We start from the raw sequence: 144,179 nt of genomic DNA on the forward strand, positions 1-144,179 counted from the left end.
TTCGTCCTTGTTTTGGCTTACCAAATGCTCCAATTCGATTTAAATTATTTCACATTATGCCTTTGTGCATTTGAATTAACCAAACTTGGAAGTTTGTACGAAACACTATAGGCGGCAGAACAGATTACTTGCCACTACACAAGGGTTTTTTTCCAATAAAAGATTATTTAAATGTAATAAATATTTTTCACGAAAGAATATGTGATACATTGAAAATTAGTCTTATTTTTATTAAATTCCCAAACAAAAGATGTCTATAACATGCTGTGTTCGAAATGCTGCTGTAGGGTATAGAAAGTTACCAATTTAACTCATGCCAACAAAACCAAATTTGTTTGTGCCAATATCAAGAAAAATGTTCTTTTGTTTTTTAAAGTTTTTTCTTCGTGTGTAACTACGCGTAGAAATTACGGGCATTATAATTTTGACAAAGATACACTGCCGCTCACTTGAACAGAACCTCCCTGCAAAATTGTTTTCAACCTCTATTTTTTCCTAATTATTCAAGATATGAAGTTTTTAAGTTTTATTATATATTACTTCATGTGTTTGCAGTAAACTTAGTCATTCTTTTGCATACAAATGCAATTTGTATAAGAATTATACAAGGAAAACAAAATGAAGTAAAAAATTTAAGTAAACAATTTGGCTCATTTGAATAAAACCCCCTTTAAAACTTGGAAATACAGAAAGATTGTATTGGAATATCGATGCATATACGCCTATATTGAAAGCGAAGTACTTTCAGTAATATTCAGTAAAAGTATATCCCTCCTGCTTTGATAATGATTCTTTAAATAATCAGTTGTAATGCCTAACAAAGCTTACTTTTTTATTTGAACAAGTTTATTTTTGGAAGCGTACTGTCTCCTTTAGAGAATATTTACCACTGTAGAATATGACGGCCTCCTCAAGGATATCCGCATTTCTTTTCAAAAATTTAAGTTTTGATGACTCGAAGTTTACAAAAGTTTGTAAAATCGAGATGAAATTGCCATATCCGAAATGCTACTCACTACTTCTCACTCACTAAATGCCTGTATTAGAACTCCTTTGTAAATTGTGGTGCGCAATTAGGGTGAAAGAAATTGACGCTCAAGTCCTTCATAATTAATAATGCGTTCCAGCACCATAAAAACACATACATTGCTGCAGAAACAATTTAGAAGATGGTCTTCCATTCAATATACGCGAAAACAATAGTTATATATATGCAATTGTTTACTTAATGAGAAGAGTCCTTAATAATTATGTTGGACTTGGGCGTCAATTTCTTTCCTATAGAGTATATATATATTCTTGATCGAGTCGATCTATGCATGTCCGTCCGCCCGTCTGTGGTAATTACTCTAGCGTCCACAAACATTGAGATAGGACGCAGAAATTTAGGAAAAAATCTTTTTTTGTTTGAAGGCACGTGTAGTTAGATGATGGGTTATATTGGTCCACGTTTTGCTATAGACCCCATATAAATCTCCCGATTTAAGGTATTTTCAGGGTTTTAGCTGAGCGGATTAGCCAAAATTATGTTAAGTTAGGTTAGTGGTCAAGGAACTTTTCCTCCTAAAAGTGTGGAAATTGGTATCTTCAGAAAGAAAACGAACTATTCAGAAGATGCCATGGTGGAAGGTATAAAAATAAATAAATTAAAAATTGTTGAACATGTGTAGTTTAAGTACATTTCGCTAATTGTTCTGATTTTTTTGCAGCAGGTTGGCGTCTCTTATACAATTTTTCTCGGGGCAACCTCATACTTCCTGAGATAATGGACTAAAAGCTCTAAGATAAGTGCGGATAAATCCCTATACGAGGATTGTTTTGAAATTTTCGTCGAAGGTAGTCCATGTGATTCTGATTACAACGATACATGCCTACGAACACAATGCAAGCCCATTCTTCGAGACATAATGACCCAAAAGCTAAAAAATTCTTCGGCGATGAACAAAATCCATTTCCAACATAGACTATGCCGTATACTCATTCTAATATCGTGTAGTCATTGTAATCATGACTAAAACATAATATTTATTATCTGTTCAAATACAATACTTCCTGAGTTATGGGCCCCGAAATGACACTATATTTTGGGCCACTCCTTCATACATCTCTTGAACTAAAGTCTTTAGTATTCTTTGCTATAATACTATAATTTTGTTCTGTGTATAGTATCAGTGGAGAACACCTACCTTTATAACACCTACCCCACAAACATCAACAAATTTACGAGGAAATCTTCCAAAACTGTTTTTGTTGCGTACGAATATTCCATTTATTTTTAAAATTAGGGATCCTTTTTTAGCTCATTTTGGATTCGCCTTTCTTGTTATTATTTTTTGCATAATCATACGCTAAAGGTATCGGGTATGTTCTGAGACACACTTCACCTCTCACTTCACGTCTCAAGCATTTTGTTCACCCCATGTACACATATTTTTTTTGCGAATTTCTTAGGGCTAAGATTCATTAGGGTATTTAAAAAGAAGAGTTATTTCTAGTCCGTCCAAAAAGTACTCGAACAAGTAAAAAAGTATCAGTCGGCTTTGCCGACAGAGATATACCCTCAGCCTGTGTATATTGAAACAATTTTTCCCAAAAACGCATGTATTTAGGTGGTTTTAAAAATTTTGGGCGTTTGGGATTAAAGATCAAAAGTTTTGCGTCGGACATACTAAAAATAATGGATCTACAGCTACTACATATGGTACAATAGGGGGTTTTTACACCCTTCGGGCTGTTTGCACAAGAAGTATGGACTTGCCCCTGAAAAACTTTTACCATCGCAATTGCGGCTGCGAATGCAAGTTGCTTCAATTCGAACTTTAAGTGAACTTATCCGAAATGTTGTGTGGGAGGTACTCGAAGGCGTGGACCGATTGAGTCCATATTGGAAACTCATATAAGTTTGGTAGAAATTTCACGATGTGTTAAGATGGACCACATCGGTCACTCCCGTCAAGAGTTATCGTGTGCACAATTTTTTCGAACATTTTTGAACTTTTGTGGGGGATGTACCTGAAGGATAGGACCGATATGACTTATCTTCGAACTTAAACTAAGTTTGCACAAAATTTTAACCGAATCGTTTCATCCGTTCGAGAGTTATCGCCCCAGCCAGCCAGACAGACGGACGGATATTGCTCAATCGACTCTAAATTGTCTAAAACATATTTCGTACAAACATACTTGGGGTATAAAACCATTATTTCGATGAAGCACATTTTGCCCTTATGAAAGTGTATATATACCCTCGTTAGCATAAATGCTGAGGGTATAAAAATAAGCGTAAACTCACTCACTTCACATGAGGGGTGAAGTGTGTCTCAGGACATACCCATATACATATCTCTGACGGCAAACCTGACTGATACGCTTTTACTTGTTATACTCTCAACCGAGCTTTACACATATTTATCTCCCGTTTTTACAACCTTGTATCCCTGTATGATATTTTGATGAGTTTTTACATTAGATTGCATAAAATCTTAATTATAAAGTGATACGATAAAAAAGTTTTCTCACAAAAACTTTTAAAGTTTTTATTTTTCATAACTTTTGATTTTTTGAAGTCACTGTAAGAAATATTTAACCAAAATTAAGATATAGGGGCACACGACATAACCAAAATGACATAACCGTTTTTTCAATAATTTTATCATCGTATTATAACATATATATCATTTTATATTATAAATAACTTTATTTCATATATCATAAAAAATAAAAGTGATTTGTGAAGGACCTTTTTTAAAGTTTAAATGGAATAAAAGTTATTTTAGTTATTAATAGGCAAAAGGTCATTCATTCGTGCAACTGGAAATAATTTTTTGAGCATTTTTTTTTCATTTTATAGAATTGTTTAAAACAAATATGTTTCAAAGTGGTTTGTGCGGAACCTTTTTTTATAATAAAATCGAATGTATGTTATTTTAGGCATTAATAGGCAAAAGTTCATTCATTCTCACTACAGGAAATCATTTTTGAGAAAAAAATTTCAAGAAGTCATAACCATTATCCCCACTGGACACATTTTGAAACTTTGGGAAAATTAAGAAAGAGTCGGTCAAAGTCGGTCTATTCCCAGGATATTCTGTAGAATCGTAAAAAATATCAATGACTTCGGAACTAGGGTGTCCCCATAAACAAAATCACCCTCTGAACGGAAAGAATATTATTGACTGGAAGCCCAGACTAAACAGCAGTTGTTTATTTATAAATCCTCTATCGCTTGTCAAAATGTAAGAAATGTTCGACAGACTATCGAACGCTTACAAATCTTCGTTCGGCTACTGTAACAAATGGCCTGCCATATCCACCTTGTGACAAAATTAAAAAAAAAAATACAATATTTTTTTGTAATCTAAAAAACTAAAGTGAAAACATACAACAACTTACCCAAAAAATGCCGGTGTTGCACCCAGTGACATTCGCTACGATCAGTGAAAACAGGAAATACTTGGTAACATTCTGTAAACGACACCAAAATATTACCCAAACCTCCGGCAAATGTAAAAAAGAGGACAAAAAGATTTTCAATCGAAACCTTTTATCGGTGGTGTTGTTCTTATGAGATCACCATGCCAATCTGAATAATTGGTGGCATCAGGATGTGTATTCAGCATCGAATTTTCAGCAATTGTTGAACTATGTAATGGCAAACTCCATGGCCATAAATCATCATTCCACGGTGAGATGTTTGTCGTTCCTTGGATCCAAGAAGTGGTGTTGTGTGTGCTTGGGAGGAACTTTCGCACCAGGCTGATACGCTGCCATTTACATTGACACTATTGCTTAGCGTTGTGGCAGCAGAAGGGTGATATGATATTGAAAATACGGGGAATTGTCACAGAACATTGTAAGCTGTTGGCAAGGGCGGGAGGAATCGCTGAGCATCACAGAGTCACTGTAGCTTTGATTAACACTTGCTGGTGTTGTTGTAATACTTGTTGTTATAGTTTCATTCAAGTCCATTAGATGAAGAAGATGATGTCCCTGTGGTTGTGGATACTTAAGGACATTTGGAATTCCTGAAGTGGTTGTTGCAAATCGTCGATGTGCTCTGAAGGCGATGATGATGACGGCGATGTTGCTGACTTGGGGCCGTGTCTGAGAAGAAGGGGGGCAACTTTTTTGATTCCAGTGGCATTTCAGTTTGGGGATCTGTTGATTTTTGATGCTCGGTGGATGACACCGGTCGCGTATTGTAATGAGTTGTTGGTGTAGTTGACGATGTAGTTGATGATATGTCGAGTATACAACGGAATGTGTGAAACAGTTTGGATGTTGACCCTATATCCTCCAACATTGTATTATCCCATAGGGTAATGTTTGATTTTGAGTTTCGTCACACCAAATATGGGGCAGGATTTTTTCATTGGTATTTTTCTCTTTGTTACCTGGGCTAAACCACGCCAACAAAAGGAATCGTACATTCTACCAATACCCTCGGTGTTGACACTGTGTTCGTTTTGTGATGTTGTTGGCATTGTTGTTGTTTTTTTCTGATGCCGTCGTGGTAGTAGCCCCTATGACACTGTGACTGACATTTGTTGAGGTTGGTCGTAGACCAAGTCTTTGTTGCAAATCCATTTCATTCTAATGCTGTTTGTCAATTTCTGAATTAGACTTTTGTTGTCCAGAGAATGGTGCCCTCCTTGCTCCAACTTTCACGGGTTTCGTGATTTTCTGTAATGGAAAAATAAAAGAAACAAAGCAGCAAATTTAGAAATGCTCTTGAAAGCACAATTAAATTATTGAAAAGATTTATTGTTTTTCGATGACATACAAGCAAGGAGCACCAGCGACCATAACATAATTAATTTGTGGTCATAAATCAGTCGAAAGTTGTGGTCGGTCGTCCGTCCATTCGTTAGTGATATAATGTTTGTGATTTATGTTAATTTGTTATGAATGCCGGTTTTCTACTTTTCTCATTCCATTTTCCAATTAATGGAGAATGGTAACCAAATCTTATTGAGTTTAAATTAATTGCTGCCCACATATAAACTGAGGAGTGTGTGCGTGTCATAAGTGGAGGATGGTTTGAATAATTCTTGTTTTTCACATTCATTTGGAATTCCAAAAATCATATTTTACTTTATCGCATTTGATAAAAAATCATAGATTTTCTTTTGAAAACTTTTAGTAATTGTTGTGGAGTTTTTCGGAATTACGATTGGCAGGTGTAATATTTGTAGGGGAGATATAAGGACATTTCTCGCGTCCCTATCTAAGAATATGTTCACCATTACTATTTATATATTTATCTATTAACAGTACCTCAAAGTTGCTTTAAAATTAGTACCCATTTTCAAAATATTGTTAATTAATAATTAATTTTTTATGCGACTTAAAAAATTTCAATGATTTATTTTTATTTCCTGTTTATGAAAACAACAGTTAATTAATACATTTTTGCAACTCTTTTTTTCAGATTTTATGGCCACACGAACTATGACTCATTATAAAGTTGATGCTACCCGATAGTGATGTCAAAAATTATGTTGATGTTGATGGGGACAGACACATCCACAAATTGACAACATTGCCGAAAATGCAAATTTTCACCACCTGTAGAGGCGACCACTGAATAAGTGTCGGCGTTGTTTACTGATCTAATGCCATTAATAGAGCTACTAATTGTCCACACCAACAATAACACAAATTTTACTTGGCCATCTCATGAAAAAAATGGGACATGAGTCTATGTAAATTATTTTCATTTGGAAATAATTTTCGATATTTATAGTGCATATTGAAGAAAGGAAGGCTGACTGGATGGTCGACTGACTACTTGGAAGCATGTTTGTCTAATTAATATGTAGTTTGTACAGTATTTGAAAATCAAAGAAGCTGAGATAGGACTAGGCAAATTTTAAAATATTCAGAATGTTTAATGATAGCCGATATATTTTCAGAAGAAAGTAGAAATAGCCCGTACATTTTATCGAAGGGCACTTTCTCCTGCTAAGGTGATGAAGGGAGCCTGGTAAGTAATACAGATAGCGTACTGGGGATCTGGAATTAAATTTGTTCAAGCTTTTGCTAACGAATATGGGCTGCGATAAAGAGAACCCAAAATCAATCCTAAAACAACGACATTTACCTCCTTGCCAAAGTGTCGCAATTAATCGGCTGAAGAGCGATAAGGCAGCAGGGGCTGATGGTCGGCCTGCCGAACTGTTGAACTCCGTTGGCGACATACTGACTTCATCAGTTGATTTGGTCAATTCTTCTGGAGAAGTACATACCAAAGCGATTGAAACCTATACCATGTGCTGTCAAGCGTGTTGTGTTATCAGCTAAAACCTATGGTTAATGGAATAATCAGATCATACCAATGCGGAATTAGACCTGGGATTTTTACAGCTTTTGTGTCATTTTCTCAGGAAGCATAGTTGTGTCCCTGGAAAATATTAGAACCTGATCTATCATATTCGAACAAAATGGGTTGATCCGTTCGAGAGTTATCGTTCGATTCGGAAAGCCAAATTGTCTGACACAGATTTCGTCCAAATATACTTGGGGTCTGAATCACACTTTCATCATATATAAATGTAAATATATACATTAGGCGACAAAAAAAATTGGAACTCCTATGAAATTGGAATATATAAAATTTCATGGTGATGGATTGACGTTGTCTCGTGCCAATCGAGCGATCTTTGCTTCCGTTGTATGGGGAGATTTCGATGAGGCACAGTTTCGTTGTAAACAATTGTAAATATATACATTAGGGCGACCAAACAATTTTGCGAAAGTAGTTGATGCAGAACATGGGGTGTTTGAAAGAAAAATTCTTCGAAGGATTTATGGCCAAAATGCGTTGACGGTAAATGTCGGCGTCGTATGGACAACGAGTTGTACCAGCCGATCGGCATCGATATAGTAAAACGTATTGAGTCATGTCATGTATTGGGTGATGTCAACAGGACGGTTAATGATGCCCCGACAGAAATACAAAAGAGCGAGAGCCACACGACGGTATACGTCCCACGGGAAGGCCAAAACTCCTATGGAAAACAAAGATAAAGATGGCATCCAAAGTTGGAGAAGTAAGGTAAAAGATCTTTGCCTTTAGAAATCTATTCTTAGTTTGGCTTATGGAACAAAACGCTCTGTTTAGAATAAAAATAATTTAAGTAAGTACGTAAGTGTACATACTGCCACTCCATTAAGGATCTCTGTACTTAATTACCTCGTTATCTCATTTAAAGACATACATACATATGTATTTAACCCACATTTGCTTCATTCTATTTACATTTGTAGCGCAAGATTACCTCGCAAGTATAACTATTCGAATTTCCCTGATGTAACATTCATAAATATAAGACTAAATGTATGTGCATTAGGGCTATAACCATAAAAATACCAGTGCCATGTGCGGAGTATTGTCCTGATAACGGAAACGCGTGTTCTAGTTCGATTCGGTGAAAAAAGTTTCCGCACCGACTAAAATTTCTAAAAGCCTTTTGAATATTTTCATAAAGAACAAGTGAGCAAAGGCTATAGTCGGGGCGGGGCCGACTATGTGATACCCTACGCCACTACCCCTGCGCATTAGATTTTAACTGGTAACCATTTCTTTTAGTGAATATTATCTGACTGCCACCAAACTCATTTCTTTCTCTGGGTCCCCATTAGCCAACAAAATTTCCTGACGATCCGATCAAAATTGCGACCTGCAGCCTGATTAAAAAATGGAAAATGTGGGTGCATTACAGAGTTTTGTGATATCTTCCTTGTTTGACAACCTTCACCTACTTATTTTTCATTAATGTAAAGGTGATATTTTCTTCTTCCCTTGACAGTGTTTGCAGTTGAAATACTCCTACTAGATGCTGATATATTCGCATGAGAATAAAACGTAAAAATTGCGACCTGTACTACTACTTTCATAGCCAGGCTTTGCGTTTAGAAGGTCCCCAACCACAGATGAGATATTCGTCATTACAATTAAAATCGCAATAATGAAAACTTGTGTTGGATTAGCGACTTTTGTAATATCTTCGTTGTTTGACCTTCTACGGAAATTTACTTTACATCGTTGTAAAGTAGATATTTCTTCTTTCGTCTCCAGGTCTTTGGTATACCCCTAGTAGAAGCGGAAATATTCGTTGAATGTTTCTTAAAATAAGTTTTTTGTCCATTCCGACTCCTAGAACTCCTAAACTCCTAAAAATTTGTGACGATCCGATCAAAATTGCGACATGTATCGTGATTTCAAAAAAAAAAAAAAAAAAAAACAAAAAAAAAAAAAATAAAATAAAATGGAAAAATGGGATGTATTACCGACTATTGCGATATCTCCATTATTTGGCCACCTACATACTTTGCATCATTATAAAGGCAGGATTTTCTACTTTCATAGCCAGGCTTTGATTTTGGAAAGTCTTAAACCAAAGCTGTGATTAAAATCGAAAAATGAAAAGTTGGGTTTTATTAGCGACTATTGTGATATCTTCGTTGTTTGACTACCTACGACAACCTACGTTACATCGTTCGAAAGGTGCTATTTTCTGCTTTCATTTGCTTCTCGTATACCCCTTATACAAGCTGAGATATTCGCTTTGGAAAAAACGTTGACTTTTTCTCCAAATAAGTTTTTTGCCCTATTTCCCCTCCGGAACACCCACCATCACCCACGCCAGTTTTATTTTGTCCGATGGCGAAATCGAACACTACACACCATTAATCGGACCATAATTGTTCCAAATTGCTGATGTGGCTTTTAGTTTCGGATACGAAACCGTTAAAAACTTTTACAAAATTATTTTTAAAACAACATTTTTTAATTATCTCGGTTTTACCACTCAGTCTTCTACTATTGAATAGGAAAAGCTCTATCATTATAAGGATAACCTTTGGTCAACGTTGTATGTCCGTTTCATTTGTATACTTCCTCAGTCGTTTAATATTTTAAAGCTTAATTGAAAACTATAAATATTATCAACAAGGTATGTAGTGGCGGCACCCATTCTTTTCTGGCACCTCAACGTAGGAAAAGCAGATGTATTTGAAATTCAATACGCGCGAATATTCAACACTGAACGTTTTTACACACTTCTGACGCTTTGATGACGTTCTTAACATGTAGTGGAAACGTAAACAAAATAATTCGCCTCTATTGAAATTGATTGGAGAGATTGTAGAGGTTGGGTGTGTGGTCCTAGTGTTAAAACTGTCGTTGTCATTGTTCACATCATGCCGAGTGGAAAATTAAATAGAGCATCTGGACAAAATACACTGAAACAAAGAATGTTTATGAAACGTACCTACAGAGCATAAAAGTGGATGTGAGTGTAAGTGTGTGGAACAACAACAGTCTTTTGGGCTCAAGAAGTTCATGACGATTTTATAAGACACTTTTGTTACAATCGATTTGAGATTGACAATAAATTTATTTAGATTTTTTTCGTAGTTTTTTTTATAAATTGTTTATTTATTAGTTTCGCTTACTTGACGATGAAAACTAAATACCAGACATGGGAAACAAGTCGCTGAAGGTATCCAATTACAATTTGCCATTTGAGACAATTTATTAATGAAATCTTGACGATTAAAGAAATCTTTAAATAGGTGGAGCTTTGGGAGACATATCTAATGTGGGTACATTAAGGGTTGGGTACATTGTTGAAGGCAACGTCAAGTATTCTGCGAAAAAAAATAAAAAATATGTGTTCAAAAAATCGTACTGTGATAAAAATTAAAATATAACCGATAATGTTGTTATATTCAATTCCTACCTGACATCCAATGGACATAAGGCTTAAGATGATTCTTGAGTGTTTTGACCGTCCTGATCGCGGTCATATTGTCAAAATTTAGTTTTGGGGTTAAGATTGACACAAGAAAGCGGTGAAACCATTTTTAGTAAAAACCGTTCTAAGGTTGGGAGAATTTTGCACGCGTAGACAGTTTTAAGTCTGCGCAAGGATGAAAGTCTTAAATCGCTGCCGAAAACCTGCAACTTACACAAATTTTTAATTTAAAGTCGATTAAATGGGCAAGGAGCTTCAATACGCGTAGCTAATTTTGCATCTGTCCAAAGGACTTCCTTTTTTCTTTCTGTAACCACCAAAGTGTGTTGTTTCGCATGTAATTTGGTCATTGTGTACATCGATGGGGGATCATAACGCCCAAAATAAAACTTATCTTCATGCGAATGACTGGTAATCTTCTCCTATTTTCTACTAGACACATTTGGGTGAGTAGAAACCAGAAGCAGTTTCCCGACATCTAATTGGCTGATATGTGGATTTAGGCATTTATACTTGAGTCTTTGCGGTTTTTGCCGTTTGTGTACTTTTTGAATAAATTTTGTTGTTTCAGGTTCTGTGCAGAAAAAAATTCTTTATCACATATATCCTCGTTTTCATTCATCCCACTCTATATAAATACTAAACTGATTTCCGACACAGTCTAACTAAGATTAATTCATTTTCAATATCACTGCATTCATAATTGTTATAATTTCTGCCTTTAGAATAACGAGAATATTTATATTTTGATACAACCAACCAGTAAGTTAAAGATCAAAGTAGTTCGGATTGAATAATTACACAGTTTCTCTTCAGTAATAAAGATACTTAGCTCCACCTTCACGTCGTGGCTTATTACTCGAAAACAAGTAAAAAAGTATCAGTCAGCGTTGCCGACAGAGATATACCCTCAGCCTGTGTATATTGAAACAATTTTTTTTTCCAAAATGTATGTATTTAAGGGGTTTTAAAAATTTTGGGCGTATGAACCGACAAAAATGTTGATTAGGATTAAAGATCAAAAGTTTTGCGGAGGAGATACTTAAAGGAATGGATCGACATTGGCCATTATGGAAGTGGATCTCCAGCCACTACATATGTTGCCATAGGGGGTTTTTACAACTTTCGAGCTGTTTGCTCAAGAAGTATGGACTTGCCCTTGAAAAAATTTCACCATCGTAATTGAGAGAGCAAATGCAAGTTGCTTCAACAAAAATCAAAGTGATTCGATTGCAGGTCTTAAAGTGAACTTATCCGAAATTTTGTGTGGGAGGTACCGGATGGAGTGGACAAATATAGTCCATAGTTGAGCCTGATCTATATCTGGTAGATATATTAGGATGTGTATAGTATCGACCAATTCGGCCACTCCCTTCAAGAGTTACTGTACGAACAATTTTTCCGAAAATTTTTGAACTTTTGTGGGGAGGTACCTGGAGGAGTGGACCGATATGGTTTATCTTCGAACTTAAACTATGTTTGGACAAAATATTACGAAGGTCAAATTTTGGACCGAATCGGCAGATCCGTTCGAGAGTTATCTTGCGCTCCATCCACTACACACGGTGTCATAGGGGCTTTTTGCACCTTTCCGGCCATTTTCTCAGGAAGTATGGACTTGCCCCTGATGATGCTTGTACCATCGTATTGGTGGCAATGAATACAAGTTGTTGCAACAAAAATCAAAGCGATTAGACAGCGGGCCCTAATCTGAACTTATCCGAAATTTTGTGTGGGATGTACCCGAAGGAGTGGACCGGTTGTGTCTATATTGGAACCTCATCTAAGTCTGGTAGAAATTTCACGATGTGCAAAGTATGGACCAAATCGGATACTTCCTTTAAAAGTTATCGTGTGGACAAATTTTCCGAACATGTTCGAAGTTTTGTGGGGGAGGTACCGGAAGCAGTGGACCGATATAACCTATCTTCGAACTTAAACTAAGTTTGGACAAAATATTTAGAAAGCCAAATTTTGGACCACTGTTGATGTAAATATTCCCTGATTCGTTGTTGATGCATAAAAGAATTAGAAACATGTAAATATGTAAACGAAATCAACAACAACAATAATGGTCAACGCAACAGAGGTAAGAATTGCCCCGCACTGTATACTCGTATTTTGAATTTAGATCACCATCTACGATTATGTCATTGTAATTTTGTCGAAAGTTTCTGATAATTGATTGATTACCGTAACCACAAGATATCTCTTTGTTATTGTAAATTTAAATTGAATCAGAAAATCATCAATTGTCCATTCATTGACATATTAACTAAGATAAATACGTGTGGGAATTGAAGACCGATTTTTATTTGAATCTGACAACAAATGAGACCTTACTTTGATTACGAAAATACATGGACAGACGGACGGAGTTGTTTAAATCGATTCAGAAACTGATTCTATGCATACAACTAAAATTAACTAAGTGTCTATCTTCCTTTCTCCTGTATGTTGCTTACAAATGCATAACGACATAATACCCCTTACCACAGTCTGGTGTAGGGTATGAAAATGTGCCTCACCGAAATAATGGTTGCGGGCCCTAAGTATATTTGAACAAATTCCGTTTCTGACAACTTGAAGTCAATTTAGCGCTGTCCGTCCGTCTGTCTTGTTGGCTAAGCGTAGGATAACTTTTCGAGGGATCTACTGATTTGGTCCAACATCTGATTCTCGTAATATTTTGTCCATCTATTTTGAAATACTGTTCCAAAAGATAAAAAACGCCTGCCGACATTAAGCACGATTACTTAAAGATTGTGTATCCTATTTGGCGAAACTTTAAACTTTCTTCCAAACGTATATGAAGTTCCCTTCCCCTGAGTCCCTACGAGCTTTTTGAATTTTAACCGAAGGTACTCCTTGTGGTCCTATTTACAGCGACAGAATGTGTTCCTTGAGCAAGTTCATGCTTCCAGACATAATGGTCCAAAAGCCCTAAAAATGCTGGCTGTGGTCAGAAAAGTTAAAAATTTTCGGTTAAGTGCAGTTTAAAAGTGTTCGAAGATTGTTTTGAAATGTAAATCCAAGTTGGTTATCATGTTACCATGCTTGCAAAATCTACACTTTTCAAATTACTGTGCTTGAATTATCTTCAACTGACCACCAAGAAGCCTGTTAAGTAAAACCTCAACAAATGTCAGGTGAAATTAGATCAGAAATGTCGTAATAATAAAATCATTTCAATAAATGTTGTTTTTGTGGTTTTCCAGTGTTGTTATTTTTCTTTATTGGCATGACTGCTGTTGCTGACGATGATTTTGTTGGCGTAGTTGTTGTGGTCGTCAACGTTTGTTCTCTTATTTTTGGTGTTAAATTTTGTTTCGGTTCTTTAGTGGCACGGGTCTAAGAATTTCACAGGCAATTTATCTTCGAATATTTACCCAAGTCACAGCGCAAACGAAAGCTAATTGTGCCTTATTTGGGTGCAAGAGTATGCGGCGAATGCTCATAACCCTATGAATGAAAATTGTCTTTGTCTTTATTCTTGGAAATCATAGTCATTCGGAATATCAGGAGAACAGAAAGTCAACAATCGTTTTATCAGTACTTTTCCAATGGTTTGTGTTCATCCGGGTCGTTGTTCGACTACTTAAACTGATGATGCTAATGTTTATGGGCTAAGCAATTGAAATTGTTTTCCTATTGTATTTTTTTCTGTATTGGAATTCTATTACCCCACAAATCGGCATTGACATACTAAAACCAACAACATTGGTCCTTGGGAGATATACATCATTGATATCAATGTATGTATGTATTTTTTTGCTGGAAAAATGAAACCATAAGTCAAACCAAAACCAGCATCGCTTTCACTCACTTTCGTCATCATCTAGCCGATGATTCTGTGTTCGAGTATAGCCTACGATGTAGGCGGACTTCCATTGACATCGTTTGTCTTTGGTTTTATATACAAAAGAAAAAAAAAAACATATTCTACACCTTCATTTGATCCACACTGCAAATGGCAGGCTTTTGGATATTAACAAGTCATTTGAACATGAAGTATGGACGACGGCGTCCTTTTCATTGAGTTAAAAATGAGTGGCCAAACATTTTTTTTATTCATGGCCACAGAAGCGGAACAGATAAAAGAAAATGGAGAAATTGTTTCATGTTTGACAAATGCTACTTTTTATGTCTTTCATTGATTGAGAAGGACAAGAATTTGTGCTGAAAAAGGAAATAATTCGGCATGATCTAAGATGAGCTAAACTTGAGTCATAAAATTAAAACCTTGCAAAATGGAACATAAGGTTTCGGAGATTACTCTCATCGAGTTTTCAGATGAGCTAGATCAACCCTTCGATTTTGAGTTCCGTATGCCGAAAATATCGGCTGCACTGAAGCTGTTTTAACAATGTGTGGTTTGTTTCTGCGGTTTCTGTCTAACGTCAGTTGCACAGGTCATTGTACGTATATATTTTTTTTCTGCGCGGTATATTAAGGGACAATGACCCGTTATGCAAGATAGTTATTGACCGTTTTATTGATAAGTGCTTGTGACAACAAACAATTAGTAGCTGGAAACGGAATTGCAGTCCCATGTGACTTTTGATGTTGCTTTTAATCTGCTGATTATGACGCAGGTCTGCAGGTCTCTAGAAAAGGCCTTCATTGGCTTTTTGTTGTCATTATTGTGATGTTCTACAATAATACCTTTATGAATTAGAGGCTATATTAAGATGTAATCTTAATAGAGCGTCTCATTATAATATCAGTCTTTAAAAACATTTTAGACATTTTAAATATTTTAGACATTTCAATGTATGTTTGGAGGTAGTCAGTTTTAGAGGATTTGGTAATGATTAACCTGTGGGCGCCCGTCTCTTGGATTTTACTCACTTATTTATTTATATGACTTTTTATTTTAAAAAGATCGTTTGGCTCCACAAGCCGAACTAAGAATAGATTTCCAAACGCGTTAGGGGTGGAAAATACTAAGTAACGGTTTACCGTGACAATGTTCAGGGCTTAACTTGGTTCCTCCTCCATCTCAAGTGGACACTGAGATAAAAAGAGTGATAAAAACTCGAGGTTGGACTTTAAGTCAGCAACCCACCCCTATAAAAGAGGTTCCGGTTTGGGATTTGGCCATAGCATATGTAAGTACACTCCTTCTAAAACCTTCGCTTTAGGCTTAATTTAAGATGAACCATATCTGTCAACATCCCCACAAAAGTTCAAAATTTGTTGTTGGTGTGCACGATAACTCGAACGGATGAATGATTCCAGATTAGATCATTTTCCAATATGGACTATATCTGGTACCTTATACAATAAATTTAAAAATGTTCTTACAAGTGCACTTTAAGGATAGTTTTGAATTTTTTTGCAGGCCCCTATTATAACTTGTGATAATGGTCTGACTGGCGAACATTATTACCTACGAATGGAGTATCCGATTTGAACGAAACTTTCCACATCGTATAATTTCTTCCAAACGTAAATAAAGTTCCACGAAGGCCTATCAAAGGTCGGACAACACCTTCGTGTATCATTTTCACAAAAATTTTAGCTTAAGTACAGTTTAAAATCTGTTTGGAGATCGATTTAAATTTTTTACCGAATTTGTTTACGGCGATATAATGTCTTTCATGCCATGACGAGTCCATGCTGCCAAGCCATAATAAATATGAAGTCTCCCTTGTCCCATCTGGGATGTTTGTGGAACAATTATATTATTATAATTGCTGATGGTCACGATAATTGAAAGAATTGACCCAAATTGGTCAGAGCTTTGCCCATCGTAATATACAGCAGCAAACAGAGAGGATTGGAGATTTTTTCTTAGTTCGGCTTATGGAACAAATGTTCTGTAAAAGGCCAGCTAAGTAAGTAAGCTAAGTAATATTTCTTCATGTCTCAAGGAGGTTTATGTTGGATAACACCTTCGGGAACTTCTCTCACAAAACTTCAGAACTTTGCTTAAATGCAGTTTAAGGGCTATTCTAGGATTATATATAACGTTTTTGGTAGCCAAGTTCATGTTTTCTGCCATAATGACCCAAAAGTCCAAAAAGCTCGAACTAAAATGGCGGTTTGGAACAATAGATATCAAAAAGAATGACTCCCAAAATTAGATTGATTTCCAAGATGGACTTCAACATCGCACATCGCTTAAATCTTATAATTTTATTCTGTGTTGATTGGGTCTACCTATGAAAAATTATTGTTTTATTATTATTGTTTTTTTAAAAGACACAGACTAAGGGTATACCTGGTATAGTTGATTATTATTTGTTTAATTGTTAGAGTAAAATTTTTGAAAATAGAGATTACGCGTGGAATTTATTGAACCTATCATCGATAACACTGTGCAACAAGGTTTCTGTGCGGTGGAAAATTCCTTTTGGAGATGAAAGCCCTTAGTGAGTATATTAAGAACCCAAAAGGAAATTTTCCCCATAGGTCAAGTTTCTGAGATATCGGGCGATGAATTTTTTGAATTTTCGCCTATGATGCTTGAGAAAATAGCTTTATATCTCTGTTTGCCGTTATTGTAGCTTCGTTTTGAGATTACATGTCTTCAGTCAAATCGAATGGCGAATCTTTTTGTAGAACATTTCGTTCTTCTAACTCAATGCCTTTCATGTCCTTTTCGTCCTTTCTTTCTTGAACCGTAGTAAAAGTACCACAAGATGAGATTTTATAGCATCCAAATATTCCACAAAAATGTTGCTCAGAGAATTTTAGGTACGGTTCTCATTGACAACTAATCGATATTGTCACGTTTTCATTGTCTTTTTTGACATTTACCCGGTTTTTGTTCAGAAAAAACCTATGTTTTGTTTTTCTGTATATTCGTTATTTGTTATGTATTGGTAGGTAGACATACACATTGGTTATCGCTTATATTGACATCTGGGATGTATCTGAAATATTTACCATATATAACTCCTGATATGCTGAACACGTTAAAGACAAATTTTCTTGGAAAATAGATCCGGTTATCTAATATTTTGAACCGGATATAGCGATATAAAACCCGGATTTTGTAACGATTTTAAGTAACCGATTAAGCTTATATGTATACCATTAGAAAGCTAATAAAATTGCCAACCAGGGAAAATAAATTTTTTGACAACATCTTACCTGAGTTCGGTGCTAAAACAAAAAACCCGTATTCTTGAACCGTTTTTAAGGAAAAATATCACTGCGCGTAAATATGAAGATAAAAGCTTGGTGGGTGAAATATTCTTTTTGCCGATGAAAGTCGATGAAGTTAATATTATGAACCCGGAAGGACAGTTATGCCATAGGTCAAACTTCTGATAAGCGATAACCAATGTGTATATCTACCTACCAATACATAACAAATAACGAATATACAGAAAAACAAAACATAGGTTTTTTCTGAACAAAAACCGGGTAAATGTCAAAAAAGACAATGAAAACGTGACAATATCGATTAGTTGTCAATGAGAACCGTACCTAAAATTCTCTGAGCAACATTTTTGTGGAATATTTGGATGCTGTAAAATCTCATCTTGTGGTACTTTTACTACGGTTCAAGAAAGAAAGGACGAAAAGGACATGAAAGGCATTGAGTTAGAAGAACGAAATGTTCTACAAAAAGATTCGCCATTCGATTTGACTGAAGACATGTAATCTCAAAACGAAGCTACAATAACGGCAAACAGAGATATAAAGCTATTTTCTCAAGCATCATAGGCGAAAATTCAAAAAATTCATCGCGCGATATCTCAGGAACTTGACCTATGGGGAAAATTTCCTTTTGGGTTCTTAATATACTCACTAAGGGCTTTCATCTCCAAAAGGATTTTTCCACCGCACAGACCCTGAGTTCCATTATAGATTCTGTGTTCGGTATAGCCGTGATAAAATGACTCCAAGTGCTTCGGAATAACCATATGGCATAACAATGATCACTTTATATTGCTTTACATTACGTTGTTATACCCTACACCACAATGTGGAAAGGGAAATATTCGTCGGAGACCCCCAATATGGTATACCAATCTTCATATCTCGACGAGATAAAGCGATTTTGAGATGTGTGTCCGTCCGTCGGTCTGTCAATTATAAATTGTAAACACGCTCCAGGCCGCAATTATGGACCGATCGTCACGAAATTTTGTATGGAAGTCGGGTTCAGGCCAGAATAGCTGATATACATAATTGTTCCACAAACATCGTCTGTTCGATTCCTCGGCGAGGTAACATCAAACTTTCAACGCACAGTGGTCGAAATCACTGATCTAGCGGCGCGAAATTAATAACATGGAAACGAATGGAGATATCTTTATGAAATTTTGCACAAACTCAGTCTCTGTCTGTGGGTAATAATGGACTAAATATGAACAACATCGGCTAATATTTTGGTATAGCCCCCATGTAACGGTACCTCCTGATATTCGGTATTTTGAGGAGTTAAGCCACCCTTTCCTTCCAAATTAGTTGTTATTTGGTACTTAGGGTTTCTAGTGATCACTAAAACTTTCCACCAAAAATTGTGGGCATAGGTCCACGTTTGGGTATAGGCCCCTTTTAAGGTACCTCCCGATTTTCAGTATTTTGGGGGTTTAAAGCTACATTTTCCAGCCAAATTAGGTGTAATTTTGTATTTGGGGTTCCCAGTGGACACAAACATTCTCCACCAAAAATTGTGGATATAGGTCTACGTTTTGATAATGTCCCCATATAACGGTACCTCCCAATATTCGGTATTGTTGGGATTTTGTCTACATTTTCAGACCAAATAAGCAGCATTTTGGCATAGTAGGTTCTCGTTGGTTACATCTTCTCCACCAAAAATTGTGAACATAGGTCTACATTTTGATATAGCTCCCATATAACTGTACCGACAGATTTTGGGTATTTTGAGGATTTAAGCTATTTTTCAAGGCCATTAATCAGCAAGATTTGATTTCTTACAATAAGCTTATTTGTTCCATAAAGGAATTTTGATTTGCTGAAACCTAATTCCCAGGGACAGTGGTGTAGGGTATCACATGGTCGGCCCCGTCCGACTATAACCTTTGTTTACTTGTTTTTAATAAATTTGTTTCGGAGTTGAAGAATGAATGTTTATGAGTCTGCAAATAAAGACAAGGCATAGAATTGAACAGTTTAACATGTTGTATCGATGATAACCATGTACCTTCCATGTGCCTCAGGTCACAGTTTCTTTTTCCTACTGACATTGTGTCACAAATTTGTATACCCTACATCACACTGTGGTAAGGGTATTATGTCTTTGTGCATTTGTACGTAACATACAAAAGAAAGCGAGATAGACACATAGTTTATTTTAGGCATATACATAGCATCACTTTCTGAGTCGATACATGTCCGTCCGTCTGTCGGATTTATTGTTCGATTCAAATTAAAATTGGGGAAGTTTATTTTGGAAAAAAATAGGTTCAGATTTGGATACAGCTCCCATATATTTTTTCGCCCGATTGTTTGTATTGTGTGCACCAAACTCGCAATTTCTGCCCGACTTTGATGAGATTTGAAACGGGTGACGGAATTTTGTCTTGAAATAAGTTTGTTCAATTATATTGAAATCGGGTCTGATTTGGATATAGCTTCCATATATTTTCGACCGATTTAATATATTCCCAGCAAAAATCCTCATTACAAACATCCTTTCCCACCCATTATTTTAACAAGGGCATGTCGCGCGAAATGTCAGGTTATTTTGTAACCACTGAAATAAGTAGTCAGAATCTACTAAGTATCTACTTATTTCAGTGGTTACCATCTACCTATTTCAGTGGTTACAAAATAACCAGATATTTCGCGCGATATGCCCTTGTTAAAATAATGGGTGGGAAAGGAGGTTTGTAATGAGGATTTTTGCTGGGTTTGATGCACCGATCACTCTATGTAGGTATCTCCAATTTTGGTTATAATTGGAATATGTGATGGAATTGGGACTAAAGATAAGGTAACAAAATGTATCTTAAATTGGTTCGGATTTAAATATAACTCCCATATACATATATATTTCGTCCGATTTAATGTTTCTGATGCGCCAAACACGCTATGTATGTAAATTTTTATTATTATTTTTTATTATTTTTATTATTATTTTTATTAAAATTAGTAGTAGTTTTAGCAGTAGCTCATAAGCCGTTGTATGTACCGGAAACATGAAACGCGTCCAAAACTATGTAAGGCGTCCATGTTGTGTACATATTCACTGTGGTGTAGGATATCATATAGCCGGCTCCACCCGACTTTGATCTTTTCCTTACTGGTTCATATTAATTTTGTTCATATTCTTGTCACATTTACACAGGGTTATATGTATCTGAAGTATTATGTTCTGCTTGTTTTTGTTAAAGTCTGTGCTCGTACATTATATAGAGATGTTCTCACACTCGCACTCCTTTACACTCACATAGACAATATGGCGGGATACATTATTGACAAAAACTGATGACGCATAAGCAGAGCTCATAACAAATGCAGTCGCATGAAGGGTAAACTTTGACATGTTTATATTTAAAACGGTTCGTCTTGTTGAGGGTAGAAGACCCATTCAAATAGAGTGCTCGGTTTTTGGTGATTGTCAACCAAAATGCAGAAATGGCGATGTTGTGACAGAGTCAACGCTTGCACGTACCAAACAGTGTGTTACAATTAATAGCGTATTTTGGCAGTATCCCTCGGGCAGTACTACTGACACTGGGAATAATAAAAAATAGTATTTTTTTAAAGAGTTGTCTACTGATTATACACACTGGGGTTGCACTCAAAAAACAAGTACATTAGTACATTGTAGCCTTGTAAATCCTTCACAATGGGTGTCAATTTTAAATGAAATACATGACCAAACATTAAAATATTTTTTCTCTGTTTAAAGAAGTTACAAAGAAATAAATAAAATAAAAAATTATTATGTGAATTGATTGATATGAATATTTTCGAGAAATATTTGAAGTATTTAAAGTGAATTCGTTGATTTTTTACCATCATGTTAATATTTAATGACCTCCACAACACAAAATTTCCAAATGCTGCGCAAAAGAGCGGTTACCCTATAAAGTCATAACAGATTCCTTTGTTCCACTGAAATCAATTTTGTTCCAATTGTAATTTCCCAAAAACATTAAAACATTTTTGAAATGAAAAAGTAGTTCACCAAAAATTCTTATTTTCATTTTGGTTCGGTTAAGGGGTAATTGAATGTGGACGTACGTTCATACATTTTTTGGACATGAGAAAAACAAATACTTTGAAACACCTTCCTCGAACACAAGTGCCATCCACCTGAATAGTCAATAGAGTGAGATGCTCCGCACCCTCATCATCCGTGTTGCTACAAAGAGGTGAGTGAATTCGTTGAAATGACAAAAGGGCATAGAATAAACATAAAGACATAGATGGCACATACAATAGAACGTCCTCTTTCTCTCTCTTTTTAAGTTTTTTTTTCTAGTCAACTTCTTCATTGTGTTAACAACATAATTAACATTTTGACTAACCTGATGTGGGGCATAAAGTTAATGGTTTCGTGGCTCATATAGCTGAGTGTTTGTGAGAATGAAGAGGTGTGGAGAAGTATTTAATATAGAAAATTGCACCCACCATATGTCAAGGTGGTCGTTTTTTCGCCATTTGGACTGGCTGGACCCTTTGCTTTATGAATAACAAAAATTAATCATACGCTCGAATTCACCGGGAAGTTGTTAATTATTCGGTTATTAATCATACGCCATTGTGGTCAGTGAATTAATTGCGAGTATTATTGAAAGGGGAAAGAGTAAGTATTTGATATGTATAATATTGTTACTTGAGATAAAAATGGCTGTCTTTAAATGTGCCTCTTTACACCAGAAGATAAAAAGTTAAAACCAACACTTAAAATATTTAAACCAATCTCTCTTGAGGGATCTTTTAAGAGCTCAAAAAATAACTTTATACAGCATATGAACTCAGTAGAAACGGTTCTTTAGGTCAACATAGCAAATAACTTTAGACAAATGGTTCTGGTCCATAGATACCAAACCGTTCAGAATTCAATAAACAAAAACAATAAACTACAAAAATGTAACTAATATCTCAGCAAACAACTTTCTAGAACATCTTTATTTTATTTGTTTAGCGAAATATCTGTGAAAAATCATTACCATTTAAACCAAATTCTCAAACAAAAATCATTTTGTGTTAAATTTTCACTTTTTGTGACTTTTTTTGTTGGCAGACAAACTGAAACAATTATTAATTTAGATAATTTTTCTATGTCCTCCACTAATGGAAAATACACCCCCTGATTATTGGCTGTTGGAATGTCCGTTTGCCATCAAGACCACCACAAAAGACAGCAACGCAAATTTCACTAAGCCTTATCTTATTTACGAGAGGAACTAGAAAAGTTTCTGGCCTAACAATGAAAACGCGAATATTTACCATCAAAAACAGTTTTATTGTGTTTTAGGTAGTCTCCAGGTTGATTTATTAACTTTTTCATGCGCTCAAACCAATTTTTGAAGCACTTTTCCACTCCGTTTGAGACACCTCTAAAACATGGTTTTTGAATGCTTTTACAGCATCTTCTGGCGATTGTTGCTAGTTTTCGGGCTCATACGTATAGTTCCATTATTCGTATTTTTTTTGCACCGATCAACATGGGATCCAACGAGAAAAAGCCCTTTCTTTGAATCAAAGTGTTCATGTAATATCAACTGTTAGTTGGTGGAATAAATGTACATGGATCACTCTATCTTACGGTATATAACATGGCGATTTTGTATTATCCGTTCATGCACGGCTTAATTTTTTCTGGCACAACGGCTCTTTTTAGACCACCCTTCGTTTTTTTGCGAGTGTTGGCCACTATTGAATTCAGTAAGCTGGTTTTTCGTAGTGCTATAGAATTGCCGTTTATCGACATACAAAGATTTATATTGATTGATGCACTATTGCCGTGATTATCCACGTCGAAAGTTGTGAAAGTGATTTTTTTTGCAAAGAGTTTTTTTTCAAGTCACTCTAAACAACACATGATAGTATGTCAAAGTGTCCCGAGCACGCTTAGGCTAAAAACTGTCAAACTTTCCATAAAAGTCAAATGGGGTCTAGGCCAAAAACTTGTCTAGTTCCCCTCATATTCAAATTATGAAAAGTATTTGGCAAATGCAATTTGTAAATATAACTATTGGCTTTTTAACTCTGTGTCAGGGACTTAAATTAAAACCTAATTATGAAGTTCACTTAACTTTTTCAGTTTGAAGGGAAATGTGGAGTTTTCAAGAGCAATTCTGTTATTCCATGTTTCTTTTTTCCAGTTCTTCTGTTGCCTCTTATCTTTTGTTGCAATTATAGAAATTACTTCTTTGTGCCACCAACCATTGTATATTTTGCTGCGAACGATCTGTATCAGTCTGTTTTCATTTGCCTCTCAATTGTATTCGATTCAGTTTGTTTGCATTAGTAATGATGATGTTTAATGAATTTTAATTACAAGTATCGATATAAGCAGCAGCAAAAGCATTCAATTGGAAATCCGTTTGATAATTCTAACTCAATTAGGCCAATAGGGTTGAAATATGCATCATTGGTGGGTTAGCTACAAACATATTTTTTAGAGATTATAAAAGAGGAGAAGTGAGATATGTCCCAATTGCATATCGTCACCTGAAATGGCCAAAGACGTAACCCTTAAAGGGTTACGTTGAGGGTTACGTCTTTGGGCATTTCAGGTGACGATATAATATGACGCTTCGACTATTTTTGAAACGCAGTTATTGTTTTTCTGTTGGTGGTCTTTTCGGTGAACATAAATGTGCCAACAAATAAAAGAGTATAAGTCGGTTTGGCCGACAGAAATACACATTCAGCCTGTATGAATTGAAAATCTTTTTCCCCTGCAAAATTAACTTGCCGACTGAGCTCAAACTTTGGCAATCTTAAAATCTAACAAAACTAAACATTATAGGGGTGTGCCGCCTTTAAAAAACAGGCAACGATTGTTCCCTTTGAGTGAAAACCAGTCTAATGCATACCTCCATAAAAAGCATAATAGTCCGAAATATTTTGTTCTTAAAAAAAACATTTCAACTGAAATCCCTACAAAATAATTATTGTCTCAACGTTGTAATAACTAAATTAATGCAGTGCCATGTTAAACGCTTAATGAGATTATAATTAAATTGCGGCAGTAATGGATGGATGTTTGAATCCAAAAGTGGTATTTCCAACCAATCAACCAAAAATCCAGTCACAGCAAACGCCACCACTTCAATCAGTGTATGCACTCACATACATATATACATGTATTCGTTTGTGCGTATGTATGTATGGGCACATATGAAGCGTAATGAATCCTATAAACCATGGCAGCAACCACCACTTGCCATGATGTGGCGGCCATGGACTGTTTGACATTTTATTATTGTCGCTGCTAGATGGGCAACATTCCCCGGCAACATGCAGGTCATGTTGATTGGCGATGGTATAATTTTGGATCAATTATTTTTGGTTGCTATGGAACAGAAATTTGCAATAAATGAAGTAGTAATAACCACAATAATCAATAAAGTTTAGTTGCCAATATATATGTATACGTACAAATGTATTAGGGATATATGTACATATCAGGAGAATGCTATCCTGACAGTAAAAATATTAAAGTTTTTTGTATATTATTAAAAACTGCAACTTTTTCGAAGCGGCAACATTTTCAACATATTACTTTAATTCTCATACGGTCATATGGCGATATTATTGATAATCGCAAAAACTCAAAAGTTATACACCTAATGTACACGTAATGCCTTTCATTTGTGGTTACCACATTCGTTGTCAATTCAAATCAAATCAAATGGACATCAACAGCAACAAACATGTTTTTTGAGTTATGTTTTTTTGGCGACATCGTCCATGTGGTCTTTGGCACAGCAACCATAGCATCGAAACACCAACCAGTTCGGACCCGTCCATTCCATTCGAAATAATTATTACGTTTTGTTAAATTTTCTATTTGATTTGCATGACGCTCTCATAGCCATCGGTCATAATTACAACAACTTTTATACCATTTAAATCTGCTAACAAGTTCATATGTTCATAGATGATGGAGTATTCATGTGTGTCATATGTATAAATGTATGTATGATACATGTAAATGCTGTGATCATATAGAAAATTATTGGTTTGTTGCCACGAATGTGTGCAAAATAACAATTTACAATTTGTTTGAGATAATAAATTGCATTTTGATATTAAATCGCGATTAGTTTAATTTGATGTGATCTGCAAAATGGTAAATAAAAATTATGTGGCGGATCCGTTACGGGAAAATGTTATTGGAACGGATTCCATAAACCTGGTATGATTATTTGACTATTTTTTAGCGTTTTCAAAGATAACTTTATCTCTCTTTTCCATTACAATATGACGAATGTATATTTTACAAAGGTGGAATATAATTTCAGATTTTTGCAGCACTCTTCAATTTACTCATAGACGTTGTTTCTCTAAAATAGCTCAAGAAAACCTTGATTTCCATAAACCGTTTAAGAATGCAATAAAAATATTTCAATAACCCGTTTAAGAATGTAATATCGCTTCTTACAACTAAAAAAAATGAAGTGTTATTTTTATTATTGGGTCACTTGGAGAACATTGACATTTAAAAGTTAAGTATCGTTAAATATTTAAATCACTTGTCAATTGTTAAAACAATGCCAATTTCATTTACCAAAAGAGTGTACATATTAAATATGTTGGTTTACGTTATGTGAGTGGAACAGGATGCATTAGAAAATATGGGTATCAAATATATTATCTAATGCATCATATTTGAAATTGAGACATCTTGATTTTGCTGCTGTTCAAGTTTGTTTTGCCCTTTTGTATGTTTGTGTGTGTTTTTTTATTGTAATTTAAAAAATCGATTGAATGTCAGTTCAATGCGTTCGGTTAGCGTATTGATAAGCGATATTATCTGGGTACATTGTAAATAATATTAAACATGCCCAAGCAGCAATAATTTGTAAATATTTATGTGCCCAGCGTCTAGTCAAGTGTAGGACATTCCAATATATAGAAGCACACACACCAGCATGCATGAAATACTGTGGATATTAATGTTGGTATTGGAAAACGTTTTATTACAACAAATTTTCGTCGCGGCAGCTATTACGAGGTACAGTGTTGTTCACGGACAGGTCCATACTCTCTGAGAAAATGGCCCGAAAGCTGTAAAAATTCCTACGGCCACCATGTGGCCGGTGCGCACCTCAACTTTGGAACCGGGCACTACATTGGCCCAAGCATTGCATACCGTAATATCTCTACAAATCATAGATATAGTTCGAAGATGGACATAGGTCCACTCCTTTGGATACCGCTCCCTCCAAAGTTCAAGCTATTTCTGCCACTTACAAATTATACAAAATTGAAAAATATTTGTTTGGCTCTTTTTTAGGTATAGGTAGAATAGAATATGCTGCAAAAGCCGATCGGACGAAAATTGGTATGATATGAGCGGAAGAATGGATAAAAATCATTGTAATATCTAAGTTTTAAATACGGTTTCCTCGAAATGAAATTTTTGAAAGCGGTGCCACGAAAACGGATGATCCATTCTTCATATGTTTCTGTTAATGTTTTTATTTTTCGAAAAAAATAAAACAAAAGTAGCCCGGTCATACATACATAAGTTGATATACATGTAACATAAAAGATATATAGAACATACATACATGTATAGGCCGTCATAACTGGAAACGTTAGGTATTATTTTCCGTATTTTATAATGAACAATCGGGGCTTTTTCGCCACATATTGTTAAAACAAGTTAGAAAGTATCAGTCAACTGTGCCGACGAAGATATACCCTCAGCCCCGTACACAAAGAAAATAAGTAAACTCAATACTTATAACGTCTCTATCTCTTTTTTTTAAATTTGGGCCAATTTCCCAAGAAGAATGGTCTTTGACCCCAAAAAAAAAAATTGTACCGTCGCACTATAGGTAATTTGCCCAGTTTTTGAGGCAAAAAGTCGATTTGCAACTTCTACTAATAATAATTTAGTTGGCATTGAAAAAAGATTTATTAATATGAAGGATATTTTTCAAACTAGCGCCATTATCGCGGTTTAAATTACCATCAATGTGAGAATTTCGAAGAAAAATTAAAAAAATATATTGTAAGGCATATCTCAATGTATCTAAAGCTGCGGAAAAATAAACCAAATATAAATATATGTAAAATGGAATAGATTGGCAATTGCGAGAAGAATTTATTTAATATATAATATAGCTTAAAAATTTTGGGTAGCAACCAAAACACATAAAGTCATAAATAAATAGTTTATTTCTCTTAAACTCACTTCATATAGACTTATTCTAAATTGGCCGTGTTTGGCCGTGATTTTGTCACCTAGAACACATTACTGAAAGTCTTCTGCATTGGTATTTCTAGGTTTCAAAACCAGATTTTGCCCGTTTTTCGATATTTATCAGATTTTTTAAGGTTACTTCTCAATAAAAAGTCTTAAAATTGTGGAAATTTGGTTTGAGGAAATAAATATATATAATTGTTCCACAAACATCCCATAAGGGACAAGGGAGACTTCTCTCATATCAAAGAGTGCACCCCGATTCATATTAGCTCAATGATATGGGACCTACAGTTTATCGCCGAGTCCGAACGGCGTGTCTCAGACACCACTTTTGTAGAGAAGTTTTACATAGCTGAAATACTCAGGAAATGTCGCTAACATTACTGAGGGGTATTTTGCCACCGTTGAAAACTGTTTTGATGTTGCATGGCCGGGGAATCGAACCCACGACCTTACGCGTGCAAGGCGGGTGTGCATACCATTGCACCACGGTGGCACCCAAAGAGGAAATAAATAATGAATGTAAAAATATTGTTGTTTACAATTTCATTGCATTTAGGAGGGTTGGCGTTTTTTATTTGGGATGACGACTTCTATTTTGTTTTACAAAATAGTCAGGCTTAATCCCATAGTAGTTGTTTTAATATTTTATTAAAACAACATTAATTTATTAGTGGGAAAAAATTGGCGGTGTTTACCAAGGGGTAAGGCAGGGAAGACTATAGTTTCAGATCACCAACCAAACCAGAGGCAACTTTTGCCTTTATATTAAAGAAATTAAAAAATTGTAGATGCGCCAATATCATTGCTTTTTCGACACCAAACGGATTGTAGGGCTTTGTTGTGGTTTGTTGATACAGTGTCAATGTGATTGTGAGACTATGAAACCTCTCAAAAGGAAAAGAGGACAAAGTTGAGCGCATTTATCAAACAAGAGAGGAAATATGAGAGAAAATAATGGGAATGAAGGGAAAAATAGGAAAGTTATTTTGCGTCTAATGAAAATCTTACATATTTTTGAAAAAAATTTGGCTTTCGGCTGGATATAAGAAACTGCACATGTATCTTATGTGAGGTACCTGTACAGTATGACAAAACTATATCATGAACAGAAATATGTAAAAATTCATTAAATATTTGTTTCTGTGTACAATAATTACTTTTCCACACTATGCTGTCTCAAAAATGCTTTAAAATTTGTATAGAGTCAAGATAATCTTTAAATCTGTTTGTTATATAAAACTAACCCCTTTTTATTGTAATTTTTATATTTAAATATTGTTATTTTCCTTAACTCTATATTTAGTAAATTATTAACAATTGTATTTGACAATTCTGCACTAAAATTTATAAAACATTTGTCTTGTTGTGCAAGAATAAATATTGTAATAAATAAATAAACAACGCAATGTTCATTATGTAGTCTTTAATTCTTTTCTATTTTAATCAACTACACATCCTAATAAACACCAAAGTACAAATAAATATTTTGTTATATTTTGCTTTGGAAACATAAAGTTGTCAGACATATTTATTTGATTGTTTTGTTGTATTTCTTTGCTACTTGACTTGTTTACCGTGTGTTACCCACTGGATATGGGAAAATGAACACAAAAACATATGTATGTCTGCCAATTTATATTCTCTTCATGGCGATGCTTATTTTTTATTTGGGAAAATTATTGAATTCTCTCGTAGGCAAAAACATACAACATTGGGACCGGATAATCGAAGTGAAGACATTGAATGCTACACAAAATCGATGAATATATGACGGATGAATGAAATATTCAAAAGTCATTGGTTTCAATTTGAATACAATTCCACAGAATATTAAACTGTTGATCCAAATGTCAGTTGTTTTGTTTGGGAAAATTTTACTTCAATTTTGTTTCAATAAAAAGAATACTTTGATTTGAAAGGATTGATGTTTTCGATTTCGCCTGATCAATTAAACCGACATGTTTAATAGCCCATGAATGGTCTGGCCTCCGATGTTTATGAAGTGAATTTAAACAGTTTTACCTGTAGATAATTATTTATTTAAATAAATGAATTTTCAAATGAAAGAAGCGGCAATAATGGCTAGGTTTCAGATGCCGTTGGTGTTTGTTTGTAATTAATAGAAAAACGAAAATAAACACACTTTGTATGGCTTCAGACAATTGCATAGAGATATGCTAAATGGTAAAAAAGAGGATTGGCTTTTTATCCCATACCGTGAAGATCGGCAGAGTAACATTGTTGAAAGAAAGCAATTAGGAACACCGACTGACTTTATAAGGCAATATTAGTGGCAGTTAATTACAACAGAAAAATCATAAATATTCAGTTTCCCATTTTTGATGTACATATTTAACAAAGGTCAGAAAAAACGGACTATTTGTATAATGACAATCGTCATAAGTGACCAAGAGACATACTTTTGACTTTTCGCCACTTATGTATATATGGACATTACGGCTATAACCAAAAAAAAAAAAAAATACTACGCCAGTACCATGTGTGGAATATTGTCCCGACAATGAAAACGCGTGTTTTAGTTCGATTTGGTGAAAAAAGGATCCGCACCGACTAAGACTTCTAAATACCTTTTGAAAAATTTTATAAAGAAAAATTTTGATTTTAGTTTTTTTGAACAAAAATTTATTTGTATGCATATGATTTATTCATGGTAACATAAACGCGTAAAATTTCGCGATTTGACGAAATTTATGTATAGGAAATATGAAGAATTTTCCGATATTGAAGACTATGTTCAATTTCAATAATAAATAGCTTATGCAGAAAAGTTTTAACCCTAATGGACATATATATTTGTGTGTCTCCACTTGGACGACACAATTATGAAAGCGAATGGCAATAGCCAATTTTAATAAAAACAAGTAAAAAAGCATCAGTCGGCTTTGCCGACAGAGATATACCCTCAGCCCGTGTATATTGAAACAAATTTTTCCCAAAATACGTATGTATTTAGGGGGGTTTTCAAAATTTTGGGCGTTTGAACAGACAAAAATGTTGATTAGGATTAAAGATCAAAAGTTTTGCGGAGGAGATACTAAAAGGAATGGATCGACATTGACCGTCATGGAAGTGGATCTCCAGCCGCAACAAATGATGCCATAGGGGGTTTTTACACTCTTCGGTCTCAAGAATTATGGACTTGCCCCTCGTAAATGAGGCAGCGAATGCAAGTTGCTTTAACAAAAATCAAAGTGATTCGAGAGCAGGTCTTACAGTGAACTTATCCGAAATTTTGTGTGGGAGGTAACGGATGGAGTGGACAAATATAATCCATATTTGAATCTGATTTATATCTGGTAGATATATTAGGATGTGTAAAGTATAGACCAATTCGGCCACTCCCTTCAATAGTTACCGTACGAACAATTTTTCCGAACATTTTTGAACTTTTGTGGGGGAGGTACCTTAAGGAGTGGACCGATATGGCTTATCTTCAAACTTAAACAATGTTTGGACAAAATATTACTAAGACCATATTTTGGACCGAATCAGCAGATCCGTTCGAGAGTTATCTTGCGCTCCAACCACCTTACACGGTGTCATTGGGGTTTTTTGCAACTTTGATGCTATTTCCTCAGGAAGTATGGACTTGCCCCTGATGAAACTTGTACCGTCGTATGGAGGGCAGTGAATACAAGTTGCTAAAACAAAAATCAAAGTGATTCGAGAGATGGCCCTAAACTGAATTTTTCCGAAATTTTGTGTGGGATGTACCCTATTGAGACCATATTGGAACCTCATATTACTCTGGTAGAAAGTTTACACTGTGCCAAGTATGGGCCAAATCGGTCACTCCCTTCAAGAGTTATCGTGCGCACAAACTTTCCGAACATTTTCGAACTTTTGTGGGGGAGGTACCGGAAGGAGTGGACCGATGTAGCTCATCTTCGAACTTAAGAGAATTTTCACTGCTATAACATTTGCTCTAATCCCATTTCTATAGGTCTTGCGGTTTCCGAGCAAAATTGTGAAAACATAATAAAGACCTAAAAAAATTAACTTAGGTCCCGATTTTGTTGAAAATCCCTCCGGCGATTCTTTAGTTTTTTTGATTTTTCTCATCTATGAACATTGTTGTTTCAGAATTCGCAAAAACTTCCCAGCTTCCATTTTAAGTTATTTAAGGCGCATCGCGTATGCCAACATTTTCATGTCGAAAATCCCAAATTTTTAAAAGTCACATAAAATGATTAGTGAATTTTTTTTTATTGCAAACAACTTAAGCGAATGAGTGCTAAATTTTCAATGGCATATTTATGGAAACGAAATTGCCTGCTTTTCTAAGACGATTCGAATTTATTGTACAAAAGTTTTTTTATTGAAAACTAAAATCCATAAATTATTTTTCAACGAACAGAAGTTAGTAGTAGTTAGAACTAATTTGAATTCGAATCGGGCCATTAAAGTATGAACATAACATACTTTTTTATTGTTTATTTTTAATTATGAGCCGATGAATTAAGCGCACACATTTTTTTCTTTCAAAGATATTGTAACAGTAAAAGAAGAATGCAAGGAAATTGCAATGTAATGGTATAATTTCTCAACCATTGTCATAATTATCCAAATGCCAAAGAGAAAACCATAACAGACAGAAAGTTGAGCCTGTTCATTTATTACGAGAAAATAATCCTAGAAAAATACTTTTCTTAGCAATTCCCTTTAATAGATTCGCTTGCACTGGAATGTTGCAGCGGGGAGGTGAATGGTTTAAAACAGCATCGCCCAAGATATTTCCATCAATGTTTTAGTATGTTTGTATGTATGGGTGAAGAAAACAACAACCACATGATATTTATCGTTTGTTTTTTATTAACGTACATTGTAAGTAAGAGAGAGAAAAGCAATTGCAAAAACAACTCAGTGGGCGCCCTCACTAACTGTCTTTGCAAAGAAGCCCTGGTTTAAAATCAAAGCAACAATTGCGCGTTAAAAACTACCGCCAGTAGGAAAAAAACAAACGCTAAGCAGAAAAAAACTAAAAGATGAAAGCAAGCAAAAGCTTAAATTACACCCTTGAAGCCACTAGTGTTGTTGTTATTGTCGTTGTTTTTTATACATTTTTAGCGGCTGTTGTTATTGCAATTCTGGTTGGTAGTGCATGGCAAAAACTTATTGTTGGGACAGCAAGTTGTCCTGGTGCCATCATTATTACAGCCGTGCGATAGTTAAGAGGAGCAATGGGGGTGTTGTTAAGAAATATGAATGAACATGCTTTATGCATGCAAGGCAAGTGGCAAAATTTGTGGAATGTTTCTTTTTTTCTGCAAAGAAATAGGACATAAGGTCCCATGGCAATTCACCAGATGGCTTCTTCAACCTTCACAGAGAGATGCTGGAAAATTTAATTTTTGTTAAAGCATTTTTGGGATTTTCTTTAAGGTATTTGCAATTTGGGGGGCCACCGTGGTGCAATGGTTAGCACGTCCGCCTTGCACTCAGAAGGTCTACGGTTCGAATCCCAGGCCAAGCAACATCAAATTTTCAACGATGGCAAAATTCCCCCTCAGTAATGCCGGCGACATTTCCTGAGTATTTATGTATGTATGTATATATGTATGTATTTGCAAATAAACTTCAGGGGTTGTAAATGCTATTTATTAGTTTTTCCACTACTACTGTAATGAACAAAAAGCAAAGATGTGCTTAGACCACTTGCACATAGTCCAGTCAAAATAGACATTGAAATACCTTTGACCGCGATTGTTTTCAATATTTCTTCTTAGATTTTTCTGTTGTTTTTTTTTTATTTGATCAATATTAATTTAAAAAGCATCCCGGCGATTTTTTGTTTTTATTTTTTATTTTGGTTCTGAAGTTTTGATTAGAAGTAATACCTCGAAATATTGATCTTTTTCATTGATCGAATCGGATAAGGGCACCAAAAGCTATTTCTTAAAACGTTTGGTATTTTTTCTTTCTTAATACATGTGTACCCAAAATGGTCCATCTGTCCATTACGAAATAATGAAAATAATATAACGTGTTGCAATCATACATGCATACATATGAGGCGCTCAGCGCCAAAATGGCCTAACCCACATGCCCAAAAATATTAAACAGGCTATAAAGATCTAACCAGAACTTTTTGAAATAACTACTAAAAAAACGATACTGCATTGAATAACACATTCTAAAATAACGCAATATGGAATTTTTTGGAATTTATTTCAAAAGGTTTCAATTAAATCTTTATGGTCAGTTTAATTTTTTTGGGCATGTGGGTTAGGCTGTTTTGGCGCTGAGCGCCTCATATATTCCCACAAAATCCCCGAAGGAACTAGGTAAACTTTGCAATCATATAAATGAATTCTGCGGAAAACTAGTGCCCAGGGGAAATGGTTTAGGTGTTAGGCTCGTCCGACTATATCCCTCTTTCTCTTGTTGTTTGTTTATGTTTATTTATGATGCGATTAATTATTAGTAAACCTGATTTGCTTTCAAACACATTGCAACAGTAAAAGTAGAATGTAAGAAAATTTCAATGTAATGGTATAATTTCTCAACCATTGTAATAATTATCCAACCGCCAAAGAGAAAAATATAACAGACAGAAAGTTGATCCTGATCATTTGTAATGTGAACATAGTCCAAGAAAGAAATAATTTTCTTAGCAATTCCCTTTAATAGATTCTCTTCCAATGCGGTGTGGTAATAGGGAGGTGAATGTAGGTTTAAAATGAAATCTGCAATTGCGCCTTAAAAACTACCGCCATTAGGAGGAAAAAAACAAACTTTATGCTGAAAAAACACTTAAAGATGGAAGCAAGCTTCCAAAAGCTTCAATTACACCCTTGAAGCCATCAAGCGTTTTTGTTATTGTCGCTATTTTTCTTTTTTATAAATTTTTAGCGGCTGTTGTTATTGCAATTCTGGCTGTAGTGAGTGCATTGCAGAAAATTGTTGACACAACTTGTAGTCGTGGTACCATCATTTGTTGTTATTCGAACAAAAAAGGCAAAACTATGCATTACCTTCTTGTGTGTTTAGTTCAATAATTATTGTTCTTTTTATTGTCCTTCTTTCTTAACCTCACTTATCAATCTATCACTCCGTAGTGCTACTTTCTGCCAATTTTGTTGAAAATGTCAAGCCATCTTGTTATATTGATAATGAGACTGAATCCATTATAGAGTTAAGAACCTTATCCCAATAGTATCATTTGCCATGTCACAATTGAGATTACCTCTCCCAAGTGTCTATCGTAAGCTTCGAAGTCATCCGTTATTCAAAAAGCCATGTTCATGGCACATTTTATATTGCATGGGGTTTTTTTACTGCGAATAAAACACAAGTGTTTTTGTTGTTGTTATTCGCACAGGATTCAATATTTGGTCCTTGTGCACGTAGCTTGGATTTATGACGCGACAACAAAAGAAGTTGAAGAAGGAAAAAAACAACAACTCAGCCATATCGTCATGCATCATCTTTGTGTAAACATAATCATTTTTGCTAATAATCGAAGAAAACTGTACAGCAACAATAATAACATTGGTAATGTCATAATAAAGCAATGAATGTATAATAACAAAGACAATATTTTTATTGGGATGGCGATGCGAAATAACAAGTTTTTTACATGAGCTTATTTTTGGAAGGCGTAAGAAGCTCCTAATTCAGTTATGTGGGTTGAATTGGAAGCAAATCGAGTGTATTACTTGCCATCGCATATATCAACAAGGCAAGATACATAGAATTGACTAAAACTCAGAAATGCGGAATAAGTCCTGTCTTTTACACCATGAAATACTTATTTCTGATATGTCAAATATGAAACATCATTGACATATGTATAATGCAAAGACCAATTTCCACCTACATACACCAAGTCCTTTGAACTGGGGCCTCGTATCATCAACACAGCTAGTTGTTAACACACCTACATGTATGCGCTTAGGATTTTAATAAACTTTGCTTACGGCTGATAACTATGGAAATAACGTCAATGGTGATGCCAGTGAGCCAGCCAACTTTAGGTGTTGCTGTTGCTTGGAGAAATGCTAACAAATGTTTACTTTAGCCACACTGTCATTATTTACAGGTTTAGGGACTGCATAAACGTAGCCTAAAGTTATCAAGGATTATGCCACGAGTACATCATGGACTTTTCATTGAGAAAACAACACGATGCAGGAGGTGACTATAAGAAACCGGCGGGCTGCCTTTATTAAGTCAACACAGATACAGCTACTGACGTCATCGTCAGTCTTAGAGCATTTAAAGATGTTCAAAGAAAAACTTTTGCAAGACTTTCTCCAATATTCTAGTTTTGAATAAAACTTTTGAATTATTTTAATGCTGTTTCAAAATCATGACCATTCGAGCATTGATTTTCTTTCTTTCATGTGTATAAAAAACCAATTCCATTTAGATTGTAAAACTTTGGCCGGGTAGTAATGTTCCGAATGTTAGAGGACACGTACAACTCTCACGTTTTGTTGGCATTTTTGAAAATAAAGATGGAAAAAATTTCAAAATAATTTATAGCATTGGGTAATTGAAGTTATGGACCATGAAAATGAAAATAAATGACAACAGCGTATGTGAAATTTTAGAATTTGAGATGTGTGTGGATTTTTCCATGTGAACTTTTTAATGGGAAAATGAGGAAGTGTTGCCCATAGATAGAAGTATGTTCTGGCGGCATAAAAAAGTGTTTGTGGTGGAGGGGCACATAATATACCTAATTGGCAATGGGGTGATCAAATATACTGATATAAACATATAGTAGAAAGGTACGAGAAGAAAATAAAAAGAGGAAAGTATGGCAATCGAAAATATGAGGGTTATAGAAGGAAAGAGCGAAATATGTATCAAACACACTTCCTAGTTTATTAGCGAGCAAGGAAGGATGGGAATATTTTCAGTGTTCCGATGAGAGAGGATGTTGGGAGGTGAAGGGTTCCCACATACTTCACTTCATTGCCCTTTTATTTCCGGTAAGAAATGTTTTTGACTTTGGAATTAGAAAAGCTCAATTGTTCAAGGTGTGCTGGGCCAAAATTATTGGGGTTATACTACAGAAAATGCTTTGTTAGGATATTTGCTATCATCTGGCAAAAATAGTAGTAACTTGTGTCTAAAAATTATACATTAAATCGAAGGAAGTCGTTATATGGGGACTATTCCTTAATATTGACCTGTACCAACCTTTTGCATTAGGAAAAGTTCTGCCGACTTAAAATACAGTTTTACTTTTCTGAATCTATGTAGAATGGCTTCCAAAGACGAACATTTTATGGAAGTTGGCGTAAAATTGCATGCTGATAAAGAATATATAATTGGTGGGGTCAACGTGATTACTTTGAGGATGTACCAAGGGAATAGCAAGCTCAATGTATCCCTCACTATATGGTGAAGAATATAATAATGAGCCGATGGATGGAATCAATTGTATGCATTTGGTAATTAACTTAATGTGGAAGGAGGAACGCATACCCGACGATTGAAATCTATCGGTTACCGTTTAGATAAGACAGTATATTCCACTTAGAAGGAAATAAGTGTATTTATTATTCCAAACTAAGTAGTATGGTGAATAATCAGACCAAGATCAGTGCTATTATTAGATCCTGAGGTTTTATGAAAATTCACCATAGACCGGTTCTCAGCTAAAGTAAATATTTTAATGATTTACGTCTCAGGCACAGGCTATCAATCCGGAGAAGACGGAACTCGTACAATGCACCAGAAAACGCAAACTTCCCGATTTCCGCGGACGTAGTTGCATTATAACTTTCTTCGGAAGCTAATTAATTTAGTACAATATTGGACCATCGCTTGACATGGAAAAGGGATATTGAGGAGCGGATCAAGAACTCCGTTGGGAAAAATGGAGACTGAGACCCAAAGTCATACACCGCAATTCTGTCCATCTTAACCTATGATGGACTTGTCTTGCAGCATGCACTTGAGAATAAGTGTGCAAAGGCCTGCCACAATTCTGATCACCGCAGCAATCGAAGACACTCTGATTTGAATAGGGCTGCGGAGTCGAGCCATTTTTCCTTCGACTCCGACTCCAGGCCAGTTTTTTTCACGGCTTTAAACTGGATCCAATCCAAATGTCTGTAGTACTTAACATAAACCCACAGTTTTTGAAAATTTGTGATATGAAAAATTGTATCAAAATATTCCAGATTTATAGTGAATCATGCGAACCACGTAGTAAATGAGCTGTAGCTAGTTGAGTTTTAGAGATATCAGCATGAAAACAGAAATTGCTAGCTCAGAAAATGCGTTTTTTGAGTTATGCCACTCTTTGAGTAAATGAGCGATGTGATATCCTACATCACTACTCCTGGATACTGACTTTCCGCGAAATGTTTTGAACTTAAATTATTTTAAAAAGTATATTTTAAATGTTGTATACTTCTAAGTTAGATCTGAAAGGACAACTCTTTGATTCCAAAATATTGTTCACATAAATAACAAGTAAAAAAGTGTCAGCTTTGCCGACAAATATATACCCTCAGCCAATGTGAAGTGAAACTTTCACCTACGGACAGATCAAATGTTTTTAAGGTCTCTTCAGAATTTTGTGGCCCTTTTTGGACATTTGAACTTGCCGACAAAAATGTGGATTAGGAATTAACTGCACTAAGACATAAATGTTGAAATTTTAGAAGTTAAACTAAATTTTGACAAAATATTAGGAGATCCAAAGTTTGGACCAAATTGGTTGCCCCATTCAAGTGATTCGTCCTAGCATATTAGTGACATTTTTTTAATATTGGGGAGAAGTACCGTAAGTTGTGGACCGGTATTGCCGCATGAAACTAAGTTCGGATATAATATGACGAAGACCAAATGTTGGACCAAATCTGTTGAACAGTTCGAGAGCTATCGTGCTCTCCGACCGCCACATATGGTGACATAGGGGGGTTTTTACAACTTTCGGGCTGTTTTCCCAAGAAATATGGACTTGCCCTGAAAAAACTTTTACCGTCGTAATGGAGGTAGCGAATGCAAATCGCTTCAACAAAAATCAAGTGAATAGGGAGCAGGTCTTAAAGTGAACTTATCTGAAATTTTGTGTGACAGGTACCAAAATGAGTGGACAAATATTCCCCATATTCGAACCTGACCTATATCTGGTAGATATATTACGATGCGCAAAGTATGGATTTCATCGGTAACTACCTTCAAGCGTTATCGTGAGCACAATCTTTCCGAACATTTTTGAACTTTTGTGTGGGAGGTACCTGAAGGAGTGGACCGATATGGCTTATCTTCGATCTTAAACTATGTTTGGACAAAATATTATGAAGGCCAAATTTTAGACCGAATTGGCAGATCCGTTCGAGAGTTAATTTGCGCTCCAACCACTACATACGGTGTCATAGGGGCTTTTTGCATCTTTCAGCCTATATTCTCAGGAAGTATGAACTTGACCCTGTTGAAATTTGTACCGTCGTGTGGGTGGCAGTGAATACAAGTTGCTACAACAAAAATCAAAGCGATTCGAGAGAAGGTCCTAATCTGAACTGAAATTTTGTGTGGGAGGTACCCGAAGGAGTGCACCAATTGAATCCATATTGGGGCCTCGTCTAAGTCTGGTAGAAATTTCACGATGTGCAAAGTATGGATCAAATCGGTTACTTCCTGCATGAGTTATCGTGCGACCAAATTTTCCGAACATTTTCGAACTTTTGTGGGGGAGGTACCGGAAGGAGTAAACCGATATAACCCATCTTCGAACTTAAACCAAGTCTGGGCAAAATATTACGAAAGCCAAACTTTGGACCGAATCGGTTGATCCATTCGAGAGTTATCGTGCGCTCCAGCCGGACAGACAGACGGACGGACATTGCTAAATTAACTCCAAATTGTCTGAAACGGATTTCGTCCAAACATACTTGGGGTCTAAAACCATTATTAATAATTTTTGTAAGAGAAAATATTTTTCAAATTTTTTTGTGAGTTAGTTGAAGAAAATGTAAGAAAATTAGGTCGGAGTTATTCTTCTATTTCAGTTAAATTTCACGCAAAAAATCACGTTTTTTATTCTATTCCAATCACTTCTCGAGTACACGCTAACATCTAGCGGAAGATATGGGTAACGTTCAAATAAATGTTGGGTTCCTTTGAATCTTCAAATAAAACTCTATCATTTGAAATGCGTGTAAATCGCGAAATCTTCAAAATCGCTTGATGCGCATGCGGTTTATCAATACGGCGAATTTTTCTCTTTTAATTTGTACACATTTGCCAGGATTTACTTTGGCGGCTAAGATGTAGCGTCGTCTGCAGTTTGGTGTGCAGCAATCTGAATAACGTTTATAATTTGCACAAAGTGCATAAACTTTTTATGCGCATCCGATTTCACTAACAACCGTGGAAAAATACATCGATCTAATCCTATTTCGATCAAATCCATCAAAAACCGTGGATGTAGCATCACACACTATTTTTGGGATAAATCGGATACAGCCATGCCACTAAATTTTTTTAAACCGCTGTTTTCGCAAAACCGCGAGTGATGTGTCAGTTTTTTCATAGACAAGAAAACGATCCACAGAAAATGCGACTAAATCCGCGATATTTTCAAAAACATTTTTCGCACATTTTTCGGTTTTTGCAGTTGCAGTTTTCGCCGTTCTAGGGGATAGATTTTCACGATCTATGATTTATATGATCCAGACCGCCGAAAAACTAAAATATCGCGGGGTACCAGCACACTCAAAAGGATATTGTAAATACTGTAACCAAAAAATATGTTTTTTAGAAAAAATATCGCACTAAATTTTGGCCTTTGGCAGTAGATTACTCTGCTGCTGTGTGAGCTACATACCCAATATACATACCAAATTATGCGTAATTGCAAATACTTTAATCCTATTGTTTGTTTTTTAAAATACTCGGATGCGCGTTCCAGTTAAATTAAAAATACGAAAAACACCTAAAATCCGGCTTCAAAATGTCAGCATCCATAAAAGGTGGAGGCAGTGGAAAATTCGAAAAGTGACACATTAGAAGTGTAATCTTCATTTTGTATTCTTCTACTTTTACTTTGGACATAGGTCCGTCATTTGAACGGTTTAATCAGTAATCAAAAAGTAACGTAAAAAACCTCGTTAGCGTCAACGTTTTTTTCCTATTTTTATTCATTTACGCGGTCATAACTTCCACGCAAATTAAATTATTTTGCCAAATTTTTGAGCTTTGTTTACACTTGAATTGATCTAGCCATGGTCATAGTTACTGATAAAATTGCAATAGTTCGCGTATTATAATAATGCAAACCTTGGCTTCATGGAAACTAATTTTTTTTTGATATTCAATCATATACCCTCATTAGCATTAATGCTGAGGGTATAAAAAATGCATATATTGCAGTTTTTCGCGTGGAAAACCATACGTACATACATGTTTATCATTAAAAATATGCATACATACAACGAGTGCAAGAAATAAAATGCTTACTAAATATAAGACATAACATGGAAAAAAATTTATTAACACGTGTGTTACGTTACTATATAAGGTTTGCCATAAATGTGGTGGTATGTTAAAAAATCGACTCAGCTTGAATACCTACGCAAAAGGTGGAATTATAATTATATTTTCATGGAACTTAACATCAATTTGATCAATTGGACCAACAAATAATTATAATAAAGCCTTTGCTTACGCGTTTTCTCATAGTTTTATTATAAAATTAATAAACGATTCCCAAAATTTATTAATGTTCATCTGTGTACCATATAAAAATAAAATAAAAATTCTTTTGATTAATTTAGAAAAAAAAAGACTTTTGCCCGGAGTCGGAGTTGAGCTTTTTTTCATGACTCCGACTACAGCAAAATTTGCTAGACTCCGACTCCAGACTCCTACTCCGCAACCCTGGATTTTAGCATTATATTATATCTCCAACGTCTGGCTATCTTCGTTAAGTTAAGGGTGCGATTACGTATCTTAGGTTCAGCGGGTCAGAATCGCGGACATGCGAAAATCTTAAGCTTAATTGATTTCACCCTCAGTAATTATAGTGAGCAGGGAAATTTGTGCTGAAAGTAACTCCCCTCTGGATGGTCTGCCAAAATACATAAATGGATCCACAATGGAGGAAGGCACTGGCGGCGGCGCACAGTGTTGCCGCTTCCATACAAAAGTGGACACAAATAGAAGGAGTTGACCTAGGCGGATGAATTTTTGCACAAGTACTTATAAGGGCATAGGAATGAAAAATTTCAACTTTTGCCCATATCGGTTCGGATTTGGGTATAGCCCCCATATATATCTTTCTCCGATTTTGCTATAACTCGGTCAATTTTGATCGAATAGCCTTCAAATTTAATATGTAATATTTTCTTAGGCCCCTGAGTAGCTCTACCGATTTTCACAAAAATCGGTTCAGATTTTGATATAGCCCCCGTATATATCTTTCCCCGATTTTGCTATAACTCGGTCAATTTTGATCGAATAGCCTTCAAATTTAATATGTAATATTTTCTTAGGCCCCTGAGTAGGTCTACCGATTTTCACAAAAATCGGTTCAGATGTGGATATAGCCCCCGTATATATCTTTCCCCGATTTTGCTATAACTCGGTAAATTTTGATCGAATAGCCAAATCTGAACCGATTTTTACGAAAATCGGTGAACCTATTCAGGGACCTAAGAAAATATCACATATCAAATTTGAAGGCTATTCGATTAAAATTGACGGAGTTATAGCAAAATCGGGGAAAGATATATATGGGGGCTATATCCAAATCTGAACCGATTTTTGTGAAAATCGGTAAAGCTACTCAGGGGCTTAAGAAAATCTTACATTTTAAATTTGAAGGCTATTCGATCAAAAATTGAGCGAATTATAGCAAAATTGGGATATCTTTGGGGGCTTTATAAAATCTGAACCGATATATCTCAGAAGGTTGCACGAATGGGCAGAATTTTTTACACATTTTGATTTGGAAGATATGTCCAATTAACGGAAAACAGGAGCCAAGGTGGCAATAGGTGGCAATCAAAAGATCTGCTCTACTAAATATTAAGAATTTTGAATTTTTTTATCAAATTTAAATTTTGATTTCTTGATAACTTTTTGTACTAAAACGTTATATTTATAGCCCACGCATTAAATCCCCATCCAAAACTTTTAGTATTATCAACAAATTTTTCAGAAAATGTTATTTTAAATGTCGCCTTATTTTCATATGATTATCGCCTTAGATTACCTGGGAAATATTTTTCATATTTAAAGAGCTATAACTTCATTATGGATGCACATATCGACAAAATTCTTTCAGATACCTTGTATGGGATGTGTTTACTGTAAGAAAAAACAAAAACATATGTAAAAGTTAACATCACATTTTTTGATTTTTGTCCACGCGGCAACACTGTGCGGCGTCTTCTCCGAAAGTCCACCAATGAAACACTCATGCAGGGATTCTAGCTTTGAGGAAAGCAGCAGAATTGATTAAAAGACTTGCTCCGTGATTATATGTCAACGTAGAACGACTTCCCTCTTCTCACTCGATAAGTCGGATTTATTACGGTGGCGTCTACTACTGTAGATCAGTATAGGGCAAGTAAAGAGTTATCATTGTGCTTGTATTGTGTTCAACAACAACAACAACAAATTTCTCAACATGACGAACGATGTGGCTACATCATGGCCAGATGTGTACGTGTTCTACTGTTCGTCTTCTCTAACGCAGCAACCTCCCAAAAACGTCTTTATAGTTAACCTCAAATCGACAAGCAATTGAATATTTTATCACCATATTCAAATCTATCCACGATATTGTGTTCATCCAAAGGTCTCTAGTGAAGCTGACCTAAGTTTATGTTTCAGTTTGATCATTTTAATATTCTGGCGGAGAAAGCTACGAGGTTTTAAAGTGGATTAAAATGACAAACTATGCACAAAATATAACAAGTTGCTCGTGGCCATAATACCATTAGTCAAACTTTAATTGGTATAACAGACAGTTTTGAAAAAGCCAAAATTTGAAAGTGACAACTTTGATGTCGTGAATGGGGTTTTCTACATTAGAATCGGCGTCGATTAAAACTAAAAAAAACATCATTAGTTTTGATATACAATAGAGAATACGTCTTTTGACTAAGTATGGTGTTCGGAAGCAAAATAACCACCATCTCAATGTTATTTGGTCTAATACAGAAATATTTGCCCCAAAAAATAAGTTATTAATATTTCACTTTGTCTATAAAATGTTGAATACTATGCTTCATCATTCTGATCCTTCATAAATCTCATGTTTATTTACCTCCAGTTGCTATTCATTGTTGTTCATTATGTATTCATGGTAATAGCTGTACATCGTTCTTTTTTGTCGATATCGTTGCATTTCTGATCAGGTATCAACCCCCTTCTGATTGCAACAATCTTTCGATGCCGGAGGCAGCGGTTGTGACATAAAAAATAATGTTTTGTACTTGGGAAAGTATTTGTTAAAGAGGTATTTTTGTATTCAATTTCTCCGACAGTGTTTCGTTCAAGTATTCTGTTATGTGTGGAATATTAAAAAAGCTTCAAACTAACTCTACCTGAAACATATTATTTTCTTCTTTGGGGTATTTTCAGCATGTAGCAACGCAATATTCGAACGAATTTTCTTATAGCTTTCTTATTAACTTAACTTCATATACATATGTATATGACATATGTTTGTGTATTTGTTGGCATCGTTCGGTTGGCTTAACTGGCATAACATTGTTTATTATCTAAATTAAACTAGGAACACTAATTTATTTGCTTGAAAACTTTGAGCTACAAGAACGTTGGTATAAGGAAACAGAGATAACAACAGAATATAGTCTATAACAGAAACTTTTTACCCAATTTGCCTCGAACGACATTTACATAACGGTAACATACATACATATGGCTTTAATGGAAAAACTTTGTTCCCACAGACAAAGCGTTTTGTGTGTTAAGACAATTAAACTTCCATTCCAGAGTGGAAAGATATTTAAATATGACCCTGCTTAAAAAGAGATTTGTTAACACGACAGCTATTAAATTTGCTACACACACACTCCGACACCTCCAAGATAAACAGCAATACTGTAGCAGTTGTGTTAGATGTTCAAGTGCCGACAAGTTGACAACGGAAACGGCAATGCTTTTAAATCTGTCCTCTGCTGTAAGCCAACATTGGAATAGAACAGAGAAAATTCTGCAAATAACAAACACGTCCTGGCTGCAGGACATGGATTTCATATATAATCACATTTAGAAAAGTTAAGGGTTTCCGGATTTTGTACTTAAATTAAATCAACAATCTGTGATGTTGTGTTTTGTGACAATTTCCCATATTTAATCTATGTAATAATGAAAATGACAATGATGATGAGTATATTTTGCCTAAGGGTATTATGGTATTTGTTTTAGTAAATCCTGTATTATCATAAGGACAATGTCGTGTTGTGACTTAGACCAAAATGTGTGTGTCAACGGAATATATCTATGTTTATTTTGCCATCAAAACAAAGATTTGATTTGCAGTTAAGTAACGACTCATAAACCATCATCAATATTGGACAGATGACTGGAGTACCAATCAAAACAAAACAAATCAAATAAAATTCTATTGTCTTTATGTCATCATCACCGCCAACCAATGGGCGAAGAAGAGAAGAAATGTTTGCACTATGCAACCAATGTTGAAAGTATTTTCAATTCGCAAATCATTTAAAATATGTAATTTTTCATTAAAAATGTCTGAATGCTATCAGACAGTAGAAAAATTTCAGCACTATTGGTGGTAATTGTTTTTTAATTGTTTTGATACCAAAATAAATAAGGACGTTAATATTATTGAGTCATCTGTTCTCAGTTAAATATGTTTCATGAAGTAACCAAGGAATACTTTATGTTAACTAGGGTTTGCCCTGCCCGATAAAATCATATATGTATGAATAGTCGTCGTAAATATCAAATCAAATGGAAACTATTACTCATATTAAGAATTTCAAAAAATTTAAGATATGAATTTGAATTCATATAAATAATCTGAACAATTTAAGTGAAAACGATAACCAATTCATTGTTGCTTTTATTATTATGCTAATGCAATTGAAACAGACAATTATATGTAATAGTTGTTATTTTTAGTAAAATTGAAATATGAGAATGTTTTAATTATAGTTAATGTACGAAGGGATACACACACAACCAAATTAGAGGGGAAACGCACACAACTAAATAAGTTTTGTACTATGTGGCAGGTAAATGCCTCAAGTATATACAAGTCAATAAAATGTTTCCTTTGTATATCAGTGTGAAATATTTGCTTTTTACCAAAAAAATAAAAAAATAGCTTATTGTCTGGCTGGTACAATAATTGCTAATCCATTTTCAAACTCGAAAAAAAACAGTTTTTAAGATGTTTAGGATAAAATAAAACAACAAAACAAATGGTAATAAACTTCATTTTTTATTTTTATTACAGTGTTTTATTTAACTTGCTTTGGTATCCGTTTAGTTCAAATCTGGTAACTCATTTTTAACACAGTTGCAGTTGACCAATCGAACTGAAACTTTACACACTTTTCAGATTTAGATGACAATATATGAATATAAAATTAAAACAAAGATTGGTCCATGTTACAGTGTTTAACGGTGTTTTATTTAAATTGCATTTCAAATCTGGTAACTCAATATTGACACCGTTAAGGTTGACCAATCGGACTAAAATTTTGCACACTTTTCAGATTTGGATGACAATACATGAATATGGGCCCAATTTTTCCAACATCCCATTTTACAGTGTTTTATTCAAATTGCATTTCAAATCTGGTAACTCAATTTTGACACAGTTACAGTTGACCAATCAGACTAAAACTTTGCACATTTGTCAGATTTGGATGACAATACATGAATATGGGCCCAATTTTTCCTACATCCCTCATATAGCGGTACCACCCGATTTCAAGTATTTTAAAGATTTTATCTTCATTTTTGCCCGAATTAGCTGTCATTTGGCATTTCCAATAATACAGACATTTCCCCACCAAATATTGTGAACATAGGACCAGGTTTTGGTATAGCCCCCTTATAGCGGTACCACCCGATTTCAAGTGCTTTAAGGATTTTATCTTCATTTTTAGGCCGAATTGGCTGCAACTTGGCATTTGGAGTCCCTAATGGTACATAAACTTCCCCACCAAAAAGTATGGACATAAGTCCAGGTTTTGGTATAACCTTTATATAACGGTACTACATGATTTCAGGCATTTTAAAGTTTTTATCTAAATTTTCGGCCTAAATTGACTATAATTTTGTTCTCAGCGGTCAAAAAAATGTATTTGCTAAAATGTTACAAAATAAAATATAATTTAAAAAATTAAGTTTCAATGTTTTATTTAGAAATGCTCTTAAAACTAGGAAATAATTTGTCGCTTAGCTTCAATAAATATATTCTTTCTAATCATGGAATCGTCAGTATAGAACCAATTTTTTGTAAAATTTGCACTATTTCGAACATTCTTCAAAAATTTGGAGTGTGGCGAAGGATGGCGGAGTTAGTAAAACTCAACTTCAATTTTTTGGACTTAGAAAAAATCTACAAAACAGTATTATAAAAAATTTAATTTACAGCACATTTTATGCGAATAATGTGTACAAATTTTTATGTAAAAGTAATTAGAAAATCTTATTCTAAAATTTCCATTTCGAAAAACTAATTTTATCTAAAACTAATTATTTATGTATGTCGCAGGTTGGGACCAGTGTGCAGTGGGTTGTATACATGCTAATAACGTTCATACGACATATTGGTATTATGAAAGAAACTTGAAGAACGTATTTCTTACAGAAACACCTAAAAGTGTTCCTGGAAAAGTATCTGAAAAGTGAAAAATATGTACATAATACACAAATAATAATATTGATGATTTACAGAAAATGATATAGTCATTATGTTTATTTAAGAAAGTGGTAAAAAGAGATATCTATATAAATAAAAATCAAATGTCGTTCCTTTATAATGTCATCAGTTGAGAACGGCTGGACCGATTTCGATAATTTTTTCTGTGCGACATAACCCGACTTGGGTTTCTATGTAAGGAAATTTTGACCACACCCACTTTTACGCCCACCTTTTTAAATTTTTGGCATTTCTACAAAAATTACTGTACCGATTTTCCTGAAATTGCCAGGGAATGCACAGGAATGGCCCCCGGTTAAAATAGGCAACAAATTTTGTTGAATTTCAGAAGGGGCGGGGTACTTCCCCTATCCCTATTTCTTTAAAAACGCTATATCTATATAAATGAAAATCAAATGTTGTTCGTTGGTAATGGCATCAGTTGAGAACGGCTGGACCAATTTCGATAATTCTTTCTGTAAAATGTGCGCCATAACCCGACTTGGGTTTTTATGCAAAGAAATTTTAACCACACCCACTTTTACGCCCACTTTTTTCAATTTTTTTTTGTCATTTCTACAAAAACTACTGAACCTATTTTTCTGAAATTGCCAGGGAATGTACAGGGATGGTCCCCGGTTGAAATAGGCTACAAATTTTGTTGAATTTCGGAAGGGGCGGCGTACTTCCCCTATACCATATTTCTTTAAAAATGCTATATCTATGGTGAAAATATGCTATATATTTTTTTTTAATTTCGGAGAAGGCGGGGTACCTCCTCCATGCCCTATTTTTATAAAAATCGTATTTTATCACGCCCACATTTTAAATACGTTACATACCCAAAACTACTGAACCGATTTTACTTTCAGAGAATGTACAGGGAAGACCCGTGGTTGAGTTGAATTTCGGAAGGGTTTGTTACCTCCACTATGTCTGATTTAATAAAACCGCTATTTTAGCAAAAATGAAACGAGTGATTGAATTAATACTTCCGAACAACCACCCTCTGAACCACCCCGTCCCGAACCACCCCGCTCCGAACTTCCACCTTCCGATCCACCCTGCTTCGACCTTCCAGCCTGCTGCGGATTTCCACCCTAGGAACCAACCCGCATTGAACTTTCACCCTCCGATCCACCCCGATTGGAATTTCCATCCTCCGAACCACACCCTCCCATCCACCCCGCTCCGAACTACTACATATCGAACTCTGCAACGAACCACCCTGCTTCGAACATCCACCCTTCGATTCTCCGACCCTAGGTACTCATTTTGGGAACTTAAGACCCGATCACGCCCGAGGGACTTATTTGTGGCTATAAGACCCGGCCACGCCCACTTTTTTAAGTCTGTTATATCTTCAAAACTTCTAAACCGATTTCCATGTAATTTTCAGATGATGTACAGGGATGGTCCTTGGTGGAAAAATTCTATAAATTTTGTTAAATTTCGGAGGTGCTGGTTATACCCTGCGTCCTATTTTTTAAATCCGCTATATATGTAAAATGTACAAACCATAAGACCCGACCACTCCTACTTTCTTAAATATGTTACAAATCAATGGAAATACAGATGTTATGCATAGCGAAGGTTTGGCCTTATTGGAAAGCAAGTATTTCAATTAGAAGGCAACATATCGATAGCTATAGCTTCATCAGGTATATAAAATGTACATTATAAGAAGGTGGAAGGACGACACAGTTGGCCCTTAAGCCACTGAACATTCATGTGAATGAAGGGCACATATGCAATATTAAATATAAGTTATCACCTGGAACGAATTTACAATGGCATATAATAACACTGTGCAGCAGCATTTTTGGGGGGTGGAAAATTTCTTTTGAATGTGAAAGCCCTTGATGAGTATACTAAGAACCCAAAAGGAAATTTTCGCCATAGGTCAAGTTTCTGAGATATCGCGCGATGAAGTTTTTGATTTTTTCCCTATAATACTTGGGAAAAGAGCTCCATATCTCTGTTTGACGTTGTTGTAGCTTCATTTTGAGGTGACATGTCTTCAGCCAAATCGATTGGCGAATCTTTTTGTAGAACATTTCATTCTTCTAACTCAATTCCTTTCATGTCCTTTTCGTCCTTTATTTCTTGAACCGTAGTGAAAGTACCACAAGATGAGATTTTTCAGCATCCAAATATTCTACGAAAATGTTGCACAGATGATTTTAGGTACGGTTCTCTTTGACAACTAATCGATTTTGTCCCGTTTTCATTGTCCTTTTTGACATTTAATCGGTTTTGGTTCAGAAATAAACTGTGTTTTGTTTTTCTGTATATTCGTCATTGGTTATTTATTGGTATGTAGACATAACCATTGGTTATTGCTTATGTAGACATCTGGGGTGCTTCTGAAATATTTACCACAAATAGCTATTGTAATGGTGAACACGTTAATAACAATTTTTCTTGGAGGATAGATCCGGTTATCTCAATTTTGGAACCGGATATTCCGACATTAAAACTGATTTTTGAACCGGTTTTAAGTAACCGATTAAACTTATATGTATACCGTTCAAAAGATTATAGAGTTGTCAATCAAAATTAAATTAATTCACTTCTGAAAACTTTGTTAGTTGCAGTTCTAGAACAAAAAACCGTTTTCTTAAACCGTTTTTAAGGAAAAATATCAGTACGCGCAAATATGGAGATCAAAGGCTGGGGGGCGAACAATTTTTTCTGGCGATGAAAGTCTATGAAGGTAATATTACGAACCCGGAAGGACAATTATGCCGTAGGTCAAACTTCTGAGTTATGGCGTTAGGTTTTTTGTCACGTTGGTATGTATAGTTTGTCAAGAAAGAATTAATTTCGCTATAACTCAGAAGTTTGACCTACGGCATAACTGTCCTTCCGGGTTCGTAATATTAACTTCATCGACTTTCATCGCCAAAAAAAATTGTTCGCCCCCCAGCCTTTGATCTCCATATTTGCGCGTACTGATATTTTTCCTTAAAACCGGTTTAAGAAAACGGTTTTTTGTTCTAGAACTGCAACTAACAAAGTTTTCAGAAGTGAATTAATTTAATTTTGATTGACAACTCTATAAGCTTTTGAACGGTATACATATAAGTTTAATCGGTTACTTAAAACCGGTTCAAAAATCAGTTTTAATGTCGGAATATCCGGTTCCAAAATTGAGATAACCGGATCTATCCTCCAAGAAAAATTGTTATTAACGTGTTCACCATTACAATAGCTATTTGTGGTAAATATTTCAGAAGCACCCCAGATGTCTACATAAGCAATAACCAATGGTTATGTCTACATACCAATAAATAACCTATGACGAATATACAGAAAAACAAAACACAGTTTATTTCTCAACCAAAACCGATTAAATGTCAAAAAGGACAATGAAAACGGGACAAAATCGATTAGTTGTCAAAGAGAACCGTACCTAAAATCATCTGAGCAACATTTTCGTAGAATATTTGGATGCTGAAAAATCTCATCTTGTGGTACTTTCACTACGGTTCAAGAAATAAAGGACGTAAAGGACATGAAAGGAATTGAGTTAGAAGAATGAAATGTTCTACAAAAAGATTCGCCAATCGATTTGTCTGCAGACATGTCACCTCAAAATGAAGCTACAACAACGCCAAACAGAGATATGGAGCTCTTTTCCCAAGTATTATGGGGAAAAAATCAAAAACTTCATCGCGCGATATCTCAGAAACTTGACCTATGGCCAAAATTTCCTTTTGGGTTCTTAGTATACTCATCAAGGGCTTTCACATTCAAAAGAAATTTTCCACCCCCCAGACTTTGAGTTCCATTTTGTGTCACAGTGTAATTTAAGAAGCAATTCACCTTTAAATTTCAGACAAACACTTCCAGTTACACTATACCAGCAGATGAAATAAATGCATGCCTTAAGTCATCAGCTTTTTGGCGTTATGTTAAAATGTTGTTGTTATTTATTGTTGACCTGATGTAATTCTCTTTATTAGTGGTTTTGTTTGCCTATATATATATATATTTCCAATATTTCGATTGTCATCGACAATCATCTTCATGGATATTTTCTTGGAGATTACCTGTGCTGGTTCAATGTCACCATCAAAAAATTACATATCGACACAAACAATTCTGAAGATTTTTTATTTACGTATAATCACTTGCAGATCTCGACTAATTAGCGATGCAATAAAAATACAATCGCTGACTTAAGGTAAAATAAAATTGCTTCAAGGACCAGGAACGCGGATCGGTTCGGCTAGTATTAATATAAAAGTATGTACTAACTATTTTTAATATGAGAAAGTTTTAATTCAAATAACGAATAAATATATTATAACATTTAAATGAGGGTGAAAAAAATTCTTGAGGATCTTTTAAAAGCACTATCAATTTTTTAAAAAAAAATATTTGTATGCTTTATTTATGTTAAAATAAACGCTTAAAATATCGCGACTTGACGAAATTTTTAATTGGACATATGTAGAAATTTCCGATATTGTAGATTATATTAAATTTCAATAACAGATAGCTGATTTCATGCCGATATGCTATTATATATGAAAACATATAAGAAAAAATGCAAATGGTAGAGGAAAAGTGATAATGCATTTCTTAATACTTTTCCATGCTCTATAAGGTTATGGTGGTATTTTTGATATTTGTAAAAAATTCAGAAAAGTTATAACCCTCATGCACATTGTGCAATAATGTACATATGTTTATGAACTATTTTTAAAATAGAAAAAAGAAAACATTTCGCATTCATTTTTAAAATGTACAAAAATAAACATTAGTACGCAAATAACAATTTTAGCTTTACGAAGAATTGTCTATACTGACAATGTGCGTGTGAGTAAATCTTAAAATATTCACACTTGCATTCTTGTCAAATATTCTAAACAAGATGTTTAACATACTGTTATGCTTGGATGCACATTTTCACAGAAAATTCACATTTTCACGGATTTCATTATTTATAATATTAACACACACATTGATGTCACCATCAGTGGAATGTTTCAAGCACATATTGCTAATTTACTCAAAAAGTGACATAATTCAAAAAATGCGTTTTCTGAGTCAGCAACTTGGTCTGAGCTAGGAAAACGCCTGTTGAAATGCAGAAAAAGTTACCTCCGCTCAGCACCTTGTTAGAGGTTAGGTAACAACCGAGCTAACAAACCACTGCGAGTAAGATATAATCAAAAATTACTTCCTTAGATTCACTTTGGCAGTTTTGTTGTGATGTGTGTTTTGAATATGCGGCTACGAGAGTTTTTGAATGTTTCTGTTGAATTCGCATTTAAACGAATTCGTCGGCCACATTTATTCTTGAGCTCGAGTCGTCATAAAATTTGGGAAGAGTTCTTTGCTGCAATGCAAAGAACTAAGAGAACTGATGAGTCCAAGTGGCGTTGGACGAAACTAGTATTCTCTGCCCTTCCCTAAAGTAAATCAATTTAAAATACCCCACTCTAAAAAACTTGTTGTTTTTAAAATTTGAAAACAACAAATCTGTGATTAAGTTGGGTCTTACTTTAAAAATAAAAAAATACTTCCTACAAACATTCCTTAAAGGACATGAATTTTTCGCATATCGATCATTTTTAGATAACTCAATGATATTGGAACGCCGAGTCCGAAAGTTGTGTCTAACAACACTACTTGTAATTTTACTCACGAAATGTAAGGTTGGAACCCAAAGTTCTCGGCCTCGAATATCTCAGAAACTTCACAGCATTTGAAATAGCTTCGAAATTATCATCGTCAGTATAGTCATATACATGTAAATTTATAGTCTCAGAAGACAAAATACCGTACTGTTAGAACCTTTTTTGTATATTTGTCTCAATGATAATAAAAAACTGGTAGGAATTCCAATCACTGTCTTCGCCCAGAGCCGGACTTTGGATTCACACCATGTTTTTCCTCCATGCGGAAAAAATTAATATTGTAATATTGTCAAATAAAATAAATAATTTCAAAGTAACCGAAAATTTTTTTGAAAGTACACTGAGGCCGATCAAATAGGGGACAATCCCGATGTACGAAATACTTTTGTACATACTTTTTGTGTCGATGCGCTGGAAATTCTGATAATAAAGAATAAACTTTCCACTCGAGTTTCCAGCAGCCTAAATCAATAAATATTTTGTTACCATTATGAGTTCTTATCATAAGTGGTAAATTATGATTCCATATTTCCACATCAAATAGAAGATAACGTTTAAGATCCCAGATGCTATCGCTGTTGTTGTGTGTGCATTACAAGCGGTCGCACTTAGGTTTTATGACTCTTTTTATGACACACACGATATTGGAAAATTCTTCATTAATCAACGGGTTGTTCGGTTTGTCAATGAGGAGTTTAGAGAAAAGAATTAGTGGTAGTCTAGGTTAAGAAATAGTTTGTAGATTAGCTGCTGAGTGAAAATATTGAAAATAAAAACTAGTGCCTCACCAACACTCAAACTGTAAAGACGCCTGAGTCTTTCATTAATTCATACAGAGTGCCTTACAAACACTCACCTAAAGCAGACCGACTGTTTCATCTTATTAATTCATATACAGACTAGCTGCGGCAGTCTGTTGGATGCACCGAACACCTTTGTGGGCTAGCATATGCGAATTGTCTTAATCTAATTAATGGGTTAGGATGTCATAGGCGATCAATATATTTGAGCCCTACAAATCTTCTGCTGATTTTTCAAAATTCACTGTTTGTATCTTGAAGGAGTTTCTAATTGTTTCGAATGCCGGTAAACCGATTCAGTGTTGTCCCAAAGACTATGACTCAGTCGTAATTCCTTTCTTTTGAAGCTCATAAAACGATGGTAAATGTTCTTATCCTATCAATGCCTATCCTATCCCGTACAGCATATCAGTAATTTTTTTTGGGGTTGGTCAATCGTTCTTGTGATTGCCACCATAGTTAATTTTTTCAATTTGTTTTTTTCCAATATCCTCCAAAATCATTAAAATTGACATTTTCGCAATGGCAAGATTTAATCAATAAGCAAAGCAATGAAATTTCAATGGTTTCAACGCTGGTAATTGATAATGACTGACTGATCTGTGTAATCAACAGTAAAATTCCCCAATGCTGCTACCAGGTAGTCAAGGCAGTTGCGGGCACAAGGTAGAGAAGAGGAAGAAACTATTCTGTTTTTGTTAGCGAATGTCGTTTACTCAGTGAGTAAACACTTGCGTTAACATTTATTTTAGTATTTCATTTTAATGATGCTGCTTCTTCTTCTTTTGCATTGTAATTGTTGGTGGTGGTTACGTTTTTCCTTGTCACTGACTGAATGTGTTTTTCTTTGATTGTTTGAAATACGGTTGGAGGTAGGTTACACTAGGTATCAATGCCATATGACACGAAATAAAGAACATTCCATATCTACCGACACAGGCAATGTGTAAACGGCGTTAGGAAATCCCCAATATTGCACACATTAGCGACTGTATAACGATGGAAAATTTAAGCACATATGACATTGATAGATAGTGTAAACTACCCCTTAGATATCCGCATAGCAAAAAAAAAAAAACGGGCGTGGGAATAGTGGATGAGCTCTGAGACGATAGCTTTGTTCCAGAACTAAAAAGTTTTTACAATTTTTACGACTTTTACACATTTTACCCGAAACCCCGTTCCCGTACACAAATAAGTTGTAAAATGTTCACTATTCTTTAAACAAAAATGGCTGAATGACGCTCTCTTTAAAAACTTTTTACTCGACAAATTTGAGCGTGTAAAAAATAGTAACATGGATGCCGGCGTCCGCTTGGCTGGTACGCCGACTTTGACATTTGTTCCAGCTTTTTTGGAGTTTTTTCCATTTTTGCGTTCCCGAACTTTTTGAAAAAACTTTTGAAAAAGAACTAAAGTAAGGTAGGGCTAGCAAACGTTCGATAGTCCGTCCGACTATCGTTTTGATTGCTGTCGTAAAACAAAGGTTACGGCGGCCGCTAAAACAAGTTATTTTGCTTATCTATCGCGAATTATTTAAAACATAGTTGCATCCGAGTCCGTTATAAACAAAGCTTTACGGCAGTGATCAAAACGATAGTCCGTCTATCGATAGTTTGTCAGCTTTAAAGTAAGGGAGCGTATAAAAGCATACCCTTTCCCCCTCCCAAAAAAAACATCTAAGTTTTCTTCAGTTTGAACAAGAATATCGAAAAATGGGTTCTAAATATATGGTATACACTGCCGAAATACTCGGAACATGTTCAATACATGGGGTTTACACAGCACGGTGAATATAATGCTCGTAATTCGAGGAATTTATTCTTATCTTTTCAGTCTTTAAGCTATTTCTCAAAAGCTATTACCAAGAACCTCCCACATGTCTTCACAAACTATCAAATAAACTGACTGAAACATCCCTTCCACATTACACGACAGCTGAGAGTATAAACAAGAAAATACATGACAACATTATTTACAGCAATGTTTTTTCTACAATCTCCACTCTCTCTACTTTTTTATAACATTTGCAGTTTTCCTTTCTGTGCCAGCCTTTGTCATGGCGGCTGTACCTTTAAGTTGTTAAAACAAATGCGGTGTATCATAGTCAGTGTGGTGTTGCGCCCTTAACGAAACTGTTGTCGTTTTGTGGAGAAAATGTGAGACTTTTTATTTAGCTTGAAAATAGTTTTTATTGAAAGTGCACCCACAACATACTGACGTGGACACTCACACATACATATATGCATTTATTTCGGAATGTAAGCAATAAAATAGATATGGCTTTGTTTCTACTTTCGAAAAAGTAGTTATGCTGCAAGGGGGCCACATCTATTCAAATGTTTAATTGCAATGAAGCTTGCGACGAAATAGATGTGAATTGCACAACCATACACATGGTTTGGTGGTTTTGGTTCGAAAGACGTGTGGCCGAATGCATCGCTAGTTGGACATGCTCACAGATTTATGAATGTAGCTATTCATCTGGTTTGCTTGTCGTTAAGAAGCGTTTATCTAAACGTAATTTATATACGCTTCCTCAACCGCAAAACAGAAAAAAAAACATTTCGTAGATTTCAAGTTGAAAAGTTGAAAATTAATCCTCTTATTTTTCCTTTTTACTATGTTTAATGTGGACCGTTGAAATTCTGAAATATTTAATAAAAAATATGATCACTAGTGCGATAAGTGGAAATTTTCACTAAGTTATTAACTTTTATTATTTACGAATATTTTCTTTAAATTTTCTCTTAGGATTGAAATGTGGTCATTAGAGTGATTGGGCACGGGTTAACCTTAACCAATCACCATAATATTTCATATATGTATAAGGTTTTTGGACCAAATGGGAAACATTTGTTTTTTGGGTCATTCTAATGGTCATATTAGACTTGATTTCAAATGATCGACGTTTAATTCTAAATTTATTTTTTCTTAGGCCAAAGCCTAAACATTGCGTGTTGCGTGTGCGTTAAAAAAAAAAAAAACAAAAACAAATTACGTGTATTTCAATTTGAATAGGTTATGGCCTTAAATGTAAAAAAAATTATGTAAAATATTTTTATTGTTTATTTATTTGATTTTCAATATACATAAGATGATACCGCTTAGTTGATGATCAGTTTGTTTGTTTGTTTGTGTGAATTTTATAAATAAAATGTCGAATCGATATCGTTAAATACAATATTATTGTTTAGTTATTACATTTCGAATTCTGTTGCTGTGCGATGGTTGTTGTTGTTATTTGTGCAGCTGCCTGCTGTTGTTGTTGTCTGTAATGATGGGGTGTCATGATTTTGTTTGATTTATTTTTCCACTTTTTGTTGCGTCGTTCTGTTTACACTGTTTTGTGGCGATAGCCGCCGTGTGGTTTTTGCTGGTGCTGTTGTTGTAATTCTATTCAATCGAATTTATTTATTTAAGGATTTTTTCACTTTCTATGATGATTTATTTACTGTATTTGTTGCTAATATGTATTTACAAAAAATTTTATATGTGTGTATTTAATTGATATGTATTTTGATTAGAAGTGAAAATTGATTTTCTTTACGAATGGAATTTGTTCTTAGCTTATTTTGTATAAGAGCGTATTTTTTATTTTCTATGATATTGAACTTTTTTATGTGTTTGATTTTCTTGTTTCCAATTTGATTTTATTTAGTTTTATAATTAATTTTACTTGTTTGTTTAAATTTCTTTTTTAGCTTCTGGATTGTGTTTATTACACTTTCCTGTTTTGTTATACCCTATACCACAATGTGGAAAAGGGTATTATAAGTTTGTTTTGGTAAAAATTCATGTAACACCGCGAAATATTCGTCGGAGACCCCCAATGTGGTATACCAATCTTCATATCTCGAGGAGATAAAGCGATTTTGAGATGTGTGTCTGTCCGTCCGTCTGTCTGTCCATTATAAATTGTAAACACGCTCCAGGCCGCAATTATGGACCGATCGTCACGAAATTTTGTATGGAGGTCGGGTTCAGATCAGAATAGATCCATATTCTTATTGGTGATGATCGTGAAATATTTAGCGGTTGAAATTGACCAAAAACATAATATTTATCCAATTTTCTCTGTAGGTCTCAATAATAGCCCGATCAACGCGTAATTTTCAATAAGGTAAGAGTATATCACAAAGGAGAAGCTTGCAATTTGAGATGGCGATCGGATAATATTTAGAGGGTTAAATGGACCAAAACTTTTGTGTGAAAATTGTGAAAATTTTTAATATACAGCTTATATCTTAATTCCTGGAATTGACATTCCGGACAAGTGAGATATACTTGAAAGTGGACCTTTCAATTGATGCCCATTATGTTGGTGTGCATGATCAGATAACAGAGTTACAGCCTAATATATTCCGTTATTTGTTTGTAGTGTAATAATAAACTCGCTAGAAGTCGCAACTATACATTAATAGTCACGAAATTTTGCACCGGATAAGAGTATAGGTCGAAAAAGATGCCTACAATTTTGAATGATGATCTGATATTCTTTAGCGGGTGAAATGGACCATTACTTTTGTATGAAAAATATAAAAATTTTATGTTTGGTCGATATTTTAATTCCTTGAGGACATATATATTTCGCAAAGTAGCCAACATATGGAAAAAAACTACTGACCTTTCCTCTGATGTAAATTGCAATACAGTGTTTGCCAGATAACGGGCCTACTGCCTAATATATAATGGGTTCTGTGTAGAGAACCACATTTTTATCCCATGCTACATATTGTCTCTCCAAATGTTTATGTAACACCACGAAATATTCGTCCTAGACCCCTTATTTGGTATGCAAAAATTCATATCTCGACGAGATAAAGCGATTTAGCGATGTGTGTCCGTCCATTAAAAATTGTAAACAAGCTTAAGGTCGCAATTATGGACCGATTGTAATGAATTTTTTAAGGAGGTTAGGTTCGGGCCAGAATAGAAATGATTAGTTTTTGGGGATGATCGTGAAATGTTCAGGGGATGAAATGGACCAAAAACAAAATTTTAACCAATTTTGTAGCGGCTCTGTAGATCAAAATATTAACCCGCAAAATTTTTAACAAAGTTTGAGTTTATGAAGAAGAAGAAGCGTACAAACCAACGTGAATATCAGGTAATACTTAGCGGGTTAAATGTATTGAAACTTTTGTGTGAAATTGGTAAAAGTTTTAAGAACGCAGCGGTTAAACAACGGAAGTAGTAGTACTACATAAGTGGGTTTCATTACATTTTAGTTTTTGTCTTTCTAAATTTGCCTTTCCTGCTACAAAAATGTCTTTGTCATAACTAACTAGATAACTAGATAACTTTTTGGGTTTGGTCATAAGTATTATACATTATATCTCTGATATTTGATAATTAAATTTTCACAATCATTGAAAAGAAGTTCCGTGGAGAGCGATTGTCCAGGGATAGTGGTATAGGGTATCCCATGGTCGGCTCTGTCCGACTATAGACTTTTCTTACTTGTTTATTTCTATCTTTTTTCTTACACAAAGGGCATTTTTTCAATATGTTTCTAGCAGTAACCCACTTGGGCTGGATTATGGATTTTTTTAAGTTTTAACCGTAAATTAGCTTTTTACAAAAATGATTAGCCCTCACAGAAATTTGTCAGTATTTTGGTAAAGCGCCCGTATTTAGCCATTATGTATACTTGATAATTTCATATTTCAGTCTTTGTTTTTGTGAAGTGAATTGGTTTTTCTTTGCCACATTATTGGTTTTTGACTGCTCTATTCATCTGTTTTATCAGAAAACATATTACATGACATTCACCCGTTTATTCATTAGATGAGCTTGTCTACAATGACAATTACCGGATAATCGGATGTCAATTAGACCAGACTCTCACACAAAAGTATGACAATGTTTTGTAAAGCTCGTAATATATTTAAACACAACACAGGCACAGCTAATGATGGCAGACGTTGCTTGACATTATTTCTCCTTCTAAGAAATAAAATCATTACGCTTTTTTCAAATGAAGGACAATTGTCATTGCAAGAAAATTGTTCAATTAGCCATCTTAATTGCTCTGTTTTTTTAAAGACTTTTATTTCGTATTTCGAATTTTTGCATTGCAATTTAAAATATTTAATAATGTCTTTCTTTCGTTTGTCTTTGCAGGCTATTGGCCATTGGGCTTTACGTGGTGCAATATTTACGTTACCTGCGATGTAATGGCCTGTTCGTCCAGCATCTTGCACATGTGTTTCATTTCGCTGGGCCGCTATTTGGGTATACGAAATCCATTGGGCTCACGACATCGGTCAACCAAACGTTTGGCCGGCATGAAAATTGCCATAGTTTGGCTAATGGCCATGCTTGTCTCCAGTTCTATAACTGTATTGTGTAAGTTTAATGATAATGGAATGGGTGTATTAAGGTGGAAAGAAAATTTAGCAAATGAAAATGAACATTTTTGCAAAATAAATTAAAGAGTTATCAATTCATGGTAACGCAAGTTCAAAAGTAAATGCTTAACACCCTAATATTGAAAGAAATATATCTCAATTGTGTTGAATTTAATGCAATGCCACACAAAAACCACAACAATAAAACCAAGTTTTTTTTATTGTGTCTTCAAGGATGCAACTGCAACAATGAATGTTGATAACTTTTCCTTGCCGTAACGAAATATTGCCTCCTATTATTTACATTGACGTTTTTTTTTGCCATAAGTTTGACATTGCAATATTCTCTTCTCTTTCTTCCCTACTTCTTTTTCCGTTTTAATAGGTCTAGTCAACGAAAAGAATATCATGCCACAGCCGAATATTTGCGTTATAAACAATCGAGCGTGTTTCGTATTCGGCTCCCTGGTGGCATTCTACATACCCATGGTGATGATGGTAATCACGTACGCTCTGACCATTCCATTGTTACGAAAGAAGGCTCGATTTGCTGCCGAACATCCGGAAAGCGAATTATTTCGTCGGTAAGTTTGTTGTACACTCTCTTTTTGTAAATGTATTGCAGTTGTAAATGTCATTGTGGTAACTTTGTCAGTGTTAAGGTGAACGTTTCGAAATGTGCCCGGAGTGGTTTTTATTACCAACATTACAGAGGAAAAATATATAAAATGTGGAAATAGTTGCATTTTGTGGACATTAATTTTTCGGTTTTTGCTATAAAACTCAGCATTCATATTAAATTATTAATTTAGATTTTATTATTGCCCCTCAAGCGTATGAATGTTGATGTTACTTATACGTCATACGGTACGCTTTTACAGAATGTATTCTTTTTCAGGGCCACGGTATTCATGCTACATATACTAGAGAATTGACTTTGTCTTTTTTGTTATTTAATTTTTAAGAAATGTTAAGTAAAATAAAAATGCTGTTACCTCCCTTAAGCCTTAAATGTAATTCAATAGAAGCTTTTATAATAAACTATGGGACCCGGCGAACTTCGTCTCGCTGTTTGTTAGGTACAGAACTTGAAGGCTTTGCTTCAAACCTATAATACTATTACACTGGTCAACACGACTTTTGTTTCAACCGAAGTTGTTGTTGTTTCTAAATGAAATCGGCGAGCTATTTTCAAATCTGGTCACGGTTTTTCTCTATCAGCTCTTGTTCTTGAGATATAGCTCAAAATCGGTTTTTACGAGTTTTACCCAGAATTTCGTTATTTTCGGATACAAACAAATATTTTTTGCGGGTTTTTTGACACTAATATATTAAGAAGATGTTGTATGCTTGATACAAAACGTTTTTTGAAATAATTATGGCGAATATTTATCAAAAAATATAGAAAACATACGATGAATCTTATAAAAATTGCATATTTTGAGAACTTTAAGCTGCAATTACGTCATCGGGGGAAGTCATAGAAGCTTCATATGGCATTCCGGATATGCTCAGGGTGTCTGCTATATAGTCCTGTATTCAAATATTTATTATAAAGTTCATAGCGCCCACGATGCGCCCATAACATAAAAATCGTCATGAAGACTGCTAAAGGGAAATCATTTACCTGTGATATCAGTACCAAATATGCCATTTACTTTATTTTACGTTATTTGTTTGAAGTGTAATAATAAAGTCGCAATTATACATCAATAGTCACGAAATTTTGCACCGGATAAGAGTATAGGTCGAAAAAGATGCCTACAATTTTGAATGATGATCTGATATTCTTTAGCGGGTGAAATGGACCATTACTTTTGTATGAAAAATATAAAAATTTTATTTTTGGTTGATATTTTAATTCCTTGAGGACATAGATATTTCGCAAAGTAGCCTACATATGGAAAAAAACTACTGACCTTTCCTCTGATGTAAATTGCAATAAAGTGTTTGCTAGATAACGGGCCTACTGCCTAATATATAATGGGTTCTGTGTAGAGAACCACATTTTATCCCATGCTACATATTGTCTCTCCAAAAGTTTATGTAACACCACGAAATATTCGTCCTAGACCCCTTATTTGGTATTCATTCATTAAAAATTGTAAACAAGCTTAAGGCCGCAATTATGGATCGATTGTAACGAATTTTTTAAGGAGGTTGGGTTCGGGCCAGTATAGAAATGATCAGTTTTTGCTGATGATCGTGAAATGTCCAGGGAATGAAATGGACCAAAAACAAAATTTTAACCAATTTTGTAGCGGCTCTGTAGGTCAAAATAATAACCCGCAAAATTTTAAACAAAGTTTGAGTTTATGATGAAGAAGAAGCGTACAAACCAACGTGAAGATCAGATAATACTTAGTGGGTTAAATGGACTGAAACTTTTGTGTGAAATTGGTAAAAATTTTAATAACGTAGCGGTTAAACAACGGAAGTAGTAGTACTTTCCTGCTACAAAAATGTCTTTGTCATGCTAGATAACTTTTTGGTTTTGGTCATAAGTATATCGGTTATAAGTATCTCTGATATTTGATAATTAAATTTTCACAATCATTAAAAATAAGTTCCGTGGAGAGCGATTGTCCAGGGATAGTGGTATAGGGTATCCCATGGTCGGCTCCGTCCGACTATAGACTATTCTTACTTGTTTTTTTATTTATATTCTATTTGTGAGATCATGATTTCTTAAGTTATATTTGCAGATATGACTAACCACAAACCAATCTACTAACCCTTTATTTAAAAAAAGCCATCTTGAATGAGAAAAAAAAACATATATTTATTCTGTTTTTAGATAAGTTGAGGTGAATTTATTTTTAATTTTCAGCACGCCACATTATTATTTTGTCCGTTGGCGGACTCCAGCATGCTATATTCCAATTCGTGTGTATCAAGAATACTATGGATTATTTAAACGCTTACATCTGCATCGACTTCACATGAACAACTCATCGTATTTTTTGCCGTCGCTAAGTCTCGAATTCTCAACTCCCTCTTTTATATTCGGCCACGCACACTCTGTACCGCCACTACTCATTACTTTGTAATGAGTAAAACACTTTCACATAAAATAGCTATTTGACAATAGTTTGAGAACATTCGTCTCATGTGACTTAAAATTTTCTTGTTAAATGTTGTTTGTTGTGTGGTTCTGAAACGTGGGTACTTGCAAAGGCAGACTAGGCACTTCTTGGAGTGTTTGCGAGAAAAGGACCAAAGGTTACGCTTACTAGGTCTTTGAGATACCAAAGCCGACTTTTTTATTTTATTCAGCATTCTGTTTCGAAAAGACTAAAAATCTAAGTCAAATATTGGCAAAATTAAAAAGTAGATTTTCCATATTTCTATCAAAGATTTGTTATTTGATACATTGAAAAGTCAAAATAAAAAAGTCACATATAAACGTTACGGTATTAGTTCCGTTATGAAATCTTCTTCTTCTTTCTTCTTTATTTACTCATCCGTTATTCGGATATTGGTGATCGTACAATAATATTTCAATGCTACATATATGCATAATATTAGATACATATTTATAATTATTTGTTGTTACACAATGATGTTCAGCTCCCTGTTCTTAGCGGCATGTAAAAGTGTGTATTCATCATTATAGCCAGTCCATGTCAGGATATTTTTGAGCCACGTTGTTTCTCTCCTACCTCTTCCACGTTTTCCTTCAATTTTTGCCTTAAGTATTGTTTGTAGTGTTTTGTATTTGTTATTCCGTAATATGTGTCCAAGGTAAGATATTTTGCGCTTTTTAATTGTTGAGATTAGTTGTCGGTTCACATGCATCCTTCTAAGTACTTCGTCATTTGTTATTTTTGATGTCCAGGGTATTTTCAGTACTCGGCGGAATGTCCACATTTCAAAAGCTGCCAATTTCCTTTCATCGGAATTTTTAAGTGTCCAGACTTCGGCAGCATATAAGAGGACTGACCAAACATAGCACTTGATAAACCTTATTTTTGTTGTTACATTTATTTCGTGGCTTGCTAATACTTTTTTGTATTTGAAAAACGCATCTCTCGCTATTTCTATTCGGCTGGTAATTTCTTTGGAGTAGTCCCACCGGTCATTTATTAGAACTCCCAGATATTTAAATGTGTGTACCCTCTCGATCTCGGTATTCTGTATAGTAAGCTTCGCATTTCGATGTTCGTTCTTTCTGCTTACGATCATATATTTAGTTTTTTTCATATTAATTTTTAACCCAAACTTTTCACTTATGAATGCCAGCTTTTCTACAAGTTTCTGTAGACCTGATATGCTCCCAGATAGTAATGTGGTGTCGTCCGCATATCTTATATTATTCACATATTGTCCATTAATTTTTATTCCAATGTTTTCTCCACCTAACGCTTCTTGAAATATTTTTTCTGAGTACACGTTGAATAGTAATGGGGAAAGTATGCACCCCTGCCTAACTCCTTTTGAAATAACAATTTCTTCAGTCTGTTCACCACTGACGTCGATTCGTGCTTTTTGATTCCAATACAAATTTTTGATGCAGCGTAATTCTTTTCCTTGTACTCCAATTGATGCCAAAATATCCATTAATTTATCGTGTTTAACCGTATCGAATGCTTTCTCGTAATCAATGAAACAGATGAAAACATCTTTTTGGGCTTCTCGGCAGTTCTGAATTAAAATCTGCAAACAGAATAGAGCTTCTCGGGTACCCATCCCTTCCTTAAACCCAAACTGTGTTTTCCCCATAGCATTTTCGCATTTGCTATATATGCGTTGATGAATAATTTTTAGAAATATTTTCAGTACGTGACTCATTAGACTTATTAATCTGAATTCACAACAACGTTTGGCACAGTTTTTCTTGGGTATGGCGATGAAAGTAGATTTGAGCCAATCTGCTGGGTATTGACCAGTGTCGTATACATGGTTGAAAAGAGTGATGAGGAGTTCGATATTGCTGGTATCTATTAGTTTTAAAACTTCAGATGGTATTTCATCTGGACCTGTAGCCTTTTTATCTTTTAGGGTTTGTATGGCACGTTCTAATTCTAATCGTGTTATTGGTGATCCTGTTAAAGAATTGTTTATATTATTCTCAATAGGTGCTCGTTGGTCATCCGTGAAAAGTTTTTCTATGTAATCTTTCCATATGGTCTTTCTACCCTCTATATCAAATACTGCTTCGTTTTTATCATTAAATATGACAGCGTTAGACTTTCTTCCATACGTCCCAACAGATTCCTTTAACTTTTTGTGTAGGTTAAAGTCGTCATGTATGGATTGCAGATATTCGATTTCTTGACATTTTCTATTTAGTTGGTCATTTTTTGCTGCGCGGATTGCCGATCTTATTTCCTTGTTTATTTCCCAGTATTTTTCATAATTTTTATTTTTATGCTTACTTCTTTCTTCCCAAAGTTCTCGAATTTCGACTGTTATCCAGTCTTCAGTTCTTGCCATTGATCGGTTTCCTAGTGTGCTCTTAGTAACTGTATTTATAATAGTTTTTAGGTTGTTCCACAATAAATCCAAATTGTCTTCATTGATATTTCCTAGTTCTGTGTTTATTTGATGTTGCAGTTCATCCCTTATGATAGGATCGGTAAGTTTTCCGATATCGATTCTCGGCTGGGATTTCTTTTTCCGTGTTAGGGACAGTTTGAGGCGCAATTTTGAGACCAGTAGATTGTGGTCTGATGGAATATCAGCACCTGGATAAGTTGTACACATCGTAACACAGGAATTGTATCTTTTGTTTATTAGCACATAGTCTATTTGGTTTCTTACAATATTTCCATGGTTATCTTGCGGTGATTTCCATGTGTATAATCTCCTGTGGTGTAGACGATAAAATGTGTTCATAATCTTCATATTATTTTCTTGGCAGAATTGTATAAGTCGGTCTCCTCTTTCGTTTCGGTTTCCAAGACCGTATTTTCCAGTGATGTCTTTGACTTCATCCTTACCAACCTTCGCATTAAAGTCACCTAGTATAATATTAATTTCATGATTTTTTGTCATTCTTAATAGTTGCTCAATGTTGTTATAAAATTCCTCGATGTCATTGGCATTTGCATCGCATGTGGGAGCATAAATTTGTATTATGTTGATGTTTATTGGTTTTGCCATTATTTTAAGTAGAATGGCTCTATCTGACAGTGGAACATATCCAGTTATGCATGAGGCTATGTGGTTTTTTACAATGATACATACTCCATTTCTATGAATGCCGTGCTGATTTCCTGAGTGGTAAACAGCCACATTTTCCGTTCTAAAGTCACAGCTGTCCTTCCACCATGTTTCGCTAACACCTAATATATCTATTTTAAGACGATTCATTTCACTGATGGTGTTTTTAAGTTTTCCAGTTTCATAGAGACTTCGGACATTCCATGTCCCAATTGTTAATTTTTGTTTGGTTTTACCTCCGGGGATTCTTAGCACCCTCTCTTGGCCGGAGACTGAGGGCCGTGTATTTTGCGTTGTATTGTTCATGTTGTACGATTTTCAAGGGATGTTACTTCAGTGGTTTCCCGTTGCCTTCTGAAGGGTTTATAGTTTTCCGTCTATATATTCAGCCGCTCCAATGGAGTACAGACGCTGTTTGCTGCCGCCGAATCTCGATCAGACGCTGCCTTTTTCCTTTTATTTTTTGGTTCGCCCCACATATTTTATTTTTGCGGTACCCGTCATATCTGATGAGCTTTCCCCTATCCACCACCTGGGGAGGCGTCCGATGGGAGAAAAAAAGAAAAAAAAAACTCCACACGGAGTTATGAAATCTGCAGAATTTAAAAAAGTCTCATACACTTTGACTTCTAAACATTTCGATGTGAATTGAATTACAAAAATTCAGGCGTATTTTATATCCAATGTAAATACATGCATATGTATTGAATGTTAAGGGATTATGACATACATATGTACATATGTATCTACGCATTTAATTTGTTTTTGAACAAGCACACTTGACAAAGGACAAGGACAAAGTTATCAGACTATGAAATCACTTACAGATTACTGGATTGTTGCAATTATTTTTTTGTAATTCAATTTTTATTCTTTGTTTACGTTAAAAAAAAACACCCATTTAAAATTGACTTTTTTCGCATTTATTAAATATTCAGCATTAAATGTTATTTATCGTTTTGTTAGCACATTTGTTTTTATAAAGGACATTAAATGTTTTGATGTTGTTTTTGCACACACACGACTAAAGTAATTTATTTAAAGTGCTAAAAACGCATCAGTTGAGAGGGAATGTTGAACAAAACGATATTATATTTATTAATTATGCAAATTCATTAAAATTACTGTGAAATGTTTGTGTTATTTAACTATAATCCATGCACATTATAAAAATTAATTCAAATAATAATTTTATTTTTTATATAAATTTTTATTTTTTATTATAAAATTTATTTATGTTACAATGTATTTTCTTTATTTTCTATTATATATTTTTTCTCGTTATGGCTTCATTATTTCTTTTCTTTTTCCGTCCGTTAAGAATAAATATTTTTTCCTTGTGCACTCTCAATTTTTGTTTTCAGAGCGCGTACAGTGAGCTCCATGTTTTATCTGAATGTTAGAAGCGCGCCAAGTTATCGCAACAAACTGAATTTGTGAATTTTCCCACATTGCATTCCTACCAACGATGTCTTTGGCGGAGACGCATTACAGTTAGCCTACAATAGCAGCAGTAACAACATTAGCCAAACCATCATCATGGCCAATGTTAGTTAGTAACACATATAACTATGCCACTGTTCGCTCCCTCTCTCGCGACAATGTTAATAACATTATGTGAGAATGGTCATATGAAAAAAATAGGGGAACACTGTGGAGCAGAAAGGCATTTGTTTTGGGATATTTTTTGCTGTATAACATACGCAGATGATGACATAGTCAGATGTTATTTTATAGTGGGGAAGATATTTATGAAAATGTGTGTTTCTTAGGTATATGAGAAATAAATAAAACCGCATTCTTAATAAAAATGCAATAAAATGTTTGAGGATTACAATTTTGTTTATATTTGGAATAAATATTTATATTCGGAATATTTGTATAATGTTTTTATATGAATTGTTGTTTCTACACAAGATCGTCTTTTAGAGACATAAAAACTATGTTTTTTCAGAAACCGCTTTAATCAAACATACAACAATGAAAGTCAAATCTGTGGATATCTTTTCGGATAGAAGTCATAAAAACATTTATTATAGGAAAACATAATTTTCTTGGAAATGTAAAATTGTGAAATTATCGACGAAAATTTAGAATTGTATATCTAAAGTCTTGTGCAGAGGAACTGATGCTGGAAGTTAAAAGGTTGGTTGGAGAGCACAAGCGGAACAAGTTGATAGATCATCTGAAGATGTGCATCATTGGAGCCGGAATAAGTGAATTGCGGTCAACCATTAAATTACACGGTGTTCTTGAATCAAATTTAAATGGAAGGTGCTTATACCTGGGAAGTTCTTGCGGATTCTGAAACTACAATGTTCATAGATGAGAAAAATCAAAAAATCAAGTTGACATTTTTAAGGGTTTTTTAGGTATTCACGATTTTGCTTGGAAACCGCTAGTCCTTACGAAATGGGACTAAAGAAAATGTTGTAGCTATGAAAATTCTCTGCAAGATTGATTTTTATGAAATCTTCGTAGTTGTTACCTTTATTGAGATATAGAAGTTCAAATTAGGACAATGGATTGACTGTATCGCTTCCTTATAAAACAATGTCAATACTGCAATTTCCCAACTTAAACTTATATATCTCAAAAACGCTACAACCTAGGAAAAAATTACGAAAGCCAATCTTGTAGAGAATTTTTACAGCAAATACATATTCTTTGGTCCCACGGTGGGGGGCCACCGTGGTGCAATGGTTAGCACGTCCGCCTTGCACTCAGAAGGTCTGCGGTTCGAATCACAGGCCAAGCAACATGAAATTTACAACGGTGGCAAAATTCCCCCTCAGTAATGCTGGCGACATTTCCTGAGTATTTCAGCCATGAAAAACTTTTCCACAAGTGGAGTCTTAGGACACGCCGTTCGTACTCGGCAATAAACAGTAGGTCCCTTATAATTGAGCTAATATGAATAGGGGTACATTCATTCATACGAGAGAAGTCTCCCTTGTCCCGTATGGGATGTTTGTGGAACAATTATTATATATAGATTGGTTAGTATTTAGTCATACCTGCCAAAAATATTATATATGTACACCCATTATTTGTTAATGGGCACCTCTAGTATCAATGCTTTTTATATAGTGACTTTGGCCTGTAAATAGGTTTTTATTTATTTTTAAAACACTTGCTCAATTCAGCATCTACTGACTACAATTATAATTTTCTTTTTTAACAAAACATAAATTTTTTTTAATTAATTCTCTTTCGAGTTGAGCTGTTAGACCTTAGATATACATTGAAACGTAGCGTAATGGTTGGATACGTGTGACTTCGGTAGACTCCTAATTTTTCAATGTATTTTTTTTTCAGTATATATCTAAGGTCTAACAGCTCAACTCGAAAGAGAATTAATTAAATATCACTATAAATGACCTTCGCCATAATAAGGCAAAAATAAAAAAAAAATTTCAGCATGAGCCATGCTGGGATTCGAACCTGGGTCTCCGACAACTGAGTGTCATGGTTGCCGGCGTCTTAGCGTTCTGAGCCACCATCAACTTGTCAAAACTTTAGTAGACAATAATAGATGGTCAAAAACAAATCTTCTGATATAGAGGAGCAATTACTAATGACGTAGGAATAAAACTTACCATAGTATCTGTGAACATTGAAAAATGGGATTCCCAAGCAGGACAATAGGAAAAGTTTGGAGTTTCAATTAACTGACATAATTTCGCATATGCATTTATTTAATGAAGTGCGATATATATACTAGTTACCAAGCTTTACCTTCGTCTGCCACAAAAACATCCTAATACGCCTGAAGATCGGCTTAACCACCCGTGAAACGTAGCGTAATGGTTGGATGCGTGGGACTTCGGTAGACTCCTAATTTTTCAATCTATATCTAAGGTCTAACAGTTCAACTCGAAAGAGAATTAATTAAATATCACTATAAATGACCTTCGCCTTAATAAGGCAAAAATAAAAAAAAAATTGTTTGTTTTGTTTTCAAAATAGTCAGGCTTAATCCCATAATCGTTCTTTAAATATTTAATTAAAACAACTTTAATTTATTAATGGGAAAAATTGGCGATGTTTACCAAGGGGTAAGGAAGGAAAGCCTATAGTTTCAGATCTCGCCATAGATCCTCATCAGTTCCCTTGTTTCTTGTTTTTCAACAAGAAACTTTTTATATCCAAGAGTCAATTGCGCGCTCAAATAGATACGTGCCTTACCCCTTGGTAACATCTCCAATTTTTCCCACTAATAAATTAAAACAACGATTATGGGATTAAGCCTGACTATTTTGAAAAACAAAATAGAAGTCGTCATCCTAATTAAAAAACGCCAACCCTCTTATGTAGTTGTTTGTTTTGTTTATGGTGGTTCGAAAGTAAATCAAGTCGTCGCTACAACAAAACAAGAAACAAAAGGTTCAATTGCTTTACAATTAATATTGACTTTACAATTAAATTTTTTTAATTTATGTAATTATTTTCAAACTGATATAATTTTTGTAATTACAATTTGTTACAATCCATACGAGATACTGTGTCAAACAATATTATTATTAAAATTGTACATAATTATAATTTAAGAAATAATGATTCCAAAATTGGAATATAAATAAGAAAAAAAAACAAGTGAGACATGGCTACAATCGGGTCGGGGCCGACTATGTGATACCCTACACCACTACACTGTGTATAAGTTTTTGACTGGTAAAATTCAAAATATTAAAATTGGGATAGCTTAGCGCCTTTGCTCTGAATGTCTTCATTAATACAGGCCAATTTTGTTGAAACGCATTTAAGTGCATCGTCAGTACAACTCAAATAAAACAAGTAAGAACTTGTTATACACTCCACCACGATTTGTATTGAAGTAAAATGGAACAATTTCCCTTCGTATATGAAGAAGACAAAATTCCAAATTTCAGCAATTTCGGTAAAAAATGTGGCTAATTTTTACAAATACCAAATTCGGGAGGTACCGCTCTATAGAGGTTATATTAAGACATGGACCTGTACGACAAATTTCTGGGGGAAAGTTTTATCGAAGACTAAGTACCAAATTTCAGCCATTTCGGTGGATTATTGTGGCCACAAACTTTAAAATACCGAAAATTGGGAGGTACCGTTCTATGGGGGCTATATGAAGGCGTGGACCTATACCAAAAAATTTCAGGTGGAAAGTTTTATACACCCAACAATGACTAAATACCAAATTTCAGCCATTTTGGTGGGATAATGAAGCTAAAACCTCAAAAATACCGAAAATCGGGAGGTACCGTTCTATGGGGGCTATATGAAGGCGTGGACCTTAACCGACAAATTTCCAACAATGACTAAATACCAAATTTCAGCCATTTTGGTGGGATAATGAAGCAAAAACCTCAAAAATACCGAAAATCGGGTGGTACCGTTCTATGGGGGCTATATCAAAACGTGGACCGATAAAGCCCATTTTCAATACCAACCATCCTACAAGTAATAAAAACTTCTGTACCAAATATTGACTCTCAATCTTTAAAATTGCGAGCTGTATCTTGATTTGAACAGACAGACAGACAGACAGACGGACGGACGGACGGACATGGTTAAATCGGCATAGAATTTTATGCTGATCAATAATATATATACTTTATAGGGTCTCCGACGAATATTTCGATGTGTTACAAACGGAATGACAAATTTAATTATACCCTCTATATGGTGGAGGGTATAAAAATACACTCACATACAAAATAAACTAAAGCAAATTCCATCCTTAAAGAAAATCAATTTTTCACTTCTAATCAAAATATCTATTAAATACACACATTTTGTAAATACATATTCGCACCAAATAAAATAAACAACAATGACAACAATAATAAAAACAACAACCACGGTTATAAATGTTTAGAATAATGCTAAAATTGAAACAATAATAAATCGTCATCGAAAGTGCAAAAAATACTTAAGTAAATAAATTAGATTGAATGGAATTACCACAGCAGCAGCAACATCAAAAGCCACACGGCGGCTATCGACGCAACAAAAAGTGGTAAAATAAATCAAATAAAATCATGACACCCCATCATTACAGACAACAACAGGCAGCAGCAATAATAACAACAACGCACAACAACAGAATTTGAAATAATAAACAAACAAAAATATTGAATTCACCTATATTGATTCGACATTTTATTTGGCAAATTCACACAAACAAACAAACTGATCATCAGCTAAGCGGTATCAACATAAGTATGTTGAAAATCGTTTATTTATTTAAAAAAGTATATTTTACATAATTTTTGGTAAATTTAACAGATAGAGACATTTTAGGTAGAGTAATTTTATTTTTTATACCCTACACCACTATGTGGGGAGGGTATTATAAGTTGGTTTTGCCCAAAAAGTTTGTAACGCATCGAAATAATGGTCGTAGACCCATACTTATATATACCAAAATGATTGTATCGACGAGCTGAGTCGATCTTGGTATGTGTGTCCGTCCGTCTGTCCATCTAAACCTTGTAATCACGCTACAGGTCGCAATTTTGATCGGATCGTCACCAAATTTTGGGTGTTGATGGGGGTCCTGGAGGGGAAGAAGCTTATTGATTTTATTAAGGTCGGATAATATTCAAGGGTCGGAATGGGCAAAAAACTTATTTGGAGAAAAGGTCAACGTTTTTTTCCAAAGCAAACATCTCAGCTTACATTAGGGGTATACCAAAAGGAAAACCTGCAAATGAAAGTAGAAAATACCACCCTTCTAACGATGTAAAGGAGGTTGATTTTTGCGATTTTAGTTATAATGACGAATATCACAGCATTGGTTGGCGACTTTCCAAAAGCAAAGTGTGGCTATGAAAGTAAAAAATCCCATCTTTACATCGATGCAAAGGTTGGTGTAGGTGGTCAAATAACGATAATACATCCCATTTTTTCCTTTTTTTTTTGTAATCACGCTACAGGTCGCAATTTTGATCGGATCGTCACGAAATTTTGAGGGTTTGGGGGTCCTAAGAGGAAGAAGCCTATTGATTTTGGTGATGATCGGATAATATTCAAGGGTCGAAATGGGCAAAAACCTTATTTGGAGAAAAAATCGACGTGTTATTTCAAAGCAAATATCTCCGCTTCTGTAAGAGGTATATCGAAAGCAAAACCTGGCAAAGAAAGTAGAAAATATCACCTTTACAATGATGTGAAGTTGGTTATCATAGGTGGTCAAACTACAGAGATATCGCAATAGAACTCCTATCCCCCAAATGTTTTCCATTTGATCTAAAAATCTTGTATATGAAATTTTATGGTGATCGGTTAAGATTAACCCGCGCCAAACGATCTTAGTTTCCATAGTAATTTATTTGGGGTCAAATCGTTGAAAAACGTTACCAGTTTATTGTTATGGCTACAAAACTATTTCTATAAACAATTTCATGGAAACAAAGATCGCTAGTTTGGCACGGGTTAACCTTAACCGATCGCCATAAAATTTCATATATAAGGTTTTTGCAACAAATGGTAAAATTTGAGGGTAGGAGTTCCAATCAAATTTTTGTTTTTTTTTTGGGTCATTCTAATGGTCATATTAGACTTGATTTGAAGTGATCGACGTTTAATTAATTAATTTCTTTAAGGGCACAACCACACTGACCAAGAAAAACCGCATTTTTTAACAACGTAAAGTTACTGCAGCCATCACAAAGGCTGGCACAGAAAGGAAGACTGCAAATGTTATACAAAAAATAGAAAGAGTCAAGAGTGTAGAAAAAAACATTGGTGTAAATATTGCTGTCAGGTATTTTCTTGTTTATACTCTGAGCTGCCGTGTAATGTGGAAGGGTTTATTTGTTAGTGCGTGAAAAAATGTGGTAGGAAAAGAATAAATTTCTCGAATTACGAGCATTATATTCACGGTGCCAAGTATTTCTGCAGTGTATGCTATATATTTGAACCCATTTTTCAAAATTCTTGTTCAAACTGAAGAAAGCTTAGATGATTTGTTGGGGGAAAGGGGACGCTTGTATAAGAAAATGCTACTAAAAATTATCATTTTTTTACCTTTAACTGCACAATTCTTCTTTATTTTTATCTAAAACTAAACAATATTTCGGAGCTCATCTTGTATTGCCACACCTGCTTTATTGCTATGCGGATATCTAAGCGTATTTTACATATTCAGAGAAAAACATATTCCGCCAGTGCACTAAAGGTAATTTGCCTAGTTTTTGAGGCAAAAAGTCGATTTTGCTACTTTTTATAATAATAATTTTTTAGTTGGCATTGAAAAAAAAACATGTCAAAATTTATCAATATGAATGATATTTTTCAAAATATCGCCATTATCGCGGTTTAAATTGCTGTAAAAGTGAGAATTTCGAAGAAATACTAAAAAAATATAGTATATTATAAGGCATATTTCAATGTATTTAAAACCGCGGAAAATAAACCAAATATAAATATATGTAAAATGGAATAGATTGACAATTGCGAGGGGAATTTATTTAATACATAATATAGCTTAAACATTTTGGGCAGCGACCAAAAAACACAAAAAGGCGGAAATAAATATTTAATTTTTCATAAACTCACTTCGTATAGACTTATACTAAATTGGCCGTATTTGGCCGTGATTTTACCACCTAGAACACATTACTGAACGTCTTCTGCATTGGTATTACTAGGTTTCAAAACCCGATTTTGCCCGTTTTTTGATATTTATCAGATATTATAAGGTTACTTCTCAACAAAAAGTCTTAAAATTGTGTAATTTTGGCTTGGGGAAATAAATAATAAATATAAAAAATTTTGTTGTTTACAATTTCATTGGAAGTAAAATAAATAATGGCGACAAATTGTTCGTTTTTGTTACTTACTACCGTGATCGTTTTCAACAGTTTGTTGTGTATAAGAAAACTAATGAAAATGACATTGGAAGAAATAGCATTGTTCGTTATATGCGTAGTTGCTTATAACCGTTGTTCCTTATATCCAAATTTATCTGTAGAAATCTTTGTTTTATCTCACTTTTACACATTAACCATTTAAAAAGTTAAAAGATCGTTTAATTCCGCCGTTATTAATTTTTGTCTCGAAAACAGGGAAAATTACCTATAGTGGCAGTTGCTGGGAAATCGTAACCAACACCCACGATTACAATCCACAAGTAGAAGAAGCAGCATTAAAATTGAAAAAAAAAAAACAAAAATAAATGTTAACTCAAGTGTTGCTCACTGAGTAAACCACATTCGCTAACAGAAACAGAAATATGTGTAATAGTTTCTCCCTCTTCTCTACCTTCTACCCAACCATTGCCATGACTACCTGTTAGTAGCGTCGGGTAATTTTATAGTTGATTATTTTTTTAGTTTTTCTTTTTTACAAAATAGAAACAGATCAGTCATCAGCAATTACCACCGTTGAAACCATTCAAATTTTATTGCTTTGCTAATTGATTAAATCCTGCCATTGGGAAAATCTCAATTTTAATGATTTTGGAGAACATTAAAAAAATGCATTTAATTTAACTATGAAAACAACCACAAGAAATCAACTAAAAAAAACCATGAATAAAACGATTCGAATTCAATTTCGTTCGAAGAACTGCAAAACACCTGATTTTGTGGATTTTTTTTGTTTGATTTAAAACAAAACAAAATCAAATCATATATTTTTCAAAAAAAAAAAAAAAACAGACGTTTGGTCGTAGTTCGATCGAATTTGAATCGTCTTAGTGAAACAGGCCTTAACATTCCAAAACACTTTCCACAGTATTGGAAGAACGGTTTCCTAATATATGTAAATACATAGAAGCTGAGGGTGCCACCGTGGTGCAATGGTATGCACACCCACCTTGCACACATAGGACGCGGGTTCGATTCCCCGGCCAGGCAACATCAAAACACTTTTCAACGGTGGCAAAATACCCCTCAGTAATGTTGGCGACATCTCCTGAGTATTTCAGTCATGTAAAACTTCTCTACTAGTGGTGTCTTAAGACACGCCGTTTGGACTCGGCAATAAACAGTAGGTCCCATATCATTGAGCCAATATGCATCGGCGTGCACTCATTGATATATGTCCCTTCGGGGATGTTGTGGGAACATATGTATGTATGTATGTCCCATTTCGGAAGGATTTGCAGTTTTCAAGCTAAATCCTGAAGACCTATGAAAAAAAAAATCTGAAAGTTTGATCTGAACCTCTATATGTCAAAAATGGTAAAACCAAGCAAAATATCAATCAGCCAATCTTGTACAGAATTTTCGGTGCTAAAACATTTTCTCTAGTCCCATTTCAATAGGACTTGCGGTCTCCAAGCAAAATCGTGAAAACCTAAAAATGTGAATTTTGATCGTGATTTACTAAAAAATCCATCCAGGGATTTTTTCTTGTTTTTGGATTTTTCTCATCTATAAACATAGCTGTTTCAAAATTTGCAAAAACTTCCTTGGTGTTAGCGGTTTTCATTCAAAGTAATTTAAGGTGCACTATGTATAACATTGTTTTATAAGGAGGCGATACAGTCAATCCATTGTCCTAATTTGAACTTCTATATCTCAATAACGGTAAAAACTACGAAGCTATCACAAAAATCAATCTTGTAGAGAATTTTTATAGCTACAACATTTTCTTTAGTCCCATTTCGTAAGGACTTGCGGTCTCCAGGCAAAATCGTGAAAAGCTAAAGGAACCTTAAAAATGTCAACTTGAATCGCGATTTATTTAAAAAGCGATCCGGCGATTTTTTTAGTTTTTTGATTTTTCTCATCTATGAACATTGTCTTTACAAATCACGATATAAGCCTCTCAACAAAAGTCAGATTCGTGAAATGCTATATCTGGTCCGTACTACTTTACGCAGTTGAGACATGGACCATCAAAATTGCAGATGAGAAAAAAACTTGAATCCTTCGAGATATGGGTCTACCGAAGGATTTTAAAGATACCATGTACTGATCATGTAACAAACCAGGACGTTTTAAGCAGAATGGGTTTAGATAGACAATTGCTGTGACATGCCAAAGCTCGGAAAATTGCATATTTGGGACATCTGATGACAAATGAAAAGTATCAATTTCTGCAAACCATCATAAAGGGCAATGTAGAAGGAAGAAGAGGAAGAGGCAGGAGAGAATTGAACTGACTGAAAAACATACAAGATTGGACAGGCTGCCATGATGAAAGAAGCATGATTTCGGCGGCAAAAAATAGAGAGCTGTTTATGCCTGTATAATATAAAATAAAATAGCATAACGCATTTATAATAATATTGTATGATCGCTTATATCCGGATAACGGATTTGCAAATAAAGAAGAAGAAGATGAACATTGTGGTTTCAGAATGTGCAAAAACTTCCCAGGTGTAAGCACCTTCCATTTAAATTTGACTCAAGAGCACCGTGATTACTCTTGAACCATAGGAAGAAGGAAGATATGATTTCGGTCACGTTTGGCGACATTACGCTGATTGATTCGAGGAGGTGCCCAAGTTATATTAAATGTCAATTTGCTGAGCACCCACAGAGTGACAGGGCGAAGAGAAGACTACTGCGTCGCATTAGATCTCTTCCCGCGGAAGATGTACCACCACAATTTAGAATGGATGCTGTTGCAAATGTCATTAGGACGCTAAATCATTGAAAGCGTTAGACCCTAACAACGTATCCATGGTAATGCTAAATAAATCCGGGAGTTGAGCATCATCCGAAAATTCCAACCTGTGGCTAGCCACCCACAACGTGCCTGAAGTCTGGAAAATTATTAAGGTAGTCTCGTTACTGAAGCCTGGCAAGACCGATCTCACAGACCGACTTCGCTTTTATCGCCCATAACAAAGACTCTTGATGCTTTACTTCTCACAGATGCTGGGGAGGATAGCTAAAGCTATCCAGTTGCCGATCATCTGCATTGGTTCCGTAAATAGCACAGCACTACAAGAGCGCTGCGCGCATTCCTAGTCTGAGTCAACCAGAAAAATCCGTGCAATACAACAGTGTTGGTGGCGTTCGACTTATCATAAACATTGATACTGTCAACCAATACACGCCTTTTTGAGGTCATCGATAGATGTCAGTTTTACGTGGAATCCAGGAACAAAAATATCGAAGCAGTAAAACAGTAAGTTCCCCAAGGTGGGGTGATATCTCCGGAACTGCTGATGTCATTTGTGAAACACTGAACTCCTATTTGTCCTATCTTACAACTTTTTTCGCGCTAGGAATATACAAATATACGCACTGAGGCTACGCCCACACTGGTAGCAGATTCCAATCCCACGATGGTAGCATATTCCAATCCCAACGTCCTGGAGGTAACATTCAACATGTTCAGGTCGTCCGCGTTTGCCAAAGCTATCTCCGACAACCTGAGATATAGGAACAAGGTTCTCAAGTCCGTGATCGGACTTGGGGTGCTGAGAAATAAAATTTGCCGACCACATAAAGCCCGTGGTAAGATATGAAACGCCAGTGCAGTCCGCGATCATAAGTACAACGCAATGGAAACGTAATCAAACCTGTCAGAACGCCGACCTGACAACTGCAACGGGGTGCCTTCTAATGTCACCATTGGACCTTCTGCATGAGTGTAGAATATTCTTCCAGTACGGCAACACTCTCGTTCCAGTACTTGCACTGATGTCCCAATCGCCTTATGATGACCAGGAGGGATCTTCATGATTTAGAGAGAGAGAGAGATAAGTCCAACGATACAAGCGAGAACTCCTTGATCAGCAAGTTTATCAAGATGTTGTCACATATACCATAAAAACTATCGTGTCAATGGGTTCCTCGCAGTACATCTCCCATCTATCCAGTGGATGAACGTTAGCTGTCACGACAAACCAAATACGTTTAGGATGGTGCAGCCGTGTAAATTATTATAAGACAATGATTGATGAAACCGTGCCAAACATCTTTCCAGGATGCGGTACATACCCTAACGATACACTGCACGTAGCCAAACCTACAAATACTAACTCTAGTATATTGTGGCTAGAACCAAACGAAGCAGCCACGAGGCAATACCTGAACATAGATCCAGCGCCATATAAAGCAGGAAAATGATCATACAATAATATATAATGCTGTTACAGTAGAAACAACGGAAAATTCTAGAGAAAACATAAGAGAGGCAGATCGACACCTACCATCTTTTTGTGGACTATAATACCAGATATATATTCTAACATCAACATAGTTAGCGTATTCAGCTAAAGCGAATGTATTTCTTTGGTCATATCATAAAATGAAGAATGACCCCGCTAAAAATGCGTATTTACAGGAGCTACAGACGGTAAACGAAAAAGTAGTAGTAGGAAAAACTTCGATGGAAAAAACAGGTGAAAACTGACCTCGAAGACCGGCGTATTCCCCCAAACTGAAATTATATTGCCAGAGATCGGGGAAGGTAGAAATCTATCTTCGTGTGGCGTATGGGACAAATGTGAAAGTATATTCAGTGGAATTGAGAACTTACATCCACTGAAATTTTCTAAATCCATATCAATGTAAACATACTCGGTAAGAGTTGCTGGGGTCCTCATCTGTCCCTCAAGACCTTACTATTTACAAATTATCCTTAAGCCAGACTGTGCACTCAATTTCTGTCATTCCTTAATTTCAAAATGCAACTTACCCCCAAAAATCGTATTCGTAAAATGCAATTGAGTGAAAAGACTGCGCATATATGCAAGGGAAAGTTGCTAATTGTTGGTGTTGCAACTATTTTTAAATCTTGAAAAAGGTTGGAAATTAACTCATTGTAAATAACTGTAAGCGGGTGATAGTTCATACGCAGTTTTGAAAAATGTGTGAATATAAAACTTGTGTATAATATATAATAATCGTTCTACAAACATCCCATACGGGACAAGGGGGACTTATCTTTTATCAATGAGTGTACCCCGATTCATATTAGCTCAATGATATGGGACCTATTGTTTATTGCCGAGTCCGAACGGCGTGCCTTAAGACAGCACTTGTAGAGAAGTTTTACATGGCTGAAATGCTCAGGAAATGTCGCCAACATTACTGATGTGTATTTATGTACTTATGGTAAATTGGTTTGTTCGTAACAGGATGGTTATGGGTATGTTAGCAAAACACAAATATTTCACGATACTCGTTTTTGGAGGGTTTTCCCTAACAAAACATTTATTTGCGTTTGTTTTGTTGTAAATTAAGATTAATTGATTTCACTAATTATAGGCATTTTCAATAAGTACATATTTGTTTTTGATTCATTGTCGTAAAGCGTGTAAAACTTAGGATTTTCAGTTTATGGCAATTACATAATTTTGATTTACTTGAAAAGTTAAAATATTGTGTTTCCATTGTACAAGTTGGTGAAATCATTCTCTTGTTCTGATTAGACCATTGCCGAACAGCCATTTGTCGCTGGTTACGAAGTTTTTCGGCAATTCACACACACGACCCGAACGCAAAGAAAGAGAGTTTGTAGAGATACCAAATGTTTTGAGTTGTTTTTGTTTTGTAGCATGCGTGCATACAAACTTACTAACACACTGTCATAAAATGCCAATGTTTTGAATACATTCACATTTTTAGCCGGCCTTTTCTTGTCGGCACTGGATTAGACTAGTGGCGAAGCGCGCAAATGGGTGGCTGCTGTACCACCACAGCAGCCACCCATTTGCGCGCTTTGATGTTTTGATGTTTTGGAAAAATATTTGAATCATGGCCAAATTATTGTATGTTTGTAATTAAATTTTCAAATTTGAGTGGAAATATTTTTTTTTATTGAATTCCATTTTTATTGTTCTTCGCGAGTGATTTATGACCGTTGTAATTAGTCGTAACAACATAGAGGCATTATAATGGAAAAGAAAAAAAATACATTGTTGTAAATTTTTTCTTGATAGGCTTATTTGGTCAGATTATTGTTATGACAATAAAACCAAGTTTTATTTCACTTTTCGCTCAACGTTTCGTTGTGCAATATTCAGATAAAAATATGTTAAAAAAGAAATCTTATTCTATTTTGTTACCAGCTTCCCCAATAAACAAATGCTCTTGAAAAAGTTGGAAAAAAGCTATCGAAACGAAATAAAACTATGTTTTATTGTCATAACAACAATCTGACCAAATAAGCCCATCAAGAAAAAATTTAACACCAAACAATCATTCTATTGGTCAAAAATCAAAACAACACAAAATACATTTTTAGACATAATTAAAATATCTAATAATTTACTGGGAAATAATTTGCATGTGGTAATCATTACCCATATGCCCAGCAACTATTCACATACAAGACACGTTGGTGGTATGCAGCAGCGCTGCAAAGATAATTTTGCTTATGCGTTAGCAGATCACCTGAATGATGACCAATAATTTAGTTTGAACTTTCTTGTTTGGAGATACCACGAGGAGTAGACCAATAGAGTCCGTGTTTGGATTTGGGCCAAGTCGGGTTTTCCCTTCAGAAGTTGTTTGGGTACCAACATGGTGCAATGATATGCACACCGGCCTTGCACGCTAAAGGTCATGGGTTCGATTCCCCGACCAGGCAACATCAATAATTGGCAACTGTTGCAAAATTCCCCTCAGTAATGTTGGCGACATTTCCTGAGTATTTCAGCCATGTAATACTTCTGTGGTGTCTTAAGACACGCCGTTCGGACTCGGCAATAAACAGTATGTCCATATGGCCATGGATTTTAATCTCAGGACTTATCGGCTTGTTTAGCTAAAAGGCGCAATAATCAAATTTCGATTGCAAGCTTGGTCTGTTGATTATCATATTTGGCATTTACAATATTGTAATAGTTTCTTTATAAAGGGATACTAATTGAACTCTCAAGAGAAATTATACAAATTTAATAAGGAAATGACAATATAAAAGGAAAAGTGTACAAAATATCCATCGAATAATAAAACAACATACATATGTTGAGAGTAAATGCCAAGGGGAAGGACATTTGATTTCTGTTTTTATTATCCTTCGTTGGTAATGCCAATTTTATTTGTTTGTTTCTTAGCAAATTCTTGTTTCCCTTCAAAGCGAAAACTTTTAATGTCCTTTTAAATGATTCATTGCTGTTCTTTGTCTTAATTTTTGTATAGCCAATGTCAACAGTTTATACATTATCTTTTTTATCTGGAAGAACCTTTTGGCATCATACAATTTACCTTTGTTTAATCAGAAATATCGTTATCAAAGCAGAAATTAGTTTCATTTTCGTTGTTGTGTGGTTTGTTTTACGGTTGTATAGCGGTTGTTGACTGTTTTTTTTTTTTTGCCTGTGGTTCTATATTACGTCACGACATTTGTAATCAGTCTATAACAGCCCAACACCAAATTGCATGCTATGGACTACCTGTCAAATGCCAGCAGCATATCTTCACCATTTCACTGTGGGTACGTGCCAACTGTTATGGATCCCCATCACGTTCATGCCTAATAAATTCGTTGTGCGTAAAAATCACAATTTCATGACACTCCATCGTGCTACGGCAGACACATATCTTTAAAACAAATATTCATTAAGAATTTGCACAATAATTGTTTTCAAATAAACGTGTATATGGACAGTTCTAGGTTAGATTTGTTTCACCTCTACCATGTTTCCAATACGCACGGTGTTCTTGATGCAACTTAAATGTAAGGTGCTTACACCTGGGAAGTTTTTACCGATTCCTCAACTACAATCTTCATAGACGAGAAACATCGAAAAACAAATAAATCTCCGGAGCGCTTTTTAAATAAATCGCGATTCAAGTTGACATTTTTAGGGGTTTTTTAGGTTTTCACGATTTTGCTTGGAAAGCAAAATTCCTATCGGAATAGGACTATGGAAATTCTCTACAAGATTGACCTTTATAGTATTTTCGTAGGTTAACCCGTTTTTGAGATATATAAGTTCATCAATCTTTGCTGTTTATTAATGTATACGTCTGCACTGGACTGGTTTTAACTCAAAGGAAAAAAATCGATGTCGTATTTTTTTGCAGCTACCCATTAAAGTGTTTAGTTTTGTTAGAATTTATGATTACCAAAGTTTGAGCACAATCGGAATAAGTTAACATAGCATAATTTCCATAGTAATTTCTATGGGACCGAAGGCGAATTTTCACGAAATTGCTCTAAAGGCCACCTTTATTGTCCAATCATTTATGTGGCCAAACAAGAAATCCTACAAAAATTTGTGAAAATCTGCTGGATTTTAAATAAGGCTATACATATATATTGTTCGAGCAATATCAAAATCCTACCCGATTTACATAAATAATAATAAATTATATTTTATTTTTAACGATTGGACAATAAATGTTTCCTTTATGAACATATCGTTAAAATTCACCTTTGGCCCAAACAAATTACAATGGAAACTTTGAGGACCCAGTGACACGTGTTAACATATTCCGATTGTGTTCAAACTTTAGCAATCCTAAAATCTAACGAAACTAAATACATTAGGTGGGTGCCGCATAAAAAAAAATCGACATCGATAAAACCACCCTAGTCTGCACTATCCCGAGTGCAGTTGAACTAAAACTACTCTGGTTTGTCGTGATTCAGAGAACCGCATTCACACGACAGTTTTTTATGGCATCTGCGTGAATGCCATCCAAACCTGTTTGATAGGTTTTTCTCTTGTATCGTTGGACCTCTTAATCTATGTAGATTATGAAGAACTCTCATGATATACCTTGTTGGGACACTCTTATCCATCATAAGGTAATTAGGATCACTTTCATGGTAACACTCGAGCAAATACTGCAAGAAGGATTTGTCATTGTGTTGCCGTACTGGAAGAATTTTGTCTACTCATGCAGATGTTCCACTGAAGAAAAGAGGTTACAGAGCGGCATTATGATAGGTTTGAATATAGTTTCGTCATGTTGCACTTTTGTTTGCAGAACACACTGGCGCCGCATAGTTTACCACAGACCAATCTATTGCGTTATATTTGGAAAACAAGGTTTCTTTGTCTGCATCCCAATTACTGCCAGGACTTTGATTCTACATCTCAGCATAACACAGATAAATGTCACATGCGCGGACGACGCACAATGACGCGAGTTCATATTAACTGTGGCCACAAATAGAAGGAGTTGTCGTAGGTGCATCAATTTTGGTACACGTACCTACTATTGACTTACAATCTTCACGGCAATAAATTGGGTTGGTCGGTCCAAGTTTTGATATAGCCCCCATAGAACCGTACCTCCCGATTTTCGGTATTTTTAATGTTTTAGACACAATGACCAACCGAAAGTATTCAAATTTTGTGGTTAGTCTTCGGCAGAGGTATCAAACATTCCAACAGAGAATTGTGGGCTTAGGTCCTCGTTTTGATATAGCCCCCATACAATGGTATCTCCCGATTATCCGTACTTTGAAGATTTTAGCCTCATTATTACACTGAAATTGCTGAAATTTGGTATTTAGTCTTCGTAGGGGGCATTAAACCTTCACTTTGAAATTTGTCAGCATAGGTCCACGCCTTCATATAGCCCCATAGGACGGTACCTCCCGATTTTCGGTATTTTGGAGGTTTTAGTCTGATTATCACACCGAAATGGCTTAAAATTGGTGTTAAGTCTCCGTTGGGGGACTTATAACTTTCCACCAGAAATATGTGGGTCCTCGTCTTCCTATAACCCCCATAGAACCGTGCCTCCTCATTTTCGGTATTTTGAGTTTTGTGGCCTCAATATCTACCCCATATGACTGAAATTTGGTGTTTAGTCTTCATGTTGTTTGTGAGCATATTGAATACATCAAACTCCTGTCTTTATATATGAGAAATTTCCTTTAAAAAATCTTGTTTTGGCAGATTAGTGGTCAAAAAACGGTCAATTTTTTTTTAAAAAATCGAAATGTGATTTTCGCTGTTCACAATTTTTTAAAAAATTTATATTTTTAAAATTCTCTCGTTTTAAAGCAAGATTATTAGGTACTTAATAAGCCCACAAAAATATATGATGATCGGTTCATTCGTTTTCGCGCTATAGCCAACACCGCAAAACGATTAGATAAAAAAGGGGGTATCCTCTCAGTGAGGTGGTCGCTGAAAAAGAGAAATGACGTATTCGTCTGCAAACCTCTGCAGCTAAGACCTTTATATATTTGAAGTACTCACTTTTTACTACTCATACAGCAAAAAATATCGATATACACTTTTATACCATTTTTTTCCCATTTCACCCAATTTACAATTTGCTTCAGAAAATTAATAAACTTGGTAATACATTTTTGGGAAAATGTAAACACCATATGATTAATATTTACATGCAAACAAAAGTATAGCCAAGTTTATTACATCCCAAGAGAACCTAGGAAACATTATTGCAGCGACCGTTACTTTTAAATTTTAAATATTAACGCATAATATAATTTATTAATTTTAGAAAAAAAAAACACAAAAATACGTATTAACTAAAGTTGTCGGATTTAAATCTTCATATAGCAAAAACTACTTCACGTATCAGTACCAAACTTCAGATTCTTCTTAATTAATATGTTTTCTATCACTCCCCATCAATAAATTTGTTCAACGAAGTATTTAGTTTTTACCATTTTTTGCCACGGTCGTGACACTGTGCGACGTAAACATACTGTCGAATGTTAACCCTAGAATCTCGGGAGCGGATATTTGCACCTAATAATAATATAGATCAAGTAGGATGGAGTTCTGCCTTTCACAAAAGCATTGGGGAAGATACCCGACGGTTAGATCGTTCATAGAGGAGTGCTTGACAGTATCAAATGCTCCTGATAAGTCGAGCGCCACTAACATTGTCCTATCGCACGGCGCATCAGCTAATAAGTGTGGGTATGACGTCGTAGTGCTTGCTCCTTAAACATACTGTCGAATGTTAACCCTAGAATCTCGGGAGCGGATATTTGCACCTAAAAGTAATATCGATCAAGTAGGATGGAGTTCTGCCTTTCACAAAAGCATTGGGGAAGATACTCGACGGTTAGATCGTTCACAGAGGAGTGCTTGGCAGTATCAAATGCTCCTGATAAGTCGAGCGCCACTAACATTGTCCTATCGCACGGCGCATCAGCTAATAAGTGTGGGCATGACGTTGTAGTGCTTGCTCCTTACGGAACTCATGCTGAAAGTCGGTGAATGCATAGCTGCTTCTACTGCTGGCGATGAGTAAAGCCTCAAGAGTTTTCGGTCTGTACGATTTATCATTGCCTAGCTTCAGAAGCGAAAACACCTTGTCTATTTTCAGACCTTGGGAACAATGTGTGTGGCTAGCGACAGGTTGAGAACTTTGTTGAGATACTCAACTTCCGATGATGTTGTCAGGGCCTAACGTTGTAGATGGTTTAGCGTTCATAATGACATTTGCAACATCATGCATTGTAAATTGTGGTGGTGCATCCTCGACAGGTAGAGATGTAATGCGACATTTTACTCTTCGCACCAAATTTCGCATATTTTCAAATCAGTTAGCATAACGCCGCAATCGCGACTAAGTTCCTATCTTAATTCTTCCCAGGGTTCCCGAGTAACTTAATCGTTGCCCACAATTTACTTATTCTAGCCATTAGTTCCGCTTGTTCTCGACGATCAATCATTAATTTTGGGTGTCAGCTCCCTAATACTTGGTTTTGATCAGCCTCTGCAAATTTGGTCTCACTTCGGATATTCGGTTTCTATTCGGATCGAGCGACTGCAGCTGTGATGATGCCAGGATATTTCAAAGATATTGACAATTTTATTGGCAAATCAGAGAATGATATGTATGGGGACTATATCAATATCTAAACCTATATTGGCATTTTTATGCCTCCTAAGACCAGTCGCTTATGCCCTTCCATGATCTTGTTAATCAGTAGCCTGCAGTACAGCCATTAATCAGACAAATGTAAACGTTACGCAACTCTACCTTTGTAGTTTCACACTTGACTTCTATCCCCATATATTACATGTACGGATCATTAGAGACAACCTCAAGCACTGTTATGGGCAGACTGGTGTAACAGGAAAGCTAGTCCCCCACTTCCGTTTCTCGTACGATCCTTCCTCATAACGTTGTAACTATAACAACAATGTAAGCTGCAGTTGTTGTTGATATTGGTTTCTTGCAACGACACGTTCATAAAGACCACTATTCCCTCAATCTAACCTCAGAGTACATTATAATTGAATTGTAAAAATTATGTATTTTCAGGGATTTGGAACACCATCGACGGGTTTCTCATATTCTGACTATGACGGACTGGAGGCTATGTTTTCGCAGTATTATGTATTGTTATGTTTAAATAAATCCCTAACCCTCATTGAATGTCTCATATGCACATATGTAGTAAGTTCGAGTATTTTTTCCTCTGGTTGTGTTAGATTTACATAGATTGCAGTTTCTGCTGCTGTTGCTAATGTCCCATAAGCACATTTTATATGTATATGTACGTATTTCTTATAAGTGATTGCGTATGATTTCGTATGTGGGCTATATGAAGGGCTGTGATTGTTTGTTTTCATGTGGTTTCCTCTGCTACAGCAAAACGCACAAATTGCGAATTTTAAAAATACCGACAGATTTAACATGCAAATCAAGATATACTCTCGGGGATTGCTTGGCAGTCTGTTGAAATGTTCAGACATATGTTTGTCTGTCTGTTTGTCATGATAATAAATATCGTTAGTCATGTATGGCATATGGTCTTATTACAACACTTAAATAAAAAAACACAGAACCTCCCATTTTACAAAATCAAGTAATATTGTTTTGTTCTTTGGATTTGTATCGAGCGTTTTTTCGCTTCTTGGAAAAATGTAGTAAGAAGCTATTTAATTTACTAACCGTTTTAAATCGAAGACTAAAGGCTGTTTGTAATCGGAATCATGTAGTACATGTTTTGTTCTGAGAAAATGCTTCAAAGTTCTTCGAATTGTTTTGCCCTACTTTTCGAAATGCCAAGGCAGAAAAAGCAAAAGTTTTTAAATTAAAGTATGTGTAAGAAAAATCAACAGAGTTTTACTTCTTCAAGGTCTTGCAAAGCTTTTTAGATGTTAACAGCAATGAAGGGGTGTTCCTAAATCCCAATTAAACGAATAACTTCAAGTTTTGAGCTTGTGTTATATTTTGTTATTTATCTAAGTGGTGTAAATTTAATAATTAGAGATTAGATAAATAAGAAGAATTACAAAGAAGGATTTTTAGAAAAAAATGAAGGACTATCGCTTGAAGGGAATAAATCAAATTCAATATGTTGAGGATTTTCGTAGATAAGAAAAAGAGAAATTCAAAAAGAGGTTAGAATAATATAAAAGCAAATATAAATATCTATAACAGCTTATAGAAAGGTTTGGGTTATATTAGAAATTTGGAAATCCTTTATGCGGCTATATAATGTTTTTGATATTTCAATACAAGGAAAATAATTTTTTTTCCTAAAATTGAAAATTTACAAAAATTATATTTATTGATTCTTAATGTTATGTAACTGAAATAGAACAATTATTTCGAATCCTATTATTGTAAAGGAATCATCGCATTACCATTAATTATAATTAATTATGACAGTTGTCGTTTTAGATTGTCACGGAATATAAAACAATTTTTAAAATATGTCATCAAGTATTTATAAATTTCGCTGAAATGTTTTAATTTTCAAACACGATATCAATTAATTTAAATTTCATTGAACACGCGCAAATCTAAACAAATTGTTGTCATTTATTTGGAAAAATAACAAAATTTTTTTCAAGCACTAATTCATTCTTTGTCACAAACCACACGTTGTAATGACTTTATTACATTTTACATTCCATTACACTCACATTGTAATTGAGTTTTTTGGACTCCTACACCGCCACGAGTGTTCATATTTTACAGGCTATCGACTTTGTTTTATGGAAAATCCAAAAATGAAAAAATCGACACTTTTTGGGCCAATTTACCTGTGATATTCAAATCAAAGTTCATTAAAGAAAATTAAAAATTCTCATTGACAGGCGGACGACCAAAGGAAAAATCGTGTTTAGCCCTTGAAACTTTTGTAATAACGTAAAGAAAGGTTAACCAAAAGACAAAAAAGTTGGAAGAAGGGCAGGGGGCGGAGTACGAACAGTGTCTTTGTGAAATTGAAAGGTAAATAAATGTTTGAACAGTGTATGGCGTATTGATTGTTTCGCATGTCTAGACGGGTGGCTAAAACAGCCGGTCCACACTTTCCACCGAACGAACACAAGCACCATTACTTCTGCAGATAACATTAAATGTCATTATTCTGTTGCTCCTGCTACTGATGTTATTTTTAACAGCGAACGTAGACTTTTCTCGGCTAATACTATGTTGGCATTCCGACTGGAGAACAATCCCCAAAATGCTTTAGCAATAAAAAATCTGGGAAACACAATTTAATTTCCACCCCGTTTGGTGTAAGAAACAAAATTTGCAAAAGAGGCAACAATCTGTGAATGCCGTAGAATAGGGGGTAAATTGCTGTCTAATACTAATGCTTAATATAATGTAATAATTACGAATGTAGGACAATTAATTAACAATTACACTGGGTAACAGTACATGGAAATAAGTAACAAATGTCTGCGAAGAAAAGAGGAAAGAACTTTATTCTCCGAGCCTAAATGATATTTTCAAATTAATATCAATTGATGAGAGCCAGGGTCAGTTTTTTGTATGAATTGAATGTACGAACTCTCTAAGGAGCAGCGATAATAAGCAGTGGTTGAATTTAATTAATACATATTCGATATAAACGATTTATACAAAAGACATTAATTTGAGATTACGGAAATAACATTTTTGTAATGTGTTATATTGGATTTTGAAATAAGCAGGAGCTTGAGATTGGTTAAAAAAACCGTAGTTCAGTGTTATACTTCCAGAAAGGATTCGAACGAAGCTAAAAACAAGTAAGAAAGATCAGACAGCTGTGCTGACGGAGATATGGTAAAATTCAAATTTCCTTTACAATTCCATCGAGAAAAAAATTAAAAAAATGTTGACAAGCACATTCACGATTTTTGTTACATGGGTTAAGAAAAAAATCGTGGTTTCAAATATGTTCGCGTTCACAAAATTGGATGCTGCGCCCAAAAGTTATGGGGGGTTTTATTCCCTTATAAAGAAAAAATATTTAAAAATTCCCTTTGTGTTGCAATACCAAAATTGATATATAAATCGGTAACAACATTTAATATCTATCCGTAGACGCCTAAATATTAGCTAAATTTATTTTCATTTTCGCGGAAAATCAAAAAATAATGAAGGAATCTTGGAGTAAATTTTATTTATTCTTTCTCAGAGTCCATAAAAATCTCTAAAAAATAAATTAAAAATACGTACAGAATCTTGACAAAGTCCAGAAAAATGTGAGACCAACATTTTATTGATTAGGATTTTAAATTGCATATTGCAGCTACAACAAAAGACAAAAGTTTATTGTTGGAACATTATTTCAAGAATATATTTTTTGGTTTAATACGAAAAATTTGAGAAAATTCCCTAAATTTCCTAACAAAATCTGAATTATTTTGCTAAAACCTCTTCAAGGAAAATAGTTTATCATCGTGAAAGTATATTTGCATAGTGTGATAAGCAATAGAATTAGGAAATAAAGGGTGATGTTGATATTACAATCAAAGAAAAAACATAAAAGTTAAAAACCGTATAACGCGCGAAATAGTTAAAATCAGTTGAGGCGCATGTGCTTTTCGCATAGAGCGAGTGCATCTCTGTCAATATGTTTGCATTTTTCCATGTTTCATTTAACCGCAAAAGTGTGCCATCAGTTGCATCTTACTACACCAAAATGCTTCATGTGGGTAAAAATAGCGCGATGTTCATATGATTATAAGGCGCATCCGATTTCAGTGACCGCCTGTTAAAAATACGTCAATAAGACAAATTTTATACAGATTCGTCAAGAACCGCGGATGTGCTACCTGATTCTATTTTTGGTTAAATACGAATACTACTCCCGAATCTCTGAAATTCATGACACCCCTTTTTGACAAATATTATAATCGTGCATAAAGGATTCCATTTATGTAAAAAATTTAAGGGCAATCGCGGTTAAGTATGCGGATTAGTCAAAATAAAATTTTGCTTATTTTCCTATTTTCAGGGTATCTATATCAGCGGTTTTAGTGGATGGATTCGATCGCGGTAGGGCTCATTGAATCCGGCGCGGAAAAAAACTAAAATCACGCGGGGTTCAAGGGTACCTGAGTCATAGTTGTAAATTTTGAAGCCAAAAAATAGGTTTTTAAAGAAAAATTACGCACCAAAAATTCGACTTTGGACTCCTATTACTAGGGAGCTGTGGGGAGCACACTCATGAGATATACATCAAACGACGTGGAATCACGAGTTCTACAATCCAATAAATAGATTAGGTCATTATCTGGTTGCGCCCTCCAATTATAAGAAAAATTCAAAAAACCCCGATTTCAAAACTTCAAAATGTCAGCATCGATTTAAGAGGGATGCACTGTATATATCGAGAAGTCACACATTAGCATCATGTTGCCCAAGGGGTATTCTTCAATCCTTTCTTTGAGCTCAGGTCTGAATTTTCCCTCGTTTGACCAGAAATCAAGAAAAAACACAAAAAAGCTTGCTAACTTCAACACATTTTTACCCATTTTTTTATATTACCACCAACGCAGCTTCCACGAAAATTATTTGTTATGGTCCATATTATAAGATCGTGGCTAAAACACTTCAGTTCATGTAAACATATTCATATTTTATAAAATATATTAACAGTTCGCGACTTATTAAATGGTGAACCTCAACTTCAACGATTGTAAAACATTTTTGAATATTACCATATACCCTCAGCCACTGAAAAAATCACAATAATCACGAATTTGATTCAAAATACATGGAATCTGTAGGTACTGTAATGTGGGGCAATACCAAATCATCGACACACAATGGTTCAGGGATAGATTTTCCTGGCCAAAAAATCAAAATTTAGTTTTGTCAAAGATGTTTAATTTCTATATGGGATTCGATAGTAAACATATTGAAACTAAGGAAACCAAAAAATTAGGTCAAAATATTGCAAATTTCTGGAGAAAGATGTAGCTATTTCTCGGAAACTGTAACAGATATTGTGTTCATTGTTTTTTCGTAAGGTAGGTGGGATTGTGTTCTTTAAAAATTTTTTCTCAGGTACTAAATTTTATGTAATTCCAAATTTAGTGGTCTAGAACTTTCGTGGAACAACATGGAACAATGTTCTGTTTTCACAGAAAGATGCCCGAAAGTCTCCTCTTTCAGCCCATATGTACTATTGTACCCGTCCTGTTCCGTCCGTTTAACACTTTTTTCAATTTATTGAAATAACATGGGTAAAATTGTGTGTTTTTCTATACTGTTTCCATATGAATTACAGCATTTTGATACCAATTAACATTTTTTGGGTATATGAGTTTTTATACGAGTTATATAAGTTGTATAAAACTCTAATTAGTATTTTTTTAATTTTTGAAAAAATTAAATTTTTTTTGTAAATTTTTTTTTTACAAATTTTTGAAAAATTTTTTTCTATTTTTTTAATTTTTTGGTAATTTTGTTGTTTATTTGTTGGTGTTTGACCATCTTTAATACATAGAAAGATATAAGAACCACAAGAACACTCTTATTTGAATGAAAATTGAATGAAAAATAGTTTAATTCGTCTGAAAACTGATTGTGTTATCTGTCTAACAAAAGAATTATCAAAATATCTCTAACCGTTCAAAAGTTACAGAATTTTGACCAGGAAAAAACTATTCTGAACCGCTGTGCGACGTATACAAACAAGTTTTTGTAAGAAAACTTCTGATTCATAGAGAACTCGAAATAACGTTAATTAAATAACCTGATACATGACTAGATGAAATAATACGATGTGCAAAATCTGCACCACTCTGAAACTCCCTGCGAAAATTATCTTGCAGATTTGCCATTTTGGTTTGTGCCGTCAGGGCTTCTTAGAGTTTTTAGGCCAAATTTTTCAAGAAGCATGTGCGGAAGAAAGTTGTACCGTCGTAAATGGAGCCGCAAGGACAACCTGCTGAAAAAATTTCAAAACGATCCGAGAAGAGCTCTTAAACTCCACTCTATCCGAATTTTGTGTGTGAGGTACCCGAAGCAGTGGTCCGATATAGTTCATATTCCAACCTGATACATGACTGGATGAAATAATACGATGTGCAAAGTTTGGATCAATCAGAAACTCCCTGCGAAAAGTATCTTGCGGATTCGCCATTTTCGTTGGTGCAGTCAGGAACTTTTTCTTGGAGCTTTTGGGCCATTATAACAAAAAAATTGTACTGTCGTAAAGCGAGCCGCAAGGACAAACTACTTAAAACAATTTCAAAACGATCCGCGAGGTGTTCTTAAACTTCACTTTATATTCGAACCCTATCTGTGCCTGGAAAGAATAATACGATGTGCAAAGTTTGGACCAAATCGATTGTTCCCTTCGAGAGTTATCGTTCACACCATTTTACAGAAAAATGTAGAATTTTTGTGAGGGAGTTACCCGAAGGAGTGGACCGATTGGCCCATCTTCGAAATTAAACTAAGTTTGGACAAAATATTAGAATCGGTAGATTCCTTCGAGATTTATCGTGTGCACCAGCCAGACGGACGAACATGGATAAATCGACTCTAAATTATTTGAAACGAATATCTTTCAAACATACTTGTGGTCTAAAACCGTTATTTCGATGAGGCACATTTTTGGTCGTATCAAAGTGTATATACCGTTTCTATCCTAAAGCCTGAGGGTATAATGCATTTTACTATGTTCTAAATAACGGCGCCTGGAATACGACAAACAATGATTAAATTGTGTTTATTATATATTTCAGTTTTAACAAGAAAATAAAACACTGTAAAAACATTAAGTCGATCTTTTTATACCCTTCACCATAAAATAGTCTTAATTAAAATGGTATAATTAGTTTCCATTCACAATTTTAAGTGGAGACATTTTTCGACCATAGATACCTCAAATGCCAAAATTATCTAATTTAATCTAAAAAATGTGTTCAGTCAGGTGAATGGTACCGTCTATGGGGCTATATCAAAGTGTCTACCTATTTTTTAGATATCTAACTCAACCCGAGTCGACGAGTGATAAGGGCGGTAGTTTCTGTGATCTCACTTCTACAGAATGTCATGATATCACCTTCTTCCAATTGATGACCGTCGTATGCTACAAAAGGTACATTCAGTCGTTGTCGTTTGACAACAAAATCACCAACACCAACTGAGTGTCTGGCAAATTTTCAAGCAAATATCCAAATACAATTCAAGGAAATATGAAATAAAATGCGATTCTATTACACTCGACGTCAGTAGAATAAGACACCCAAATTTTTGTTAAACGAATGAATTTATGTTCTTAATCTTGTACGAATTAAAAGTTTATGATGTTCCGTATAAAATACAGAACATTTTTTTTTCAGCTTTTCTCGAAATGATTTTCTGATCATTTTTCCGAAATATGAAAAATAGGTATTTATTTATTTATTTATTTTAGATGGGCTTTTTTGGTCAGATTTTCTTAATGAATAAAACTAATGTAAATTCATTATTTTTCCCAACGTTTCGTCAGTTTATTTCCGACTTCTTCAGGGGATTTTTTTTATTGGAATTTTTCTGTTGAAACAAAATTGGCATTTTTGAACATACATTTTTTTCCTGTGGATATTTGATTATAATTTTTACTTACAATTAGTTCATTTTATCAAATTTATATTTATAAAAAACGGGACTTCACAAAAACACGCATTGTAGTCCCGTTTTTTATAAATATAAATTTGAGAAAATGAACTAATTGTAAGTAAAAATTATAATCAAATATCCACAGGAAAAAAATGTATGTTCAAAAATGCCAATTTTGTTTCAACAGAAAAATTCCAATAAAAAAAATCCCCTGAAGAAGTCGGAAATAAACTGACGAAACGTTGGGAAAAATAATGAATTTACATTAGTTTTATTCATTAAGAAAATCTGACCAAAAAAGCCCATCTAAAATAAATAAACGAATCGTTACAACCAATTGGTCAAAAACAAAGCAAACTGCGGTATTTATTTATGTTTGTTTATTCAAATAGTGTGGGTTAATCCCATTGTTGGTATTTATTTTTGGTCATCAGGATAGGTCAATCATTTTCGTGAATTGTTGAGATATTACCTCCGAATTTTCTTTCAGAGGATCAATAATAATTTTTCGCCAAATAAATAATTCCACCGACACCGAAATAACAGCGTAAAAGATTGTAAATTGACAGATAATTGAAACATCTCGGTATGTCAGTAGGAGTCGCGCGGTTATGTAACTTTTCTTCACAAAAAGATTAAATATGACATAGTCAACCTCGACGGATACAATCGAGTACTTTTAATATTTTTGTGAAGAAATATGAAATAACCGCGCGACTCCTACTGATATACCGCAGATTTCAATTATCTGTCAATTTAAGCCCTTTTAGTCTGTATTTTATGTCCTCGGAATTATTTAGAGGTTTTCTTTGTGAAAAATTATTGGAAAACCTTGCTCGATCCTCTGACAATTCGCGAAAATAACATGATTGCCCTACCCTGATGACAAAAAAATACCTATTTTCAATAGCACTATCGGTAAAATGATCAGAAAATCATTTCGCGAAGAGCTAGAAAAACATTTTTTTCTGTGTTTGATGTGGAGTATCATAGACATTAAATCCGTACAATATTAAGAACATAGATTCATTCTTTTTGGCATAAATAATCAGAAATTAACAAAAATGTGGGTGTCTTATTCTACTGTGTATCTCAAAATCTATCCATGTCTGGGCATCCAACCAACCAACTCACCAAGTATGTAGCTATTCATCATAATATCCGAAAAGGCGCAATACAAATTGGAATGTAAAAAAAACGGAAAAATGACATAATGAAAATAATATAATTTTACTCGGTCCTAACAAACAAGCGCTGCAAGGGTGAGGGTTAAAGACAAATTTAGCTGATGGAATTCAAAATGAAGTGATTTATATCGAATTGTCCTAATTGTGGATGTAACTTCAACTTCTCTTCTTTCATATTTTAAAATGGATTTTTACACAAATTCAATGATGAATGAATTTAGCATATTCAAGTACGCTTTAGGAAATACCGCAAGCCAACCCAGGTGGAAACACCGCTATAAAAGAAATAAAAATATTTTTTAAGTATCCATTAACCGCAAAAGGACTTTGATAGAAAAACAAATTTTGGGAGAAAAGTTTTAATTACCAACATATTTGTCTATTGACCAGCTAAATCTATGAGGCATACACCAGAAAAACATAACATCAAGGTTCAAAAGTTGAAATACCTTTAAATTAGATATAATAAAATGTTTCAAATTTCATAAATTGAACAATTGTTCAAAGCATAATTAGAAAGTTTGTTGTTCTGTTTTGTTCTATAATTTTAATTTTGTTCTATAATTTTACCATAAACATCTATCTTTAAAAGAATGAAAAGTATTTGAGTGTTTTAGTTGCACTAGAGGTCAATTATTAATTGAAAACAATTCGATTGGGAATTGCAACTAAAATCTTGAAAATAGGTTAAAATGGTGGGAAGCGATAACTTATGTTTCAACGACTGACTTGTTTCAATGTATTATAAGGGGTTGTAGAGTAATTGAAATGGAATCACAACACTAAGTGACTCCGAGAAACACCCACTTTTGTCAACAACAACGCCCCATGTTGTTGTTCTGCGCTCCGGAAATACATCATTCCTGCAACACAATTGCAAAAAAGTCAGGCAATTATAAGTCGAAGAAACGTCATGGTCGCAGCGATCCAGGTAACAAAGCTCAACATCAGCTGTAACTTGGAACGTTGCGATGGTTACATCGTTTTGCTGAAGGATCGTATAAGATGCCGAGGAGGAGGACTTGCCTTCCTGGCACACCATTCTGTAGAGTACTTACCTACTATCGACCTATCTCGCTTGAGCTTGACTCCATTGACGCATACATGGAATATATGGGGGTCGCCGTAATGAGTTAGAGGAGGTTAATGTGTACATATTGTCGTGGTGCAATGGTATGCACACCCGCCTTACACGCTGAAGGTCGTGGGTCGATTCCCCTGCCAGTCAACATCAAAATTTTCAACGGTAGCAAAATACCCCTCAGTAATGTTGGCGACATTCCCTGAGTATTTCACCCATGTAAAACTTCTCTACAAAGTGGTGTCTTAAGACACCCCGTTCGGGCTCGGCGATAAACAGTAGGTCCATATCATTGAGCTAATATGAATCGGGGTGCACTCATTGATATGAGAGAAGTCTCCTTTGTCCCGTATGAGATGTTTGTGGAACAATTATATTATAATTGTTCCGTGAGCTGACAATTCTATGAAGGACTTGGCCGTCAATTTAGTTCACCATAAATGCGCACGACAATTTATAAATGAGTTCTGAAACAGACATATCCAGTAGTGAGTAAGATTTTTGGATGTTCGGAGTGGAAATTTCATCACGATTTTGTAAACTTTCTTCCACATCGAGTCGTCAAAACTTATATTTTTCAGAAGAAATGCGGATATCCTGAAGGGGCCGCCATATTATACAGTGGTAAATATTTTCTAAAATGTATGGGAATGACTTATGCGTAAAATATACGACTCTAGGAGACAGTACGCTTCCAAAAATAACCCTGTTGACAGAAAAAAACAAGCTTTGTTAGACATTATACCTGATTATTTAAAGAATCCTAGCCAAAGCAGGATATACTTCGTTTTCAATATATAGTGAATATGCATCGATATTCTAATACAATATTTTTGTATTCGCAAGTTTTAAATGGGGGTTCTATTCAAATGAGCCAAATTTTGTACTTCAATTTTTGACATTATTTTGTTTTTCTTGTATAATTCTTATATAAATTGGATTTGAATGCAAATGAATGACTAAGTTTACTCCAAACAAGCATGAAGCAAAATATAATAAAAGTTAAAAACTTCATATCTTGTATAATTCGGAAAAAATGGAGGTTGTATAAAATGTTGCAGGGGGGTTCTATTCCAGTGAGCGGCAGTGTAGTACCAGAACGCAATATGTGCGGATGATTGTACGATATAGGTTTCCATCATCGTTGACATATACATATGTAGTGGAATTCTCTAATTTAGTGCAGTTTTCATCAGAGAATTCTTATAACTAACTAACACTAACTATCACCACGTGTTACGTTTGATAACATGTTTCAATGGCCGGTGCAAGCCATAACTCTTTACGACAATATCTGAAGTAGGAACAAGGTCCTCAAGTAGCTGGCCGTCAGCACTCGAAGTGCTGATAAAGAAACCTAGTTGATCTCTTATAAAGCAATAGGCCGGCCTTTGAATAGAATAATCCAACTTGTCAGAATGCCGCCCTGATGACTGCAACAAGGTACCTCGTCGTCTTCATGAGGAGACGAAGTTGTTACCATCAGCACAACAATATGTTGTGTATGCAGTATCTTCTTGTGTTATAGCTGTAAGCATATCTACCATTATCTGCTGGACATACTTCCTTCACTTAGGTATGTACGTCAGGAGATATCTTTATGATTTAGAAGGCGATATCCAAAGGTACAAACGAGAACTTTTAGATCAACGAGCCTCTTATACAAGCTTGCATAGCATTTACAATTGCGCAGGCAGTACAAAGATACAGTGTGAATGTCGAACTCGAAGTTTACCCCCATCCATCACAGGAGAAGAAAGCCAGATGCCAAGGCAAACACGAGTGGTTTTAGCCCATTATGGATGTTGCAGCGCCTCAATCTGTATTGGGCTCAAATTGATAGCAAGATACGATGTCCTGCATGCGTATTGAGACCCCACTATACACTGCCTTTGTTCAATTGTCCATATAAACTTACTCACCTGTCTCCTTATTCTTTATGGACGCAGCCATGTCAGTTTGCAGAATTTTTGAATCTGGACACAGGGGAACCATAACCAAATAACTGCAAAAAGTATGCGAATGAATATGTTTGCCTTGCTACAACAACAATAAAAAGTTTTTTCTTTTTTATTTCAAAATTTTGCTTATAAGGGCGAATATAATTTTTAATATTAATTTTTAATTAATTTCTCGTTGGAGTCGTGCTTAATGACCGCTGATATTTGCAAGTGAAAAAGGAAAGCCAAAGTTTCGAACCCACACAACGACCACTATGTTTCGTCTTTGGTAGAGGCTCCTCAGACATATGGGCTGTGGAGCGCCTTCGCTGTCATCGAACTTTTCATCTTTAAAATGCAATTTGTTTTTACAAGGATGGATATTAGTCCATTCATTTGTATTGCTTCCATGACATAGTTTTTTCTGGTTTTAATGCATTTTTACTCGATAGCGGTAACGTGACCGTTTCACCTTAATATTTCCATTATACCGTCAGTACCAAACATTCATACAAAATTACCCCAAGCTCTCAGCACTTACACGCTCCCAGCTCTTAGCAAGCTCACAGCTCTTAGCAAGCTCCCAGCTCATAGCAAGCTCCCACCTCATAGCAAGCTCTCAGCTCACAGTCAGCTCAAGCTCATAGCCAGCTCCCATTAACTGATCTCTTCCCCACAGCAACCCGAGCCGAGTCACATACCCGACGACTACCGACAGCAACCCGAATACGACAGAGCCGAGCCACATACCCGACGATTGCCAACGAGCCGACAGCAACACGAGTACCACAGGGCCGAACCACATACCCAACGAGCCGACAGCAATCCGAATGCCACAGTCACAACTTCCTGTATAACTAAGTCCACTGTGCCATGGAAAGTAAAATGAAATCGCATTACAGTTATTTTGTCAGTTATTGGCATTATAAGCTTTTGTATTACAAATGCTTACACTTTTTTTGCATTTGCAGACAATCATTTCCTCTTATGGTGAGAACGCAATCAATTTTAGATGATGTATTCTGATTTCTCGATAAATATTATTTTATTAACATTCGTGGAAGGTATTTGCAGATTGTTTTTAATGGCTTCCTTTTCTTCTTTTTATTTCATATCGACAATAAATAAAACTTTCAAATTAATCTCAATGAAATAACATTCGGTTATCTATAATCTTCTCTTTGTGTGTTGCTTTAGAAGGAATTACCATCTCCTTTAGAGGATATATGAGAAAATCTTCATTGAAAACCCATTAAAACCACCAATGACTTTTAATGGAAGTACAGCGAGGGAAATAATGTATCTTTAGTGTAACATAAATAACGTTCAACGATTTCGATTAAACAAAGATACATAAATTAAACGCAATTCATGGTTTGAAAAATGTGTTTTAAAACACACTCGTTAAAAAACATTTGTAGAGCTTAAACTTCTTCTCACGAGAAATTTTTATCTTCCCGCGTATTTAACGTCAAATACATGTGACACGCAATTTATTCTTAAGACCAGGGTTGAAACTGCTAACGCCATATATGTAACTGCTAACGCCATCTTTGTAAAAGCGTAAGCATTTGCAGCTTTGTCTGCTAAAATTTTTTCGAATTATGTTTAGCAATAATGAACAACGACAACATGTAGCGACACATTACACAAAAATATTGCTATCAAAGCCAAAGCTATTTGTTATTGTTGCTATACTAAAACAGCACCGAACAAACATACTCATATTTTGCAGAACACATGATCAACACATATTAGAAAATACAATAAGCAGCATAGTTTCAACGGCTTAGCCAGGTTTTCAGCAAATTATAGTTTTTGAGAGCAGTGTTACCAATTGTAATGCATTAAAAATCACGATATTATTAATTCCACTTTTTCGTTCTAAGGCCATTTGATTTTTAGTGAAGCCGTTTAATAAATATTTTTTATTTTTAAACAATATTATTTAGTATTTTTATATTCTCCGTTTTCAACACATGGAAATATTAAAAAGAAGACATTTTCATCACTAAAAATTTTGCTTAAAATCGCCTTAAAGAAGTGACTATTCAAAACTTTTGATTAGTAAAGCTGAATCCTGGATTTCTTCATGAATTCCTATCAGAGCTTGATTAAAAAAGTAAAAACCCTATATTTATAGTGGAAGTTACTTTTCATTATATTCTTGGATTGAAATAATCATTTTAGTTTGTTTACGTTTTTACCTTTTTTATTTTTATAGCACTTTTGTATTGAATTAATTATTTTAGATTTCTTTATTATTATTTTTTAATAAAACATTCCGTTTGCTTACAAGAATGTTATCAATTAAATAATGAATTAATATGTTGTACATTAAAAAAAAAAATAAATCGCTATTTTGTCAATAAATTGACATTTTTTCATTTGCGCGTTGACAACACTAATCACAAAACATCCCTCGGTTGTCTATTTGCTGCAATGAATGGTCAGCCGAGTGCTAAATATGCAGCGTGGTTGTAGATTATGCCTAACGAAAAAAGCTTAGGTGTAAAATACGAAATAAGCAAAGACACACAAATATAAATACGCTTTCGTTTGTTTAGTCTGGAACAAAGCTATTGTGTAGCAGTTGATGGGTACAGCTACTGCTTATGAAATGCTTGCTGTTAACCCCTGCATAGGACAGATTTTCTTAACAAAATTGGAAGTAGCAAGTGAACTAATTTAAGATTGGATTTTCTTAACACTAATTGAACAAGAGGTTTTTAACATAAATAACATTAAACAAGTAAAAAAGTATCAGTCGGCTTTGCCGACAGAGATATACCCTCAGCCTGTGTATATTGAAACAATTTTCCCAAATACGTATGTATTTAAGGGGTTTTAAAAATTTTGGGCATTTGAACAGACAAAAATGTTGATTAGGATTAAAGATCAAAAGTTTTGCGGAGGAGATACTAAAAGGAATGGATCGACATTGACCGTTATGGAAGTGGATCTCCAGCCGCAACATATGGTGCCACCGGGGGTTTTTACACTCTTCGGGCTGTTTGCTCAAGAAGTATGGACTTGCCCCTAAAAAAACTTTTACCATCGTAAATGAGGCAGCGAATGCAAGTTGCTTCAACAAAAATCAAAGTGATTCGATATCAGGTCTTAAAGTGAACTTATCCGAAATTTTGTGTGGGAGGTACCGGATAGAGTGGACAAATATAGTCCATATTTGAACCTGATCTATATCTGGTAGATATATTAGGATGTGAAAAGTATAGACCATATAGGCCACTCCCTTCAAGAGTTACCGTACGAACAATTTTTCCGAACATTTTTCAACTTTTGTGGGGGAGGTACCTGAAGGAGTGGACCGATATGGCTTATCTTCAAACTTAAACTATGTTTGGACAAAATATGTATTACTAAGACCATATTTTGGACCGAATAGGCAGATCCGTTCGAGAGTTATCGTGCGCTCCATCCACCTTACACGGTGTTATAGGTTTTTTTGCAACTTTCATATTATTTTCTCAGGAAGTATGGACTTGCACCTGATGAAACTTGTACCGTCGTATGGAGGGCAGTGAATACAAGTTTCTAAAACAAAAATCAAAGCGATTCGAGAGATGGCCCTAAACTGAATTTTTCCGAAATTTTGTGTGGGAGGTACCCGAAGGAGTGGACCTATTGAGACCATATTGGAACCTCATATTACTCTGGTAGAAAGTTTACACTATACAAAGTATGGACCAAATCGGTCACTCCCTTCAAGAGTTATCGTGCGCACAAACTTTCCGAACATTTTCGAACTTTTGTGGGGGAGGTACCGGAAGGAGGGGACCAATGTAGCTCATCTTCGAACTTTTTGGGCAAAATATTACGAAAGCCAAAATTTGAACCGAATCGGTTCATCCGTTCGAGAGTTATCGTGCGCTCCAACCAGCAGGACAGACAGACAGACAGACAGACGGACGGACATGGCTAGATCGACTCCAAATTGTCTGAAACACATTTCGTCCAAACATATTTGGGGTCTAAAACCATTATTTCGATGAGGCACATTTTCATCGTATCAAAGTGTATATGGTAAAATTCAAATTTCCTTTACAATTCCATCGAGAAAAAATGTAAGAAAATTTTGACAAGCACATTCACGATTTTTGTTACATGGGTTCAGAAAAAAATCGTGGTTTCAAATATGTTCGCGTTCACAAAATTGGATGCTGCGCCCAAAAGTTATGGGGGGTTTTATTCCCTTATAAAGAAAAAATATTTAAAAATGTCCTTTGTGTTGTAATACCAAAATGTATATATAAATCGGTAACAACATTTAATATCTATTCGTAGACGCCTAAATATTAGCTAAATTTATTTTCATTTTCGCGGAAAATCAAAAAATAATGAAGGAATCTTGGAGTAAATTTTATTTATTCTTACTCAGAGTCCATAAAAATCTTTAAAAAATAAATTAAAAATACGTACAGAATCTAGACAATGTGAAGAAAAATGTGAGACCAAAATTTTATTGATTAGGATTTTAAATTGCATATTGCAGCTACAACAAAAGACAAAAGTTTATTGTTGGAACATTATTTCAAGAATATATTGTTTGGTTTAATACGAAAAATTTGAGAACATTTTTTGGAGTTATTCTACTGTTTCGCTAAATTTCCTAACAAAACCTGAATTATTTTGCTAAAACCTCTTCAAGGAAAATAGTTTATCATCGTGAAAGTATATTTGCATAGTGTGATAAGCAATAGAATTAGAAAATAAAGAGTGATATAGATATTACAATCAAACAAAAAACATAAAAGTTAAAAACCGTATAACGCGCGAAATAGTTAAAATCAGTTGAGGCGCATGTGCTTTTCGCATAGAGCGAGTGCATCTCTGTCAATATGTTTGCATTTTTCCATGTTTCATTTAACCACCAAAGTGTGCCATCAGTTGCATCTTACTACACCAAAATGCTTCATGTGGGTAAAAATAACGCGATGTTCATATGATTATAAGGCGCATCCGATTTCAGTGACCCCCTGTTAAAAATACGTCAATAAGACAAATTTTATACAGATTCGTCAAGAACCGCGGATGTGCTACCTGATTCTATTTTTGGTTAAATACGAATACTACTCCCGAATCTCTGAAATTCATGACACACCTTTTTGACAAATTTTATAATCGTGTATAAAGGATTCCATTTATGTAAAAAAAATTTAAGGGCAATCGCGGTTAAGTATGCGGATTAGTCAAAGTAAAATTTTGCTTATTTTCCTATTTTCAGGGTATCTATATCAGCGGTTTTAGTGGATGGATTCGATCGCGGTAGGGCTCATTGAATCCGGCGCGTAAAAAAACTAAAATCACGCGGTGTTCAAGGGTACCTGAGTCACAGTTGTAAATTTTTAAGCCAAAAAATAGGTTTTTAAAGAAAAATTACGCACCAAAAATTCGACTTTGGACTCCTATTACTAGGGAGCTGTGGGGAGCACACTCATGAGATATACATCAATCGACGTGGAATCACGAGTTCTACAATCCAATAAATAGTTTGGGTAATTATCTGGTTGCGCCCTCCAATTATAAGAAAAATTCAAAAAACCCAGATTTCAAAACTTCAAAATGTCAGCATCGATTTTAGGGGGATGCACTGTATATATCGAGAAGTCACACATTAGAATCATGTTGCCCAAGGGGTATTCTTCAATTCTTTCTTTGAGCTCAGGTCTGAATTTTCCCTGGTTTGACCAGAAATCAAGAAAAAACACAAAAAAGCTTGCTAACTTCAACACATTTTTACCCATTTTTTTATATTACCACCAACGCAGCTTCCACGAAAATTATTTGTTATGGTCCATATTATGAGATCGTGGCTAAAACACTTCAGTTAATATAAATATATTCATATTTTATAAAATATATTGACAGTTCGCGACTTATTAAATGGTGAACCTCAACTTCAACGATTGTAAAACATGTTTGAATATTACCATATACCCTCCTTAGCCTAAAGGCTGAGGGTATAAAAACTTTCTTATTTTGTTAAATAATAAACAATCTATGTAAGCTGTCAATTCTTCATTACGAACTGTGTTTTCCTTTCAACGGTGTTCTGTTCATAAATGCTGTTATGTTGTGAACATAAATCTTCTATTGTGACCTTTGCCTAAGTATTTTTTTTTTTGTTTTTCATTTTCTAGATACGCTCGAATAATTTCTAATTAATTGCTGCTGATTTAACACAACCAAAAATATGCTTCAATGCTGTCCTTTACCCGTTCGCTAGAAGTTGTGACAAAATCTCTGCTCTAAGACAAAAATGTATTGTGTTTTGTATGCAACATAGAAACTAAAAACTTTTTTCACGAAATGACATTTTGAAATCGGTGCCAATTCTAGCTGGAAAACTAATGAACCGATTGTCATGCAATTTTGTGAGGTTATTAAGGTCATCCTTCATTGTTTTTGCAAAAATGACTTTGGTGGACGACCATTTGCCAAAAACCACATAATATTTTCCAACAAAAACTTCAGATACTAGATTAAGATGTTGTCTTTCAGATGAAATCTGAATATACCAGAAAAGTTTTCTTAATTTGGAATTTGCAAATAGTATTTCGTAATACATTCAGTTGTCGCCTTTGAGAAATTAAATACAAAAACAAGTGAGCAAAGGCTATAGTCGGGACGGGGCCGACCATGTGATACCCTACACCACTACCCCTGTGCATAAGCTTTTCACTGGTAAACATTTATTTTAGGGAACATAATCCGACTACCACCAAACATATTTTGTTTTTTAATGAAAAAAATATGCCTCTTTCTCTCTGGGACCCCCATAAGCAACCAAAATGTTGTGACCATCCGATCAAAATTTCGACCTGTAGAATGGAAGAATGGAATGCATTACCGACTATTGTGGTATATTCCTTGTTTGACCGCCTTCGCCAACCTACTTTACACCAATGTACAGGTAATATTTTCTTCTTCCATTGACAGGCTTTGCCGTTGAAATAACCCTACTAGAAATCGATATATTCACAAAGAATAAAATTTTGAATTTGTCTCCACATGAGTTTTTCCCCATTCCGACCCCTAAATATTATCCGACTATCACCAAAATCAATAGGCATCTTCATCTGTAGGGCCCCCATCAACCCCCAAAATTTCGTGACTATCCGATCAAAAGTCCAACCTGTAGCGTGATTACAAAAAATGGAAAAATTGGATATATTATATTTTATAATATATTTTGCGATATCTCGGTTGTTTGCCCACTTACGGCAACATACTTTGCGTCAGTATAAGGGACATCTTTTCTTCTTCCATTGGCGGGCTTTCCTTTTGGAATACTCCTACTAGAAGCGGAAATATTCGCATAAGAAAAAAACGTTGACTTTTCTCCACATAAGGTTTCGCTTATTCCGACTCCTGAATATTATCCGACCATCACCAAAATTAATAGGCTTCTTCCTCTGTGGGACCCGCATAAAATTCCAAAAACTTCGTGACGATCCGATCAAAATTGCGACCTGTAGCGTGATTACAAAAAATCGGAAAATGAGATGCATTACCGACTATTGCGATATCTCTGTTGTTTGAGCAGCTACGACAACCTACCTTACATCATTGTAAAGGTGATATTTTCTACTTTCCTTGCCAGGTTTTGCTTTTGATACACCTCTTAAAGAAACAGAGATATTGGCTTTGAAATAAAACGTTGACCATTCTCCAAATAAGTTTTTGCCCATTCCGGCCCCTGAATATTATCCGACCATCATTGAAATCAGTAGGCTTCTTCCTCTGTGGGACCCCCATTAACCATCAAATTTCGTGACGATCCGATCAAAGTTGCGACCGGTAGCGTGATTACAAGAAAATAGAAAAATGGGATGCATTATCGACTATTGCCATATCTCTGCTATTTTACCACCTACGACAACCTACTTTACATCGTTGTATAGGTGATATTTTCTACTTTCCTTGCCAGGTTTTGCTTCTGATATACCTCTTAAAGAAACAGAGATATTGGCTTTGAAATAAAATGTTGACTTTTCCCCAAATAAGTTTTTTGTCCATTCCGACCCCTAAATGTTATCCGACCATCACCAAAATCAACAGGCTTCTTCCTCTGTGAGACCCCCATTAACCCTCAAAGTTTCGTGACGATTCGATCAAAATAGCGTGATTTCCAAAAAAATGGATAAATGGGATGTATTACCGACTATTGCGATATCTCCGTTATTTGGTTACCTACGCCGACCTAAATTACGTCATTGTAAAGACGGGATCTTCTACTTTCGTAGTCAGGCTTTGCTTTTGGAAAGTTTCCAACCAAAGCTGTGATATTCGTCAATATAATTAAAATCGCAAAAATGAAAATTGGGGTTTTATTTGTTAGTATTGTGATATCTTCGTTGTTTGATCACCAACGAGCACCAATTTGACATCACTAGAAAGGTTATATTTTCTACTTTCATTGTCAGGTTTTGCTTTTGGTATACCCCATACAGATGCTGAGATATTCGCTTTGGAAAAAAACGTTGTCTTTTTATCCACCTAAGTTTTTTCCCCTTTCCCCTAAATATTATCCGACCCCTCCGGGACCCCCATCAACATCCAAAATTTCGTGACAATCCGATCAAAATTGCGACCTGTAGCGTGATTACAAAGTTTAGATGGACAGACGGACAGACGGACGGACAGACGGACGGACAGACGCACAGTGGAAAAAAGTACCGATTTAGCGCGCCAAAAGTAAAAGTCTATGTTTTATTGTATGTTTGTCCATAAATTCGATATGAACAGCTATAAATTGACAATTTTACTTCATTTATTAATATATTTGGTAAATTTGTATTTTTACCGTAGAATGGTACCTATCGATTTTCGGTATTTTAAAGATTTCTACCACATTATCCAACCGAAACGGCTAGGATTTGGTATTTAGTCTCCGTGGGGGTTATGCATACACTCCTATAAACATTTTCGGTATAGGACCATGTTTTCATATAGCCCCCATAGACCGGTACCACCGATTTCGGTAATTTTGGAGGTTTTAGCCATATTATCCAACCGATATAGCTGAAAGTTGACATTTAGTCTTCGTTGGTGGTATAAAATATTACGACGGAGAATTTTCGGCACAGGTACACGCATTGATATGGCCCCCATAGAAAGGTACCGTTCTTATTTCAGCATTTTTACATAAAAAATGATATTAATACAAATACTAATAAAATAAAATGTTGCAGTTTGTTGCAGCTAAAATTTTACAAATTAGTTAAGAACTATGTGTACTAAAAATAAAATAAAAAATCTACGCGCCATCCCGCGACACTCCTTAGTAATAGCTTTAACAAAGTGCTCAATTTGGAAAAAAATCGGATGTCACATGTTTTAAGTGTAAAATCCGAATTGCAATAAATAACATCTTATATTCAACATTTTTTAAATCACCTGCTTCACGAAATGTTAAATTCAATAAAGCTTTAAAATTACTTTGTAGGAAGAGTGCGTGCGACGATCACAAATTTACTACTAAACTATATTATGAAAACTAGTTAAAAAAATATCAACCAAAAACGGGCCGTTATTCCGCTTAGACTGATGCAAAACAAATTATTTTAAATGCCGTTGCATTCTGTGGACACCTTAGATTAATACTGCAACAACCATTTTTAAATTGGCGTATGTGATTTTTTGACTTTTGGCGCGCTAGATAGGTATTTTTTTCCACTGTGAGACGGACGGACAGACGGACGGACAGACGGCCAGATCGACTCAGCTCGTCGAGACATTCATTTTGGTATATATAAGTATGGGTCTACGACCATTATTTCGATGCGTTACAAACTTTTTGGCCAAAACCAACTTATAATACCCTTCCCACATAGTGGTGTAGGGTATAACAAGTAAAAAAGTATCAGTCGGCTTTGCCGACAGAGGTATACCCTCAGCATGTGTATATTGAAACAATTTAACGGGTTTTAAAAAATTTGGGCGTTTCAACCGACAAAAATGTTGATTAGGATTAAAGATCAACAGTTTTGCGGAGGAGATACTAAAAGGAATGGATCGACATTGACCGTTATGGAAGTGGATCTCCAGCCACAAAATATGGTGTCATAGGGGGTTTTTACACTCTTCGGGCTGTTTGCTCAAGAAGTATGGACTTGCCCCTAAAAAAAACATTTAATATCGTAATTGAGGCAGCGAATGCAAGTTGCTTCAACAAAAATCAAAGTTAGTCGTTATTAGGTCTTAAAGTGAACTTATCCGAAATTTTGTGTGGGAGGTACCGAATGGAGTGGACAAGCATAGTACATATTTGAACCTGCTCTATATCTGGTAGATATATTAGGATGTGTAAAGTATGCACCAATTCGGCCACTCCCTTCAAGAGTTACCGTACGAACAAATTTTCCGAACATTTTTGAACTTTTGTGGGGGAGGTACCTGAAGGAGTAGACCGATATTGCTTATCTTCAAACTTAAACTATGTTTGAACAAAATATTACTAAGGCCATATTTTTGACCGAATCGGCAGATCCGTTCGAGAGTTATCTTGCGCTCCAACCACCTCACAGGGTGTCATAGGGGTTTTTTGCAACTTTCATGCTATTTTCTCAGGAAGTATGGACTTGCCCCTGATGAAGCTTGTACCGTCGTATGGAGGGCAGTGAATACAAGTCACTAAAACAAAAATCAAAGCGATTCGAGAGATGGCCCTAAACTGAACTTTTCCGTAATTTTGTGTGGGAGGTACCCGAAGGAGTGGACCTATTGAGACCATATTGGAACCTCATCTTACTCTTGTAGAAAGTTTACGCTAGACAAAGTATGGACCAAATCGGTAACTCCCTTCAAGAGTTATCGTGCGCACAAACTTTCCGAACATTTTCGAACTTTTGTGGGGGAGGTACCGGAAGGAGTGGACCGATGTAGCTCATCTTCGAACTTAAACTAAGTTTGAGCAAAATATTACTAAAGCCAAAATTTGAACCGATTCGGTTCATCCGTTCGAGAGTTATCGTGCGCTCCAGCCAGCAGGACAGACAGACAGACAGACAGACAGACAGACGGACGGAATGGCTAGATCGACTCCAAATTGTCTGAAACACATTTCGTCCAAACATACTTGGGGTCTAAAACCACTATTTCAATGAGGCACATTTTCATCGTATCAAAGTGTATATACCCTCCTTAGCCTAAAGGCTGAGGGTATAAAAAAACGAAGTACAATTTTGTTTGAATGAAAAGAAATGTTGAATCCCAATGACCACTACAGAGAGAATGAATTTATGCAATAAGGCAAATTAAACAGAATTCTTAATGAGGAAAATACATGCATTACTTAATTACAAGGTGTTGGCACACGAAGTTAGCTGAGAGTTGTTATAAAATGGAGAATTTTAATAAATATATGGAGTGAGTACATGTCATGGATATACATAAAAAATAATTAAAGTAACTATTTGCATACAGAGATTGTCGAAAAGTACGTCCAAGTCTCTGGGAAATACGTAGATATGTTAGTGATTACTGAAGAAAGTTATTCATATTTAAAATTATATACAAATGCAATAAATTCTAATATGTATTCAAATTCAAAGTTCATCTCGAATCACTTAAATACTATAAATAAAAAATAACAATGAACAAATTTAACCTGAAAATGTATTAATATCAAATAAAACATCAACTCTTGAGACGAAAAAGGACGATCTTAAGTTCTTTTATATTTAGAAAAGTTACAAGGATTCAGTGATACCTTGGCGTCCACATTCCTTCATAATGATGATCTACTATCCATCCAGCCTCCTTTTTCCCTGTCCTTTACGTAACATTCAATACCAAAACTGTTGCAATTTCTTGAGTGTTTTAGTTTGGCAACGAAGATGATGAGACGACCAGTAAAGGCTGTTAAGACAATGAATTTATGATGATGTCAACAAAAGCTGAACTGGCAAGGAGCCATCGAAGGAACAAGAAACAGCTGTAAGCTGTTGCAAAAACACAAAAACTTTTTCTTGCGGGGGTAAGAGAAAAATCGCAAGTGGGGGGCAAAACGAAATCACATAAAAAGTTTAAAGACGTATGCCAACATGGCCGGGTTAAAATGACAAGATGAGGGAGCTTTCGGTGGCCGGCGATTATGGCGCGATAAAAAAAAATAATAAAAAAAAAACAAACAACAACAGCATTAATGACGCTACAAACTAAAACACTTTTACTATAATAGTAGAAATTTCAGACACAACAGTTTATTCTTGAAAGACTCAGTCAGTCTCTCCGTCAAAGTGAACTGGAAGTAAGTAGTAAAAAGTAGTAGTAAAGAACAATGAATAATAATGAAAATGTCGATAAAATAATGAGTAAAAATCATTTTAATTTTCCCTTTTTTCTTACTTGCACTGTTTCATTTTCCTTTCCCATTCACTCTTTCTGCTATATCCTGTTTTGTAGGTCGATTACAAACCCATATGAAATAATCTGAACACAGTTACTCAGTCAGTCACTTATTTAGCCAGTCGGCCAGCAAACCATGCCACAAATCCACCAATGAAACCATTGACTGGCTGCTTTCTGCTCCATGTCTTCATGTGTATGTTGTGGTCATTGGTCCAAGGTCGGTTAACTGGCAGCAGCGTAACTTGTGCATCCACTGTATGAATGGTCTGTGAAATGAAGAAAACAAAAAACAAAACAGGAAGGGGTAAATAAAAGTTCTCAAATGAAAATGATTTATGATAACTTGTGTGCAAACAGAGTTGGAAAATATTTTTTTATTCTTATTTTGGGATTATTTTAGTCCATGAAGTGATTTTTTAATGTTTGTTTTTACCGCAGACTTTTAAAGTGACCTCTTTCTTATTTCCTCCTGTTTTGTTACATAACAAAGAGAGCAGGAAAATAAGGATAAAGGATACGATATATTTGTATGGATCAAATTGTAAATAACCTTCCCCATGTATCAGTGCTTTACATTTTCTCAGCCAGTCTAAATAAAGTGGCTATGGGGTCGCGTAAACATAGTTAATTTTTTTTAAGGCGATGGTCAAGATAATTGGGTCATAACAACTTTTCAGTTTGTTAGGTTATCCTCGCGCTTAGACGAATGGATGCCAGTTAGTAGTAAATGTAAAGCTGCATTTTAAGGGTTGGTGCGGTTATGGACTATTTAAAATCAGTAAGGAAATGATGAAAGTAGGGCTGGAGCGAACAATTGATTCCACTCTATGTATTTGATAGCCCATATTGTTACTGATTGCCCACTTCTTCCACGTTCCTTTCTTCAATAAACTCACGACATTTCTTATCGCAGCATGATTTTTAAGGCGGTGTTTCTTGTTGTTGTACCAAGGCAAATATGTTGGATCGTATATTTCTCTCGTATATTGATCTGTGTCCAGATTTAAAAATTCTGCCCATTGGGGTGACAGCGCACATAAAGAATCAAGAGAATGGGTTTGGCTAGGCAGTTAAACAAATCCAGCGTGTCGTGCGATCGTGCACAGGATGTCTTGTGTATCGTGTTGTCAGTTCGAGCGCAATACGAATTAAGCGGCTGTATCGTCCGGAACTTAATCGGGCTAAAAGCACTCGTTTTTGTCTTGGCAACCTGCGTTTTTCTGCTGGCATGTATGAGTTGCCGTGACATAACTACCAACGGCCATAACTCCCAATTAAGTTTTGGGACTTAGTCCTCGCCCAACATTTTTGGGACCTATGCCCGATGTTATGGAGCGGAAATAACTCCATAACTCTGCAAATTAAAATTTGATGCAGATAGAGGACCTTCAGTCGGGACTTAAGGCTTCAATCCCTGGATAGATACAAAAGTCGCTACGCGTACAAAATCCTCTTTGCCTTATAAACTATTTTAAAAGTATAAGATTAAGTAGACAATCGGTCTTCGGCCATGATTTTCATGTTATGTGCACTATGCATTCGCGGACATAACTCCTTATATTTGTTGGGAGTTCATTGACAGACATAAGTCCCAAAATCATATTGATGATTATGTCCGTGGGAGTTACGTCCTGCCTGCATAGATGGCAAATACGGCATTTACACTGCATCTGTATGCTGCCTGCGCAACTGCATCAGTGCGAATGCTATACAACATGCCTAGTTCATCTAGAGGGTCTCGTTTGTACCTTTGGACCTCTCCGTATATAATGAAGATCGATCCTGATTGTAGCAGGTACTACATCGTCTACATCTTGGTCCACTTCCACTGTACAGTGGTCCCAATTGTATGGGGAGGTGCGACAAAAATATTTATAATAGTCGGATCAATCTGATTTTTTTAGCATATGCTAAAAATAAGAAAAAAATACTTTAGCCAAAAAATCATCAATATGGGTCCAGTTTTTCTTATAGCCCCCATGTAGCGGGGTCCAGGTTTCGATATAGCACTCATATTACGGTACCTCCCGATTTCAGGTATTTTGAAGATTTTATCAACATTTTCGGCCCGAATTGTTTGTATTTTGCCATTTGGAGTTCTCAATGATCAAAAACCTTCTACGACAAAAATTGTGGTCTTAGGTCCAGGTTTCGGTATAGCCCTCATATTACGGTACCCCCTATTTCAGTTATTTTGAGGTTTTATCTACATTTTCGGTTCGAACTGGTTGTAATTTGCTATTTGGAGTTCTTAGTGGTCAAAAAACGTCCGACTGGTATCGTGGACAGGAGAGGAAACGAATTATTCCATTTGAGGTCAGAATATTTCATGGTAGGGGATATAATACTTGTTTTTCATATTATATGTAGCATCATACATATAACAAAAATATACAAATGTAAAAAAATACACTCATAAGTAGATCCCAAAACAAAAATGTCTAAATCTTTAAAGAAAAATCCAAAACAAACAATTACAACACAGAAAAGAAGAAACTGAGAATACAGTAATACGGCATATTCACTGAAACGACCAGAGGCATCGTCAGTATTTTTAATGTCACACACGGAAATGCAAATATATGCAGCTGGAACCAAATTTTTTGTACACTTGACACTATTTCGAACATTCTTCAAAAAATTTGGAGAGTGGCGAAGGATGGCGAAGTTAGTAAAACTCAACATAAATTTTTAGGACTTGCAAAAAATGCACAAAAAAGTATTATAAAAAAATGATTTCTAGCACATTTTATGCGAATAATGTGTAAAAAATTTTATGTAAAAGTAATTAGAAAACGTTGTATTAAAACTTTCACTACAAAAAAAAAAAAATTATCCTTTCAATTTTGAGTTACTTGCCTTGTAAGAAGTCACAATATTACTGGTGTTTTTAAAGCTTTTAAGACATCATACGTAAATGTCAACTTCTTCTGTTTTGTTTTGTTAAATGCCGTTATAAATTACTAAAACAGTTCTGGAATATTAAAATATCGACACCTCCAAATAATAGTATGCTAAGTCTAAAAAGTGAGTTTTGCAGGAGAAGCTCTCAAAGTTTGGAAATTTTTTTGAACTTCAGTACTATGCTAAGTCAATATTTGTTTATAACTTCTGTTCGGATTGATCGATCATTACCAAAATTAGACAGAATTTATGTTAAAGGACGTTTGACACCTCCAAATAATAGTTTGCTAATTCTGAAAAGCGAGTTTTGCAGGACAAGCTCTAAAAGTTTGGAAATTTCTTTGACCTTCAGTACTATGCTAAGTCAATATTTGTTAATAACTTTTGTTCGGATTGTCCGATCATTACCAAAATTTGAAAGAATTTAAGTTAAAGGACGTTAAATATAAAAATGTAAAGAACTTGAAAACATGCTAAGTCGACTTAGCATACTATTATTTGGAGGCGTCGATATGATATGTTTAGAGACAATTTGCTGAATTGTCGCAGAGATTTGCTGATATCGATTTTTCGATTTTTGTCGCAGGTTGGGACCAGTGTGCACACATTGCAACACACCAGCAAGGCTAAACTATTGTTGTAGCGCTAACATTTATATAACACACTTGTGCCGCATAGCTTACCAGACAGGCCAGATGCTTTGTTTCAGTTCAAAAAGTTTTCCTTGTCTGCACGTCAAGTCCTGCCGGCCAGCGACTTGAAGGACATGCTCCTAATTTTGATCTTCTAGCAAATAGATGGGGCTTGCGCCGAAGACTTAAACATGTTATCGAACATAACACCCAATATCTTAGCGTAGTTAGTAGTCGAAATCTGGCCACCATCATCCAACATGTTCAAGATCTGGCCTCATTACAGCTGTCCAGGTGATGAACAGTTTGACAGTGGTTTTCCTCAGATTGAAGAAATGCAATAAGTCAGATATGTATATATTTAACCTATCACATATGTCATCGACTGTGGCGGGGCTGGCTTTTGGGACTGCCTCAGATCTGGCTACATTCTTTAACTTTTTAACCAATGAACAGAGTATTTTACGTCCAGGTGAGAATAAATAATTGAGGAGTTGGAATATACGCCAACATTTTCTGGTAAGAATTTTTTATTTAAAAAAGAAGAGAGAGAAAAAGACTTCTCTTATATCAATCACTGCACTCGATTCGTATTAAGTTATTGACTTGGGACCTACCTTTTACCGCCGAGTCCGAACGGCGTGTCTTAAGACACCTCTTTTGCATAAGTTTTACGTGGCTGACATACTCAGGAAAGAGGGATATACGAGTATTTACCAGCATTAAAAATGTGATGCTGTCAGGCCTGGGAATCTGTACCATGAAGCTGATCGTATAGACAAAATAAGCTTAAAGATTATAAAGGAATCATATATCCGAAAGTCATACTCGTTTATCATCTTTGCTGTACAACAAGTTCTGTGGTTATGACAAACAACTTCTTTTCAATTTATTTCTGATTCAATCGATGAACGTGTTCATTTTCTTATTTGATACTCCCTCTACAAATGAGAAATTGGCAAAAATTCGGATCTGTTAGTCGTTATGTAACCCATTACAAAGTAATGTAAACAAAAATAACTACTTATTCAACGCTCGCCGCCGCGCGTAATTTTTGTTAAATAAAACAAAGAACAGTTGGTGGTACATATGCAAGCACATGTAATCGTTTAAACAACCCTTAATGTTCGTACGCGTGGCCCAGTGTGTAGTGTGTTCGAGTAAAATCAGAAGTTCGTGTGTTCAAATTCCTCAAAGATCAAAATAAAATAAAAATATGAAGTGTGTTGAAATTGAAAACAAATTCCACCTCAACTATTCAATAATTAGAAAACACTGTGCAACATATACAAGGTAATTTTGTGCAAACAACTTCTACTGTAGATTTTATGAAAGTACAGACCCAATCGATAAAAACCGTATTTTGGTATTGTGTTATTAGATCGGGTTTAGATTTTATGGCCTCCTCTAAACATGGCTAAATATTGTCTTTTTGGAGCAAATCGAGGCAATATCTCTGAAACCAATTCGAATCTTATTTAAGCCTCTGAAGCAAACTTGTAGATAAGAGCATAATGTAAATATTTGGAGAAAAATTCACCTCGAAAAACTGCATTTGTTGCCTCAAAATGGATAATATATCTTAAAATTCCTTTATTTCGTATATTTCGCACCATATCTCCAAAACTGTTAAATTTTTCGTTAACTTGTATTTGATGAAATATCCGCTAGAATGTAGTTTACAATTCTTCAGAACATTCCATTCTTGTTAAATGCCTCTATCACGCAAAATCTAGCACCGATTCCTGAGGAAATTTGGTTAATATATGAACAATGTATTGAAATTCCAAATATGAAAATGAACAGTAGGGCTATAACCAAAAAAATACCACCACATAGCCGTGTAGAGCATGAAAAACTATTATGAAATAAGGTGTAATTTTTTCTCTATCGCGAAAAAAGTTTCCGCACCAAATGCATTGAAGTTCGGTAATGCATTTTTCAATTTTATCTGTTATAACAACATATTTGCTTTTCATTAAAATTTTTATTTTTTTGTAATCTAATTTAAAATCATTATCAAACCGTTCTGGACCAATTTGTTCTCAAATCGCGACATTTCGGAGCATATTAGGATCTTTTGACACTATTGCAATTTTTGTTTTTTCTTTACAAACTCGTTAATTTTATGTTTATATTTTTTGTATCTATCGGTCAAGAGAATAAGGGGTCATTTGAAACGAATTCGCGAAAGTTACAGGCTGTTTTTGTTGACTTTGCTTCTACAAAAATACAACACCAGATCGATTTGCTGTAAAAAGTGTCCCCACCGACTGTGATTACTAAAACCCTTTTGATATTTTTTCTCCTTAAAATTTTAAATTTGCTTTGTTTGAATAAATATTTATAGAAAATAAATACAATTCTTACAGGCAGTCATTAAAAACGGTCTGTAACTTTCGCGAATTTGGTGCAAATGGCACCATATTACCTTGTCCGATAGCTACAAAAAATTTAAACATATAATTCACGAGTTTATAAAGAAAAACCAAAAATTGCAATAGTGTCAAAAGATCCTAATATGCTCCGAAATGTCGCGATTTGAGAACAAATTGGTCCAGAACGGTTTGATAATGATTTTAAATTAGATTACAAAAAAATAAAAATTTTAATGAAAAGCAAATATGTTGTTATAACAGATAAAATTGAAAAATGCATTACCGAACTTCAATGCATTTGGTGCGGAAACTTTTTTCGCGATAGAGAAAAAATTACACCTTATTTCATAATAGTTTTTCATGCTCTACACGGCTATGTGGTGGTATTTTTGATATTTGCAAAAAAGTGCAAAAAGTTATATCCCTAATGAACAGCCTGTGTGAACATTGTTTGAAATATTTCTTGTAGAAGGTATGATATTAAATACGGCCTAAACAACATGAAATAATTATTTTTTCAGAATGTTCTGAAGAATTGCTGTGCACATTGTTAGGAACATTTTTGCGAAATGTTACTTGATTCAACTCCCAATAGTTTAGCTGCTACTGACCATAATTCCAGAAATTATGTAAACCTCGATATATTTTATCGATTTTGAAGCGCTAGATCCAGTTTTTCCTAGTTCTTCCGGTTGACTCGTAAGTTCTTTTACTTTAGGGCTATAATGTTGCTGAAGACCGCGAGGTAAAATTCTTTTTAGTTTCTGAGATATAGCCCCGATAAGTGGGAAAAACTGTCGTTTTAGCTAGGTTTGATGAGGCTATAAAATCCAAACCCGATCTAACAACACGAAACCGAATTAGGGTTTTTGTACCTTCAGACTGTACTTTCAGAAAATGCCCATTTGAAATTGTTTGCATTTTAGGTGTTGCACTGTGAAATATTTATTTATCTTATAGTTTATTTTTCAACTTCCACTGGCCATAGAATAACTAGCTATTCTAGTGATCATAGAATAACTATGACTTATGACTGCCAAAAAGTACTGTAAAAACCCATTATTTTTGTAGGATTTTTTTGCTCGGAAAATATTTATTTATTGGTGATACCAAATTGCCCCCTACAAACTGATCACTTTTCACCCACCCGAAGACCTTTGTATAAGTTCGATACATTGGTTACGCTAATGTATACGTTCGATACTTTGTTTCCCCTTCTGCAGTATTCCAATTACCCACGCTAATTGGCCGCTTTCACGAGCCCTATGGGGATATCTTCTCTGCATTTCTTCCAGGAGCCTTATTCGCCGTTCGGATTGTAGGAGAGAGTTCGCTCTTTTCTACTACCTCTCCTTGAAGCCTTATTCGCATAGTTCGGATGCAGAGGGGCGCTTTCCAATGCTGCAGTCGTAGTTGATGTCATGGCCTTTGATCGCTATTTCGCCCTCTTGGCAACACACTTGCTATTTAACTTTCGAAGGAGTCACACTCCTATTGCAATCATTTCGTTGTCGAGTCATACAAAAGGTAATGTTTCTGGTTCGCAGAAACCCTATACCAACAATAAACCGAAAATATATTTAAAACTGATACACTCGTGTTTGTCTTTTATTTCTTCTCTTTTCATCCCTGAGCTATCGACGGTCTGTGGTATCACGCCAACAACCTTTTTGAACTTGATTTATGCTTTCCTTTTTGAATTTAGTCAAATTAAATGTCCGGTTTCTCCTATTGTTTATGGTGGCAGCCTTTTTTTTAACGTTGATTGGCTTTAAATATCCCAACCATCCATCCATCTCTGTACAATAGCTTTGACAATATTGTTTTTTTTTTTTCTTTAGAGTTACCCATCATAAAGGAAACGTGCGAAAAAAAACAAACTTTGCTAGTCGTAGAAAAGGAAAAAAAAACAAGAAACCTATTTAAAGGACAATTTTTCTTTTCATCGGCAAGCGAGAAGGTTTCTCATAAAACAAATGTGTTGACATTAGTCTTTTCGTTTGAAGAAAATGCTTGATGAACAGGAAATTTAATCAGAATGTTAATTTAAAAAATTATAAAACTTTAGGTCAGAGGATTGGCAGCTCTTTTTCCTCAAGTTATTCTTCGCACAAATCAAATGCTAATGTATGTCCGCCGTTCAAAAGCTCCTAATTGTACAGCAGTAGCATCCGTTTTCAATGACGGCTTTATTTCTTTTTTTACAATTGTTTGTCATTGTCTAGCGTGCTATGCCAACGGAAATGTTTTAACGGAAGTAATCTAAAGTTGGATGCATACAAACAGGCAATCTCACGAATTTCTTCTTAATTGTGGTCTCAACACCTGTCTATATGATCGTGTGCTGTGATTAATGCCTCGAAGAGTGGGTGTGGGTGTGTGCTTTTTGTTAATTTTTTTCATTGCCATTTGTAGAAGTCCTTTTTTGTTTTCATTCCTTCTTTTTCAATGTAAATGTGGTTCACAACTTTTCCACATTTGTCATGGCTATGAAAAGTGCCGTTTTTCTGGTGTCTTGGCACACTATTACGACGACACAAAGTTATTTGCAATAAAAAATGCCTTCATTTCCGTTAGGAAAACGAAGCCATGAAAACATGTTGAACTTGAATTGTGACGGCGGGCGAAATTCTATTCTGGTGTTGTAATGACGTTTTTGTCAGTTGTGGTGGTGATGTTGTGGATTAGTGATGCTGGAAGTTGAGCGTTTTAGCAGTTGGTTACTAGTTGAAAATAAATGGGATGAAAACTGAACAAGGCCAGTGTAATTTCCCCTGTGTGATAACGTTAAAGTACATTATGTTTTTAATACGATAAACTTGTGGTAATGACTGTACTATTATTTTTTTTTCTTTTAGCCGAAATTACCCATCATATTTAAAATGTCATTTTAAAGAAGTGTGCTAAAACAGAATTTAATACGCTTAATAACGTAAGTAGTAATATACGTTTCTGGTATAATCCCAAAACAATGGACAGAAATAGTCGCATTGATGTTCAATGTTTTTTATTGAAGGTTTTATCTACGGCTAGGAGTACGTTTCTTGAGGAATTGGTTATTTTCATTAAACTATTAAACTTGCAACAGCCATTTTTCATGATTTTTTCCCAAGAAAACTACGAATCTTTTTGGTATTTCTTTTTCATCTGAAAAAGCATAAATTAATCTTCTTTCTGATTTTTTATTGTTGAAAAATATTACGTAGATTTGTGGCAATTAGCCGTCTGTCAAACACTGTTTTAATTTAAGTGTTTTGTGGTGCCAACTCTAGCGATCGCAATATATTTTTGTGAACTTATTTAGAACATAGATCCCCAGTCCTTCTTCCATCAATTTTTAGAAATATATTAGGTTTAACGGAAACGGTGGACCAAACAAATCAAAATTTCAATTTTTGACGTTTGTTGATTATAAAATTGACAAAAAAAAAATTTAAAATAAAAACGAACGATGAAGGATTACATTTTGATGTCCTTGATAAACCAAAAAATATGAATATGACTATCGGTTTATTTGTTTTTGAGCTAGAATTGGCACCGATTTCAAAAATTCATTTCGTAAAAAACACGTTTTTATACCATAAGCATTTATGCTAACTAGGCTATATACACTAGGGCTATAACCAAAAAAATACCACCACATAGCCGTGTAGAACATGGAAAACTATTAGAAATACGGTGTAAATTTTTCTCCATCGAGAAAAAAGCTTCCGCACCAAATGCATTGAAGTTCAGTAATGCATTTTTTAATTTTATCTGTTATAACAACATATTTGCTTTTCATTAAAAGTTTTATTTTTTTTTAATCTAATATAAAATCATTATCAAACCGTTCTGATCCAATTTGTTCTCAAATCGCGCTATTTCGGAGCATATTAGGAATTTTTGACATTGTTGCAATTTTTGGTTTTTCTGTATAACCTCGTGAATTTTAAGTTTATATTTTTTGAATTTTAAGTTTTCGTTATCAGGACAAAATTCTCCACACGGTACAGGTGTGGTATTTTTTTGGTTATAGCCGTAATGTTCAATAGGGCTATAATCAAAAAATACCACGCCAGTACCATATGCGGAATATTGTCATGATAACGAAAATGCGTGTTTTAGTTCGATTCAGTGAAAAAAGTTTCCGCACCGACTGCGATTACTAAAGCCCTTTTGATATTTTTTCTATTTAAAAATTTAAATTTGCTTTGTCTGAAAAAATATTTATAGAAAACAAATACGGTTCTCACAGGCAAAATCAAAAAAACAGCCTGTAACTTTCGCGAATTCGTTGCAAACGACACCATATTCTCTTGTCCGATAGGTACAGCATATATAAACATAAAATTCACGAGTTTATAAAGAAAAACCAAAAATTTCAATAGTGTCAAAAGTTCCTAATATGCTCCGAAATGGCGCGATTTGAGAACAAATTGGTCCAGAACGGTTTGATAAAGATTTTAAATTAGATTACAAAAAAAACACAAATTTTAATAAAAATCGTATACATATGTCATTATAACAAATAAAATTAAAACATGCATTACTGAACTTCAATGCATTTGGTGCGGAAACTTTTTTCGCGATAGAGACAAAATTACACATTATTTCATAATAGATTTTCATGCTCTACACGGCTATGTGGTGGTATTTTTGATATTTTCAAAAAAGTGCAAAAAGTTATATCCCTAATATACACTTTCATACGGGCAACATTGTTTTAGACCACAAGTATGTTTGAAATCCGTTTCAGACAATTTGGAGTCGATTTAGCAATGTCCGTCCGTCTGGCTGGCTGGAGCGCACGATAACTCTCGAACGGACAAACCGATTTGGTCCAAAATTTGGCTTCGTAATATTTTATCCAAGCTTAGTTTATGTTCGAAGATGGACCATATCAGGCCACTCCCTTAAGTATCTCCCCCTTAAAAGTTCAAATTTTGTCGCAAAAATTATGCGCACTATAACTCTCAAAGGGACTAACCGATTTCCTCAATTTTTTGCACATCGTAATATTCCTACCAGACATCTCGAATTATTTTGTCCAAACTTAGTTTATGTTCAAAAGTTGGCCCTAACGGTCCATTCCTTAGGGTACCACTCACACAAATGATCAGCAATTTTGTTAAAGTGCGGTTAAGGGTATGTGCGAGAATCCATTGGAAATATTTACCGAAGGTACTCCTAGTAGCCCTCTTTACAGTGATGTGTTTGTTTTTTCGTGGGCAAGTCCATGTTTCCTTATATAATGATCCTATCGATAGGAATGTCTCCCAAAATAAGACACACTTCCTGACACCTTCGGTACATTCCTTTAGGTACCTCCCCCCAAAACTTTTGATATTTTATCCTAATCCATATCTTTATCCCCTAAATACATACGTTTTTTTGGGAAAAAGGTATTTCAATTCACCCAGGCTGAGGGTGTACCTCTATCGGCAAAGCCGACAGATACTGTTTTACTTGTTAGTTTTATGCTACATACAAAATACAAGAAAATAAACATTCCATTTTTGGACGTATACATTATTATTATTATTTATTTTATTTGTTCGAAAGTATTTACATAGTTTACTTAGAAAACTAATCCTTAAAGAGATGGTTAAAAACAACCTTACATCTATAAGTACATGCTAGTATAATAGATTTTTTTTATTTTTACAAAAAGGTATTTGGAGAAGGAAAAATGATAAAAAAACCTTCAATAAAAAAAGGATAAACATTCCAAAACGCATATCCCAGTCAATATTGTTCCGATCGACTTGAAAATTTTACCACATATTCTATGCTGCTTCTACTTTAGTAAAAGTCAAACATTTTCGATTTTACATGTGGCGATCAGCCATTAAAACAATAACATTTCCTTAAACTTGCACCCACAAAAACTAACAGCCTCTTTTTATAAAAAAAAAAAAATTTTGAAACGAATGTTTCGTAACAGAACGCATTAGTTTTAAATTTGGTTTTTTATTAAAAAAATGAAAAGCATTCGTCTGATTTCGAAAAGGTTTTCATATCAGTATTCCTATAGATGGGATTCTACCCGGTATTTATCCAAAACCTGTGTAAATACCAGGTAAATACCCGATAAAAATTTTTTTGGGTGTTTATTTGGGTAAATAAAATTTTATTTTGAAATCAAAATTCTGTTTTTCTGTCGAACAGAAAATCAAAGAGAATACCACGCGGACTCCACTTTTTATATGTCATATCGGTCGTTGAAGTTGCTTGTGAGAAAAAGTTGACGAAGAATGCAAAACTTATAGCTTTGTAGATTAAGATTAAACTTCAAGATTATCCACTGAAATCGTGGTTTTATCCATCTGATATATGATAAAGTTTGGATATCGATCCAGCATTTATGTTTCTCTGCATAGAGAACTTCATTAAACCGCTCAAAATGCTCTCAAATATCAAAATTATGCTGTCACAATATATGAGAGATTTACCAATATATCGACCAAAATTGGTCATTTTTTAACTTGCGCCGTATCCAAAAAAGGTAATTTTATTCATTGTCAGTTAAAGTTTGCTAAAATACTACGTTTTCGCATCTAATTGGATGATTTTAATTTCTGTAGTTTATACCCAAATATTGGGTAAATACCTGGGTATTTACCCAATTGAACTGAATTTACCCATTTTAATGGTTATTTACCATTTGGGTATTTACCCATTTCCCATCTCTAAGTATTTCCAATATGTTCATTTTTAACATTTTTTGAATTGGTCTCATTTAAAACAAATTCTTTTTGTTACTAAACATTTGTTTTAAAAACAATTTTTTTTTACAAAAACAGGCTGTTTAATCAAAACCAAGAACGGACATTAAATTGGATCTACACACAATGCTGATTTTTGAGTTTTGTGGGAAGATGCCAGCAGCGTATCTAAATAGATACAGACAAATTCTCTTCGTAATTTCCGATTAACGTGTGTAAAGTGTCTTGATCAATATTATGGATACTGAAACTTTCTAGGGAATACATCCCTTAATATTGGGACATATAAAAGTTTTCTATTTGCTACTTCCTTTGTATGTCGAAATACTGTATCTAACAACTTTCCTTCCCATATTATTGAACTAGACAATATAAAAGTTAAATGGATTTTGCTTGTAACGACGACATTTTGACATGTCATGTTCTGTTTGTGGTAAAAATTAGACATATGTATAAACAAAGAAGATTTGCTAGAGTTGAAATGACAAATTGCATCCAATTTATTGGCAAATCGGTGAAAAGAATTGCTCCACAATAGGCTTTAAACCACACACATATTCACATACAAAGAAAGGATTTGCAAAAACAGGACAGAAATTTAATTAATATCTAGCATAGAAGGGCTGACCTAACAATGAAAACGCGCATGTTTACATCAAAAATAGTTTTATTATACCCTCAGCCTTTAGGCTAAAGAGGGTATTTACACTTTGATACGACCAAAAATGTGCCTCATCGAAATAATGGTTTTAGACCCCAAGTATGTTTGTACGATATCCGTTTCAGACAATTTTGAGTAGATCTAGCAATGTCCGTCCGTCTGTCTGTCTGTCTGGCAGGCTGGTGCGCACGATAACTCTCGAACGGATCAATCGATTCGGTTCAAATTTTGGGTATCGAAATATTTTGTCCAGATTCGATTTAAGTTCGAAGATGGGCCATATAGGTACACTCCTTCAGGTACCTCCCCCACAAATGTTCAAAAATTGTCGCAAAACTTGTGCTCACGATAAGTCTTGTAGGGAATAACCGATTTGGTCCATACTTTGCACATCGTGTAATTTCTACCAAACTTAGATGAGGTTCCAATATGGACTCAATCGGTCCACTCCATCGGGTACCTCCCACACAAAATTTCAGAAGAGTTCAGTTTAGGACCTGGTCTCGAATCGCTTTGATTTTTGTTTACGCAAGTTGTATTTGCTGTCCTCTATACGACGCTGTAAGTTTCATTAGGGGCAAGTCCAAACTTAATGAGATAATAGCCTAAAAGTTACAAAAAACCCTATGATACCGTGTGTAGTGGTTGGAGCGCAAGATAACTCTCGAACGGAGCTGCCGATTCGGTCCAAAATTTTGCTTTCGTAATATTTTGTCCAAACGTAGTTCAAGTTCAAAGATGGATTATATCGGTCCACTCCTTCCGGTACCTCCCCCCAAAAGTTCGAAAATGTTCGGAAAATTTGTGCGTACGATAACTCTTGAAGGGAGTAACCGATTTGGTCCATACTTTGCACATTATGAAATTTCTACCAGACTTAGATGAGGTTCCATTATGGACTCAATCGGTTAACTCCTTCGAGTACCTCCCACACAACATTTCGGAAAAGTTCAGTTTAGGACCTGCTCTTGAATCGTCTTGGTTTTTGTTGTAACATCTTGTATTCACTGTCCCCTATACGAAGGTACAAGTTTTCTCAGGGGCAAGTCCATACTTCCTGAAAAATAGCCTGAAAGTTGAAAAACAAACCCTATGACACCATGTTTATGGGTGGAAGATAAGCCATATCGGTCCACTCCTTCAGGTACCTACCCCACAAAAGTTCAAAAATATTCGTAAAAATTGTGCGCACGATAACTCTTGATGGGAGTGACCGATTTGGTCCATACTTTACACATTCTCATAATATCTACCAGATATAGATCAGGTCCACTCCATCCCGTACATCCTACACTAAATTTTGGATCAATGTTTGGTCAATGTCGATCCATTCCTTTTAGTATCTCCTCCGCAAAACTTTTGATCTTTAATCCTAATCAACATTTTTGTCGGTTCAAACGCCCACATTTTTTAAAACCCCCTAAATACATACGTACCCTGGGTCGGCAAAGCCGACTGATACTTTTTTACTTATTGTTTTCTTAATTAGTCTCCAGCATGATTTATACACTTTTTCTTGCGCTCAAACCAATTGTTGAATCCCTTTTCCCACTCCGATTTAGACACCTCAAGAACATGGTTTCTGAACGCTTTTGCAACATCTTCTGCCTACAAAAATCGTTGACCACGCATTTTTTTCTTAATGTGCTGGAATCAAATGAAGTCATTGGAACCCCAGTCAGGCCTGTACGGAGGATGACCAATAAATTCCACGTTTTGCCCGGTCAAATAGGCGCTGGTTTGAATCGATGTGTGAGAGCTCGCATTGTCATCTTGTTCGTGTTTCGAATTTCTCAGGAGACTTCTGGCAAACAACGCCACACGGTCAGTTTTGACGAAAAAACAGGCGACCATTTGCTTCGAAGTGCTTCTTACATGAACAACTTTCTTTGGATTTGGCTCGCTTTCGAAGACCTAAACGGTCGATTCCTGTTTTGTTTAGGGCTCTTAAGCAAAGATCCAAGATTTGTCATTTGTAACGATCTTATAAAAGTCGTTTGAAGCACCGCAATAGTTTTTATTCACAATTTCTTTGTACCAATCCACAAGGGCCTGTTTTGAGCGATTGTCCAATTTTGCTAGATCTATCGAGAATAATCCATTTTTGCGGCTATGTGTTCATGCAATATCAAATGTTAGTTGGTGGAAGAAATGCCCAAAGATGCCTCTGTCTCACGGTATTTAATATGGCGATCTTCATTATCCGTTCACCCACGGCTCACAGTGGTTCAGAAATTTATTTTCCTGGCCAAAAATCAAAAGTTTGTTTTGTCAAAGATATTTTATTTCTATATGGAATTCGATAGTAAATATATTAAAACTAAGGAAACCAAAAAATTAGGTCAAAATATTGGAAGATGGAACATTTTTCCTATTTTTGGGAAATATGTCATTTTTGCAAATTTCTGGACAAAGAAGTAGCTATTTATCGGAAACTATAACAGATATTGTGTTCGTTGTTTTTTGTAAGGTAAGTAGGATTGTGGGCTTTAAAAATCATTTTAATAAACTACCGTAGCGTTTACACTACATGAGCTGTATTATTTTTCCTCAGGTACTAAATATCATGAAATTGCAAATTTAGTGGACTAGAGCTTTTGTTGAACAACATGGAACAATGTTTGGTTTTCACAGAAAGATGCCCGAGGGCCTCTTATTTCAGTCCATATATAACTTTTTAAATTTATTGAAATTATATGGGTAAAAATGTGGGTTTTTTCCATACCGTTTCCAATATGAATTATAGCATTTTTTACACAAATGGAAATTTTTTTAAGTATATGAGTTTATATTCGAGTTATATAAGTTTTGTGAAAAGCCAAGGAGTATTTTTTTATTTTTGAAAAAATTCAAATTTTCTGCAAACTTTTTTTATTGTCTGAAACAAATTTTTGAAACATTTTTTTTTAGAATTTTTTTAGGTTTTTTGGTATTTTTATGGTTTATTTATTGGCGTTTGACCATCTTTAAAGAAGATATAAAAAACACAAAAACACTGATATTTTGATGAAAAGTAGTAAAGAACTCAAAAGTTTAACTTTGACCTTGAGTTTCTCTGCAACTACCGGACCGAATTTGACCGCTTATAATTTATCTGAAAGCTGATTGTATTATCTGTTTAACAAAAGATTTATGAAAATATCTCTATCCGTTCAACGGCCGTTGTTGGAAGAACGTCACGACCTTCGGTTTTTAGCGAGTGTCGGCCAAGATTGAATTCATTAAACCAGTTTTTCATAGTGCCATAGGGTGACCCTTCATTGATATACACATATTTAATTTGGTCAGTGTACTCTTGCCGTGATTATCCACATTGAAAATTGTGAAAAATGATCGGACTAAAGTATTTACGAGTAAATTCAATTTTTTCAAGTCACTGTTAACAACTCAACACAACATAATCTAATCTAATCTATAATCTAAAACCTGTCAAACTGTCCAAAAAGAATTTCAAATGGCGTCTGGCAACGCACGGTGTTGCCTAGGCCAAATAGTTTTCGTGCTGCCCTCGTCCTGTTGCACTTTTGTTTTTGAAATATTACCTTAAAAGTATCAGGGATTAAAAATATGTGGTTATGATAAAAATTCTGTGGATTTGTATTTTATTCCCATTGTGACAAGTGTGGTTAAAATTGCTAATGATTTCCATGAAATACATTTAATAACATAAATCGTTTGAAATTAGTTATGGAATTAGGGAGTTATTCTTTAGGTAAGTGCTTTACTTCATTTTATTTTAAAAGCTGTTGCTATTTGCATGTCTCCTCGAGGTATGAATTGGACACAGGTTAATTTAATAAAATGTCAAATGTCCATTAATCATACAACCTTTGGTAGCAGATGTTACGGTCTCCCTTGAAAAACGTTTTTGTGTTTGCTATATTTCTTCTTTGGCAAATAATGATTTATGATAGAATGGCTCGTGTTGGAGAATTAATAATTTTTCATATTGAACAGTACATTTTGATGGCAACAAATCGAATTTACATGAGTGATTATTTTATTCTCAGGTGATTTCGTCAATATCTGTGCAATAAATTATGGACTTTGCGATGCACAAACGATAACTGTGGCTCACATTTATGTTACAAATAATTTGACTATGTATCAGCAGATTTTACAATATTTACTTGTCCATTTTTAGCGATTGCGGAAATTTAAGAGTAAGGTTAAATTTTCATTTCAATGAAATTTCATTGTACTCCCCTATTCCCTTTACAAATCAGGGAACATTTAGTCTGGGTTTTAAAGGATTATCGAAGCAATTTAGGATATGCCTAAAAGGGAGTAACAATATAGAGTCTCACCATGTAATAATGACACTTTTGTAAATCCCTTGCGATCTAACCTTGGCAGGATTACATTACATCATAGTCATACAGAGCTGACGATGATGTAATTTAATTCCTTTATTCATTTGCAATCAGTGATTCGGTCCAAATTTAATTTGAAAACTTAATCCTTTCATCTCTCCTTTGTTTTATAGCAATATCACTAAACACCAACATCATAATTAAATTGTTACTGCTCATCGATTTAAATGAGATACCCTTAAATACTGTCAAATAACAAGCCCACACACAATGAGGACAGAGTATTTATCATGCCAGTGCCACCAATGAAATGTCGGTGTATTTGATTTTGACACTTTGATGACATTTATTCATTCATGTATTGGACTAATCTTTGATTGCTTTTAGGTGTTCATTGTTGTTAATTGACAGCATCATCATCTTCATTTGTCAACATTGTTGTTGTTATTGGCAATATTTGAGATTGAACAAATGGTTTTTGATTGGTATCTTATCATTGATATGTCGAAGGCATTACTCTGGAACAATAAGCTGAGCAGTGTTTAACAACTCTGCAATATAGACAGAAGATTATGGCGAACGAAGACATCAACTATTTTACACTAACAAAAAGGCAGAGACGAACAACGTTTGTCAGAGAATTCTAATAGGGATTTCAATGTGATGCGATGTGCGTATGTTTGTGTCTTTGTGCGAACCATAAAGACTTAGCATTTTCATATGATTTATAAAGGTGCTAAACCCGTAAGGTGGCAAATGGATATTGCCGATAAGGTATTGTCTTAGTTTTTGCTTGTGGATGATAAAAAAGAAAAAAATGTTTAAATGCTTCCAATAACTCACACGAAGGGCTACATGATTGACGAAAGAATTAATTTGTTGCCTAACTTGAAAATTGCTAATTTTTTAATAATGTAATATTAAGATCTGTTTTCATGTTTATACCCTGAGCCTTTAGGTTAAAGAGGGTATATACTAGGGTTATGACTTTTTTACAACCTCATATCCCTGTATCATAGCCTGATGAGCTTTGCCATAAGATTACATAAAATCTTAATTATAAGGTGATTCGATGAAAAAACCTCACGCACAAAATGATTTTAAAATTTGTATTTATCAAAATTATGGGAAATTTTTTGAAGTCACTGTAAGCAGATATACATTTGAAAATAAACTTTAGAGCTACATGAGATAATAAAACTGACATCACATTTATTTCCCACTAATTTTCTTCAAGTCTGAGAATCGTAAAAATTTCGTAAATGCTTTTATTCAAAGATATAATTTTTTAACAAAAAACAAAAAAATTAAAATTTTTTCAAAGTTGTTTGTGCATGACCTTTTTCAATATTTGAATGGAATAAACGTTATTATAGTTATTAGTAGGCTTATATTTACTCATACGTGCAACAAAAAAAAAATTTTGAAAAAAAAAAATTTTTTCATTTCATGCATTTTTGTAAAAAATTATTTTTTTAAATCGATTTGTGCGTGAACTTTTTTATATTTCAATGGAATAAACGATAGCGTAGTGATTAATAGGCAAAAGTTCATTCATCCCTGCTAAGGAAATCATTTTTGAGAAAAAATGTCAAAAAGTCATAACCCTAGTATATACACTTTGATACGACCAAAAATGTGCCCCATCGAAGTAATGGTTTTAGACCCCAAGTATGTTTGTACGATATCCGTTTCAGACAACTTTGATTAGATCTACCAATGTCCGTCCGTCCGTCTGGCTGGCTGGCTTGTGCGCACGATAACTCTCGAACGGATCAATCGATTCGGTTCAAATTTTTGGGTATCGAAATATTTTGTCCAGATTTGATTTAAGTTCGAAGATGGGCCATATAGGTCCACTCCTTCAGGTACATCCCCCACAAATGTTCAAAAGTTGTCGCAAAACTTGTGCGCACGATAACTCTCGAAGGGAGTAACCGAATTGAACCAAACTTGAAATTTTTTATAACAGGATGTTCGTGCGGCCCCCCTTACGTCATTGTAATTTTTTTCGAGGGCAAGTCTATAGTTCCCGGAATAGTGGCGTATAACTTAAAAAAAACGCTGCACTATGTCGCGAGTTCAAATAAACGGTGGTATAAATACTTATAGTTCACTGACAATCTCGAGAGCAAAACATTTGGAAGGTCGGTCCACGTTTTGGGTAGTCCTCATGCAACGGTACTTCTTAATGTTTCGGTATTTTAAATAATTAAGCTAAACTTATCAACCAAATTGGTTGAATTTTGAGATGCGCGTTTTTCACTTTACAAAAAACTTTTCCGATAAAAATTATGGACATAGATCCACGTTTTGATATAGACCCCATTTTTAAGATTTTACATATGTATGTACATCGTAACACTCCTTAGGGTATCTACCACACAAAATTGGGAACATGTAAAGTTTTTTTATACCCTCAGCATTTATGCTAACGAGGGTATATACACTTTCATACGGGCAAAATGTGCCTAATTGAAATAATGGTTTTAGACCCCAAGTATGTTTCGACGAAATATGTTTCAGACAATTTGGAGCCGATTTAGCTATGTCCGTCCGTCTGTCTGCCTTTCTGGCTGGTGCGCACGATAACTCTCGAACGGATGAACCAATTTGGTCCAAAATTTGGCTTTCGCAATATTTTGTCCAAACTTAGTTTAAGTTCGAAGATGGGTTATATCGGTTCACTCCTTCCGTTACCTCCCCCACAAAAGTTCGAAAATGTCGGAACATTTGTGCGCACGATAACTCTTGAAGGGAGTAACCGATTTGGTCCAAAGTTTGACTATCGTGAATTTCTACCAAACTTAGATGAGGTTCTAATATGGACTCAATCGGTCCACGCCTTCGGGTACCTCCCACACAACATTTCGGAAAAGTTTAGTTTAGGACATGCTCTCGAATCGTTTTGATTTTTGTTATAGCATCTGGTATTCACGGCACCCCATACGGCGGTAAAAGTTTCATCAGGGGCAAAACCCTACTTCCTGAGAAAATAGCCTGAAAGGTTCAAAACACCGTGTGTAGTGGTTGGAGCGCAAGATAACTCTCCAACGGATCTACCAATTCGATCCAAAATTTGGCCTTCATAATATTTAGTCCAAACTTAGTTTAAGTTCGAAGATAAGCCATATCGGTTCACTCCTTCAGGTACCTCCCTCAAAAGTTCGAAAATGTTCGGAAAAATTGTGCGCACTAATATATATATACCAGATATAGATCAGGTTCAAATATGGACTATATTTGTCCACTCCTTCGGGTACCTCCCACACAAAATTTCGGATAAGTTCACTTTAAGACCTGCTCTCTCAAATCACTTTGATTTTTGTTGAAGCACCTTGCATTCGCTGCCTCAATTATGTCAGTAAAATTTCTTTCGGACTGATATACCGATTTGGCCAAAAATTTGGCCTTTGTCGTGTTTTGTCCAAACTTAGTTTAACTTCTAAAAAGGCCTATATCGGTCCTCTCCTTAGGATACCTCCCCAGCATTTCTGTCCAAGTGCAGTTTAGGGTCTGTTCGGAGATCCTTTAGAAATTTATACCGACGATGTACAGCCATATTATGTTTTCCGTGGACAAGTCCATGCTTCTTGGCATATAGGCTGAGGGTATATCTCGGTCGGCAAAGCCGACTGATACTTTTTTACTTGTTTATTTAATTTTTTAAAGTTTGTAGATTTTTAGTTATTTTTAAACAAATAAAGAACAACCGAAGAATACATTTTACAAGCAATATAATTTTTCATTATTTTTTTAAATTATCCCATCTTTACCTCTGCGGTTAATTATCTCACAAATGTGTTTATCTTGTGTCAAATGTTCATGCTAATATCTCTTAAACAAAACGACTTACAGCTCATTTGCTGTGGGTTTGGCATAATTCAACAAAAAAAATTTTTTTTGAGTTTATAAAGCACTAAAACACTTCAGATCATGTTTGGTTGATCTTGCACAAAAATTCAGCACTGTAATACGACTCTCTCACTCATTTTTTGAGTTACCGAAAAAAATCGGTAACATTAAAACGCTAAATTATGAATGAAAGTTCAAATAATAGTTGACAACAATCTTACTATCGCTAACTTTGCGACTACTTTTTATTGATACCGAATAATATCGTTAATTACCGATAATATAAGCATTTTAATTTTACCGATTTTTTTGGTAACTCCAAAAATGTGTTAGAGAATCGCACTACTGATATCTGGCTAGCTGTTTGCAAAATATGGTCTAAGTAGTTAGTTTATTTTTTGTGTAATAATCTTTTTAAGTTGGGAAGTCCAATTTCAATCGCCAACTTAAAACGCATTTTTCTACAAACTGGATTTTTTGAGATGTGTCACTCTTTGAGTAAATGAGCGATATGTTAAGATTTAAACTTTTACTATCTGTCGTGAACATGTTTTTTAAAAAGGATGAACTGAGACGTTTTTTCTAAAAAGTGTCCCCTTTGCTTTTCTTAGCTCTGAAATAATACATATTCAACACATGTCGAGTTATGCTATTTTCTTGAAAACCTCAGAAATGTTGTAAATTGGTTTAGTTTGGTTGCCCTTTTTGGGGGTAAGACTGAAAATTTGTCTTTTTCCATTCCATTGATATTTTTTGTAAGAAATCGTGTAATTTTATTGATGTCCACATTCTCTCATTTTAATTTTAAAAATTTAAAAAACAACAAAAAAGAGGTTGATTATGTACAGCTAATTAACAGTAGTTGCCTTACCATAAGAGAAAATCATACAAGTAAAATAAGTGAAATGACAAAATTTTTTTGTCAAATTCATTCAATATCAATGTTTTGAACCTTTAGCTATGAATTTCAATGTGGAAATGTAAATTGCAATTACCAAATTTGTTGTCGGCTACGCAAATAGATTTAGGTTGCTATCCGTAATCGACCCCCAAATGTCAACAGAAGGGGAGAACAATAAGCCGTTTTAGTTTCGATGCAAGACCAAAAGTAAACATATCAAATGGAAAAGGTCAACCTTTGTTTTCCTTCATTTGATTAACAAAAAAAGCATAAGAGCTTTTTGCGGATTAAACAGAATTGTGTACATTTTTCATTTTGGAGTTTCCCTGCAGAACAACGAGGGCTATCAATTGTTTTGATAGCTCTCCAAACACCCGTAACCCCTTGTGGTGTAGTCATGTACAACATTTCATTAAATGCTTGTTGTGTTATTGCTGCTGTTTGTGGTTAAAAGTAGCAAACAATAAACAATTTGTTTTCATTAAGTATGAATCTAAAGTGTTCATTGAATGAAAATTTACTCTGTGTAAACAATGAAATGCCGCAAACAAAGAAGTTGGGGTGTCTACTGAAACACGTAGGGAAATTCAGAATTTAAAGGAATGTTGTACACAACAACTTAAGGAACTTGCACGTATTTTTGTAGAAGTTCTCTTTAAAAGCAATATCAAAGACATTGAACCCTGTAGTGCGATTCTGTAACTCCTTAACCACAGAATTAACGACGAATGTCGATTGTTAACCATAATTTTCGGTAAGTGCTATTCTGTATACCATTTTTAACGATTTTTGTCGGTAAATTATGTTGTTAATTACCGAAAATTATTGTTGAGTTAAGAACCAAAAAGTTGTCGTTAAGGCATAACAACAGCACATTATTGCAATATTTAACTGACTTCTTTTAAGAAAGGCGTTTTAACTTATGTTAATAAGGCGGGTATACAAGGCAAATTCCGGCTTACTCGTAATGACCTATGATGACAATTTTCGGTGGATATGTTTCCTGTCCACAAAGAAACTCAAATGACAAATAACAGATGGTTGTGTCAAATAGTAGTTAAAATTCTCAAAATAACTAGAATCGGGATGGACCGTTATATGGCTATACCAAAACATGGACCTATATTGAAAATTTTTAGTGGATAGGTGTTGTGACCTCTAGGATCCTCAAATGGCAAATTACAGCTAGTTCGGTTAAAACTGTAGCTCATGTGAAATTTTAAACCTCAATCTCCTTCTAGTTCTTTTTTTTTATTGCGCTATTACATAGCGTCATAATTGGAAATATGATCCTATCTTTGCAATTATACATTATATACTACATATATATCAGCAAAAATGTCTAAATTCGTCTTTTCCATTTCAAAATTTTTTTTGGTACATAGATTAAGAAAAAAATCGTCATTCCAAATCTGTTTTCGTTACCAACTTTGATTGTTGCGCGCAAAATATATGATCGTTTTAATTATGCTAATTAGAAAAAATTCTAAAAAAATCGCGGCTTAATATTGTAGGCTGTTATATCCTATTATCGTTAACTGAATTCGCATCCTTTGCGATGATGCAAAAAAAAATTCGAAGTTTCAATGGATTCGCGAAAAATTAGATTTGTTAAATAATTTCACGTATTTACAAATATATTTTTGAAACAATAGCGCTTATACTTACAAAAAAATATATAAAAAATTATAGCAGCATCCAGACATTGTGAGGAATACAATGAAACCTAAGTCGTGAAGTTTCAAAGAATCTGTGACGAAAAAAATAAATATCACGTTATTCTAATTTTATTTTTTTATGGTTTTATAGGAAAGGTTGAAGAAAAAATGTTTGAGTTCTTCGTCATTTTCGTCCAAATTTCACGCAATAATGAGGATATTCCGTTGCAACAAATTTTTCGCTTATAGTTTTCCTATTGGCGAATATATTTATAACATTATATTATATCACAAGGAATTCCAATTGTGGCATAACATTAAAATAATGTTATATTGAATATTACAACATTTGAAACGCATAGAAACCGCGTAATAGTGAAAATGACATGATGCGCATCCGATTTTCCAACACAGCGAATCAATCCCTTTTAGTTGGTGTACAGTTTGTGAAATTCTACTTGTCGGCCCCGGTGTAGCATCTGTTGCATATTAGGGCGTAAAATACAGTTAAATGTTCATAATTTCCACGAAGTTCATTTACATTTTATGCGCATCCGATTTCGATGATCACCTTTAAAAAATACATCATTTGATGTCGTTTCATTGCGATCCATCAAGAACCATGGATGTAGCATCGCACTTAATTTTCAGAAAAAATCAATTGTATCTCCGGATTAGCGATAGTTTTGAAATATAGGTTTTCGCACATTTTACATAGGCATATAGCTCTATTTATTTCATTAAAAATTACACTTCCAAAACGCGTTTCAATGCGCGCAATTTTCAAAAACATTTTTTGCAGATTTTTGAAATTTGAGGGCTATCATATCCGCCGATCTAGTGGACGGATTTGGACGCATCGTGGCTTATTAGATTCAGAACGTAAAAAAACAAAGTTCACGAGGGCTTCACCGACAATTTAATGGCAGTTGCAAATTTTGAATCAAAAAAACAGTTTTTTTATAAAAAATTACGCACAAAAATTTCGATTTTAAGCTGAGATTGTTGTGAACCTTTGAAGGCTACACGTCCGAGTTATGCATCAAAAAATGCGTAATCGCGAGTACTACAATCTCATAATCTGTTTTTAAACGAGTACAGTTGCGCGTCCCGATTAGAGCAAAAATTCAAAAAACCCAATTTTTCAGTCTTCAAAATGTCAGTATCCGTTTGAGATTGATGCAGTGGTTTTATTAAAAAATCATACATCAGAAACTTCATCTCTGAAGTGTATTCTTTAACTTCTTCTTTGAACATTATACTCTACATTGTATTGTAAAGCCACTAATTGAAAATTTACTTAAAAAAACTCGTTTCCTTCAACGATTTTTTCCTATTTTTTTACATTAATATGACCACAGCTTCGGCTCAAATTATAATTTTAACAAATCCATCGGTGAATCGTGCTAAAACAGTTTATTTTACCTAAATGCGTTCAACAGTTATGGTATATTACAACAATTCGCGAGTTACAATACCCCATACCTCAGTTTCAACAGAAGTAAATTTTCTACAAAAAGGCCGATATACCACATTTATATTTGTATATCACACACATATTTGATGTGTGTAATAAGTAGTGCCCTTCTGAATGGTGATTCTAATTACATACATACATATATTAAACATAAATAATGCCACACAAACGGTGTATAGATGCACACTTCTTTAGATTGCAGACAAATTTATTGGTCTGAAAGACAACAAGTTCCTGCCCACTTCAAAGCCATAAAATGGTGATATTGTGCCTTTTGGATTGCCGAGCTATTACGTAAATGACATGTTTATTCATATCCTGGGGTAAAACCACCAAAATTAATATCAATCATGTATTGTATATTTCCTCCTAGAAGTATTCATATACACATTTGATGCTTTAGAACTTGAAGGTACCCTTGTGTTTCGCATTGTTGAATGAATTTATTGAACTATTTATATAAAACACTTTATATAAAAAACTTGTTCCTTATATGCGTGTATACAGACGTAAGAAATATTTCATATATAAAGATAAAAAAAACATTTATTTATTTATTTACTCGACTCGAACCCACACAGCCACCAAATTATGTGACCGGTTTCGCTGTTAATTGGGCAGCTCTTCAGAAATATCGACTGTGGAATGGCTTCTCTGTCCTAGAACTTTTGGTTTTTCAAATGCAAATTTCGATCATCAAGCTTAACTCTAAACGAAAAGATTAATAAAAAATCATTAAAAATGATCTTCGCACTAACAGGCAAAATTTCAAAAAAACAAGTAAAAAAGTATCAGTCGGCTTTGCCGACAGAGATATACCCTCAGCCTGTATATATTGAAACAATTTTTTCCCCAAAAACCGAACCGACAAAAATATTCATTAGGATTAGAGATCAAAAGTTTTGCGGAGGAGATACTAAAAGGAATGGATCTACATTGACGATTATGGAAGTGGATCTCCAGCCACTACATATGGTGCCATAGGGGGTTTTTACACCCTTCGGGATGTCTGCTCAAGAAGTATGGACTTGGCCCTGAAAAACGTTTACCATCGTAATTGAGGCAGCGAATGCAAGTTGCTTCAACAAAAATCAAAGTGATTCGATAGCAGGTCTTAAAGTGAACTTATCCGATATTTTGTGTGGGGGGTACCGGATGGAGTCGACGAATATAGTCCATATTTGAACCTGATCTATATCTAGTATATATGGGCAAAACTGCCAATTATTTCATATTCCATTTCCAAAAAATTGAATTTTTTCTTTTCGCGCTACATTAAGGTTAAGAAAAAATTCCCCAGTACAAATCCGCTCGCGAGCAAATTTTTGGTTGTTGCGGACAAATGTTATCGCGGTTTTACTTCTGCTTTTAAGAAAAAATTATTATAAACACGCTAATTATTTTATTGAGCACAACTGTCACTAAAAAGTTATCACGAAGTGACGTCATTAAGTAGATTGCATAATACTTGTAAAATGTTTCTCAGCATTCGCGGAATTTACAAAAAATTGACAAAATTTTAAATGTAATCCGAATTTTTTGAAAATATAGCTCCATATACCCGTCAAAAATTACAAAAAAGTAACAGTTTTAAATAAAGACTTCACGGGGAATCAAATGAGACAAAACTTATAATCATCGGGATAGTATTTAGGATATTATAGCCAAAATAAGCACATATTTGTGTTACAAAAAACTAATTTTGGTTTGGAATAATAGTTTTCACACGCATTCTAGAGTCGAAAATATTGGAAAAATTCTATAAGAGTACTTCTTTTATTTTTCTTGAAACTCCCAAGAAAATGGGTGGATTTTGCTTTATCTACATTCACATAGAAGGTTTCCCATTGAGGAAAGTTATCGGGTTGTTGAAATAAATCATTAGACTTCTTAAACGGAAACAGAGTTCAAATAAACCGCTTTAACTTATATGCATTATTAAAATATGTGTAAATCGTTTAATTATCAAAATCGTTTTGTCCGCATGTGATTTTCATGTACAGCAAGACCATATCTTTTAAATTGTATATATTTTTCGAAATATAATTTGGACGCTAAGATGTAGCATCGGCTGCATCTTGTAACGACACTATTCCGCTCGTCCGCTGAGGTAGGCTCACGGCGGCCAGGGTACGTCACAGAAATTTATTTGTGATAGTGACAGGAGTGAAGGAAAACGACAGGATGTATTCGGTGAGACTATTTTCGTTTATTTAGGGTATTAATTAGATTAGTTCAATGTGTGTTTCTCAAAATCCACACGATTCTTGCGGGCGTCGTCGCTCGGGATGAGTGGCTTCGGGCAACACACTCGTGACGTCCAATCGTGAGCGCTCGTACGGCTGATTTTCCACGCTCGGTGATCGGTGCTTATTCTGGGAGCGGCCTATGGAAACACACTCCCCTCGGCTATACACTAGGTGTACCTTTGGGCGGCTTACAGCAAGAACCTCTTCTCGGCGATACGCTATGATCTTGTTACACGGCGCTGTCCTAAGGATTTATCAGAATGGCGTGCGACAACACACTCTACGCGGCGATGCACTATGTATTTCTGAGAGTGGCGTATGAAAACACACTCCGCACGGCGGTACACTATGAGTTTGTTAGCGTGGCGTGCGAAAACCCACTCTACACGACGATGCACTATGTATTTATTAGAGTGGCGTACGAGAAAACACACTCTACACGGCGATGCACTATGTATTTATTAGAGTGGCGTACGAAAACACACTCTACACGGCGATGCACTATGTATTTATTAGAGTGGCGTACGAAAACACACTCTACACCGCGATACACTATGAATTTATTAGAGTGGCGTACGAGAACACACCCTACACGGCGATGCACTATGTATTAATTAGAGTGACGTACGAGAAAACACACTCTACACGGCGATGCACTATGTATTTATTAGAGTGGCGTACGAAAACACACTCTGCACGGCGATACACTATGAATTTATTAGAGTGGCGTACGAAAACACACTCTACACGGCGATGCACTATGAATTTATTAGAGTGGCGTACGAAAACACACTCTACACGGCGATGCACTATGTATTAATTAGAGTGGCGTACGAAAACACACTCTACACGGCGATGCACTATGTATTAATTAGAGTGACGTACGAGAAAACACACTCTACACGGCGATGCACTATGTATTTATTAGAGTGGCGTACGAAAACACACTCTGCACGGCGATACACTATGAATTTATTAGAGTGGCGTACGAAAACACACTCTACACGGCGATGCACTATGAATTTATTAGAGTGGCGTACGGAAACACACTCTACACGGCGATGCACTATGTATTAATTAGAGTGGCGTACGAAAACACACTCTACACGGCGATGCACTATGTATTAATTAGAGTGACGTACGAGAAAACACACTCTACACGGCGATGCACTATGTATTTATTAGAGTGGCGTACGAAAACACACTCTACACGGCGATGCACTATGTATTAATTAGAGTGGCGTACGAAAACACACTCTACACGGCGATGCACTATGTATTTATTAGAGTGGCGTACGAAAACACACTCTACACGGCGATACACTATGAATTTATTAGAGTGGCGTACGAAAACACACTCTACACGGCGATGCACTATGTATTAATTAGAGTGGCGTACGAGAACACACTCTACACGGCGATGCACTATGTATTAATTAGAGTGGCGTACGAGAAAACACACTCTACTCGGCGATGCACTTGAACCTGAAATTCGCTTTCACACCTCACTCTACTCACCTAGGACTGCTGTACTACACCTTCAGAATTTCACTTGTCGACTAAGAGACCCTTAACAGCTGCGCTGACCCTTTTATAGCAACGTCAACACGGCTGCGCTATCCTAATATCGACAACTCACAACAACAAAACCCTCCTGTGCATTTGTTGTTCACTTCCAGCATCGCATAACCCTTTTCCATAACGATGTTGTTATTCTCGCACAGTACCACAGTACCATTCAAAATGCATTGGCAACACATGTTGTTGCTACTTGTTTACACCAAATCTATAACTCCTCTTCCACGGCGCATGGGTGTTGTTGTTGCTTGTCGTTGAACCCTCCGTCAGGCAGGTAGATCATCACTCACATATGATCATGCCTTAGACACGCATGTTGTTGTTAGATGTTTACCACAAATCTGTGCGTTGGATTCTGTCGCGCATGGATGTTGTTGTTGCCTGTTGACATTGAAATAGAAAAGAGTTCAGCGACTGCATTGACCCAACGGTATGTTGTTTTGCAGAAATTCTAGTTGATGTAAACAACAACGAGGCCCATTCAATGAGTGTGGGAAACGAGGCCCATTCGATAAGGCTGGAGAGAGCTAAGTGACGCATGCTACTGAGGAATGCAAGGGGTTATTAATGTAATTCAAGTTATTTATTAACAAAAAAAAACAACAATTAATAATTCAATAAAAAAAAAACAATTCACCAGCTCAAGTATGTGTGGGCGAAAACGAACCGGTGACTTTGGCCCTCACACTTCCCCCTCTCCTCGGGGCATGATGATCGCCTGTCCTTGGCGGTTGATAAGCAGCCGGTATCTCTGTCCACACGCCTCCACTACCTTCTTGTACTGCTTCCCCTGGAACCTTAGCGCGTGGCCTATGCGGATATGCCGCTGCAAACCTCTCTGCACCTCTTCCGACAGTTCATCTTGGCACACGAACGGATACCAAGGCTCCTTAGTTTCGGGGACCACCACCACACTTCGCATACGGGGAGGGCCCACAACCTCATCCCTGGTGGCAACGAATCGGGGATTTATACGGGGCGCCTGTTCGTCCGTCTCAGATTCGGTCGTATCCGCATATCGTGGGGAAGTTGCACTCCGGGGCCGGTATGCATCATATTCCGGGGTGCCCACACGATACTCTTCATCATCGGAAATGACCAGGACCTCTGCGGCAACCTCGGGTTCATCTGTTCCCACGTCGGCGACGACCTCCCTATTCGTCTGGTACTGGGAGTCCTCATCGATGACCACGATCTCCTGTAATGGAGACACCACAGGCTCAGGGGTCGCCGGATTGGAAGCCAGCCAACTTCGACGCGGCGGCGTGCTAGGCTCATCGTCCGAGATTTCAATTATCTCCTGCACTTCGACCCTCGGTGGGGCTGGTAGCGGCTGGACAACGGCAACGGCCCGTTTCGGCTTGAGAACCAACCGCTCCAACCGGACAAAACATGGTGGCAGCTCACCAATAACTGTCGTGGTGCGCTTTCTTGGCTTCTGTCGGGGTTTTCCAGACGACTTCCTCTTCAGGCTACGGTTTTCACCACCAGACGTACCCTGCTGATCCTGCCATTGCTGCTTGAAGTAGGCTTTAGTTTTCAGTAATGGTGCCGGATTCTCCATTGCGATTGAATATGTATCTGTGAAAGAAACAAGAGAACAGTTAACATTGTCGCTGATAAAAGGTGCTCTCAACTGTAGCGATTTAGGTTCAACCGCCCGTATAAACGGTTTAAGTTCACTGAGGTGTGCGGACCTCTCATCGCCCCGATCTCTTCCGCGCAACTCCACGATAACCGGTGACGTAAAACGCAGTACTTCATACGGTCCATCATATTTAGGTGCTAGCTTCGCTGCAAAGTTTTCGGCCGCCTTTGATAGAGGATGCTGGCGGACCCAAACTTTTTCCCCGACCTCGGGCTTCCACGAACGACGTCTAAGGTTATAATATCTTCGCTGATCCTCCCCGGCCCGGCCGATCCGGGTACGCACCATTCTGAACAAGTCCCGCAGTTCCTCAGCCCTCTCTTCCGGCCCTTTGTTTACTGCGCCAGTCCCTGTGGTAACCTCGTCATACAACGCGCTCGGTAGCCGTGGCTCGCGACACTGTACCAGGTAGGCTGGACTGTACCCCGTGGTATCCGATACACTGGTGTTCACAGCAAGATTTACCTCCGGAAGAAACTCATCCCACGTCGTGTGCCGATTTCTGCATATCTGAGCCAGCATCGTCTTTACCGTTCTGTTCGCCCTTTCCGTAGGGTTCTCTTGGGGGCAGTACGGCGCCGTGAGTTGATGTCTGACACCTATATCCTTAAGATACCTGCCTAGCTCTCGGCTGGTGAATTGGCTCCCATTATCTGTGACCAACACTCTCGGAACTCCAAATCGCGCAAGGATGCGCTCACGGAACGCCTTAATAACTCCGCCAGAGGTGGCCTTCCGCATTGCTACCACTTCTACCCACTTGGAGAACCTGTCTATGAAAACCAGGAGTACAGTATTTCCATGCTTTGTACGAGGTAGAGGTCCGACAAAGTCCGCACACACCATAGCCCACGGTTCCTCTGGTATGGTTATCAGCATCTCCCCTGCCGGTGCCAACTGACTTGGCTTGTACCGCTGACATGACGAACATCCCCTCACGTACCTGGCGATATCTCGCATCATTCCAGGCCAATAGTAACGTTCACACACTCGATTCGCCGTCTTCCGTACACCCAGATGCCCCGCTGCTGGTTGATCATGGTTCTCAGCTAATACTTTCGCCCGCAACTGGG

The 144,179-nt window shown here is 35.2% G+C and overlaps 1 protein-coding gene across 1 annotated transcript; it reads left to right on the top strand.

Annotated features, from left to right (window-relative positions):
- Positions 1 to 5,352: 5,352 nt before the first annotated feature.
- Positions 5,353 to 61,348, top strand: LOC141391132 (5-hydroxytryptamine receptor 2C-like). The gene is made up of 3 exons (XM_073964048.1): positions 5,353 to 5,458; positions 60,534 to 60,758; positions 61,146 to 61,348. The coding sequence occupies exons 1-3, from the start codon at positions 5,353 to 5,355 to the stop codon at positions 61,346 to 61,348; spliced, it is 534 nt and encodes a 177-aa protein (XP_073820149.1).
- Positions 61,349 to 144,179: the final 82,831 nt, after the last annotated feature.

Source organism: Musca autumnalis, unplaced genomic scaffold, assembly GCF_047663935.1.
Source record: "Musca autumnalis isolate F117 unplaced genomic scaffold, ASM4766393v1 scaffold_1, whole genome shotgun sequence".
NCBI classification, from domain to species: domain Eukaryota; kingdom Metazoa; phylum Arthropoda; class Insecta; order Diptera; family Muscidae; genus Musca; species Musca autumnalis.

Coding starts and splice junctions, on each gene's coding strand:
- LOC141391132 (XM_073964048.1), top strand. CDS start 5,353: ATGGGGCAGGATTTTTTCATTGGTATTTTTCTCTTTGTTACCTGGGCT. Junction 5,459..60,533: donor ACCCTCGGTGTTGACACTGT/GTTCGTTTTGTG, acceptor TTGTCTTTGCAG/GCTATTGGCCATTGGGCTTT. Junction 60,759..61,145: donor CAGTTCTATAACTGTATTGT/GTAAGTTTAATG, acceptor CCGTTTTAATAG/GTCTAGTCAACGAAAAGAAT.